This window comes from Mercurialis annua, linkage group LG6 (assembly GCF_937616625.2).
Source record: "Mercurialis annua linkage group LG6, ddMerAnnu1.2, whole genome shotgun sequence".
Classification (NCBI taxonomy): Eukaryota; Viridiplantae; Streptophyta; class Magnoliopsida; order Malpighiales; family Euphorbiaceae; genus Mercurialis; species Mercurialis annua.
This window is the reverse complement of record NC_065575.1, coordinates 3305418-3449596: the sequence shown is the minus strand read 5'-3', so window position 1 is coordinate 3449596 and position 144179 is coordinate 3305418. Positions and strand designations below refer to the sequence as shown.

General features: G+C 31.1%; 9 protein-coding genes, 2 long non-coding RNA genes and 1 pseudogene across 11 annotated transcripts in view; 8 read left to right on the top strand and 4 right to left on the bottom strand.

The window, feature by feature from the left end:
* Positions 1-242, top strand: part of LOC126653562 (pentatricopeptide repeat-containing protein At5g01110) — a 5198-nt gene extending 4956 nt beyond the window's left edge. The window contains exon 6 of the mRNA XM_056106263.1: positions 85-242. The gene's annotated coding sequence lies outside the window, so the exon portion shown is untranslated. The remainder of the gene's footprint in view (positions 1-84) is intronic.
* Positions 243-13505: 13263 nt separating this feature from the next.
* Positions 13506-14452, top strand: LOC126688170 (uncharacterized). The gene has a single exon (XM_050382776.2). It carries the CDS (start codon positions 13678-13680, stop codon positions 14272-14274), a length of 597 nt encoding a protein of 198 aa, XP_050238733.1. The 5' UTR covers positions 13506-13677; the 3' UTR covers positions 14275-14452.
* Positions 14453-41243: 26791 nt separating this feature from the next.
* Positions 41244-44763, top strand: LOC126653516 (uncharacterized). Its single transcript, XR_007632250.2, has 3 exons — positions 41244-42655; positions 42751-42801; positions 44464-44763. It is a non-coding gene; the product is annotated as an uncharacterized LOC126653516 (long non-coding RNA).
* Positions 44764-48148: 3385 nt separating this feature from the next.
* Positions 48149-49462, top strand: LOC126653493 (uncharacterized). Its single transcript, XR_007632244.2, has 2 exons — positions 48149-48239; positions 48462-49462. It is a non-coding gene; the product is annotated as an uncharacterized LOC126653493 (long non-coding RNA).
* Positions 49463-62508: 13046 nt separating this feature from the next.
* LOC126688384 (protein LATERAL ROOT PRIMORDIUM 1) lies at positions 62509-64232 on the top strand. Its single transcript, XM_050383056.2, has 2 exons — positions 62509-63523; positions 63652-64232. Exons 1-2 carry the CDS (start codon positions 62776-62778, stop codon positions 63984-63986), a joined length of 1083 nt encoding a protein of 360 aa, XP_050239013.1. The 5' UTR covers positions 62509-62775; the 3' UTR covers positions 63987-64232.
* An 8025-nt stretch (positions 64233-72257) lies between these two features.
* Positions 72258-77651, bottom strand: LOC126685950 (ankyrin repeat-containing protein P16F5.05c). Its single transcript, XM_050379957.2, has 7 exons — positions 77535-77651; positions 77349-77436; positions 74801-74865; positions 73542-73610; positions 73421-73470; positions 73156-73308; positions 72258-72626 (listed from the first exon to the last, which is right to left on the bottom strand). The coding sequence occupies exons 1-6, from the start codon at positions 77610-77612 to the stop codon at positions 73197-73199; spliced, it is 462 nt and encodes a 153-aa protein (XP_050235914.1). The 5' UTR covers positions 77613-77651; the 3' UTR covers positions 72258-72626; positions 73156-73196.
* Positions 77652-78181: 530 nt separating this feature from the next.
* LOC126687993 (uncharacterized) lies at positions 78182-81833 on the top strand. Its single transcript, XM_050382546.2, has 4 exons — positions 78182-78571; positions 78848-78978; positions 80737-80841; positions 81197-81833. Exons 1-4 carry the CDS (start codon positions 78503-78505, stop codon positions 81639-81641), a joined length of 750 nt encoding a protein of 249 aa, XP_050238503.1. The 5' UTR covers positions 78182-78502; the 3' UTR covers positions 81642-81833.
* A 691-nt stretch (positions 81834-82524) lies between these two features.
* LOC126685803 (uncharacterized) lies at positions 82525-86194 on the bottom strand. Its single transcript, XM_050379762.2, has 3 exons — positions 85873-86194; positions 83146-83289; positions 82525-83054 (listed from the first exon to the last, which is right to left on the bottom strand). The coding sequence occupies exons 1-3, from the start codon at positions 86143-86145 to the stop codon at positions 82953-82955; spliced, it is 519 nt and encodes a 172-aa protein (XP_050235719.1). The 5' UTR covers positions 86146-86194; the 3' UTR covers positions 82525-82952.
* An 11057-nt stretch (positions 86195-97251) lies between these two features.
* LOC126687456 (uncharacterized) lies at positions 97252-100029 on the bottom strand. Its single transcript, XM_056106303.1, has 4 exons — positions 99447-100029; positions 98710-99200; positions 98273-98487; positions 97252-97279 (listed from the first exon to the last, which is right to left on the bottom strand). Exons 1-4 carry the CDS (start codon positions 100027-100029, stop codon positions 97252-97254), a joined length of 1317 nt encoding a protein of 438 aa, XP_055962278.1.
* A 5599-nt stretch (positions 100030-105628) lies between these two features.
* LOC126685861 (uncharacterized) lies at positions 105629-109233 on the top strand. The gene is made up of 3 exons (XM_050379838.2): positions 105629-105913; positions 106507-106656; positions 108974-109233. Exons 1-3 carry the CDS (start codon positions 105650-105652, stop codon positions 109076-109078), a joined length of 519 nt encoding a protein of 172 aa, XP_050235795.1. The 5' UTR covers positions 105629-105649; the 3' UTR covers positions 109079-109233.
* Positions 109234-135514: 26281 nt separating this feature from the next.
* Positions 135515-137331, top strand: LOC126687455 (uncharacterized; annotated as a pseudogene).
* A 6351-nt stretch (positions 137332-143682) lies between these two features.
* LOC126688096 (uncharacterized) overlaps positions 143683-144179 on the bottom strand; it is a 2282-nt gene continuing 1785 nt past the window's right edge. The window contains exon 3 of the mRNA XM_050382677.2: positions 143683-144056. Coding sequence (XP_050238634.1) covers positions 143955-144056 — 102 coding nt within the window. The 3' untranslated portion in view covers positions 143683-143954. The remainder of the gene's footprint in view (positions 144057-144179) is intronic.

The following is a 144179-nucleotide window of genomic DNA, read 5'->3' as shown; positions in this document are numbered from 1 at the left end:
ATGGTTCTTCAGAAATTCATTCTGTTTGCAAATAAATATTTTAGGATAATGTTTGCTAATATGCCCGATTTGCTTTACTGAGAGGATTCTTGATGCTGTTGGATAAATATCTATTTTCCCTGGAGAAGAGTCTACGCATTGACCCTCGATAAATGTCAGCCTAGCTAATTGATCAGTCGATGTCTAGGGTGTGTATTCATTTCAAATTAAATCTAACCGAAATTTGATTTTTTTATTCAAAATTGAACAAACTTATTTTGCAAGAATTTATAGTATTTTAAACGAATTAAATTGGATTAGTCCGTTTGGTCATTTTTTTGATTTGATTTGTCCTGAACATGAACTATTTTTTTTTTCGTTAAAACTAAATTGCACTGGTGCTTTTTTATATAATTTTAAAGAATCGAATTGAATTTATACTTGTAAATTCTAATTCTTGAAGGAGGAGAGGAAGATTGGAGAAGTCATGGTGGTGGCAGGTAAAAACATAGGAAAAGAAAACTGGTAAAAAACAATTTAGTAAAAAGGTAAAGGCTAATCACCTGTAAAACAACCGACCTTTCAATTTTTTTTTCAATAACACCCTCATCTTGTAAAAACCTCAATAGCACCCTATTTCGTATTTTTACGTTTCAATAGCACCCTAAAGTATTAAATTGAACTCTTTTCATTTGGATAAAATTCAAAATAAATTCCTTTATATTTACCACATATTCTAAATAATATTTAATGTTATAGATACTACAAAAACACTCTCTTCTCTACATTTAAAGATTAATAATAATAAAAATTATTTGAGGATTCTTGAGGAAGAACTGCTGTTCTTCCTCAAGAACTCAACAGATCTCGTCCTCCCATAGAGGACGATGGAGGAGAAGCGGCGGGTTTTGGATGGTGGGGTGAGGAAGATGCTGGAAAAAATGTAGGGGAGAAAATTTTAATATTTTTTTAATTTTTTATTTAAATTGTTGGAGAATAGGGTTTATTTTGATGTATTTTAAGTTAAGGGATTTATTTGTATTTGTTCAATTAGAAAAAGGTATAAAATGATCCTTTCATTTAGTTATTTTATAAAATATAATCTTTATAATAATAAAATCATCTATTTTTTTAAATTTAGGGTGCTATTGAAATGTAAAAATACGAAATAGAGTGCTATTGAAATTTTTACAAGGTGAGGGTGTTATTGAAAAAAAATTGAAAAGTCGGTAGTTTTACATGTGATTAGCCAAAGATAAAAAGCCAAATTATTTTTCAAATCTAAATTTTTACAATTTTTATTAATTACAGTTAAACTTTTTAATTTTTATAATTGTGTTTCAAATTGAATGGATTTTTATAATTATGTTCATTTTTGAATTTGGACTTAATATTACTTACATGATGTCACTTATTGTTCAGTTGGCAAAAAACTTTAACACATAATTGTTCAATCGTCTCGGTCTTTGAAAATATTTCCGTATATTAGAATGACACGTCACGTAAGTAAAAGTAATTCTAAATTCAGAAATTGATATAATCATAATAAATCTTTTGATTTGGTGTATAATTTTTGACGTAATTATAAAATTAAAAGGTCAATAGTTAAATTTAAAAAGTGATATACAAATTAAAGTCAGTAATGTATTCTTTATAATTTTTTATAACGAGAATAGTTGGTATAAGTTTTTCTATTTTTAGTGGTTATAAGCCGAAATGGCGCACAATGCAAACTAATTGAATTTTTTTTTTTATATAGTGTTCAAATTTTAATTTCCTTCCTGTATACAATATAAGAACTAATCTCTGTTTACTTACGTAATTACCACTTTGTTTAGGTTATAGTGGCTTAATCTTTATCTTTAGGCACACGGCACAAAAACCTTGAATTATCAAGTTGCTGGCTGCCACCAATTCAATACATTGTATAAGGTTAGGGGTGTGCACGGTTCGGTTCGGTTCGGTGTGGAGTATAATTTACCATAACCGAACCAAACCGACCCTATTAAAATGAAAACCAAACCATCTATTTTGGTGTATGGTTTTTTCGGTTCGGTCCACCGAACCGTCGGTTTAAACCGTTATGGTTCGGGCGGTGCACCGAAAAAATAAATATTAATTTTTTACAAATTAAAATGACAATTATATAACTATATATATATAAACTTTTTTACATTCATCTATTGCAACATTGTTGCCCCAAAAAATTACATCTTACAATAAAAATGCAGGCCAAAGTGTTTATATGTTGGCTGTACAAAAATTACAAGTAATGTAATCTAACATATTTGTTAAGGCATACCAAAAAATAAGTCCTAAAGTTGCCACAAAAAATGCAACTGATGTAATCTAACAAAGTATATGTTAGTAACTAGTAAGGGTGAGCAAAACTGCCTTTACAAATTATGCATCCAAAAAACTTCTTGCAGCCTCCAAGTGATTAAACCTGCAAAACAGATTAAACAAAACAGAAAGCAATGAGTTTGGCACAATGTAAATATATTTACAAACTATGAAGTGTGAAAATTTACAAGAGGCTCAGTCTTCAAATATTATCAGTCATATAAGCTCAACCCTCTTAAAAGGCAACAATTATGTCGCACAGTTAATGGTCAAGCTAATAGCAGACTTTAACAAGTGGAAGCTTTCATCATAGCCAAAATATAATGATAAATTAGCACAAGACATAGAAGAGAATACACAAACAGATCTCATCAAAATGTCAATTGCTATAAGGCTCAGATTACAATTTGTCAAGTATAAATACTAAAGACCGTAAAATGGTGGCAACTTTTAGGTGCCTCATCAGTTTATAGTCTATAGTATCAAAACTTAGAAAGTGGAAGCATCATCATGGCCAGATAAGCATAAAGACAGAGAAATCCAACCCAACAGCAACATGCCAACAACTCTAACAATATAAACTTATAAACTATATCTCTATAATCTCTATAATGTCAGTGCTAACTTATCATTTAACAAGAGGCATCAAGGCAACTAAGTTAGATAGGATAATTATAGTAGAATATTGGCTTCCAAGTTCCAGCAGGCCAAAGCAGCATACAAGTGTCAAGTATAAAAAGCAAGGACATGAAGACAAACTATTAGGCCAGTATTAGCATTGATTGGTTCTTGAAAACCTGAAAATGAAAGAATATTAAAGAGTTAGTAATCAATAAATTTTCAAAAGTAAAACCTAAATGAAACAAAATTGAGAAAGCAGAGGAATTACCTTGTTCAAACTGTTCCAACTCCTCCAAAGACTCCTCAACAGAAACAGGTTTTGTTGGGTCTTTTAGCCAATCCTGGGTGCAGATAAGGGCTTCCACAATTGTAGGAGTCAGACTACTTCTAAAGTCATCTAGAACTCTTCCACCAGTACTAAATGCTGACTCAGAAGCAACTGTGGAGACTGGTACTGCAAGCACATCACGAGCCATCCTAGAGAGGATAGGCAATCTCTCTGAATTTAACTTCCACCATCTGAGAATGTCAAAATTCTCATCATTTGCAACTACTGCCTCACTTAGGTACGTATCCAATTCAGTTTTCTTGCTTCCACCCACACCACCAGTCTCCATCATTTGCTGTAGATACCTTTCTTTCAGCACAGAATTGGCTTGAGAGAGTTGGCCAATTGATTCAGATGACACAATATTCTGGCTACCAGCAGCCTTCTCTTTCGTATATTGCAATTCATAATCATTGAATAATTCATGCAAATCATCCATCACAAATCTGTACAGGAATTTACCTTGATGCACACCATACATTTGAATCAAGGTATACTCCATGTACACAACTCTATCCCTAGGATCCAGAATATTAGCAAAAAATATCAACTTGTTCATTACAGTTGGATCACCCCAATATTTATCAAATTTCTGTTTCATTTTAGTGCCCATAGACCTCAAAGACTCGTCACTAGACTTGATCCAATCTTGTAAAATTGTACATAAATCAGAAATCTCATTCAAATGGTTGTTAGAAGTCACATAAAGAGAACCAGAAATTCTCAGAGTCATTTTATAAAAACATTGTAACATACTACATAACTCCCTCACATTCTCCCAATCAGCAATAGCAGGAACCTCATCACCCAAATCTTTCTTAAAGCTAGACTCTCTTTCCTCATACTCTTCAAAAACTTTTTGATACATAAGAGCAGTATCTAACATAAGATATGTTGAATTCCATCTAGTTGGGACATCTAGACACAAAGAACGCTTACAAACAATTTCAGTTGACTCCTTACATTCCTTAAACTTACTTAACCTAAGAGGTGAGTTTTTTATGTATCTAACAGCCCCTCTAACTTTTTCAAAAGAAGACCCAGACTCTTTCAAACCATCAGACACAACCAGATTAAGAATATGAGCTATGCATCTCATGTGTGCATATTTGCATCTAGCAGGACTACTACCCCAACTCAACATTTTTTTCATAAAAAAACTCATGGCAGCAGTATTGTTTTCAGCATTATCAAGAGTCACAGAGAAAACATTTTTGAGCCCCCACTCTAGCAAACAGGTTTCTAAAGCTTTGGACAAATATTCACCTTTGTGTCTAGAACAAGGAACAAAAGATATTATCTTTTTGTGAAGCTTCCAATCATTGTCAATAAAATGAGCAGTGACACACATGTAGTTAATTCTTTGATTAGAAGTCCATGCATCACTTGTTAGACTCACTCTTTGAGTATTAGTTTTTAAAAAGCTTTTCAGTTTTTGCTTCTCTAATACAAACATGCTATAGCAATCTCTATTAACAGTCCATCTAGATGGCATCCTAAACTTAGAACATGCAATACTCATTAATTTTTTAAATCCCTGTTTCTCAACAAATTTCAGAGGCAACTCATCAACAATAACCATGTATGCAATAGCTTGCCTAATTGCTTCCTGATCAAATTTCCAATTAGAAACAGTACACATATCAACACCAGTATTGGGCACCTGCCCCACATTCACAACAGGCTGAAATGATAACAGAGCTTGCCTAGTTTCTAAACTGTGTGGCTGCTTAGTGCATCGAAGCATGTGACCTCTTAAAGTAGATGTGCCATTTTTTTAGCATGACAATTATATACACGAGCACAGTAGGAACACTTAGCTTGTATGATTACACCATCAGGATCTTTAATAGGGTTGAAATGGTCCCATACCACTGATCTTTGGTGAGGTTCCTTTCTTTTTTTGGAAGTTGCTTCCACGTCAATATTTTCCCCACCAGCAGCAACAGGATTAGTGTTTGCTTCCACATCCACATTTTGTCCAACAGTGGCAGTTTCTTGTCCATTTAAAGGACCAGATTGTTCATTTATAGGGTCAGGGACAGGTTCCATCTACAATAAAAGAAAGAAGAAAATATTAATTCAAAAAATAATGAAAAATCAACTACAACAGAAACAAAATCAACTATAATAGGAAACCATCAACAAAAAAAATTACCTGGTTATCAATGTTTCAGAGCTTCCACTAAAGCCTTCACCCCGATATATTTTCAGAATTTTTCATGAAATAATAAGAAGCAAACAGACGGAGAGAACACTCAATCAGCAAACTAAAGAGAAATCCTTTTAAAATAATACATAAATTTCATTAATAAATGAAGAGTCAACAGAGGTTGGAAGGTACAAAGGTTCTATTACCTTAAAATCAAGTCTTTTTGTTATAAGGAACCAGAATCTGCAACAATAACACAAAATCAAAAGCAAAAGTGTAAGATTTCAGATAAAAATCAAACAATATTAAAAAAAATGGAAACAGATCTATTCTATTACCTTAAACAGATGTATTTCTCCAGAAATCAGCATAAATATCATTGATTTATCCTTTACGAATCAACAACATAACGAGTACAAGAAAAATAAGCCATTAATTTGCTGGAATAGAGTAACAGAGGATGTTACACTGAGAATCGATTGCAGTGCAAGAAAAACGAGTAAAGATCCATGACAAAAGGGCTGCTGATTAATGGTTTTGTGGTAGAGAGAGGAGAGAAGGTGGAGGGGTTAGGGTTTTTTTTGAGAGAAGAAGGGAGCGCAGCGAGTGACTGAGGTGAGTGAAAGTGAGGCAGAAAATTTTTAGGGTTAGGAGGTAATAAAGGGGTATTTATAGTATAGGTTATAATTAGGAAAAACGGCGTCGTTTTTTGTCTCGGTTTTTCTCGGTGCGGTTCGGTCACCGAAAGGAAAAACCAAACCAACTCCAGAAACCGATTTTTTCACAGCCTTCAAACCAAACCACTCCATTTAAACCATTCTAACCGCTCCAATGTCAATTTCGGTGTGGATCGGTTCGGTTTTTCGGTTTGACTCGGTTTTTGCTCACCCCTATATAAGGTGATTGATTAGAGCATGTGACACGCTTTATGAATAGAATTAATCATCTAAAAAATACCTCATTTTTTCGACTTTTTTAACCTATGGCCTCATTTTTTAAAATTTTCAATTTTAATTTATTTTTCAATTTTCAATTTTAATTATAATCATTCATTCAAATTAAAATAGAAAAAAATTCAAATATATTTTTTATATTGTTTTATGTTTACAATTTTTATGATAAAAATACAAATATGAATAAAATGAAACTATACAAAAGGCATGTTTGAATTTTTTTTTCACTTCAATTTAAATAAATGGTTATAATTAAAATTAAAAATTAAAAAATAGACTAAAATTAAAAAATTTAAAAGATGGGATCTTAAACATAATAAATTTAAAAGATTATGTATTTTTGGATGATTAAATCTTGAGAATATAATCAAGTATATCTCAAATTGTATAAGTGTTGGGCAACAAACTGTTAAGTCGTGGGATCTATTTTTCCCACAAGCGCTCCCCCTCCTTAATTATTAAAAAAAAGTATATACACATATCATATGAATTTATAATAAATTTTATAGGTAAATTATTTAATTATTTTTAAATTTGCAGATTGGTTTTAAACATAAAAAAAATATGGTCACGTTTTAGTTCAAATCAAACTGAAAAATGTGAATTGAATTAAAAACAATTGAGCTAACTTGTTCAATTTGAATTTTTTTATATGTTTGATTTTTGAAATAAATAAAATTATAGTTCAATTTAATTTGGTTTTATATAACATAGTTATTAAACCTGAACCGGACCGATCGGTTCATTCGATAAATCCGTGAACCGGTCAGATCAACAATTAGAGTTGCACCATAAATTTTTATATTTACAAATCCGTTATTTTCTCATCAAACCGGTCGAATGACCGTTGATTTTTAATAATTAAACTGATAAACTCAGGTCATATCCAACTGGTTTGACCTGATACTACACATGTCTTTAATAAATAAAATGTTAAGATTAGGATTCAATCTATTCTCCATGAGAATAGCATACAACATGCAATACCATCAAACTAATAATATTTATATGTTTAAACTTTATTTATATTATATATATTTAAGGCTTAATCATCAAAAAATACCATACCTATACGTTTTGTGTCAATTATAGCCAAACCTTTAAAAATCACCAGATTTAGCCAAACATTATATGTTCTGTTTCTTTCTTAGCCATTTTTGAACCGAACCGGTTTTTCTGACACCGTGTCGTCCACGTCACCGCCAACTAAGCAATTGGTTGGCATGACAGCTGAAATATTTAAATAAGGTTTGGCTATAACTGACACACAAAAATAGGTTTGGTATTTTTTGGGTGAATAAACCTAATTTTAAATTTAAGCCACTTATTAAATTTAATAATTAGTAAATTAATTATATCATTTATGAAATTTATATATATTTAAAAATAATTAATATTTCCTATTTAATACTAATTAAAATTAATTTTAATATCTATTAAACCTAATTAAATCTAATAAATTTATATTATAATATATTTTAATGAATATGTAATTAAAAAAATGAATTAATGTATTATTTAGGAATTAATGTTGAATTGAAGGTGAAAAGGTTTAATGTTCATGATGATTTTGCACTTGATTTATTATTTTTAATGTTGTTAAGATCTTGTTATTACTTGATTTAGATAATAAAAAAAATAGTTATGTGTAAATTAAGGTAAGTTTTTGGATATGCCGAGTAAAATGACATGCGTTTATGCTTATGAACATCATGATATATATTGATTACACCACAATGAGCTTCAATTTTTAAAGAAAAAAAATGAGAAAATAATCACACTCGTCCTTTAAATAAGCGTCTATTCAGTGATTATTTTTATGTTTATGTGTGTATAGTTAAATTATGAACATTGTCGTATGTTTGTTGTGTATATTACTCTCAGATTGTTCGTCGGAAGACGAACAATTGGGTCTCCAACGGCGGCGGTGTCAAAGAACCTACGACTGGAATTTTAAAAAATAAATATTAAAATGAATGTGTTTTGTTTTTAATAGAATTTAAATTAATTATATATCCATCAAATATGTAAAAAAAATTATTAGAATTATTTAAATTTAATAAAAAATAAATTAATTTTTATTAGCGTTAAATAAAAATATTACTTTTTAAATATATATGAATTTTATTATAATATAATTAATCATTTTATTATTTAATATTAAAATTAGTTTTATTTACTAAAAAATATCAAACCTATGCATTTTGTGTCAGTTATAGCCAAACCTTATTTAAATATTTCAGCTGACATGGCAGCCAATTGCTTAGTTGGCGGTGACGTGGACGACATGGTGTAAGAATAACCGGTTCGATTAAAAAACGGCTAAAAAAGAAACAGAACATATAAAGTTTGGCTAAATCTGGTGATTTTTAAAGATTTGGCTATAATTGACACAAGACGTATAGGTTTGGCTTTTTTGGTGATTAAGCCTATATTTAAAAGAAGTTGGTTTTCCATTTAATATATTTTATCATATAAAATATTTATTGTTCATAAAACTATATTAATAATTATTAAATATATTATTATTTTTAATCCCGGTTCAACTTCAATTGGAACTTTAATCTTCTAACTTCTTTTTATCGGTTCAATGGCCGGATCGGTTTTCACAACATCAATATATATAGTATAATATATATATACACACAATGCATTGTTAGCGGACAAACACTGTGTCGATCAATCATTATGCCATGGGAAAGTAATTATGCCTTATGTTATTGATTAAAATTGATTTAATCCCCGTTGATGGCTCATCTATGAATTTTAATTTAAAAAAGATTTTGACAATAGCAAATGATGATCTCATTGTTTCTCATTTGCAGCTGATAATGCAAATTCCTTTTATTGTTTTCCCTTTTCTAAATGATTCAAAATAAAATTGATTAACCATTATGTTGCTTCTTCTTTTTTTATAAATAACCATTATGTTGCTTATTTTCCATTTTGTTCTAATAAAACAAAAAACATAAGTTAACAAAAATGGAAAATCAAATAATTTAAAGTAAAATTTATTTTGATTTTTGATTTCTAAATGTATTTTTTTTGTATTTTTTTTGAAAAAAAATTCAAAATTCAAAATAAATTTTACTTTAAATTATTTGATTTTCTGAGTAAGTCAACTACTGTATTTAACTAATCAAGGGAATTTTTTTAAAATTTGATGAAATATTAAAAAATAAAATATGAGAGAAAATTTAATTACTTTGATCTAATCTTGGATGATTTTTAATAATGATTCATTTCAATGACATAAATGAGTTTCACATTATTTATATTTAATGTGAAATTATAAATAGCGTGAAACTCATGCATGTTATATGGATGACTTTGATAAGATTATTGATAAAATAAGATGATTAGTTAGTAATGATGATTATCCAAGTATTTATGAAAATCTCCTTCTACTATTTAAAAGGCCAAATAATTAAAAAAATATCAAATTTTTTTATAAAAATTTTATAAAAATTTTAATTTTTTAATTTAATCCAATTTATTCCGTAGGAGGTATATGAGTAAAATTGTGTAGTTGAACATAATTAAAATAAAATTATGTGTTTTAAAACAAATTAGATAAAAATTAAAAAAAAAAATTTGCATGAAAGTTTTATGAAAGATTTAATTATAATCATTTGGCTTGTTTAAAAATATTCCTCCATTCAATTTGTCTAAAATTAATACTCAAAGATTGACTTTGCCACTGCCTTAAAGTAGACGAATAGCCCAAATCACAAGTTCATTAAAAAAAAGGTCAACACTATTAATTGGTCATGTGTTAAAATTAAAATTAAAAAGGTCAAATTTGTTTTTATTTTAATGGCAAGTTGCAATCCGAGTTATTTGGACTAAGATTTTGGCATTTATACAATTTGGTACTTGTCACTTTAATAGTGGTCGCATATAATTACCTTGTAATATGGCTAAATGTACAAGAAAGAAAGAGTTCATTTTTTAGTTTTGGAAAAATTCATCTTGAAGCCTATGTATTTTTTACTATTTTTGTTTGGACAGCTTTTGTCATAAAATTGTTTTCTTTTTATCAAATATTCATACTTTTTACTGCTACCGAAAGAAAATAAATAAAAACATGAAAATTATTTGAAATTAATTAGATAAATGGAAAGATCATAAAAAATCTTTGGATAAAAACTCTTTAAATGAAAATGATAAAATATAAAAAAATTCAGAATGAATTCAATTTTTTATTTTTATCCATTTATTTCTTATTAATTTAATTGCATTGATTTTCAATTAAATTTTTATACTCCCTCTGTCCCGTTTAAGAAGGGACATATTTCAATTTCTTTTTGTCCCACATAAAAAAGGCAAATCATGGTTTTTGTGTCATTTTATAGGGAATTCTCTCTTATACCCCATTTTTTCTTTCTATAATTAAAGCTAATATTATACACACAAACTACAAACAATATTTAATAGGGGTAAAATTAAGAGTAACTTTTTAAAAAAAAAATTATGTGCAAAAAGGATATGTCTCTTCTTAAGTGAGACGGAAGGAGTATTAATTTTTAATCAATAAACTTTATTTTTAAAAATTGCATAATTAAACTAAGTTCAAAAGAGAAATAAAAAACAACAAAATTCAATTTTAAGTTACATATCTTTCAGAAAAAATTTGAAGTTTAAAATGAATAAAAGAAAGAAAATAAATATTATACCAAACTGAAAGATAGCACAATTAAATTGATTGAAAACCATTCAATAAAATTATCAAATTAGGATAAATTTATAGATTTTACAAGTTTTGGATAAATTTTAGAAAAGTCAAAAAATATTTGGATACATTTTAAATGCAGAATTGTATCTTATTGTCATCAATAAGATATAAAATTAGTTCATATTTGAAAAGCAACATATATAATTTTTTTAATAAAATTGTATAAATAATTTTTTTAAATTTTGTGGAATGGTTAATTATGATCACATGAAATAGACAAAGAAAAAGAAGTCGTTCTAAATATTGAATTTGTCTTGCTCTTTCGTGCTATTTCATGCACTTGCACTTCCATGCATGTAACGTTGAAGGCCAAACGAATTGCTTAAGAAATTTAATTACTACTATCATATAAGTTATCATATAGTATATAGATATTTTGAAAAATGTGTAATTTTTTTTTTATGAATATTATGTATATTAAAGTCATAAGAAGTGGCAAAGTTTTAATTCAAAGTTTTCGCACAAAAAGTGGCACAAAGACAAAAAAACATCAAGGTCTCGAAAATAAAATACAAGCGGGATTTTTAAAGAAATCCAATCCCGAATACGCAAACTCCCTATTACAAGATTTAAAGAGAAACACTGAGTGAGAAAAACAATGAAAGATAACGGTGTCGATGTTCTTCTCCACATTCTGAAAATATTTATGTGCAATAAATTAATTGCATTAGTCATGTAAAAGTTTAATAGTTAAAAATTAAATAATAATTAAAAAAAATCTATCGCAAATATTTATTAGTTTGTTGTAAATATAATATGGGACAATCACTCTTTTTATTTTTATTTTTTCGCAATTAAGTGGCATACCAAATAGCCAAATTTGTCGACCTCTAAATAAATGTAACCATTATCATGTAAATAAGAGGTAGTTATGTTATTTATGAGTTTGGTTGACTAAATTATAATTGCCTTTTCGGTTCATTAATTTAAAATACTATAGATACTAGACACAGGTCCACCAAATTAACTATATTTCACATGATTATGACCTTATTTTTCAGTTTTGTTGAATATAATCTTTTTTATGTCCATGACGTGTACTGAACTTTCCAACTATAAAACGGCGTTTTTAAATTTTTTATGTTCAGATTAAATTCTATTCAAGCCGAGTAGGTCTCTTACAGAAAATAAAATTCTGATCTCAAATTTTAAATGGCTATATATAAGTACGGTTCGAACCCACAATCTCATTTAAAACAAGTGCTCAGCGCCTTCGACTTTGAATGAATGCAATTTATGACAAGGGTGTTTATGTTTCTAATGGTGTTCTATTTAGATAGACCAACCTTAAGCAAAAATTAATTTTGAATTATTGATAATATTTCTCTGTTTCTATTGTCTTAATTTTGGGATCATTTGGTTTATCAAATTTTAGAGGAAATAAGAATGAAAATAAAAATAGTTTATAATTGAAAAAAATCATAACATATTATTATTATTATAAAAATATATGAAATCATTCTATCAAAATTCCAATGCTTATTAAAAGATTTAGGCATAGTAAAAAGAATCTAAACCTTTCCAATTTATTGCAATTTAAATCAAACCTTTTGATTTTTATAATAATAGTCAAATTGTATTTTTTATTACAATAATTGCCAAATTGATGGCTAAACTTGCATCAAAAAAATGCAAGTTTAGCTATTATTACAACAAAAAAAATACAATTTGGCTATTATTATAAATATTAAAAGGTTTGATTTAAATTGTAACAAATTGTAAAGGTTTGAATTTTTTTTACTATTAAACCAAGATTTATTATTATAGAAATTATGAATTTGTTCTCTAAATATGAACTAATTTGTCATAAAAATAATTTAAAATACTAAATTATATTTTATTTATATCAAATAGACTCTTTAATATTTTATTTGCTATTTGGATATAATTGACTCAAAAATTAAAATTATTGGATCACACTATCAATTTTTTTAATTTAGGATATATTCATCAATTTCACCATAGTTAATAGTAATTCATTTTTATCATTGAATAACTTTATTATTCATCAATAATTTTATAATTTATATAAAATGGAGGGATTATTACCTTTCTATCTCTCTCTCTCTCTCTCTCTTTATATATATATATATATATATATATATATATATATATATATATATATATATATATATATATATATATATATATAGAAAATGTTATGAATATATAAGTAATGATAACGTATACACTGAATTTATTTTTTGTCTAATATTTATGTACATGAACTTAGCAACTAAGCGGAAAATTGTGACTTGTTCCATAGAGTTTAATCATATGCAATAATCACGGACTTTATAGAATTAGTTTAAGGAGAAAAATATAATAAATACACATGAAACTTGAGGGAGATGTTCAAAGCCGGCATAACTGACCACCGACCAAACCCTAAGAAAACCCTAATAAACAAAAACTTAAACCCAAGACTTTCTCTAAGTCAATTTCTTCTTCTTCCATTTCCTATATTTAATCCCCTCTCAACTAATTATTTTCCAAAATAAAGCTAACAAAATCCAACAGAAATTCAAAACTAATTCTCTGTCCGAATATTCACTTTTCCTCAGAAATGGGAAATTCATGTTTCAAACAAACTCCAAGAGTAAAGCTAATTTTCTTCGACGGAACGACAGAATTTTTATCGGGAAGCAAACACATCGCCGGAGAGATTATGTTCGAAAATCCGGATAAAATAGTTTGCCATGCAGATTCGTTCTTCATCGGTCATCCTCTTCCAGCTTTATCGATCGATGATCATCTTATTTTAGGGCAAACGTATTTTATCTTACCTATCGATCGATTTTCTTGTAATAATATTGTATCTGCTGCTTCTATTTCGGCTTTCACTTCGTCTTCTTCAAGCCCTAGACCGGCTCCGATTAATTTCGGTGAGTGTCCTTTTCAGTACATAAAAGATGACAATGGCAGGGTTTTGATAAAAGTGATTCCTGAATTTATTACAAGGCTTATATTTAGAGGTAAAGATGAGATTTCTAGTAGTAATAATTTTCTTTGTAGTACTCCGGAGTTGAAGAAACATTATGATCAGCTTGTTGGGTCTAAAGATCAAATTTGGTCACCAAAACTTGAGACTATTTCTGAGCATAAAATTAGGTATTCTCCTTGTAGAATATTAGGGTTGGAGTGGAAACAAAAAGAGATTTGATGGGTAATTTGTACTTTTGTACCTATCCATTTTCTTTAATTTTTCAACTGATTTAGGGTAGTATTAATTGCTATCCATAGTACTGTTGAAGTAGATATGTAATTGTATTTTCCTTTTGTTCCCTTTGAATTGGTTATCAAATTGTACAAAGTTTACTTATATTGAGAAAATTTCTCCATTTTAATTTGCACACAGCATGATCTAGAGATATTATGGATTTCAAATTCTTGTTATTGATGGTGTAAGTCATGCATTCTATCTTCAGATAGGCCGAGTCTACCACGTCATCCGATACTAAACAAATCATATTATAACACCTCATCAAAATTATAATAAAATTATAATAAATGTATTTAAATTTTAATGATAATATTACTACTTATGATTTGTCTACTGGTGATATGATAGACCGGTCTGCCTAAGTATTTTTTTTCTATATGAAGTAATAATTTTCTTGTCCGATATGCTTTTCAACTTTCTATGAATTCATTTTCACTTTTACCATAAAATGTTGAAAAATAAAATTCTCATTAAATAATTAAATTTAAGGGTATTGTTGTATTTCACTGGCCGTGTATGCCACTTCAAAATTAATAATTCATGTAGTTACAACTACTTTTAATCTTAAATAACGTATATACATTGTGACTTGATTTATTTTCTTAAAATATCTTTTTATAGTTACACATCATGAAAAATTCTTCATTATAGAATTTTTTAAGTGCAGAATTTTTATAATATATAATTTGCTACTGATTTTTTTTCTTTGTTTTCAATGTTATTGTTCATATATTTTACTTGCATGAGTTGAGTTTTTCAAAAAAAAAACAACTAGGGGCACATAAAAATAATATCAATAAGTCTCTTCAACTCAATTTATATATTAGATCACAACAAATTTATACAGAAATTAGAATTAACTCATATAATGATTAGAATATATATTACTGCAAAAATTACAATATTTTTCTTTATTAGATTTAAATTGTAATCAATCTCATCGTGCATCACTAAATTAAAATTCTCATACTCTTAATTATTTTTGAAAATGTATATTATTTATTTGTGAATTAACTCAAATTTCTTGTTAAGATTCGAAGTAAATTCTAGGTCATAGTTCTCAATAATTTCATGATTTTTTATCAATTAATTATGAATTCTTTCATACAATATTATAATTATAATATTTATTTTTTTATAAAATAAATTATTTATTATTAATAATCTAAATTACTATTATCAGATTAATGATAACTATGTATATCCGAGATATGTTAGTCTTACATGCATCAAGAAATATACTACTAGACTTGAATTTCTGTTTGATTAAATGATAAAAAAACATTATATTAAACTTTCATATTTTGAAGAAATAATTTTTACTATTTTAATTTTAGTTTTTATTTATTTTATAAATTTTTGATAGATTTCCAGTAGTAGGAATAACAATTATATTTTTCCTAACTAGTTTAGTTCTAGAAAATTACTATATTTTCTTATCTATATTGAATTTTAATTAGTTTTATTTTTTTATTGAAATTAAACTTGTTGCACTCTTAATTTTATATTTATAATTGTTAATTATTTTGTAAATTATTAAATTTAATTCAAATAAATACTAATGTTTAAATAAAATGCTTATATGTATACTTAGCATTTATCTCCTATTATTTTAAATAATTATATATAGTATTATATCTTATCACGTGTGTGGTTAATGTTATGTGCTAATTCTATTTATATATAACTTTTTCTAAACTACTAGCATAAACTAGTCCAAATTTCTATTAGGTTGTAACAGTAAAACTTATTACAGCAATATCTTTTATGTTTCAAACAAACATACTTTTGAACTTTAGTGGAAAAAATTATTCTTAATCCATTAAGCATTAATGAATTGTTATATACCAATATGCCATAACAAATAAAAACAAAATATATAGACTAAACCAATAACCAAATGGAGAATTTATTACCATTCATTGACTGAAAGTTTAATTTTTTTTACCAATGTATCATATTATACATAAACAACCTTTCACATAAATAAACCCTAAATGGTAAATCTAGAATTAATTATCTAATTATCATGAATTACTCTATTGGTAAAAATGCTCTACTACTACTGCTACTACTAGGGTTAGGGTTTCTAATCTCAGCATGTAATGCCATTTTTCACATACCACTTTTAGACATACGTCAAGTCAGCGTTTACGTAACTAATGATTTAGACGAGGGATTAAATCTGCGACTTCATTGCAAGTCGAAAGATGATGATTTGGGTGCGAAATTACTTCATCCGCAACAATCTTTCAGTTTTCGATTCTTTCCCAACTATTTTTCGACTTTGTTCTTTTGTAGCGTACGATGGAACGAAAAGGTTCGCTGGTTTGATTTTTATGTAGCTACAAGAGATGATTATAGATGCCTCGAATGTTATTGGTTGATTAAAGAATCTGGACCTTGTTTGATCAATACCTATGTGAATAATAAATGTTACCTATGGAATAAGTAAGAATTATTCAAACAATCTTCCTTTTGTTCTTCACCTCACTCGAACATTATTTAGCTTGACTGCTTGGTCTTCTTCGTCCGGCCACTTGTTTGTTGATTGCCATGCAGCTCGTTGAGCTCATCTAGCTCGACGAGCTATCTCATATGCGCAAAAAAAGGATTAGGATTTTGGTCTTTGTTCATATTTTAGGTTTCAATTTTTATTTTCTATAGCAGTGTTTAGATTTTTCATTTTAAATTGTAATTGAACGGGGTATTGATTTATTTATTGTTTTAATGTTATATTTGGCAGCGAGGAAAGTGTTTAATACGTTAAGGACTATTTAAGATATTCGGATGCATTTTCTGATTTTTCAGCTCCCAAATTTTATTTAAACCCTATGGAAAATGACTCTTACATGAATTATATATATGTCTACATTGCAAATTGTTCTTCTAGATTTTTTGATACTCTTTTTTTGTTTTTTTGTTTTTGCTATTCTTTTCTATTATTACTTACCCCAAAGTTTAGGTCGAATTAATCTTGAATTTAGGCTGGTTTTGGCCCAATTCATGAGGCAATTCAGGAGTGCAGTTAGCCCCATTAGCTCAAGCCTCAAGCCCAATTTATTATCTTGAACCATTATCTGCCACATGAGCCCTTTTACTTGGTTCAGATTACATGTAACCCAACTTTATCCATGTCATACTAATTACTAACGTAAAATTCTTACCTATACCTGATCTATGAATTTACACACTTTTTGATTCTTATTTTATTTTATTTTGAAAATATTTGTGAAAGTAAGGGTTGACTTTTTTCTTTATAAAAATATAAAATCGACTAAATAATTTGCTTAAATATCAAAAAATAATCACAAAAACACATTTTTCAATTTTTTTTGATAATTAAGGGATAGAAGAGCGTTTGTGAGAAAAATTAATCCCACGATTTAGCATATTACTGCCTAGACCACGGCCACGATGAACATGGTTGTTGTGGCACATGAGCCACAAGGTTCGCAAATGTGGTTCAAAATAAAATGAAAAAATTTAATTTATACCTTTAAAAGAAAATTTATGTCAATTTGTTTTTAATTTTCCATCCGTTTATATGTAAATTTTCAATACTACATTGATAGTTTAGTTTTAATAAATTTTGATAAATTATTCGTATAATATTAGTATAATACTCCCTCCGTCCCAATAGAGTTGTCCACTTTAAGAAAATTTTTTGTCTCAAAATTCTTGTCCACTTTCAAAAAGTTACTAACTTTTATAATTAATTTCTCTATATTACCCCTACATAAAATCCACTAATGAATAAAATAAAAGTAAATTGCAAGTGGACCCTATATTAAATAGGGGTATGACAAGAAAAGTAAGGAAAATTTTATAAAACCCATAAACAATAATTGTTTTTCTTAAACTGTGTGATAAAGGCAAAGTGGACAACTCTATTGGAACGGAGGGAGTAGTAGTTTGTATGTTTTCAGTTTATTTATGGAATATAAATATGTTAAGTGTCAATATAACAAATATAAATAACTGTTCGAAGAAAAGGATGGAGAGAAAGAGGAGCGTGAGTGAAAGGAATAAAGATGGCGCGTGAAGGGAAAGATGTGCTTGTGGGAGGGTTATAATTAAGTGCGGCAGTGCTCAGGGCTCGATGCAAATTCACATTCAGCAGCCTATAATCTCAGCCTCGAGTTTTGGGTCAGCTACGTTTATAAAGCTGCCTACTTCTGCCCCACTAGATCTGCGCACCTCTATTACAATCTCATTTACCTTTTAAAATACCGGTGTCACAATGCTAGGTTCGGCTACGGTTTAAAAATCGGCGGTTCGAATATAAACATATCGCTTTACGGTCTTATAAATAACGACGGTTCTTAGTGCCGGTTTTGTTTGCGGTTTTGCTTTGATCGGTTTGAAAAGAAATAAAAATTAAATGTTGTTTTATGTTAGCTTTAAATTTTAATATTTTATTTACTAGTTATAAAATATCATCAAAACATTAATTATTTTAAAGTAAGATTACAAGAAATATATTTTTTTATCAAGTTAATTTCATGTAGATTGCATTCCTTGTTAATTGATTGTTGAAAGATTGTGCAAAATTAAATTAATATATGTAAAAGTAAAAAGTTAATAGCTAGTGTGATTTCACTAGAGTATTTGTTATATTGAATTAAATATTATTTAATTAAATTTATATATAATGATATTTTAATAATTTAGAGATCATCAAATGATACTAAAAATATGACTAACATAAAAAAAAAGAATATATTTTAGTGTATATAGTAGAATTTTTAATGATTATTTATTATAAAAATTGATTTGAAACCGAAACTAATAATTATGGTTTTAATAAATACTGAACCGGTCCGAAAGCGTGCTTTCTCAAAACCGGATGAGTTTTGGTCCGGTTTTAAATTTGACCGGTTTCATATCAGGTTGGTACGGGCCGGTTGTGGTTCGATTCACAGGCAATAGCAAGTAGCACAAGAATGGGAAAAGTGATGGGAGAATAAAGAGTGAAAAAGAAAAGGACAGATAAATAATTAAGTAAAAAAAGGATTAATTAGGGTTTAATTTAAAAAATAAGCAAGTTGATGGAGATTGACAGTAAGAGATGATTAGGGAAAAAGTTGCACTTTCTTCTTTTGGAAACGGGTAAAGGTTCAATTTTGCCCCAAACATTTATAACGGACTACGTATAAATTTCTTATGACTAATATATCTAAAATATACCCACAATTTTTTTTAAACTATTCAATTATGTATGTATCTTTCTTTCAAATTCGTCTCATAAATAGAACATATTTGAATTGTTTTTAAATTTTTAAGGATATATTTTAGACAAATATATCACAAGGAGCTTATTGATTTCAGAACCTAAATTATAAACCACAAACTTTAAATTCTAATCTCTAAATTTTAATTTTTAAATTTTGGTTCTGATCAAGTTCGAAATTTTAAATCCTAAACTCTCAAAACCTAGACACTAAATATTAAATTATATACTTTAGATTATAAATAAATTCTAATTTAAATGGTAAATTCTAAACTATGAGTGTTTATGACGTGTTATGTCATTTTTACAACAAACCAATAAATATATAGAATAGATAGTCTTTATTTATTGTTTATTTCTTTTATCATTAAATATTCATATATAGAAAACGCCTTTCACACCATTTGAATTGATGGATTCTAAACGAACAAAGGGTCAACGCGCCCCGCGCCCCCTGAACTTTTGACACGGGGTCATCTAACCCAATTTATACTTTTTTGAGCAATTAATCCCAAAACTCTTCATTTTTGGGTCAAATAACCCAATAATTTTTATTTTATTTTAAAAAATGAATTTAATACAATTATATCGCTATAATTAGAAAAGTATTTAATTACATTTTGGCATCTCTCACATCCGATTTTGTATTTTACGCATTTAAAAAATACAATAATGGGGTTATTTGATCCAAAAATGAAGAGTTTTGGGGTTATTTGCTCAAAAAAGTATAAATTGGGTTAGATGACCCTGTGTCACAAGTTCAGCGGGTGCGTTGACCCTTTGTTCGATTCTAAACGATGCATTCTAGACAATCCATGGATTTGGACATAATCTATCGTTTGCCTAGAAAAAAATTAATAAAATCCATGGAATTATAAATTCTCTCATTTTCTATAACCCATCATTTTTGAGGGTTTTGATTTTTCACCTACTAGGTGGACAAGTCCAAATTCATCATTTTTTATAAAATGATCGATTGTTATAATATTTTTTTTTTAAATTATATGTTAAAAATTCATTAATTTTGTTTTCAATTCAAATGATAAAATTTTAAAATTTATGAATTTAAATTCTATTAATTTAAAATCCATCGATTTTGTTGAAATCCATAAATTTTAAAACCCTCAATTTAGTGATATAGTATGATTTATGGTATATAATTTAGGAATAATTATACAAATAAAGATTACCTATACAACGCCTTAAAAAATCATTGAGGGCTGAAATTAAAAACCAAGTTCGTCCAAATTATCATCTGTGTGTGTCACCTTGTGTGTGAATTTTTTTATGCGGATTTTTTTGGTTCTTAACCATTTCTCGTTGTTTTTAATATATTTGTATTTATAAAAATAATTGGAATAAAATAGAATGTTGAGCTGTGAGTGAATTAACTTAGGGTCTATTCAGCATCTATTTTTATTAACCACAAGATCAAGGCGCCTCCTAAATCTGTGTACGGGATCATCTAAATCGATTTATATTTTTTTGAACAATTAATCCCAAAATTCTTCATTTTTGGGTCAAATAATCCGATAATTTATATTTTTATTTGAAAAATTGATTTAGGATAATTATATCGCAACAATTAGAAAAGTATTTAATTACTACATTTTTGCATCTCTCACCTCCGATTTGTATTTTACGCGTTTAAAAAAAACAATTATGGGGTTATTTGATCCAAAAATGAAGAGTTTTGGGATTAGTTGGTCAAAATATATAAATTAAATTGGATAATCTCGCGTCACAAGTTTAGAGAGCACATTGACCATTTCTTCTATTTTCATTTAATAGTAAAAGTATTAATATTTAATTTAAAAACTAAACAATAAATCAAAATTAAACACATAAATTTAAGTTTAATTTTATTTTAATTTAATTATAAATGAAATATATCAAATATCAAATTTTGAAAATTGCTCTAAATTAAATTATATATAGTAAATTAACACAAAAAGTTTATTTTACATTTCCTTTATTTTTTTAGTTGTTTAATATAGATTGTAAATATTTAAAATATACTATTTTTTATCTTAAATTTAAATATTAAATACTAATATTATTTTATTTATTTATTTTTTAAATGGAACATTTAATAAATATGTTTTCTAAAAGCGACAGCTATAAAAAAAAGCACATTCCTAATTTTTTTTAAAAAGAAATTTAACTGAAAACCATTGTTTACAATAAATAAATTATAGGGATATTGCAAAACAAATTTCAACATTTCACTTTTAAAGCAATTTAATTTTAACGTTTAAAATGTTACGAAATAAATTTCAACCTTTTCTATTTTTGTAGTTTGTAGCCCCAACAATCTTTCGGCAACTTTGTGCATTCGTGTCAACCATATGTAGTGCATATTAAATTCCAACGTCCAAAACAATTTCAAATAAAATCATACTATTTCGTGTTTTTATATTTTGTAGACTAAAAAGAGAGATAAAATTGCCGGTAAACTAATTGACGTTATGAATTATAAAATAAAAAAGATTAGTATTTGTTTTATAATATTTTAAACATTAGATTAAATCGCTATAAAAATAAAATTTTGAAATTTATTTCCAATATTTCTAAATTATACTGACCATTTTTAATTTGATTTAGTTTAATTTTCTGGTTGGTTATTTCGTTTCTCTGTCTTTGCGTTTTAATACTAATGACTCGTAAATTGTTATGTTAGACTTTTAGACTCTGTCTGGTTTTCTCAGCTTTTTTGCCTTCTTGTTTTTGCTTGCTTTTTTTCTTTTCTTTTGATTAAAAAAACTAAAAACAGAAGCGCATTAATCTTTAATTTACCTTTTTGATAGAACCTATATGTCTTTTCTTCCATCTTGTGTGTTTGTGTATACATATTATTTTCTAATGGCTTAATTATTCAAAATATCTCATTTTTTCAATTTTTTCGTTTATGTCTATAATTTTTAAATTTTAAATTTTAGTCCATTTTTCATTTTTATTTTTAATTGTAGTCAATTGTACAAATTAAAATGAAAAGGAATTTCAATTTTTTTGTTTGTTTATATCACTTTATATTATTTCAATTTGTATTTCTATAATAATAAATTTTAAAAGAAATATGAAAGGTTTATTTGAACTGTTTTCGGCTCCAATTTGGATAATTGGCTACAATTGAAAGTGGAAAATGAAAATGAGTTAAAATTGAAGATTTTGAAAGATATGGCCATAAACAAAAAAAATTGAAAAAATAGGATATTTTTAAATGATTAAGTCTTTTCTAATTGATTGCTATTTTTAATCCACTCACATACGTAATTTTTATTGGTTTGTTTATTTAAAAATAATCAACCTTTAATTTTTTTTATTCATGTTACAGCTTTTCAAAAATGTTAATTTTATTATTTGATTTACTAAAATAAAATTTTAGAGATTAAAGATCACAAAACACATATGAACATCTCAACTATACTACATTCTCTTAATATGTACATTGTTTTCTGGCCACTAATAATAACACAAAACTCATAAAATAAAATAAAAACTCTATTACATCGCAAAAAAAAAACTCTTAAAATTGAATACTCAAATATCTAAAATAAATAAATTTAGTGTGAAAAAGAAAAACTTGCATCGGCAAGCTACATACTAACAAGAAGAGAATTGACTCGAAGAAGAACACCAAATCGACGAGCTGTAAATGATATCATGATCTGGAGCGAAAGTACACTGGAAATTGTTCGGGGTAGGCTTATGACCGGCAAACTGACTATACTTATCACATGCTTGGATTTTCTAACCAAAGATCTATCCGGTACTAATAAACTTTTCTCGAACAAAGTACTAGTCAGCCTCTGTCAATATGCTTTATGCAAGTTAAGCGAAAATAAAGTTCGTAGGATGACTAAAAAGTGTGAGAGTTTGTATACTTGATGAAAGTAAAATTACATAATTTGTAGGATTCATAAGTTTTTCAAGATACATTACAAATGAGAGTGTCTCCTCAATGAATGACTAAGATTTATTTAATCTAATGGTTCTTATTCTACCTCTATAATATTATGTACTATTTTATACAAAGATATAACTAAGTATATCTATCCACACAACTTTAGAGAGTTCTAGTAAACTCTTAGACTCGACGAGGAAATTCTAAGAAATTTGATGGTGGCTTGGGGAGGCCTTTCTAGATTCTTCCGGAGAAGTCTTATGGAGAAAATTCAAGAGAATTCTAGAGAACTCTAAAATATAACCTCCTCGCGGTGTGGATTTTCATGGTATGTAACATTCTTCCTTACTCAATCTACAGACATCCTCGATGCATCCTCCTTGCATCATTCACTTAGTCCACTTCCTTCCTACAATTTGAGTTCGCGCTTCGAACTTGTCTCGCTCTCAGGTGTTCTCTTCCATTCGAAAAAATTCTCCGTATTAATTGGATGGGTGGACATCTTTATACGGCGAGAGGTTGTGATGGCCTTCGGAATTCTCTTTGGTCCCTTCTTCGAATCTTTCTTGTCCACATCGTAAGGCATTAATAAGCTCATATAAAACACCGAGCGCATCTATACGTGTAAAGGTAGCGTTAAGCGATGTGCTACTTTTCCAATCCGCTTCTCGATCACGAATGGACCCTCATAGCTCTGCGTTAGCCCTTTATCTACCTTTGCAACTCTTCGTTTTTTGCGAGTAAGGAGCTTCACCATCACAGGGTCTCCTTATTCAAAGTCCAAATGCCTGTATTTAGCATTGACCCACTTTTTCGCGGCCTTTGCTTCATATGTCCACCATTAGTCAGAACTTTCATGCCATCTCTTCGAAATCTTGAGTGCGGTAGGATTTGAGCCTCTATGCTCCATCAGAAGAGTGTGTGAAATCCTCTATTGTAGCCCCGTTGCGATCTTGAATGAACTCGCTCTCGTTGACTCGCAACATTCCTTGATGAATTTCATTCTTCAATTCTTTCTACTTTAGCACCTATACTCTATCTCCTTTGGTGATTAGCATTTTGTCCCTTTGCCTAAGGTGACCCATCTTCCTTTTGACTTGCCAACTTCCTCGAGCCCTTGGCCTTTTGGATCATACTTGAGTCTCTTCTTGACTCGTTCCACCATCAGAAAACTCAGACTTGTGATGCTAGTTTGCTCCTCTTCTCTACCAAGAACGTCGGCCATGAGAGTTTCCTTGTTCGACTTGTAATCCATCACAAAGTCTAACTTCGTATGTTGCCTTCTCATTTCTCCACGTTCAGAAGGTATCACATCTCTCACCACTTCTACCCCATGGTCCGCCTCTCTCTTTGGTGGAAGCTCATTCGATAGCTCGAGTGGCCTCACGTCCTTTAACTTATCGGAGACATGAGGAACTTTCATATGTTCCTCTTTCGGTAAAGAATCTTCCTTCTCTTTCTTGAGTGTTGTCAAGAATGCGGGTTGACTTTCTCTACCTCTTTGACGAGTTGCATGATCGAGAGAATCTTCGCTTTGAAGTTTCTTTCCCTCGAAGATGAACTATACATGTATTTCCTTCATCCAAAATCTACATGGTGTTGGAAAAAGGAACAAGCATGGCCTTGACGCGATCCAAGAACTCTATTCCAAATACGTTTGGATAATCATCCATAAACACAATTGAAAAGTTTATAAGACCAGACCACTCACCTAGGCATACTTTCACGCCATGAGAAACTCTGTAGATTGGTTGGCTCCGAGTTAACTGCTTTAATCCATCCTCGTATACTATATGAGCATTTCATAAGAGTCATAACATATTTTAAATAACTAGATATTTTGTTATCTCTTCATCATTTAGGGATAATTTTGATTTACGTCTTTTTATACTCGATCATTCATGATTGGACAAATCATTGATAGAAATAATATCCAAATTCAAATACGTCATGCTATATAACCTTCGCGAAATAGAAGAAATCCTTGGGAAGATCAAAGAAATAATTTCTTCTTCCTCCGTATTTTTTTTCTAAGGGTTAAATGCAAATTCATACACCAACTTTGACCTAATTTGCAATTACAACATAAACTTTTAAACTTGGCAATGTCGGTAACCAACTTTTATTTCTTGGCAAATTGGTACACCAACCAATCATAAAACGACAAATGGCGGTTTATTACAATGTCCACGTTAGTGTTTTTTGAATTTGGTGTATCGATTTGCCAAAAATGTAAAGTTGGTTACTGACATTGCCAAGTTTCAAAGTTTATGTTGTAATTGCAAATTAGGTCAAAGTTGGTGTATGAATTTGCATTTAACCCTTTTTCTAATGATTCTGAACCTAATCTTTTTAAAAAAGCGCATACAGTTTTTGGTGTTTACGAGATAAAGTTTTAACATAAGAAAGCCGAAGTATGTATTTTATTTAATACAAATTCTTTATCTTAGAATCTGCTATTATAATTAAAAAACATTATTTATATACGCACAAATTGACTGATAATGTCTGAATCCGCCGATAAACATCCGTGATGATCTCTTAATTATTAATTTTTTTATCTTTAAAAATTACACATGGCTAACGCACAATTGGTTTGTTACACGAATGACATGGCACAACTATTGTATTAAAATTTTCCGTGTACATCAATAGAAGGAGTGTTGAATGTAGTTTTTTGATTAAATTTGGAAAAATACCCAAAAAAGCTGTTGATTTTTTAAAAAATTATATAATATTAAACTTTTAAAAATATAAAAAAATTGTTGAAATTTAATTTTTTTTAAAAGTGGAATTTTAAAAATGAAACAAATGTAAAAAATCATTTTTAATTTTTATCATTTCGAATTGAAGAGTATATTTCACTTTCAGAGGTTAGAGTGTTTTTTCGACTGGTTTTTATAGAATTGACTGATTTAATATTGTGTACTTGAGAGGGTGAATTGATTTTTTGTTCATTATTTATTTAAAAAAAATACTCGTAACTGTTGTAATATATCATCCATACAATAAATTTATAATGCGTTTAAAACTACGTGAAATATTTAGTAATAATAAACAGTAAATAATAATTGAAAAAATTATACTATATTTTTAAGGGTTAAATGCAAATTCATACACCAACTTTGACCTAATTTGCAATTACAACATAAACTTTTAAACTTGGCAATGTCAGTAACCAACTTTCATTTCTTGGCAAATTGGTACACTGACCAATCATAAAACGACAAATGGCAGTTTATTACAATTTTCACGTTAGTGTTTTTTGAGTTTGGTGTATCGATTTGCCAAAAGTGTAAAGTTGGTTACTGACATTGCCAAGTTTCAAAGTTTATGTTGTAATTGCAAATTAGGTAAAAGTTGGTGTATGAATTTGCATTTAACCTCATTTTTAATTGGTTTACCTATAATATGGTAAAATCACTATGTGTGATAAATATTTGTTTATTGCTATTAGACAACACTTTATGTTATGGGTTATGGTCACATCCAAACTTTAGGGATAAGGATAAAATAAAATAAAAACTAACAGTAAGTGTTTTTAACGAATTTAACCAGTTTTTTTAAATATTTTAAATGAAATAATTTTTTAAGTAAATTTATATATAAAATAAAAGACAGAAAGTAGAAAATAAAGACGACGGAGGCAGGCACGGGGCTCAAGAAGAAGAATAATAACAAAGCCTACCTCAATTACCGGAAGTGGGCGTGCTGTCTCCATTCATCCGTACATTTTGTGGGTCCCACTTTAATTCTCTTATTCTCATTTTTAATTCCACCAATTATTTCAATTAATAATTTAATATTAAAAGATAGAGATAACTACTTAAATTTAGGTGTAAATCCCACATGGGCCCTTTAATTTATTGTTATCTCATCGAAGCTTTTAAAGTGAACATGAACACATTAAACTCTAAAAAGTTTATAAAGAAATCAAATCAACCCATAAGTTTCAAAGGCAACTAAAAGGAATTACTCGAACTAATGTTTTTTTTAACCCTAATTGGGTTTGAACTAAAAAGAACAAGAAAGAAGATGAAGGAGGAAAAAGATTAGAGCTTTACATATACTAAAAAATTATATTATATTAGTTTTATTTTTAATTTGTTTTTATTCATGATTTTTAAAATTACAAATCAAATTAATATTTTTTATTTATCTTTTTAGATAAAAACTAAATCAATAGTGATTCAAACTATAATTTTTGGTTTAATTTAGTTGATCTGATTTTAACTGAATGGTTTATTTTTTATAAGAATATCGTCAAAACAAATTCTAACATTTCAACTTTGTAGCGATATAACAACAATATTCAATAAGTTAAAAAACAAATTCTGACCTTTTTATTTTTTGCATTTTAGCCCAAACTGTTATCCGACAATTATTTGCAAACGTGGAAGGCATATTATAAACATATGTTGACATTATTAAATCTCAGCGTTTTAAAAATGTTATAAATAAAATACAAACCATTCGCATTTTTACATTTTGTAAAAAAAGTGACAAAATTGCCGTAAAATGAATTGAGACTATAAAATGCAAAAATGGTAAAGATTAGGATTTGTTTTGTAACGTTTTGAATATTATAATTAAATCTCTATCAACTTAAAACGTTGGAATTTATTTTTCCAATACCCTTTTTTTTCTATACAGCTCTGATATTTAAATGACAAACTAATTAGTATAATTTCATGTCTAAATAAAATTTAGGGTTAATATCATAAAAATTCACCAATTTTACATATTTTTTCATTTTAATAACACAGTTTAAATTTTCTCATTTTCATGCACGAGCTACCATTTTTCTCAAATTCATGCACGGTGCTGAGGTGTCACGACTCCATTGGTGTAATTAGTTGAGGTGGAGGTCATTTTACACCAATGAATGAGTGACACCTCAGCACCGTGCATGAATTTGAAAAAAAGTGGTAGTTCGTGCATGATAATGAGAAAATTTAAATGATTTCTTTTACATTAACCCTAAAATTTAAGACAAATCAAAGAGGAATTTACATAATTCTGTAGTTATCATAACAACCTATTGAATTAATTTAAGATATTATGGCCACTAATTAATGTAAATTTAAAAATAAGAGCAAGATAAATATTTATTTAATGATTTTTATATATTCATTAATTAAATATGAGAAGATGAATATATACATATTAATTTTATGTTTTTCTTTTTAAATTTCAATTATCTAATTATCTATATTAATATTATATGACTATTTATTTATTAATAAAAATGGTTTATAATTTTTATCATAAATTATAATTTTACTCTTTCTATACTTTTATTATAAATAAATTATATATATGACAAGTGGTATTACTTGTCAAAATTCATATACATGTTAAAGAATTATTTAAGTCTCATTAATCCAATTTGGACAACAATGTGCTTTCTCTAATTTAGAAACTTTAACATTAATAAAAAATGAAACATATGCTTTCTAAATTCAAGAATAGTAATATGTAATTGAGTTAAAGCTAAAGTTTCTAAATTAGAAAAAGCACATTTTTTTTATAAATAATGATTTTTATTAGCACATCCATAAAATAGCGAATGGGCAAAACAATCTTAAAAAAAATTACAGAATAGAAAAATTACTGAAGAAATCTAAACTTCTATACACATTATTATCCGAATAATTAAAATCTGTGTTGTGAGATTTATAGAACTTCATCGCTTTGTAAATATAACTATGAGAAAGACGTTTAAAATTCATAAAATTATTTTTGAAAAACTCTTCTATTCTTTATTTTCCCAGTAGTGAGAACGGTGGGAGGAATTGGGTTGAAAAGGCGTTGTTATTATCATGGGTGAAGAAACGGGGTGAGAAGAACGGGAATATTGATATGAATGTGTTAGAAGAACTAGGGTAAAATGATTGAATTACGATTGCATATCTATCAATTAAGTTGGATAGAAATAAGTTGAGTACACATGATGTGTTGAAAAAATTAAGCAAGCTGTACAATATATGGCATTTGTATGCAAAATTAAATTTTAATATATAATTGCATATAATTAATTACAATTAAATCAATAACAACTTTAAAAGTTTAAGGTTTTATATTTATCTAAAAAAAATTGAGGTTTGATTGTATATTATAAAAGGCGTAAAAATTAAAATGGCCAGGCTTTTTAAATAAAAATTTCATTAAGATGAAAACGCATAAGTGATAACGCTTAAATTTTTTCAATATTCAGGATGTTTATGTTTCTATGTTGCACAGAAATAAAAATAAAAAGAAAAAAAGGAACTTTTTTTTCAAAATATAAAAAATAAAATCGTGAAAAAATGTATAAATAATAAAATATATTTATGAATTTTAAAATTATAATTTTTTTAGTATAATAAATTAATTTAGAGAAAAATTATTTTTTGAAACAAATTAATTACTACATATTTATGACAATTAGCACAATAAAATCTTATGAAATAGAATTAAAATTTAAGTTTATAAAAAATAATTAAAAAAGTAATAAAATACTATCTAAATATATAGATGTTGTTTAGGGGGACAAGGAGAGGAGTTTTTATTTGTCAACTACAGATAATATGAATATTTGTATGTAACGACATATTGATGGTTTTGATAATCGTCTTTGTGGCTAAACTCTAATCTGTTAAGATCAAACAGATTAGAAGGATTCGAGTCAGTGTTTGGCTCGAACATCATCAGATATCTAAGTCAGTTTCTGGATCGAGTCTTGATAAGAATAGTAGGAGAAATGGATATGAAGTCTTACCTGACTTATATTCCTCTATATATATTTTATAATTACTGTGTTATAATATGACTGTTATTATTGATTTGAGCTCCTTTCCTTGCTGAGATAAGTTAAGATTCGTTTTTATCTTTGATTTCATGGGAGCTGACGCTATCTGATCTTCTAAATATTTATGCGGTTATTACTGCGTACTAGGTCAGGGATTTAGTGGGTTGGTCTCTGAGTCCGACACCAACGTCCATCATGTGAGTCTTGCGTATTATTTTGGTGTTGTATCCATCACACATGAAATTACATGTTATCATTTAGTAATAAAATGGTAAATAAAGGTCGAATTCACATATAATAAATTAAGTATCAGAATAATTAATTAAATTATTATTTGAGCAAACTATTAATTGGACTTCTGATTTTTAATTAATTATTAAAATAATTAATCGATAACAAAACAATAACAACAAATAATTTAAATATCACTTTCATATGAGTTTTGACCCGTTATTCTGGAATGTTGTTAGCCTATTGATTATAACCTGACACCCCAAATTATCCATACTATCACGCTTTACAAAATAATAGATGATAATCAATAATTTATAATCATATATTAACGAAACTGTTATCCACATAAAACACATAACACAAACATAATTGTCTGACTTATATTTGCAATTGTGTTTCTATTGTCATGGGCCCGTTTTGGATGTAAAACGGCGCTGCATTGGATGTAAAACGACGCCGTGTTGATTTCAAACAGGTACAATTTTTAAAGAAAACGTAACTGTGTACAAATATGTCAAATAATGAAAGACAATATTAAACATGTTAAAAAAAATATTTAATATTAAAAATACGTAAAAATTAGTGATATTTAGTGTCATCAAGCCTATTATCAACCATGGTATTTGTTTTTAGGCTTAATACATATGCGTGTCCCTGCACTTTTCATTTTTTGCACATAAGGTCCCTACAATCCAGCATATCTATTATAAAGCCCTACACTTCTGAAATCAGTCGCCCGTGGTCCCTCAGTTAACAGAAGATGGCGAGTGTCTTTCACGGACTGTTATCTGCGAATCTTAAACAAACCCATTCGTCCACCTCATCATACAGTTGCCACATCACTTAGGCACATCAGCTATCTCATTTAACCCAAAGTGAAAAACGCTTCAAGTGAAAAACAAAATTAATTGTTTAGATTTTTCCCTAATTCATCTTAGATAGAAACTGATTTCCCCTAAATCTAACCCTAACCCTGAAGAAAAACAAAATTGAAGATTCATTTGCTGGTGAAGGTTGCAAGGAAATTGATAAACAGTTAGCAATAGAAGAACCCTAATCGACGTGAAGATGAAAAAAAAGAGTGCAAGGAAAAAAGTTACTGCGATTTCTGAAAAAGAAAAGGACAAAGGAAACGTTATTGAGGTCGCACCAGGTTGGTTTTCGCAATTGAAAGCGTTTGGGTTGTTGGGTTTTTGTATTATGATTATTTGCTGGTTGTTAGGTTAAATGTGAATGGGTTAAATTTTTCTGATTCTTAGGTTAATTTGTAACCTGCGAAATGCTTGTTATGCAAATGGTCCCCATTGCTGTGTGTTAGGTTAATTGTTTAGATTTTCTTTGATTCTTATTGGTGGTCCCCATTGTTGTCTGATAGGTTAATTTTTTAGATTTTTATTGCTATTATTGCTGGTCCCAATTGACATCATCTAGGTTAATATTTTTATATTTTCTTTGCTCTTATTGCTGGTCCCCATTTCTGTTGCTAAAGTACGCATTAGTGGTTGTATGAGACCAATTTTTATCTGCCTTTTTTGTCTGCTTTTTGTAAGTTAAAGTATGCAATGTTTGTGTTTGTTTTCATTTTTGTCTGCCATTTTAGTCTATTATGGTTACATTTTTGCTCCTGTGTTTGAGCTTGTATTTATATTATTTGTTTGTCTATCTAGGTAATGACAGGTTGGAGGCAAAGATTGTCCAAATGATTTTATTTTATGGGGGTAGAATACAGATGAATGAGGGTACTTTAGCTTATGTGGGAGGGATTCAGGAGATAGGTGATCCCATGTTTAGCTTAGACAAACTTTCATATTTTAACATACTGTCATATCTGCATTACCTTGAGATAGAAAAGGGGGATTTATATTTGAAATCTGATAGGATAGAGTTTACAAAATTTGAGAATGACAGATGTGTCCTTCCCTTTTGGAAACTGCTTCTAGACAACAAAGAGAACAAATTTTTTGTCTATGTTGATTATTCAAAAATATTAGATTCTCAGGGCATACAATCTAGCAGAGAGGGGGGTTGTGAAGCTAGTGGCAGTGTGCAAGCTGCACAGGTAATAGATCTTGGGGAAGACTTGACTTTTGATGATATTTGCATAGATATAGAAGATCATAGTGATGATGATGAGGTAGAATTACAGGAGGCTAGGAAAAATGTCTTAGAATCTAGGCAGGATTTAGCGGGTTTGGCAAATGCTAGGGCAGGGGATGACATTGATGTACTAGGGGCTGGAGATAACATTGATGAGGTGGCTGGGGATAACATTAATGAGGATTCTGGGGTTATGGATGAGGGTGAGGGTGAAAGGGAGGTACCTGAACCTAGGACAAAGGTGGCTGGGGATGAAGAGGGAGATAGTGACTCGGCAGACTTAACTTATGAGAATGAGAGTGTGTATTACAATAGTTCTGATGTAGGTAGCCAGTTTAGTGAGAATGAAGATGAGTATGGTGATGACTCACAGAGGGAGGTGAGTATACGGGTGCAGTTTGATACCACTACTGAAATTCCTCAGTTTGCAGTAGGCATGTTTTTCAGTAACTTAGCTGAGGTTAGAGATGCAATAGCCAGGTATGCAGTGATGAAAGGGATGTGCATTAGTTATGTGAAGAATGATCAACAAAGAGTGAGGGCTAAATGCATTGTTGGCTGTCCATGGTTGATACAAGTAAGCCCTCATAATGCAGACCACAACTGGACCATTAAGACCTACAAACCTGACCATAGATGTACTAGAAGCAATAGAGTGTCATTTTGTGACAGTAATTTCTTAGCTAAGAGGTACAAGACCATGGTGACCAACCAACACTATATCAAACTTAGTGACTTTAGGTCCATTGTCAGGAGTGAACTAAAGCAGAGTGTTAGTTTGAATGTGTGTAAGCATGCAAAGACCAAAATTATAACTGAATTGATGGGTTTTTATAGGGAGGAATATGCCATGCTAAATGACTATGCTGAGATTATCTGCCATACCAACCCAGGCACACATTGTTTTGTCAAATCCACTTCTGAAAACCTTGAGAGAAAACAAGAATTCCATAGGTTTTATGTGTGCTTTGCTGCCTGCAAAAAGGGGTGGCTTCAGGGTTGTAGGAAAGTGATAGGCATAGATGGGTGTTTTTTAAAGGGGATTTGTAAAGGGCAGTTACTGATAGCTGTGGGTAGAGATGGAAACAACCAAATGTTTTCACTTACATCGAGGTAGGCAATGTTTCTTTATAATACTCATTAACATACTAAAATCCTATGGTTGATTTCTTAAAAACAAGGCTTAATACATGTGCGTGTCCCTGCACTTTTTATTTTTTTCACATAAGGTCCCTACTCATCTTCATTCTCAATAAATAAATGAATATGTTAGTTTTAACAATATAAAAGTAAATAACGCTCCCTCTGTTTTATAATAACAAATTTACTTTTATTGTACTTTTATCCCTTTTAATATATACCATTATTTTTTCTAAAAAAATATTATTAATTTATTATTCTATTCTATTTGATTATAATGTTATTGAATAAATATTTTATTTTTTTTATTTAATTTTAATTAGTAGTTTTAACTATTAAAATTATTAATTTAATAAAATTAAAATATAATAATCTCTTATATATCTACAACTTTGTTCATTTTATCAAATATTTTTTTAATATAAATTTAACAATTTAAAAATTGACATAAATATATCAAATCTTCAATCTAAACCTATTTTTAGAGGCATAATTATCATTTTGAAACCCTCACAATTCTTCATGAACTGAAATAAAAGATCAGTTGCATAAAACAATTATTAAAAAAATAAAAAATTTATAAATAAAAATAAAAAATAGATATAAATTTGGAGCTTAATATAATTATTCTAACTCGCAAAATTGGCGGAAAAGAATATTTAAATTATTTTTTAACAATATATTTAATAAAATGATTAAATTTATGAATATTAAGGATCATTTTTCCTAAAATTTATTATAAATATATTATAATAGAACCAAAATTTAATGATATAACAAATGAAAGAAATTTTATTGACCAAACAAATAACCAAATAGACAAACGGTAACCATTCATTAATCAAAGTAGGTATTATGTCCAATTAAAATTCTCTCTCTAAAATTTTGGTGCTCTCACTTCTCTCTTAAAAAACTTCATTTCTCTTCATTTTTTTGAGGGTGGGAGAGGATGATTTTCCGGTTAGCCGGAAAGATCATCTTCTCCCCGCCCAAATTACTAGTTTTTCTAGATCAACTTGTTTAGTTCAATAAATCTAAAAATAAAAGTCTAGTTTTTGCTTGATTTGGGTTTTGTTTCTTGCTTGTTAGCAATAAAGTTTAAGCCTTTTTCTCTCATTTATTTATATTTCTTAGATCCACAAGAAATTTTAGTGTTTGTTTTGAGTTTAACTCCAAAGTATTGTAGATCTAAGAAATAAAAAGGATATGGATCTATCTCTATAGAGTTATAATGAAGATGAAGATCGACGATCGGAAATAGTAGGCTTCAACTGTTCAAGCTGTTTGATTGACAAATCGGTGCAAGAAAATTTCGAAACACCCTTCTAACGATTTCGTTGTGTTAAGTTTTGGGGATTTATGTCTAGAATTTTCTTTGTTTTTCGATTTCTTTTGCTTGTATTTTATTGTTGTCTATTATTTTGTAGTTTAATTTTTTCGAAAGATCATATATAAGTCTTTGTTATATGACTTTCATCCCTTTTAAGTTGAATCTTCATAATTAATTCTACCTCGGGAAAAAAAAAAGTAGGTATTATGTCATGTGTACACAAACAACATTTATCCTATAAAAGCTCAACATGGAGAATCACTGAAATCATTCTATATAAAATTAATTATTACTAAAATGAGTTCATTTATGGGTAAATATGTTCTGCTAATGTTTATATTGCTAATTTCAACAAGCAACGCATTCAATCTAATAGCCAAAACTCATGTTAGTATGATTAACGGACTGGACGGAAATTTGAATCTTTATATTTCTTGCCGGTCAAAAGATATCAATCTCGGAGAAAAATTGCTCCGCCCCAAACAAGCTTTTGAATTTGAATTTCGCCCGAATTATTTTACGACATTATACTTCTGTAACATGTGGTGGGATGAACAAGATCACTGGTTCGATATTTATGTGGCTACTAGAGACGATTTAAGATGCATCCATTGTTCTTGGTTGATTAAGCAAGCCGGACCGTGTCGGTTTAATAATAAATCTAAAAAATATGATATATGCTATCCATGGAACAAGAAAAAAGTATGATTAAAATTGTCTATATTATATATTACTTATTTTTTTTTTTTTGGTCAATCACCAAAAGAAGCAATTTTATTGCTTATAAAAGAATACAAGCCCAAAAACAGGCCTAGCAAGAGCTATTTACACAAACTCAAGCACAACAAAGCTGCTCAAGACAGCTAAACAGCAGAAAAACACTAAACCAGCGCCCTCAGGCTTGAAACTCAAAACTAACTGGCAACAAAAACTCAAACTGCATTCTGCACAGCAGCTCTGATGTTAATGTAGACTTGATACTCTGAAATCTGAGTCTGGTTGAAAATCAGATCATTTCTTGACTTCCAAATATGGTAAATGGAAGCACAGAAAATGGCTTTTCTGAAAGTAGCTAAGGCAGACTTCCCTTTAGTCCTTCTAACAAAGAAACTAACCTCCCTTCTCCATTGAATCCCTTCTCTGTTAATTTGCATATCAACAAGTAATCTTCTCCAGATGGCCTTTGAGAATTCACACTCAAAAAACAGATGGCTTATAGACTCAGAAGCAGCTGAGTTACACAGACAGCAACAGTCATTCTGCACAACTTTCCATTTAAACAATTTATCTTTAGTGAGTAATCTATCATGTAAGGCTAGCCAAGCTATAAAGGAATATCTGGGAATATTTCCTTTGAACCAGACTATTGAAGTCCAAGGAATGACTGGCTCCACAGGATTAATAAACTTCCAGCAGTTCTTAATGGAAAACAGACCATTAGAAGATTTGCATCTAATTTCATCATCAACATTTTCCCTAATCTGAAAATTATTCTCAACAAAATCCCAAATGGAGAGAGTGTACTCATCCATAGGGTCAGGGAACTCCCACTTGTTATTTTTCCACATGCTATTAACAGTAGCTTTCTTATCTACTTCAGAATCTTTAATACTCACTTCAGGATATCTATCCACAATAGATTTCCCAAGAGCCCAGGGATCATGCCAAAAGGACATTTTAGAACCATTGCCTAGCTTGTACTCAAAGAACCCTGCAATTTTGGGTCTAATCTTCAAAATTTGTCTCCAACTCCATGAGGCTTCATGAGGTTTTGCAATACCCCAGAAACTCAAATTTTTAAGCTTGTTAGAGCTAACCCAGCTAGCCCAAAGAGAAGGTTTTAACGAGATAATGCCCCAGACATGCTTAGAGAGAGCAGCTATATTCCAATTATTCACAGCTTTGATGCCTAGTCCACCCCAGCATTTAGGTTTGCAGACCTTAGCCCAATTAACCAGACCACTACACTTGACAGAATTCACCCCATGCCACAAGAACTTCCTGCAAATTCCTTCAACCCCTTTAACAACAGCTGCTGGTAAAAGAAAAACAGAACACCAATAAATGTGCATACTTAACAACACTGAGTTAACTAATTGCAGTCTGCCTGCATATGAAAGACATTTTGCAGTCCATTGAGTAATTCTGGAAGCAATCCTGCTGATTAACCCATTGCAGCTTTCTTTAGTAAGTTTTGTAGTGATCAAAGGGAGACCAAGGTATTTGATGGGAAGAGAACCTTCCTGAAAGCCTAAAATATTCAGCAGATTAAGCTTATCAACTTCTGGAGATCCATTAAAGAAAATATGACTTTTTTGCTGATTTGGCTTTAGACCTGAGCACTTGGTAAAATCATCCAAAACATTTTTAATAATGTTGATAGACTTTGAGTCACCATTGCTGAAGAAAAAAAGGTCATCAGCAAAACAGAGGTGACTAAGCTTTAAGGATCTGCAGCCTTTGTGATACTGGAAACCAGTCCCTCTTTTGGTGTTTTTATACATCAACCTAGACAGATATTCCATACAAAGCACAAATATCATTGGCGAGATGGGATCACCTTGCCTTAGGCCTCTTCCACCACTAAAATACCCTTCTTGCCCACCATTTATAATTATGGAAAACTTTGCAGATCTAATGCAACTCATGGTAATCTTAATGAAGTTAACAGGAAATCTGAACCCAAGTAGCACTTCCTCTATAAAATCCCAGCTAACAGAATCATAAGCCTTCTGGAGGTCAACCTTAATAGCACAGGAAGTATCGTCTTTCCTATGATAATTTCTAACAATTTCATGAGCTAGCATAATGTTGTCTGCAATGTTTCTGTTAGGAACAAAGGCTGACTGAACTGGGCTGATCAGTTTATCAATCACTTTCCTAAGTCTGTTAGTTAACACCTTAGAAATGCCCTTATAGATCACATTACAGCAGGAAATAGGCCTGTAATCACCTATGCTTTCAGGAGCCTTGATCTTCGGAATAAGAGCAATAGCTGTAGCATTGACTTGGCTAAGCATTTTCCCAGACTTAAGGAAATCAGAAATTGCAGTTGTGATATCCTGGCCAATAATAGACCAGCTTCTCTTAAAAAAACTACTGCTAAAGCCATCAGGGCCTGGGGCTTTATCACTATTAATAGAAAAGATAGCTTCCTTTATTTCACCAGGATCAAAGGGATAGTCCAGAATTTCCTTATCAGCTTGAGATAAGATGTATCCTTCCTCAAAGACTCTATGGTCTACAAATTGTCTATTAGGTTGAGTGGACCCAATGAAGTTTTGATATGACTAAGGATATGAGATTTAATCTCATCAGGGTCATTGCACCAGCTACCATTACTGAGCTTTAGAGTCAGAATTTTTTGCCTATCCTGCCTTTGCCTCATACAGTTATGAAAAAACTTAGTGTTTTTGTCACCTGCCTTAATCCATAAAATTCTGGATTTCTGTCTAATAATTTCCTCTTCCCATGTCAGCAAGTTCAAGAGGTGATTACTGCAAGCTTTTTCCTCTTGATGAAGCAGAAGATTAAAAGGGTCAAGAACCAGATTACTCTGAAGGGAATTAAGCATTTCCTTAGCTCTGGAAACTCTAGCTTCAATACCATCATACTCTTTCTTATTAAGCTCTTTTAGCCTTCTTCTTAACAACTTAAGTTTCTCATAAACCTGAAACATAGTAACTCCTTTAACCTCAGTTCTCCACACATCTTGGACAATCTTCATGAAATCTGGGTGATCAGCCCAGACTTTAAAAAACTTGAAGGAGGATCTTCTTTGGTTTTTCTTGCTTTCAGTATTCACCACTAAAGGAGTGTGGTCAGATACACCAGAATTGAGAATGCTGCAGTAAGATCCATCAAAATTACTGTTCCACAACCCATTAACAAAACACCAGTCTATTCTTCTCCAAATTCTGTCTTCCCCCATTTGATTATTACACCAAGTAAAGAATTCTCCAACATGGTTAAGCTCTGAAATATTGGACTGAATAACCCAGTTTTGAAATTCATCAGCAGCATGACTGTCAATATCATTTCCCCCAAGTCTATCACCATTATTCATCACAGCATTAAAGTCTCCTATAACCAGCCAGCTTTCATTCATATTTTGACCAATAAGGCCTAAATTTAACCAAAGATCTCTCCTATTTACAGCATTATAAGAGCCATAAACAAAAGAGCAACAAAACTTTTTATTCTCCCATTCAATACTACAGTGCACAAACTGACTATGAACTTTAATAGCAGTCACATTGACCACATTCTTATTAAAGATAACCCAAATTCTGCCCATATCACTAGAACAGTAATTATGAACCAATTCCCAACCAGGAATCTTTTTTTTAAACCTCAACCAAACCTTATTAAACTGATTTTTAGAAACCCTAGTCTCCATGATCCCAACAACATTAAGTTTTCTAGATTTTATCAAAGATATAATCTCAGATTGCTTAATAGCTTTGTTAAGACCTCTTATATTCCAAGAGCCAATCATTTAATCACATTAACAAGCTTAGTAGGATTCCTTCCTCTCCTACCCTCACCTATCACCCCAACACTATTCTGACTCCTATTAACATCATCATGATTCAAAACATCTAAACTGGCTAAAACAGAAAAGATATTAGGTCTAGTTCTAGTTACCTCATTTGTTGCAGTTTTTGAACACCAGGGGTTGCAGGTTTAAAGACTTGATTATCTTTAATAGCCTTCCTTCCTTTATCTATCTCCATATTCACCTCAGCAGGCTCAGCTATTTTTGTTACAACCACATCATCCTCAATCTTTTCCTCAACTTTTTTACTCACATCTTGGGCCTTTGGATCAACAATTCTGCAGTTATTCTTTGAATGGCCTAGTCTGTTACATTTTTCACACATAAGAGGCCTCCATTCATAGTCAATTTTCTGGCTGAAACCATTGCCCTTTTCATCTTGAAGGATAACTCTCTCAGGATAAGGACCCGCAACATTCATTTCCACAAGAATTCTTGCAAATCCAAGTTTAGCTCTACTAACAGTACATTGGTCACTATACAAAGGGGTTCCACAGTAACTACCAATCTTACTTAGCATTTCATTAGACCAAAATTCCCATGGCAATCCAGGAAGTTGAATCCAAATAGGAATCGACTTGATCTCAGAGGGATCCATAGACATCCTTGGTTGCCATTTCTTTAGCAAAAGGGGTCTCTGATCAAAAGTGTAGGGACCAGATCCAAGAACCTTCTCACAATCACCTTCTGTTCCAAATTCAAAAAGAAACATAGCAGAATTAACTCTACTTACTTTGATTAGACCAGCATTCCCCCATCTATTCCTGGCAAAAGCAGCAATTCTTGCAAGAATAGGTTTCAATCCATAAACACAACCCACAATAGCCTTATTCCATCTATCTTCTTCTCCAGCAACAGATTTAGAATCAAAACTAACTACACGTTCACCATTACAAACCACAGGTGGTATAAACTTCAATACACTATTTTCACTTCTAGAACGATTATCAGTGAATAGCGCACTCCAGTTCTTAGGCTTTTCCCCATTTACCACTTCCTTATTATCCTTTCCAATTGAATCCTCATCCAATTTGATTGTAGGAATCAACTCAGATTTGCTCAAAACTTCACAATCATCCTTAATTCCACCGTCTGTAACTATCACTTGAACTTCTCCCACTGAATCAGTAGACTGATCACCATCTTCTTGAATCGATTGTTGAGAAACAGCTTTTTTCTGATTCCTTTTTCTCGCCATTGAAGCAGAAGCGTACGTTAGCAAAGAAACCGTTTACTAACTTGCGCTGAGAGAAAAAAGGAGGAGAGAGAAAAAATCTATTACTAGCATAAAACTTATTATATAAGCTTCTAATGCTAGCAACTTTTACTATAGCATTTTATAATATTGGTAGTAGATCTAATAAAGGATTTCATGTCATTTATTTTTAGTATCTTCTTCTTACAATTATATGTTTCATTCAATATTTTATATAATTATTAAAAAAGGCTATTGCGTAGGTAACTAATATAAAAAATGTTATTTAGAGGTTGAAAAATCTACATCAATTAACCCTAATCCTAACCTCAACAAGCCTCGTCTTCTTCCTAAACGAGTGAATAAAATGGTAAGAGTCTCTTGTGAAATGAGACTCTACACATCCATATAATTATATTAACTAAATATGTGTAATTACAATAATAGCCAAGATACATTTTGTTGCATTTATTCTATCATCTGTTACATATATTTTGTCACCCCTCCTCAATTTGTGCATGGTAAAAACACTTCTCTCTCTCTTTAAAAATTATCCTCTCCCTTTAAAAAAAAATAATTCATTTTTTCATTTTTTTGAGGGTGGAAGAAGATGACTTTTCTAATTAACCGGAATATCATCTTCTCTCCATTCATAGTATTAATTATTATAGATCTAGTTTTTTGTTTGAATAAGTCTTTTTTAAGTTGGTCTTTTCAATTTGGATTTTTATATTTTTGAATAAATTTTTGTGGTTTTTTCCCACCTCTTTGATCCAATGTTTTAGATCGTTTAAACATCTTTAGTGTTCGTTCAAATTTTAAATCCAAGTTCTTGTAGATTTAAGAATTGGGAAGGTGTGTAGATCTATCTTTCTAGAATATCATGGAAGATAAACCGAAAATACTAGGTTTCGTCGGATAGAGCGGATTTTTTGTCAAGATCGAAAGAAGAATTATCTAATTAGCCTGCTCAACGGAACATAGTTCTACGTTATGTTAAATTTACGGGATCCATGTCATGGATTTTTCTTTATTTTTCGATTATTTTTTGCTTATCTTGGATTGTTGTTTAGTATTTGGTTGATCAAATTTGGAAGATCATATTGAGCTGTTTGTAATATGACTTTCATTATTTATACTTATATATGTCTTCATCAATACATTCTAGTTTGAAAAAAAAAACATGTGCTTGGTAAAACAACATCTAGATTGGCTTTAAGCAATACAAATCTAGTACTAGGAAGACCCTTAGTAAAGATATTAGCCAATTGTTTTTTTTCTGAAACATGAAAAATGCAAATATCACCCGGAACAACACGTTTCTGAATGTAAGGAATCTATGGCATTCATTGAAAATTCTTCTTTTAATTTTTTAATAAAAGAAGATAACAAGGAGGAAGAGGAAGCTGTTAGCAAAATATCATCCACATATAGTAAAAGAATTGCCATACCGTTAGAACCTTTATAGACAAACATGGAACAATCAGATTTGCGATGTGTTTTATTTGATCATTAGTGGTTTGGTTCTTTTAAACTTTGATTTGATATGCATAATCTTTGTTTTGATGTTTGATCGCATTTTGGGTGTGGTTCAGACTGTTTGGAGTGACTTTGGGCTTAAGGCCAAGCAAATCCTCTATCACAGGCGTGACAGAGACATGTCACGGGTGTGATATGTCTGTCACGGGCGTGATAGAGCACTGCGGTGCTTGCCATTTTTTTTATAAATAACCCCTTATTTCGACCTAAAATCATTTCCAATCATCTCTAAAACCCTAAAACGTCTGAGACCTCTATCGAACTCATTTTCCCACTCATCCCTCTCATATTTTGATCCTTTGTAAGTATTTTGATCATTTATATATGTTTTAATCGTTGGTTTATTGATTTGTACGATTCTTGATTCGTCAGCCTTTTTATATATCATTATTGTAGGCTTGCGATTCATTCAATTTCTGGATATACCATTTCTTTTGCTTTCAAGAGGTATGTGTTTCCCTTTTTCCTTGTGATTTGCGTTGAGATTTGTATGATGTTGTGATAGAATTATACCTTAGGTGTTGTGGTATTTATTTTCTGTTTTTGCCATGATTAAAATCTGAATATTCATGTTGTGGGGATATGTGTAATTCTAACTCTCCTTCCATAGAAAATGATGGCTTGCAAATAGTCTAAAATATAATATTTCAAATGCAAGTCAATTATGTGACAAGTAATATAAGGTGAATTTTGATTTTAGAGCTTGCTATGTTAAAAAAAATGGATAACGTAGTGATCTTTAAGGAAAATCAAAAACAAAATGTGTATATATTGACTTGAATAAACTTTAGAAAAATGTCAAGTGTTAACTATCACTTAATGATGTGTTTTGATTGTGGCACCGTAAGTTTGGTCATTACTATTTTAGACCTCTTAAGTGAGTTAAATAAGGATGAACTAGTTAATAGTTTCCGCAATTTAAAATTACAAAAAGAAAAGTGTGTCGAACTTGGCAATTGAAAAAACAACAAATCTTCTTTTAAAGATAAAAATGTTGTTTCAACTCTTAGACCATCACAATTGTTTCATATGAATTAAATTATATTCCCTCCGTCCTAAATTGATTGACAATTTAGGGCAAATACGAATATTAAGAAATTTAAATTCTCAAGATAAAATGAATTAATATATGAAAAAAATATCATGTTTTCCCTCATTTAATATAGTTATAATTTTTGTCTTCTTGTGAATTATGTTCTCTTTTTAAGATATTTTCTATAATTAATAAGGTTTACGAGACAATTACTTAACAAAATAATTATTAAATGACTTTAAAACAAAATAAAATAAAATAGTGTCTATTAATTTGGGGTGGAGGGAGTAATACGTAACATCCACCATAAAATCTAATAACATTATAATAAAATACAATAGCAACAATTAAGGAAAGCAACAAGAGCTACTCATCATTAGTAATTTATTTTTATTTTTATAAGTAAGATCTGCGAATAAGGCAGCATGTTGTCTGTTTCATGTCAAGTCATCGTATTTAATTTTCAAATTATCCTAAATTTTTAAAAATGTAACTGTTTCATATTCAATTTAATAAAATTTGATGAATTCAAAAAAAAAAAAATTGAAGCTGAAAATGCAATCTTCATTTTTTACTTATTCTAAATTTGAATTTTTTAATTATTTATATTAGCGGTATATCTTATGTCTGGAAAAGGGTCATAGTGTTAATTATGTGTGTGTGGCAAATATGTTTTGTTTTCTAAAACACAATATAATAAGAAATTGTCTTGTAATTATAAAAGGAAAATCATTCATCAAAAAAAATTATAAGAGGAAAATCGATCGAACAGAGTCAACTCCCTCACCTTTTAACAATAAAATAAACTATTTTATAAAAATATGCTATAATAAATGGAAAGTGAAGAAAAAAATTATCGATGCTAGGAGCCGTGAAGCGGTGAAGCCTTCTCCTAGAGAGAGAAAACATATTTTTTAAAAAAAGTCCGATTTTTTTTCGATTTTGAACATAGAAAACGGTGATCTTCGGTTTTAACCGGATATCATTATCTCTTAATTCGTTTCTTTCGTTATTTGTCTGAATAAATTGCTCCGTTTTTTTAAAGTTTTCGTGTGTTTTGTTTGTGGATTTTGTAGATCCTTGATCCGTTCAAGACTTTTCAGTATTTGTTCAAACTTCAGCTTCACGTTTTGGAAAATTCAAGGCTTTTTTTTCATCGTTCGAAGTATCTTAACTGCGGAACAAGTGGTTAGCAGAAGTTACGGGGTATGATTGGTCTCAGGGTATTCTTCACTCTCAAATTCATCCTATTTTTAGTCAACTATTAAATTTCTATTTTTAAATTTCTATTTTCATTTCGTTTCTTTTTATAGATCGATTATAGGGTTTCAGTTGTTTTTTATTTTTTTATAATTTTGACCTACGATATGCTTTAACGGTAGGATGTAATTTGTTAATCTATCAATATTATTATCTTTTGGGAAAAAATTAGTAATATGGAAAATACATTTCAGACGATTATGTGTCACATATAAATGAGTTGATAGATAGATTGAAACAACTTAAATTCATGAGATGGACAGAAACCTAATTTCGTGAGATGGTGGAACAATAAGAAGATTGTCATAAATTCCACTTTTTAATATTTTCATACTAGATAATTATATTTTTTATACCAAAATAGTAAGATTTAACTCAAGAAAATTTAATAATTATTCAATATAACCTTTCCGTCATATTATATGTACAACAAATAAATTATACGTTAATCATGTGAAATTTTTAAAGTTTATAACAATAAATGATATTTAAAAAGATTTTATATGTAAATGTTTATTAGCTCGTTGTAAATATGACTAGACACAATCATTCTATGAAATAAGTCAAATTTAAACCAGAGTGGTCGATTCAACCAAAAAATCGAGAACCGGTCAGATTATCGATTCAGACCGCATTAATAACCTTTTAATCAAAGATACATTGATTTTTAATATAACCAGCTGGATAACCGATCATTTAGAAAAATAAAAGTGATATATCAGGTTCCAGTTTGATAGGGTTATAAGATTCTCCTTATAAAAAAGGAATTGTTGTTGGCGAGAATTGAACCTGAGTGTGCAAAAAATGACTACGGCATATATGACCATTACACAAAAATGATTAAATTTTTTTTTAAATTAATTAATATTAACTAATTGTTATTTTATTTAAAATTCATTTTATGTAGTAGTAAATATATTTAAAAATTCAGTTAAATAAAGATATATATTGTTTTATATAAATTTTGGACGAAACTCTCTTAATAAAATAAACATATTTTTTTGTTATTTGAATTTATGTCATACAAAACTATTTTCTAATAATTTTATTATATAAAATATCAATATGTAACATTATTTTCAATTTTAGTTGAACGCCGGTCGAACCCTAATTGAACTTCTAAACCTTAACTTTCTGTTCTCACCGGTTCAATGATCGGGTCGGTTTTGGCGATATTAATTTCGAATCTCAGCATAGTTAGTTGTTTAAGCCTTCTTAAAATCTGAAATATCTAACTACTAACCGCTAACTCTTAACATAATTAGATTATATCTCTCATAATTTTTTTATCTGATATCACTACTAAAATATTTTATTTAGTTAAACTATAAAAGTTACTATAAACAAGTATAAATAACTCAATGTTTACATTAACTTGAAATTAATACTCCCTCCGTCCTATAAAGATAGACAAAGTTGTTATTTTGGACGTTTGAATATATAGACAAAATTATTATATTAATTTTAAGGATTAATTCCAATAAAATATCAGATATTTGCGGGTTTTCTTAGTTATAACCAAATCTTTTAAAAATAGCTAATTTAGCCCATTTTAAAATATTTGAAACCTTCTCTAGTCATTCGTGAATCAAACTAAAAAAATTGTCATCCCTAAATAGGCTAAACTAGCCGATTTTAAATTAAATGGAATATTTAAAACTTTTTCTATCAAAATCAATTAAAATCGGCTAGTTTAACCCCTACACGAATGACTAATTTCTTGATTTTTTTCGCGGAATGGATAGAAAAGGTTTCAAATATCCTAAAATGGGTTAAACTAGCCAATTTTAAAAGGTTTATTTATAACTGACAAGACCCGCAAATATTTATTATTTTATTGGGATTAACCTAAATATAATAGTCATTATGAAATATCAATACTAACTTTCATTAACTTCAACCATTTTTATTATATTCTATAAATCGTCATTAGTTATCACTTCATCCAATACAAAAATTAATAATAAACTTACTTTTTTGAAGTTTAATTATAATTCCAAAATAATAATTAGCTTCTCCATAATATAACTTAAATAAATTTAAAATATTTAAATAATTAATTAAAATAATTTTTGAAAGTTAATAAAAATTAACTATTTTAATTTTAATTTTTTAGTTTTAATGCAAACTCAATTTTATTTATTTTTATGGCACAGTAGAGGTATCTTTTATTTTTAGAAAAATATTTAAAAAAGCTGGAAGTGAAATTATTTATTTGTTTATTTCATAATTATTTATTTTCGTTTGGTCTTTAAGGGAGAATTGTAACTGTATAATGGTCAACTTGGAAGAGAGATTGGACGGTGATAGAATTTTGATTACATTTTATGTGATTTAACAATTTGATGTGACTCGATGGTTGAATTTAATGCACAATTTTGGCCCCATTGTTTATCTTTTGCTTATGGAGAAAACTGAAAGATAATTTTTGAATAATTACTGTGAATTTATTTTTAGAATAAAAATTGATATAAGATAGATATATAGCAGATTTAAAATCTATTATGCCAAAAAAAATTAATTAACCAACTTCATAAATAATTAGCAGATTAACAATATATTATGCACAAAAAGTTAATTTAAAACTTAATTAACAAATTATCATACTTTGTTTTTGAAATCGGATACTTTTTTTAGTTTGAAATCTTTTTGATGTTTATTTTTTTTTATTTTTTCATTATGTGAAAAATAAAAATTATCTATCAATAAAAAAATATTTGTTTAACATTTTATTGTGTTGGAAAGAATAAATTATTATGTTATTCTAAAATTGATGTTATAAATTATTTCATAAATTTTAATTTATTTAATTTTTATTAAAAAATAGACTAAACTGTCAAAATAAGTTATAGTTTTAATTATATGATCTCTTATTATATTTCATATTAGATAAAAATATTTTAGCGAAACTCATCTCACCATGTAAGATTGTAAAAGTTTCGTTGTTAGTATAACACATGATGTAATTAAATTAAACTCTCTAATAAATAGAGCACATAATATTTGACGATTAAGTTAATGTTTTAATTAAAATTGAATAGTCTCAATAGATGTAGTCTAATAATGTTTTATATATGTTTTGTAGCATTTATCTGTTGTATTAAATTTATTAATTTATATGTCAGATACAATTGAGAAAAAAGAATAAAAAAGATATAAATTAGTACATTTATATTATTATTTTATTATTGTATTCAGTTACTTTTGCTTTAAAATGTTCAAACCGAATCGAAAATCAAACAATAAACTTTTATACAAATAAAAAATCAAAGCAAATTGTATTTATTAAATAACTCAACGAACTATACACAGTTATAGTTTTGGTTTAGTTTGGTATGATTTTACCGTTAAGTTAATGAGTTTTGCATACCCTTAAACATAATAAATCTTTAATTAATTAAAGAGAGGTAATGATTATGAAGTGGGTTAATTCGTAGTAAATATAATGACACAATGTAGATGAGATTCGTGGCTTCAAAAAGCTTGCCAAAAGACCAAAGAAGAAGGGGCCTAAGAGCTTCTTGATCACTTTATCTCTTTCATGTGCCCTAGCTTTACATATATCTTCAGCATGAACATTCAAATACAAAAGGTATTATATTTAAAGCAACTCTCATTGTTCCCCTCTGTTTAAAATCCAAGTACTATATATAAAGGCTTATCATTTGAAAAAAAAAAACACACCTTTTAACTCCCATTCGTTTACATTCTCACTTTTTAAAATCTCTAATTTTGTCCAAATTTTTACATATTATCTTTCAATTGCACTTTTGAAATATTAAACTAATGATTAGTTCTCCTTCTATTTTTATAGGATCAATGTCTTCACCTTTGTTACTTCATGATGTGCATGTGACTCTCTTTTTGGCATCGCAGACTGTTTTTCCTGGCTCAGATTCAGTATGGTTACCAGGCTGGGGTCCATCACCATTGGGCACCACTCAAAAGGAACTTTCCTTCTCCACTGTCTTCTCCGGTTTCTTTCCTTTTCCATTTCTACTACAACTCGTCCACTTCCTCGTCATCTATTGCCATCTTCTGTGTTGTCTTTGTTTCACCCTCGAGCGAAGGATAAGAGCATTGTTTTTTCACAACTGGATGGTTTACTTCTACCAGAAGTGGATGTAGCCATGTATTATTTTAATACTACATCTAATTCTTCTGATAATCTTTTAGCTTGTATGTTTGATTTGGATATGTTTGAAAAGTTGGGTCTTTTATAAGAAACTTATGTTGTTGAGTTTCCATTGCCTGGTCTCTTTTTTAATTTCTCACCATCTATACTTTATGTTTGTAACAATGCTCCTTGCGATTCTCTTCCGAAGAGAACTGCAAGTTTTACTAGTTTTTTTCCAATGTCTACTCAAACATGGAAACGTAAAAGAGCTATGTTTGAAGTATCTTCTGATATGAGTGATCTTCCATTTTCTATGGATGTTGTTTTGCCTGTTCAGATCTCTACTTCTTTAGTGAAACCTTCTTTGGAGATTCAGCCACCACAAACCAACACTACAACTACTAGGATGGAGGAAGCCAACCTTGATTGGCCTCAGTCGGGTCCATGAAAGTATTATTTTAGAGCTGCCAGGGTCCTAAGATAACCCTAACACGGACCCAGTTGGTTTGAATCATTAAGTCCCATAGTCTGCATGTTTTTGGCTTTTTAAAATGAAGACACACTCAAAAGCTACTATTATGTTTGTTGCTAAGTTAGGTTTTAATAATCTGTTTAGAGTAGACTTTTCAGGTACTACATGAGGTTTTTTGGTCTTTTGGCATGATCATGTACAAATATCTAATACTACTCCTTTTTTTTACATGTACAGTGACTCAATTAGTGCTCGGTTTGATGTCATTTTCTTTCACTTGCATAGTTCTCCTAGCAGCTTGAAGTTTTTCTATCTATTCACAAGTTGTTACTACCTTTTTATGCCTTCATATGTAATTATAAGGGAATTTAAGGTAATTCTCCATCCTTTTGAAAAGAAGACCGGTGAGCCATATTTGTTTGGTTCTTTTACATTATTTTTACGATTTGTTTCTTCACTTTCTTTACATGATTTGGGTTTTATTGGTTTTCCATTTACTTGGAGTAACAAACATCAATATCAATTATTAGTTAGGGGAAGATTGGGTCGAGTTTTAGTTTCACCTACCTGGTTTACAAGTAATAGCATTGCTTATGTTTTGCATCTTTCTCCTATTGGATCTGACCATGAACCTATTTTACTATCTACTTGTCATGTTTCATCAAGAAGGGATATATTTTATTTTGATAAGCGATGAAGCTCTTTGGATATTGGCAAACATATTATTTTTATAGTTAGGGATATTCTAGTGAATGATACGTTACTATTTCAAACTGTCATGAAGCTTAAACATATTTGGAGGTAATTATTTCTTTTACGCTCTACACCTACTTTTAATAGTCACAAACATATTATTTTTATTCGAGAACAACTGGATTTGGCTCATTGCTACATATATTCAATGGCTGTTTATTAAGAGTTTGGAGCAACAACTTCTCTAGACTCAACTGCACAAGGAGACTTACTGGGCTAAAGAAATATAACATCAACATGGCTCACTTATGGTAATAGAAACACCAGTTTCTTTCATGCGCACACCAAACATTGTCAACAACGGAATAATCTTATTGTCTGACAAGATGCTACTAGTACTTGTATTACTCATATAAAAGCTTTGATTAATTCTCATTTTGAGTATTTTTATATGACAACTCAGCCATCCAATATTTCTCAAGTACTTGCTCATTTTCCTTTGAAGGTGACTCATTCTATGAATGCCACTTTCATTTCTCTTGTTATTATAAAATCAGGTCAGCTATATTTTCCATTCACTTTTCTGAATCCCCGGGCTTTAATAGTTTCACTGTTTATTTTTTCATACTTATTGCGATTTATTAGGCCCTTCTATTACTTTGGTCATTCAAGAATTCTTTAGGCCTGACAAACTTTTGAAGTGTTTCAATCATACTCAAATCCTTTATTTCCAAGATTTCCTCTTCCATTAAAGTCTGCGATCTTAGGTCTACTAGTCCTTGTACCATTTTTTTATAAATATATTTTTAAGGTTTTGACTTTTAGGTTGTAGCATCTTCTACTTATTCTTCTTCCAGATACTTGGAATGATTTTATCAAAGGTAGGTCTATTGCAGATAACATTCTGCTTCTTCATTAATTGTTTCATTTTATATGTCATCAGAAAACAAAGAGAAATTTATACATGGCTTTGAAATTGGATACCAGCAAGGCTTATGATTGTTTGGAGAGGGCTTTCTTATTACATATTCTTCATAATTGTGGTTTTGCTGATACTTTCGTTACTTAGAGTATGGCTTGTGTTACTACAATGGCTATTCCTTTTAGTTGAATGATTGCACTTATGTTCATATTACTCCAACTCCCGATCTTTGCCAAGGTGACCTATTATTTCCTAATTAACAAATATGTTCAACATCATCAATTACAGAGGTTAGTGATTAATAACAATTGTCCTTTCATTTCTCATTTGTTTTTTTTTTCATATAATGCTGTCATTTTTATAAGTGCTTCTACTGCTAACACTATTTTAACTATCCTCAATAACTATGCTCTTGCTAGTGGCTAACAAATAAACTATGATAAATCTTCAGTTTATTTTGGAGCTAATGTACCTGATATGCTCTCCTCTTCCATTCTTTCTGCTTGCACATGTCTATTTTAGATCTTACCAGAACATATTTAGGCTTACCTCGTGTTATATTCAATTCTAAAACAGCTTCCTTTGCTTACGTCCTTCCTAAAATTAAAAGCAAGCTTCTTAGGTGGAAAGAACAGTTTTTCTTTGAGTGGAAAGGAAATCTTATTAAAGGATATAGTTTTTGTTATTACCGTTTACCTAACGTGTTTCAGATTACCTACTTCCTTTTGTAAGTAGATTAATATATTGGTTTTAAATGTTTAGTGGGGTTTTTAACCTAAATTTCATTGGTTGGATAGGGATACTCTTTGCCTTAGCAAATAGAGTGGGGTTGAGTTTTAAGGATTTTAAATTGTTTAATCAATCTCTTCTAGCTAAGAAAATGTGGAGAGTTAGTAAATCACAAGATTTCATTTTGTTTCAATTATTAAAAGGTCATTATTTTACTCATAAACATGTTTTGCATCGTACTATATGTCTCAATCATTCTTGGAGTTGGCATAGTTTTTTATTTGGGTTTTCATTGTTAAAGCAAGGGTTAATATGGCATATTAATTCAAGTACTCTCAAAAACTAACTCTTCAATCTCCTTGGGTCCTAGTACTTCATCGCTTATTCCACGATTAAATTCTGGTATAACTCATGAATAAGTTCCATTACATATCTTTGGACTTTTATCTAATCACTACAAGAAACACTAGAATTAGCAGCAAATATTTTTGCTGCTAATAGTGCTAAAATTATTACTATTAACATATAGCAACAAAAAAAATTGTGGCATGTTGCTGCTAATAAAACGTTGCCTTAAGTAACTGGTAACAAAATAATTAGCTGTAAAATGCTGCTATAACTTAACTAATGGCAGCAACTTTCAAAATTAATGCTGAAAAGGTTTTTTAGCAGTAAAATCAAATTAGCTGCAAAAGAATTTGTTGTCAAATACAGAATTCCTTGTAGTGAATACAGATTCAAATTGGAATGTATCTCTTATTCGTCATCTTTTTACCCCTCCTCATGCCTTACTATTTTATCATTGCCTCTTTCTCCATTTAGTAGGACTGATAGATTGGTTTGGATGCATACTATTCTATTCTGTTAACTGCTAAGTCTGGTTATTTTCAGGCATCAATGGAGAATTATGCTTTTACGAACACTAATCGACTTATATATATTCCAAGGATGATTGGCAAAGTTTATGGCTTCTTCATATTTTCCTTCGGGTAATTTGTTTATGGCGTGCTATTTATGGAGCTCTTCCTACAAGGATTACTTTATCTCGACGTCAGTGTCTTGTGTCATTAAAGTGTGTTCACTGTGGAGTTGTTAAATCAATGGAACACCTCCTCTCTTTTTTACCGTCGGTGCAACGTGTTTGCTTCTCTTATCTTCTAACCTTATTGACCATGGATTTTTCTTATTTTTCTTTTCATTTATTTTAAAAACAGATTTTGCATGAGCTTTTAATCATGGATGCTCCAAAGTCTACTATGGGATTGTGTTGCTATTTTTACTGGTATATTTGGAAATGTTGTAACATGATTCTCTTTTAACAGGTCTACCAGATTGAAGTGGAGGTAGTAAATGCAACAGTTGCTGTTTATAATAATGAATTTATTTTTTTACCGTCTCATTTCTCTTCTTCTTATTCTCCTGTCCAGATTCTATTTATGCAGGTTTCTTGTGTTTTTCCTTTGTTAGGTACTTATCAAATGAACTTAAATTAAACTTTATGCTGCTACTTCTTATATGGATCATTGTGATTTTATTGTTGCAGTGGCCAACGTAACTAATGGTAATATTGTTAATCATTTTTATGTTTAGTATCGTCATATTTGGGATCCGGGTATTTTAAAGTTTCTAGTTCTACGTGAATTTCTCACTTGAGCAAGATCTTGTGGTTGTGAATCGAGTAATTATGGAGGCTGACGCTCTTCAGGTTTCACAGTCTGTTCATTTAGGATTTGCTGCAAATTACAGAACTCGGAGAATTTATCAAGATATTCGACGTCTCTGAGATTTGTTTCATTTACTTGGTTCAGTTTGTTCATAGAACTTTTAATACTACGATTCATGATTTAGCATGCTCTGTTAAATGTTAACTTTTTAGAATCTTTGTAATTGTTGTATGTTACTCTTTTATATATTCAACTACTATTTCTGAAAAGAAAATATAAAAATTATTCGTAAAAAAATTGTTTTATTAAATTTTATATGAAGACACAACATAATATAGATAATGTGACACCATGTATCACATTCAACCACAATAATTATAATTTATTCGAGTAAAATTACATTTCGGAAATTAAGATTTGGAATAATATAAAAGACTAAATTATAATTGAACATTTTAACATATTTATTTTAATTAACTGGCGCTAAAATTTATTTTTACTCTTATGGTCTCCCAATTAAAATAAAACATTACTTTAAGTTTTATGTTGGATGCCCGTCTACCTCGTGCTCTCACGCTCTGTTAATTATTGAAAAAAAATTAATATGAATTTTCACATAGAATAAATTATTGGAGTTATAATTTTTATTATTTGCTAACTTTGAAGTATGTGATCAGGCTCGACTACCTCCAAAGAGGAATATAATGTAATGTTTTTCTTAATTGAAGAATTAGAAGGAGTAAAAATAAAATTTAGAAACCAGTTAATTAAAATACATATAGTTAAGGGACCTAGCTATTAGTTTAGCCTATATAAAACAACCACTTTAGTGTATGATATGCATGCTGTACAAAACGACAATACTGAAAATCCATCCCACCGTTTTATCTGACAAAATCTTCGGAACCAAACGACATACCAAATCAGATGCATGCATTTTCCTTTTTTTGTTTGGACAAACGCTCTCACACTTTACTCTTCACTCCCATTCTATGTAGTGTTTTAGAAACCAAACCGAAATCGATTAGATTAGCCGGTCCGATTGGTATGTCGTTTTTTTTGGGATCACATGTGTTTTTTTTACAACAAAATCCTTTCTAAAAATTTGATCCATTCCTTCAAACCTAGACCTATCCTAAATCCGACAACAAATTCCGTTACAATTATATTGGGGTGAGTTTTTGTTCTTAAATAATATAAAATTGACCATTTATAGGAAATTAAAATCTAAGTATAATAAAAACAATTATTCCTAATGAGAAAATCTCTATAAAAAGAAATAAAAAAAATAAAAACTAAGTATAAAGATTTTTGGGTCACTACTATGTCACTTCATTTAGACTCATTTTGGACGGTTATATCGACCGATCCATAAAATAAGAAAATCAACATCCGGAGAAATAAGAAAGTCGATCATACAGACCTTTTTACTCGTCACTAAGGATCGACTTCCATAATTATTATACATATCGTGTAATCCAAATTATAAAAGACCGTGTTTAAGTTTTATAGATCAAATACGATTATTAATCGTGACGTGCTCATTTTTGTCTAATAGTAATATTTAGACAAGGATGACCTATATACTAGCCCTAAATACAATAGGTATAAACATATGATAAATCACTTTATTCATTGTAATGTTGAGAACGGGATCTTACGGTTTACCAGCCCGCGAACCAAATTTAAAATGTGGTTCAATAAATTTAGATAAAAAATCGCTTGAACCACCAAATTATTAAACCAATGAAAATAAAAAAAACAGCTCGTTTTTTTTATTAATTTAGTTATTATATGTCTTTTTTAATGTACAAAGTTTATTTATAGGATTTAATAGTGTTTTCGAATTATTTTATAAAAAATAATAATTTCAAGAAAGGGAATTATATTATATCTAGTATGAAAAATTATACTATATTTTATTCTTATTCAAGTAATTTAGCTGGTGGTTACAAAAACCAATTAAATTATAAACCGCCGGTTATTACCAATTTAACTATCGGTTGGATTTTTAAAAACAATGATTTGTCAGAAAATCGTCACAAGCGCTTGAAGAGAGAGTGGGATATGCACATACAAAGATGCAAAGGCAAGAAGAAGAAGAAATGAATGATGGAAAGTAGTCATGTGACTTTAGAAAGATACCACAAAACTACAAAAACTAAAGGCAAAAAGGCTCAAAAACTACTCACCTTTCATTTTTTTTTCAATAGCACCCTGACCTTGCAAAATGTTCAATAGCACCCTATTTCGTATTTTTACGTTTCAATAGCACCCTAAATTAAAAAAATTAAACAATTTCATTATTATAAGGATGAAAGTATTTAAAAAAAGTAAAATTAGGGGCTATATTATACTTTTTGTTGTATGGTCAAATTTAAAAAGGTCCTTTAACTTAAAAAATATTCAAATATACCCTCTCCTTCACTAATTAAAAAAAAATAAACATATCCGACCCACCCGCTCGACCCGTCCTCTTTCCCGACCATGCCACCACCCACCGTCAACCCACCGCCGCTTGGAGGACGAGCTGCTTGTCTTCCCCATGGAAGACGAGCTGCTGCTCGTCCTCCATGAGGAAGACGAGCAGACTCGTCTTCCTGAGGAAGACATGCTCGCCTTCCATGGAAGGCGAGCAGATCTGCTCGTCTCGTCTTCCTGGAAGACGAGCAGATCTGCTCGCCTTCCATGGAAGGCGAGCCGAGCAGATCTGCTCGCCTTCCATGGAAGGCGAGCACATCAGCTCGTCTTCCATGGAAGACGAAGAAGTCGTCTTCCATGGAAGACGATTCCCGACAACGTGTCCGATGTGATTCCGGAAAAACGGGGTCGGAAGTATTTTATTTATTTAATTTATATGAAATAATTTATTTTTATTTTTTTTAGTTTAGGAAAAAGATGGTCTTTTTGTATAATTTATAACATTAAGTAATATTTAAAACATTTGATAAATTTGAAGGATATTTTCTGAATATTATCCAAGTGAAAAGAGTTTAATTTGATAATTTAGGGTGCTATTGAAATGTAAAAACACAAAATAGGGTGCCATTGAACATTTTACAAGGTCAGGGTGCTATTGAAAAAAAATTGAAAGGTGGGTAGTTTTTGAGCCTTTTTGCCAAAACTAAACAACAAAACTCTTTATTTACAAATACCCACCCCAATAATTACAAATAATTATTAGTGTACCATTTTTCACCTACATTTCTATTACGAAAGTATATACTCCCTCCGTCCCGTTTAATAAGTCCCATATTCTATTTTGGGATGTCCCATTTAAAAAGTCCCATTACTATTTTTAGGATGTTTTTCTATTGAATACCCTATTTTACCCTTATTTTAGTTATCTTAGAGGAGCTCTATGGAAAATTCCACTATCATTAATAGGGGCAAAACATGAAAAAACATGAAAAGACATGAATAATTAATATTTTCTTAATCTGTGTGTAAAGTCAAATGGGACTTCTAAAGTGGGACGGAGGGAGTATATATATATATATATATATATATATATATATATATATATATATATATATATATATATATATATATATATATATATATATATATATATATATATATATATATATATATATATATATATATATAAAGAGACACATATCTTTATAAATTAAATAAGATTAGTTATTCTAAATGTGCACATTATTTATTTGTTGTAGTGTTAAATTAAATTAGTCTTTTACTATACTAAATTTTTTTGTTATGTTTTAATTTTATTTATCATTATTTACGTATACATTTAATTGAAATAATTACATGAAAAATCTTACTATTTTTAAATTCATTTGATGAACTTAATTTTGATAAAAATAGAATACAAAGACTTAATTTCAATAAAAAAATATAAAAGAAAAATATTACTTACATTAGTGATGTGCAATACTTGTACTTTATATAGGGATAATGTCATATAAGTTCATTTACCATATACGTTTTTATATTTTAATCATAATTTTGCTAAAAGTTGTTATATCTGTACACCAATTATTATTTTTGACTAATTCATATATTGTTTGAAAATCTGGTGAAGATTGCCGATGTAGAAGCCGAAAGTTGTTACATTAGCTACGTCAATGACATGTCAAATGAATTATTTATATATATATATTGACAAACTTTATAAATTTTTGTAATCTGATCACAAATTATATACATTTTTATTAATCTAATCATGTTCGTAATTTGATAATTTATAATAATTATAAAATCAAATTATTAACTTTGTAATTGAAATTTATATAACTTTATATTAATAAATTTAAATAAGTTTTTACTTTCCTTATAATCATGAATTTTATAATTAATTATTAAATTTTGATATTAATAAAAATTTAGATTTATTATATAAATGTACAAATGATTTTACTATATTTAAGAAAGAAATTGTGAGAGGTCTCGCACAAGTTTCCCTAATACCGTGTTTTAATTTCTATTTTTTTTTCAAAACAATTAAATTATACTAAATAAATATATAATTTTTTTTCATACTCTAGGATCTATTTCACGTTAATTAATTTGTCTCAATTTGCACATCATACTCATGTGGGTTTTATATTTATTAACTAATTAAGCACATTAATAATTAATTTTTATAATAACTAATTAAGTAAAGGTCATTATAATTAAATTAGCTCAACATATATAATACCGAATTTATACTTAAAAATAAACTAGTCAGAAATAGGATGTACTGGATTTATGAGCTTGGTACATTTTTATAATTTAATCACAAGCTTTATACTTTTTTATAAGTAAAGTTTATAATTTAACTGTAAAAAAAATTAAAATATGTGAATCTGTGTGTAAATAATTCGAAATAGCGTGTCTTAATGTGTTACTAATGCGATTAATAGTAACAACTTTTGATTTTCATATCAGTAATTTTCACTGAATTTTCAATTAATGTTCCAATTTGCTAAAAATTGTTGGTAAATGAATATGATAATTTTAGTAAATTACGATTAATTTGTAACGTGTATAATTGGTAAATTTATATAATAATATTCCCTCCGTCCCAATAGAGTTGTACACTTTGAGAAATTTTTTTGTCCCAAAACTCTTGTCCACTTTCAAAAGATAACTAACTAACTTTTAAACTCAATTTTCTTATATTACCCCTATTTGAAATTCACTAATAAATAAAGTGAAAGTAATTGCTAATAGACCCTATATTAAATAGGGGTATGACAAGAAAAAGAAGGAAAATTTTACAAAATCCATAAACAATAATTACTTTTCTTAAACTGTGTGATAAAGGCAAAGTGGACAACTCTATTGGGACGGAGGGAGTACTTTTTTTTATATAAATACATACATTTAACTTAATAGAAGTATAAGTATCTTATTTGTAACAATGTATAAGGTCAATATTCTATTAAGTATAGGGGTAAGATATGTATTTTTCCAATTAAACTAATAAACTATTGGTAAAAAAGAGAGAAAGCAAATATAGAGAGGGAGAGGTAGGGAGGAACCCACCTCATGGTCTTTTTCTCTTTTAGATTTCTTTTCAGGAAACAGTATAGAAAAAGTGTGTGCATTTGTTTCTCTAGAGATAATAAATAAAAGTGAAGAAGAAGTGGAATAAATAAGTGATGATAATGATTAGGGAAAATTACACTATTAATATTTGAACTTTTCTAAATTTATTATTTTAGTATTCAGATTTTTATTTTTTATATTAATATTTTCATTTATCAAAAATATATTAAATAAATACTTAAATGTATTTTTCAATTGCCGATATGATAGATTATAATTGCTCCATTATATTAGTAAAAAGGTATGAATTATTTACAAATAAAATTCAATCTTTCATTTTTTTAATAATGGCTTAATGTCACAAAAAACTTCGATCCTTTATCTATTTTTCAATTTTACTCCGATGTTATAAGATCGCCAATTGTACCTAAATGCACATTTTTACGTTTTAATTGTACCCAATTTTATAATTTAGACTCTTTTTTATTCGAAAAAAATTCAAACTTTTTTTACAAATGACTTGTTTGAACTCTTTTAAAAACAATTCAAATAAATAATTTATTTGAACTTTTTTTCTAAAAAAGATAGGTCAATTTACTATTTGTGGATACAATTGCAAGTGAAAGATATGGATTTGGGTAAAATTTACGATTTTGCAACATGAGAGTGAAATTAAAAAGAGGCTAAAAGGTTAAGGTTCTTTTTAGGACATCAGACCTTTAATAATTTAAACACAAATTATAAAACTCGGCAACACAATTTTTTTTAAATTTGACATTTTACAGTTTGATATCATTATTCAATATTGTTTCATTTGTTAAAACCTATCAAAAGATGCATTGCTTTGGTCCACAATTTAACAAAAAAATAAAAATTAATTACATATTGTAATAAATTACAATTCTATCGCCACATTTAAAAATTGTCAATTTCGTTTTTTCATTTTATAATTATATCATCGTTTGGAAATTAAGTGATCTTTTGTTGACTTAACAACCGCAAAACGACATAGCGCGACATGTCAAATGTCATAAGTAATATGATCCTGTTGCAAAGTTGATTCAACTCAAAAATCAATTTAGGATCACTTTCTTTGTGATTTTTTTATGAAAAACATCAATTATTCAAAAAATCTCTTGAGTAAATTATGATCAAATTACTCGTACATCTAACTTGTCACGCCATGTCGTTTTACAGCTGCTAAGTCAGCCATAAATTATTGGATTTTTGAACAATTATATATTGCAAAAAAAAATAAAAACACGGTAAATGACACTGACAATCTTTAAGGGCTGTGTAAAATGAAAACAATAATTTATATATCATCAAATTTTAAATTTATTTTTCATTGTATTGATTGTCCAACTGAAAAATGACTAAACACAATAGTTTTTTTTGGCTAATCACCTTAAAAACTACTGACCATTCATTTTTTTCAATAACACCCCGAACTTGTAATTTCGTCAATTGCACCCTATTTTGTATTTTTGCGTTTCAATAGCACCCTAAAGTATTAAATTGAACTCTTTTTATTTGAAAAATATTCAAAACAAATCCTTCAAATTTTTGAAAAACTCAAAATATTATATAATGCTTTTAATTATACATATAAACCTTCTTCTCTATAATAAAAAATATATAAACAAATAAATTAAATAAAAATTCACCGCCTCCTTTCGGACCCGCCGCCGCTTTCCGTCACCATCTCCCTTCGAACACCGCTCTCCATCACCGGTCTTCCATGGAAGACGAGCTGTACGTCTTCCATGGAAGACCAGCAGATCTGGTGATCTTCCATGGGGGAGACCAGATCGTCTTCCCCAAGGAAGACGAGCTGGTCTTCCCCAAGGAAGGCGAGTCGTCTCCGGTGGGTGGCGGGGATGGCGGATTCCGTTTTAAGTATTTTATTTAATTTTGAATTAAATAATTAATTGTATATGTATCTAATTAATTTTTTTTATTTAGGATTTATTTGAAATTTTTTAAGTTAAGGAACTTATTAAAATTTGTCCAAGTATAAAAAGGTATAAAATGACCTTTAAATTTGATTGTTTTATAAAATTTAGGGTTAATGTCATAAAAATTCACCAACTTTACACGTTTTCTCATTTTAATCACGCAGTTTAAATTTTCTCATTTTCATGCACGAACTAACATTTTTTCTCAAATTCTTGCACGGTGCTGAGGTGTCATGGATCCATTGGTGTAATTCGCTGAGGTGGAGGTCATTTTGCATCAATGAATGAGTGACACCTCAACACCATGCATGAGTTTGAGAAAAAGTGGTAGTTCATGTATGATAATGAGAAAATTTAAACTGCGTGATTAAAATGAGAAAACATGTAAAGTTTGTGATTTTTTTTGACATTACCCTAAAATTTAATCCTTATAATAGTAAAATCGTCTATTTTTTTTTTCTAAATTAGGGTGCTATTGAAACGTAAAAATACGAAATAGGGTGCAATTGACGAAATTGTAAGGTCGGGGTGTTATTGAAAACAAAATGAAAGGTCGGTAGTTTTTAAGGTGATTAGCCTTTTTTTTTATATATTTTTTTTTATCAAAGATGACTAAACACGCTAGTTTGATATATGTTGGCAAAAAGTACAAAAAAAACCCTCGATTTTTCTCAAAAATGCAGATGAGACTTTTTACTTTTTTTATGCACAATTAAGCTCTCATGTTTTGAAAATTGAGCAATTAAACTTTAGTTGTTTTAAAATCGAACAAATAAACCCTTTTAGTTTATTTTTGGGACACTAACCCCCACAAATTTTCGGTAAATATTTTAAACATTAAAATTATTTTTGAACTTTTTTCTTACATGATTATGAGAGACATGTCAGTCATTAACAAGCGTTTCAAATGGTGTTGGACGAAAGGAGTTATTTGTTATATTTGAAAATAAAGAAGGCTTAATTATACTCCAAAAGTAAAAGGGCTGATTTGTATTTTTATAAAAATTACGAGAATTTTTTTATACCTTTTGCCATATATGTTTAAAATGTTACAATACGAAATTTAATATTATTTAATCACACTATTATATCACAAAAAAATTAGGCACCGCTAGTAGAGTTTTTCCTAATGATTATGAGGAATTAGGAAAGAAAATAAATAAAGAAAAGAGAGGAAAATGCTAGAGAAGAAGAGAAAAAAAAAAGGTTAAGCAAAGCCAAACAAATAACAACAGCACCACATAAATTTCATAATTTCATTTGGGTTAAATTATTTTTGCAAATTGGTTAAATATTTTTAGTTATCATCTTCATCTCTCATCTCTCTTCTGCAACTTGTTTAATTACTACTGCTATCTGTCTCTTTCTCTTCCTCTGCAAAAACACTGCTGCTTCTGCTCCATCTTCCCAAATCCTTATCTTCCACTCACAAAAAAGAAACAAAAAATCTAAACTCCAAATCTCATCACAAAAGCCAAACTGACAGTTAATGGCGTAGACTGTAAACTGTAGTCTGTAGTAGTAGTAGTAGAAGCAGCAAGATTTTGTCTTTGTCATTTAAATATTTAGCCTCAACAATGGCAGATTTATCACAGTTTTTATTGAACTGATCAAGAAACAAAATCTCTGAAACCTTACTTTTTGACCCCACACTACACTCTTCTCTTACATAACACCTACATATCCATAGATTTTCTCATCATTCATAGTCTCTCTCTCTTCTATAATTGTAATAAACAAAAAAACTAAAAAAACAAGAACCACCCAGTTTAAAATTTGTGGGGTTTTTTTTGATTGGATTTGATTTAAAGAAGCTGAATTTAATCTCATTTTATTAGTTGTGGCTACTACAAGGAGTAGGCAGCTTTTATCCGACTCCTCTGGAGCTTTTGCAGACTGGGCGGCAACTCAATCTTCTTCCTCCGCCATCCGCGGCGTCGTCGCAGGTCCCGACGAGCTTTCACTCGGCTTTAATGCCGGACCTGCTGCTGCTGCCGTTGCAGCAGCTGGGCCGTCTTGGTCTAACTCAGCGGCAGCTGGGAGAACGGTTAACTATGGTATTCCACCTGAAATGGGGATGTTCGTGGTGGCTCCGGCGGGTTCTTTTAACCACCACCACCACCATCAGCAACAGCATCACCATCAGCATGATTCTTCTGGTTCGTTTAATCTTGTTAGTGGTGTGCACGACTCGATTAACAGTGGTAATGCGGCTACTGCTCTTGGAGTTGGCGTTGGTGTAGGTGTTATTCCGCTTCTTACGGCGGCTCCGTGTCTCCCGCCGCAAAACATGGACGATCAAGATTTGCTGAATAGTGGGCGGAGCAAGATTAGTGGAATCCAGTTCTGGCAGAATCAAAATCCATATAGTAATAATAATAATAATAATATCAAGAAAAGTTCACTTCTTGATCATAACAATTCCGTTAATTTCTTTCAAACTGGTATCAACAACAGCGGCGGAGGTGGTGGAGGTGGTGGCGGAGGTGGTGGGGGTAATTCAGCTTCATCTAGTACAACAACGTGCCAAGACTGTGGTAACCAAGCTAAAAAAGATTGTACTCACAGAAGGTGTAGAACTTGCTGTAAAAACCGTGGATATGATTGTAATACTCACGTGAGGAGCACGTGGGTACCGGCGGCGAGGAGGAGAGAGCGGCAGTTGATAACAACCGCCGCGGGTGGTGGTTCATCTGGCTCAACTTCTGGTGTCAAGAAACCTAGACTCATAAACTCACAACAAAATACAGCCACTTCTCATACTTCTACTTCAAATACTACTCCACCAAGAAGCTTCGACACCGGCTCTAGCCAACAAGGTTTGTTTTAATATTCAAGAAAATCATTAGGGTTTGTTTAAAAAAAGTTAAAATCTTGAATAGGGTTTCTTGAATTTCTTGTGAGATTTTTAAATTTTTTGAATAGGGTTTCTTGAATTTTCTTGCAGATGTGAGTTATAAGGATTCATTACCGGGTCAAGTACGTGCACCGGCGGTTTTCAAGTGTGTTAGAGTGACAGCAATGGACGATGGTGAAGATGAGTATGCATATCAAGCTGTGGTCAAAATTGGTGGTCATGTTTTCAAAGGGTTTCTTTATGATCAAGGAGTTGAAACAACAAGAGATGGGTTTCCTAACCTATCAGAATTGCATTTGGGTGGTGGTGCCACGGGCGGTGGCGGAGGATCGTCGTCATCGCCGATTGTCGACCCATCGGACGTTTATGGTGCATCTGGTGGAGGGTTTCTTGGAGGTTCCGCTTATGGTAATCAAATAAATTGAGGTTCAAGTTCATGCATTTTTTTTCAAGTCTCCTTACTTTGGCTAATTATTATCAATAGAATATTTGGTAAGTTAATTTCTCTTCTAGATCTGTATGTTAAAAACTTTTATGTGTTCCAAATTTTCAGCTTCTTGATTCCTCATCGCTATGATTGCACTGAGAAGATAATCAAATATCAAAGAAGCTACATTTTTAGAACAACAAATAGATAATAAAAGCTGAAAAGAAATTTTAATTTCTTGTTAGATCTTCTAGATATATGAATTCTTGATCTTTGTGATGATTAAATCAGTATGCTTTTCTTGAAGTTATAGCCTTTTTTTTAATTTTTTTTTCATGTTCATTATTGTTTGAGTACACAAGTGATCAGATCTACAGTGTAAAGTATTCATTTTTTCATCATAAAAATACATTTTGTCATGATTCATGAACCTCAACTAGCTTTTATGTGTTGCAAATTTGTCTTGCCCTTGTCAAAATTTCCCCATTTATGCTAATATTTTCTCATATTTGTTCCATCAATTGTTTTATTTCAACCATACAAAATGCAGCCTAACATTTTGTTGCACCATTTCATATTTCCTGTTAGGTTAGTTTGGTTACAGTAGTTCTTCATCAACTAGAAGTAAATATGGAATCCATAATTATTGTTCTCCTTTAGACTTTAGCATGAGAAGTAGTTGCCATGTCACTATCATTATTGCCAAACAAGAAAGAAAAATTACTTAAATGTCCTTTTCAGACCTTTTTTACTTCTAACATTTTTATAATATGGACAATCTTGAAATTTCATGCACTCATCAATACATAATGTACTTGTTTCATTAGATTTGTATCCTCATTTTTTGCCCTACATTCTGATTCTTGTTCATGCATTGCTTCTCTACTTGCCCCCATTGTTTTTCTTTTTGATGAGTTAAATTTGTATTAAGAAACCGCAAGTGGCGAAACTCTAATTTTCAAGAGTTTTACGCAGACTTAAGGCTGTGATTCTTCAGAAATATATAGTCACGGAAAAATAATATGTTCCGGATTTCTAAAATTTGACTTTTATAGAAGAAACCCGCCTTGATGAAGCAATCTCAAAGATTCTGCGATTCCGAATTTCTCAAATAATTTTGCCCCATTGTTTGTTTTTGATGAATTGAACCTGCCATTACAATCTTTTGTTTGGATTTTGAACAATGTTTTCAAACCAAAAGTTGTTTTTTCTTGTTGTTCTTCATCTGGTATTTGGCTTGTAATGAGAATATAATACTTGAAAGATGCTCAATTTATGTGTGACTTATCTTTTTACTTATAATTCTATGTACAAATGTTGACTAATGTGGATTAACTTTAAGTTGATGCATGTATTTAATGCTTTTCTTGGCTTTTTTCTTTCTGTCCACTGTTGTGTTGTCTCCCATTGGATCTTTACATTTATTTTATTATAGATTTTGTCATGTGATCATAATAATTTTATATTCTTTCTCTATTTTGTTTAATTTATTTAATTTTTTCTTTTTTTTTTATAATATGTTGCATTCCACATTTGAACACTATGCATGAACAATGAGTAATAAATTATGATTGATGTGTTCTTTGATATAGATTATTTTTTAACATTAGTGTCCATATATGTTGCTTGTTCTATAATCCATAATGCTATAACTTTTCTACCCTATCTCTGGTTTTTTTTGAGAAGTTCCATGCTGAGAGATGATAAAGTTTGTTCTGCCATTTTTGGGTTATAGCTTCTTTTTCACACTAAAGTTGTATATTTTAATGGAGTCATGTCAAATTGTCAATCAGCTCCTTAATTGCTGTGTTTTTGGTTAGATTTTGTTGTACATGATGTATATTGTAATGTGTACACATGTATATATACTTCATACAATAGAAAGACTATTTTATAAGTGATATTTTAAGTTTTGGTAAAAAAATGGCGGGTTAAATGTTTTTGCGGTTACTGAACTATGCATTTTTTTTTATAAAATGGCTACCATTGTTTTATTTGTTACATTTGGATAACCAAACTTTTATTTTTCTAACATGAGGTTACACAATCACTTCCGATCAATAATTACTTATATGGCCGATGAATTGTTGGGTATCCAACTTTTGCATGTAAACAATCTTTCGGCCATATAGGCGATTATTGGCTAGAATTGAGCGAGTAACCTCCTATTGTTGAAAAAAATAAAAATTAGGCTATCAAAATGTAACAAATGAAAAGTCAGTAACCGTTTTATAAAAAGTGTATAATTCAATAACCGCAAAAATGGCTGTATGTTTGTCCTTCTAGTTTTAATGAAAACCTACCGTCTTGCTTGTTCTTCATGCTTGACAAGAATGCTCACCAATATTGTTGATTATTTCATTTTATTGAACCAACATTGCTAATAGTTATTGAACACAAGATATATCAACACTTAATTGTGGCTATTGCTTGCTGACAATGAGGTTTTGAACTAGGAATTTGCTTACTTTAAAGTTTGAAGTTTTTGGTGGATTGATTATTTGATATGGTATCAATGTCTCTATGAACGAACGGAAGGTATAGAGTTCGTTCCTTGACAACTCTCATTTTATAAATAAAATATTTAAGCACTGCTAAAATGTGTATTTGCATGCGGTAACTGTTAGAAATAACAAAACTATCGGTTGAATTTTTAGGTGAATTGATTATTTATCGTGTTGCATTCTTTGGTGTTAAACTATAGAACCGGAAAACTAACGATTTTGCAGACAACTCAATAAGTCATAACTTGCAGTATTATTTACTGCTACTGATATTCTTGAAATGTACTGATTGAGCATTTATAGTAGGCTGATAATTCTTTCAATTATGGTGTTTGTTTTCATTGTTAAGTTTATTTGTCATGTTCATATGGTGTTTGGGTTTTTCCTTGTACATAGCATATGCAATTTTGGATGTTTCAATTTCAGAAATGACTTGATATGATGTGATTAGATTATTTATCATGCTTGGTCCATTTGCTGTCATTTCATGAAAATAATATTAGTTCTATTATACAGTACATAATCTTTTTCAGAATCCGAAATGCATGTTAGAAATTTCAATATTTGATGATATAGTTGGAATAAGAAACAACGAAACAATAGAGTTTTGGAATTTTAAAAGTATTTTGCGGAAATAAAAATAAAATGATGAAATGCGGGACTCGATAAGTTTAAGTGCAACATGTCGAAAAATGTATATGCGTTAGGGTTTTAAGAGTTTATGAGTATGTGTATCTTGTTTGTATTTGTGATGCAGTTGTAACACTAATGACCTGTATATTCATGTGCTGTATTTGAGGTTGATAGTTGAATTTGTTTTAGCATATGATGGTAACTACTTTTGTCAACTTAACTTCGAAATTTATGTATTTTTCATTTTGGGAGACGGATGCTAGAACTTGAACTCAAGAAGTCGATTGGATATAACAATCTCGATACTAGAAGTAAAACTAAATTGATTTTTATCTTCGCTATTAATAAGAAGCTAGTCGAATTGAAAGATTGTTATATAATATTGAGTTTGACACCTCGAATTTTAAAGATTGAACTCGAACTCACTTGAACATGTCAAGAACCGAGCTTGTTTGTATTATATATATTAAACTTAATTTTTTATATAAAAGTAAGTCCAATTTTATAAATATGTAAATTGATATAAGAGAAAAAAGAAAGTAGATTAACTGAACTTCGAGTTGACTCGTAAGTCTTTCGAGTCCGAATGCTTGAATTCAGTTTGGTAGTTGCTCGAATAGTCCAAGTTAAATTCGAGTAACATCAACTTGCTATAATGTATTCTTCAAATAATCCATGTGTGAACTTGTTTTACCTAAGAATTTTTCGCCAACGATCAAAACAACATGTTTAGAATTGGAAATCTGTTCACCAAGATTGGACTGATAGGAAAATCGGTGAGTTTTTAAAAACTGATTAAACTCGTCAGTTTCTTGATAATGGAAAATCTTACACTATATATTTTTTGATATTAGACCATAAAAACTGTTTGGGACAGACCATAGATTTGTACTCGACCTGGTGAACCGGTTTAATTGATCAAGCCGATGTCTATATCAGTTCGGATTTTAAAACACTGATCTATACATCAAGTTGTTGCTTCTTTCACCAGCAAGTAGGTGCAACTTTTTTATCCTTTGTTACCTTAACATAGAGCTACAATTAAAAGTTGAAGTGTGCATGAACCTACTAACTGCTTTAAACACATCAACTTATATTCTAATGTTTTAATTTGGTTTCAAAGCCAAGAAAAGAAAGGAAACAAATTAAAGGGCAAGAGAATCTCTACTTTTTTGTTATTTGTTTGAAACCTTAGTTCAGTTTATACAAGGAATACCAACTTAAGCAAAAAAGCACATTGTTGGAGAAATCTGTGGGTGAATTCACCCATTAAACTGGATCATTATGAACTTTTTAGAATGTTATGATATTTTCATTTTTTTAGTAAAACATCTAATTACACTTTACTAAAAGAATTCATTTTTTAAAAAAATTCTTGATGTTTTTTAGGATATATAGGACTATTATTATTATTATTATTATTATTATTATTATTATTATTATTATTAGGGTATTTGCAAATGAAGCCTTTTATTTTTGTAGCAATTTAAGCGCGTTTTCAAAATGTTACATAAAAAAGTCCAACATTTAATTTTTGGACATTGTTTTGCCTAAAAATATTATCTGGCGTTGTTGCATTCACTAAATACTGTCAAAAACGACATAGTTTGGAAAGAAAATTGTTTTTGGGTTAGAAATGTCGAAAAGTGAAAGGTTGAAATTTGTATGACACATTTTAAAAAATATATTTAAATCGCTACAAAAATAAAAGGTTTTTTTTTGTTGCAATTAACCCTAGCTCATTATTATTGTTATTTTATAATGGAACTGCTGTAAGGCAGGAGTTTCAGAAACAACTTGGGGGTTTGAGACAAAGTTCTGTCTTCCAATTATCAATTTCCAATGTCACAGTTTCCTGAAATGTATATTGCTCAATATTTCATTTTGATACTTAAGGCCAAAATGTTGTACAATATTCTGCTTTTGTCCCACACTTTCAAAAGTGAATGTGATTCTCTCTTTGTTCTTTTATTTTATTTTCTTGGCTATCATCAATGTTCAGAAAATGCCTTTGCCACTTTTGTGGAGTAAGAGCATCGGTAGGAGAGGTGGAGCCAAAAAAAAAAAAAAAGTTGCACTTGGAGGAGATATAAAGAATAGTAGTATAAAGAATTTAATTGCATCCTTACATCTTTTTGAAGAGTTAGGTCTTATAGAGTCGGTTTGGTTCAGCTGTTGTAAACTGTTTGATTTGTTAGATGAAATCCAACAAACGATAATAACTCTTTCAACAATACCATTCGAAGCTTTTCTATTTCAAGCGTTTGATCGACTCTAAACCAAATATGACCTTAAAATGAGTAAAGATAATATGTCAAATCGATTCTAATAAGATTCGGAGTGAACCAAAAGATTCTACTATTGTATTGGTATTCTAAGTTCCTTATAACTTGATACCAATCATTAAGATTTGATTGTTACTGCTTTAGGGAGAAATTTTTTATAAGGTGGGTAAGGTTGTGTCAAAAGTTTATAAGAATAAAATTTAAGGTTGTGTCATGAGTTAAGACAAAAAAATTATAATATTGACCTATATTCATATTTTTTTGAAGATTTTAAATAATAAAGTGGTCAATTGTCCATCATAAACTCTTCCTAGGTCCGCCCTGATTAAGGATATGTATGTTGACATGTCATATTTCTATCAACATTTTGTTTTATGGGTTTTTTAGGGTTTGGACACCAGAAAGAAAAAGGGAGGTTTTAGATAGTTGATTGATGTTCTCACGTCAGTTTGCAGATTTACTTTTTCTTTTTTATTTACACAAAAATGGTATTTCAAAATCATAACTTTGTTGTTTCCACCATTATGAAACTGATATTACCGAAGAATTTTCACTTGTTAAACATAAGATTGAAACAATAAGGCATTACACATTTGATTAGGTCAATGTAATATTGAATCCTTAAACTTTTCATTTCATAATAAATTAACCCTTCCGTCACAAAAAATGTAAGACCGAAAAAATACTAAATAAGGACTTAGTATCAACAATATCAATACGAACGGACTGGATTTTAATAAAAGTGTAGGAATTCAATGCTAGATAAGTGCCGGTATCTAAAATTTCATTTTGCCAAACAAAAATAATAGACACTGTAAGATATAAAATTTTCATCTAGAAGAAGAGGTAATTATTAATTCCAACCGATGCTTTCTTAATCTGCTAAATTAAGTTCTTAACCTACTTGGAGTGCATAAACGACATTTACCTTATTAAGGCATGAAATTTTAACACAAGTTAAGGTAACAAAAGCATGAAATTTACCATAAACTGAGGCACCAATGTGTCTTGGTGCTTGATGACTATATCACCACATCATCGATCGACATAGCTAATAAATTTACGCATCATTATATGCTTAAAGTTTTGAATTAATTATATCACATTATTAATATTATTTGATTACATGTTATAATTTTATTGATTTTATCCATAAAAAACGCGACGAGCATAGTCTACATAAGTATTTCTCAGATTTAAGAATCTTGAACAAAGAAAATATGTTGCCTATATAGAGTCAATGGCATGATATATTATTACTACGATGTCAATAATTTAATTTAATTAATTAAAATATTTTTATATTTAATGATGTATTACTAGTTATGTCTACCAATGACATGATGAACATATTCTATTTAAGAATTTCGTAATGGTATGATAGAATATTATTGACTCTGTCCGCAAATGACGTGGACTACATAGCGTATCTAAGAACGTTTGCTAGATGCATTGCATATGAAAGCATGTGGATGGGGTTAGAGATAGAAGTAATGAAGCAATTATGGAAGCAATGGTCAATTTATAATAAGATTTGCTTAACAAATTTTAGCAAACAGACAGAAGTTGAAGAATAGTGAAGATTCCCCAACCTAGCAGCTGTTTTATATCTTCTTTCTTTTTCAAAAGGGTGCAATTGATGTGCCACCGGGCCCTGCCAATCAATTCATATAAGATTGAGACACTGTTGTTTTATTTCAATCAGCCTATAAAAGATTGTTCTCACTTAATTAGAAATTTCAGATTCCATAACAACAGGATTCCGATTCTTTCTATGTTGAACTCGCCCGTAGGATTATGTAATTCTAAAAGAAGAATGAGCGGGAGCTCAACACGTAGGTCTTGCCGTATTTAGGCTTTCTATGAAACTGGAAGTAATAATTGAATAAGCGAGAAGCCATGTTAAACAAGAATTCATGGCTATCATCTGGATCCGGTTTGAGCCTTTTTAACCATCGAAATAATTCATATAGGGTGTATCGATGACTCAATTTCCATGTTTGTCGATCTATGAAATAACCACGCAAGATGTAATCTTATATAAGATGTAATCTTATATAAGATTACATCTAATTGTTTTCCATTTATTTTTTAGCTTTGAAAATATTATTTCTAAGATATTTAGTTTCGTTTAACTGAAAATCTGAAATTCTCATTATAAAAATTAAAATATCAAGAGAAATGTACTTCTAGATAGAATTACTACGGCTTTGAGAGATGAGCGAGTGAATTAAAAAAATCAGTTATGCGTTCCAATGAGGAATACAATTATAATTTTATACAATCGATAGAATACCATTTTATCAAAACACAGAATCGGGTCAAAACTCGGGGTCGGGACTCGAGGTCAAGACTCGGGCCGGGTTTGGGGCCCCAGGTTGGACTCAGAATCAAGATTGAGATTTGAGGTCGGGCTAGACTCGAACCGGGATTAGGGTTGAGATCCAGAGACTCAAGTAGGAATTGACAAGTCTTTTAGTAATTAAATTTTATTTTCATATATGACGAAACATATACAAAACTTTAAAAGCAAATTCTCATTGTAACTATGAGTTTACCAAATCAAAACTTAAGAATCCTAAAACTTTGATTTTAGGGATGGAAATCAATGATTATACTAAACCGTGCTTTTAGTTGGTACAAATATGTTGTATTAAATAATTACCTTTCTTTAAAATTATTCTCCTAAACTGAATAAATACTTTGGGAACAACTTACTTCTTAATGAGCAATATTTAATTGTTGTTAAACACTTCATTGAATAACTAATAAAAACATGAAAATTCCATCAAGTGTGCAATGTCACACATACTCAAAATTCACATAATTGAAGGCAATCTATAAAGATTAAAAAACAGAATATTTACTATTTAGTCAAAACCAATCAAAGAGAATAAGATACTTTAATCAGTACAAGTTTATGATTCTTCTAATGGATATATAACTTTATAGTAAAAATCATTTCTCATCAATATTGAATTTTTTTTTTAAAGAGCGGTTCTGCACTTTTATAACACAAAGCCGAAATATATGCAAAAAGGAGCTAAGTGGGTGAACCTTAGAATGTTGAAGAGCTAATAGTTTTTCCTTTATTCCCCCATTAGTATCACTGATTTAATGACAAGCATTGTTAAAGATGCTTCACTTACAAAAGATTCTTTGCAGCACCTCTTTCGACTTCGAGAAGAAACTACCTTTTCCCGCCTTCTTTGATGTCTGATAAAAATGACGCATAATTGATTTAATGAACAAATCAAGTTTAAGAATCATATGATGTTAGAATAAACGACTTGACTAGTAAACCAACAAAATCAAAAGTATTTAAACTGGCGGATAATTTACACAATCTGTCCCCTGGACTATCGTCTCATTCTCCGAACCATCCTTGAACTTTTATTCGTATCCAGTTGTTCCTAAACTTTGATTTAATAACTTGATTCTTCCTGCTGTTACTTCTGCATCATTTTCATCAATTTTAATGATGCGGCTGCCAAGTGGAGTCCTATATAGACGCCTAAACTTTTATTTTTTGTCACACGACTCCATGTGGCAATCAATTTAGGCGTCCATATAGGACTTCAGTTGGCACGCCACGTCATTAAAATTGACGAAAACAACACGGACAACCAAATTATTAGTTAACAGTTTAGGGAACAGTTGGAGTACGATTAGGAACAGTTCAGAGAGAGAGGCGAAGGCGATAATCCAGGGACCTTTAGTTTAAATTACCCTAAACTGGCTTTACCTGTAAGAATATCAATCTACGCCTTATATTGGAATTCCTGCTTACGAAACCTGAACACCAGCAAGTTCCAGCTGGGTTACAGTTGAATTAATTGCATCAATAACATCCATTTTTCCTTGAGTAACAGCTTCATCGACTGGAGTCCGCTCATGGCTGAAATCATTTAGTTATAACAATTGAGTGCATAGACAATGCATTTTCCTCAGGTAGAAAAGTGTGTGTTTGTTCGAGATAGAATCCAGATTTTGGGTTAAGAATAGCATACCAGTTTAGGAGGCTTAAACTAGCTCCAGCAAGAATCAATTTCTTAACGACCTGCAAATATCAGAATTAATTGAAGAGCCTAAGGAAATGTAAGTGTCTTGCAAAAGGAACGCAATAATCACCTCAACGCGACCATTAAGGCATGCCCAATGAAGAGGTGTATTATTCTCCTCATTAGAAGCATTGAGATCCTGCACATCCATCAGAAACTCCCAAAATTTAATTTTTTTAAAAGAATTTACATACTGGTAAAATACAGTACACTGCACCAAGAATTGACACCCTATGTTACGGAAACATGTCAAGTCTTACATTTTAGTATTCTTACATCTTTGTTGATGCATGTGCCGACCCATGTATAAACATGAAGGTGTAATGCAATTATAGTTATTTATATACCGAAAGTTAATTATAATCATTGGTTTGACTAGCACCTACGCTGGTTTTGACTTTGACATTGGATGCTGGATGCACATCCATTTTCAACGTAGATGCTCAATTTCTTTTTCTCACAAACTTTCCTTGTATTCGGAGAAGTACGGTCAAGTGAGAAGACATAAATTGGTGCAACATTGTCCCAGTTTCTATTTTACTTCAGAATAAGATACTAACAGCTGATACACGCACATGCAGACAAACAAACAATTTTACCGCAGCCAAATTAGATGCGGATAAATTTCTCAAAACTTTCGAAGGCACTGGAAATCACTTTGTGCACATCATAGATACAAACTGTTGCTGCAATTTCTATTCCTAGGAGTTGCATAGTCAAAGCTTCATCTTCAAGGGGAATTGGGAAAACATGAAATAATGTTGACTTCTAAACAGATCATGCAATTAATGTACCTGTTGCGGGAGTATATGTTTTATATTCCCAACCAAAAAATTAAAATTAGAGAGGATAATTCTCAGGAGGTAAAACATATGTTTTGTCAATCATAAAGAATAGAGTAGGCAAGTAAACATGCATTTTGGCTAGTAGTGACAAGATCTTATCTTCCAAAGATGACTTCTGTCATTTCGTGATCTATTTCAGATTGACATGCTACCGTATCTTGTAGCCTGGTATTACTTAGAGCCGTCTCCTAACCAAATTGTTTATATTATGTTTAATATCCATGTGCTTATGTTTGATTTAGTAACGTTCTGAAATCGGGTTCTATGGCATTAAATTTCTTATTCCAAATGGACTAGCATATATATAACATAGCAGTCTAGCACATTAAAATCTCAAATAACTAACGAACATTGTATTCATAATTTGTGAAGCTTATGATGAAAAAGTACACACAGGATTAGTAATTGGGCCATAAATATTGTACTAGAGTTGACCTATTACGAGAAAATGATTGCAAGAAAAATTGCAAGATATATATCTTACCACTTCCTGGCTGATAAGATACTCAACAATCGTAAGATGCCCGTTAGCTGCAGCCATATGAAGTGCTGCAACCATCAGTAGGACAAAGTCAAAAAATTTACAAACAACATAAACTCGACTGAATATCAAAATTCACGTTTTAATAAGTACCAAGCAATAAATCATCTTTTAAAAACTATTCCACTTCTTTTCCTAAATCCCATCAGCAACTAGCACATAATTCTCATGGCGTTAAATGACATTCAAAATTTGATGTACTAATGGCTGTTATTTGACGACCTTCAGTTGTGCTGCCACACTACCATGCTTACGGTAAGTAAAAACTATTGCAAACTTAGGTAACTACAGTTATCAAGTAAATGTTATAATAAATTCTTAAAGTCTTAACTCTTAAGCCTTCTTTCTGCTTTCACAAAAATGCTAAAAAACCAGTCCTAAACAGCATGTTCTGCTGGAGATGCTCAACTTTTTAACAAATTAACATCAGGAAGATTAATTTAATTTTAAACGCTTGAAAAGGTAAGGCTCTATGTGGATAACTAGGTGAGGTATGGATGGGGATCTAGTTAGATTAAAAAATGACGGTTTGAAGGCAGTTTGTACTGCAGAATCTGTAGGAACTGCAGTATGGTATTTATTACTTTGCTGCTTTTTATCTTGGTCAAAGTCATAATCCCATAATGTGGTTCGCACCAAAAATAAACCTCAATTCTAAGAACAAAAGGTATAGAACGGAAAACAAAAGAATACTAATTCTATCTTAGTTTTCTAAAGACTCTAATATATGAAGTACAGAATTACAATAAGGCAAATCCAAAATAAATCCAAAAAAATCTGCCGGCAAGCATTTTCTAAGAAATTGAAAAATAGCCATATAAAACAATCATATCTCTGTAAATGTTAAATGTGGAAAGATAGGTATAGTTGAATAGGCATAATAGAAAACTAAACTATGACTAGAAATCCCAAATAAGCCTTTTACGTCGTATAAACCAATCCCCTGCAGTAGAAATTTGTAACATGTCTACAGCAGTAATATAAAATCCATATGATAAAAGCTATGAAGCACCGATACTTCTCCGCGGTGCCGTATCTAGGGGAACACGCCGGCGACACTGCGAGGATATGTACCCGACACGGCAAATCCCATCTTTAGACACTTTTTACTGTTCAAAAGAGAGGGGACACGGCAGGGACACGCCGGAACACTTCGGGGTGGTATTTTAGTTAATCTGAAGTCTTTTTTTTCCAGTATGAATTTTTTTTTAAGAACAATGGGCTCAAGAACCAAATCTAATTAGACAAGCTACACTAAATAAACCCTAATTCTAATTAGAAAAAAAAAACACATCCTTCAACACAACTACACCTATGCTTTTTGTTTTCTTATTACTCGCCTTTCAAATTGTTTGCAACGGACACACAAGAAAAAGAAAACCCAACAGTCTACAATTAAACATAATTAAGCTTCTCAAATCATCTTCTTGACTTCTATTAGTTCTTTCTTATATTTTACTACTAGAGTACAACATACATATTGATAAATTATGCTTGCTATATATTTATAGTTTTTGCAGCTCTAAAGCTTCTATATGAGTAAATATGTATATTTGTTTTTAAAAATAATTTTCCGTGTCCCAGCCGCAGAAAAGGAAAAGATGAATTGATGTATTTTTTTATTAGATTATTGGAATTTTATCCGTCAGGACTGATGTCCTATTTTTTTTTAAACTGCCGTTTCCCGCTGTATCCGAGTCCTATTTTTTTAAAAATGTCATTCCCCGTATCATACGTGTATCGGTGCTTCATAGGATAGAAGTTACTAAAAGTAACATTGGTGCTGAGACTTAGACTTGAAGCGTGGATTTTCGCATCAGTCAAAGGCGATTTTCCCTAATATACATGAATAGACATCCCTAGCAAACACACTTCCTCTAACATACATGTCGATTACTGGTGCCAACTAGGACACCGTATCAAGAAAGATCTATTCCAAAGAAACAAGATATTTGCAGCTAAGTCTAGTCCAAAAACGCCAAATAATGAAAAAGCAAATAGAATTGTTAAAAAGCTAAGAAAAACATTATAAATACATTAAAGTGATAAATTGACATTACATGTCTTCCATACACAAGTAAGCTGAGTAGCATACTGATAATATGCATCATGTTACGCCAAGCACATAACAAGAAACACGATACGTTGAAAATCACACAATCTTTTAATTTAATTTTTGACATTGCTACACAAATTCAATTTGTCTAATCATTTTTTGCTTTTCCTTGAGCTGAATGCATTAGAATCAACGCCATGGCTATCAAGAACACTTGACAATACGATATCAAAGCATAAAACTTTACTTAAAACTTAGCTATAAAATAGAGCAAATACCAACAATGACTATGAATAATTACTACTACCCCTGAAATTAATCAAAAGTACTGTTTTCTTCCTATATTTTAAAAATGTTACTGTTTATTACGACGTAACCTCGGTGCTAACCACTAACCCTAATTATTAAGCAAAAGGTGTGGTAATATCGAATAACCTGTTCTGCCAAAAGAATCCTTGGAATCAAGAGAAACCCCAAAAGATGCCAAGCTTTTAATATCATCAATGTCATCATATCGAGCAGCCTGCCCATTCCAAAAAAATTAAACAAAATCAAGATTGAAAATTTATCATTTAACAAAAAAAAAAATTGCAGACAAAGGTTTTTGCAATTAGAGGGTACCTCAAGCAAGGAATCAACACTCTCTGAGTTGGGTTCTTGTTGGGTATGCTGCTCTGATTGATTTTGCTGCGCACCCATTTTTAATTTCTTGAACTCACTGGTATCACTGATTCAAGGAAGAAGAAGAAGTGCGATGGGCTTTCACTTCCTTTAATATTGGGCTTTCTATAGTCCGTGGGCCTTAATTGTCGGGATTTTTCGGATCTTTTTGCACAAATGTCATAATTAATTTTTATAATTTTTAAAATACCACCTTAAAAAAGTAGAGTTAATAATTGACATTCTATTTGATTTTTAGATTCAATAAAGAATATCAAATAGATTAAGTTTTATTTCAAATATTTAATATATAAAAGCTGATTTAATTTCATTTATTTTGCAGGTTGACTTTTTTTTTTGAAATTATTTGAAAAAAAAACAACAACCGTAGACAATTATTTTTTTAAAAAAAAGTGGGCAATTTTTTTAAAAATAAAATCTATATATAAATTCCACTTCATAATATTTATTCAGGGTTTATATTATTTTTAAAACCTTTTTTTTATTTTTCTGAAAAAAGAATTAAATTATACATTTATGTATTTATTTACAATTATTTTCGCATAAATGTCAAAGTAAAATAAGGTTAGCTGGCCGTGCAACAGCCTTCGGTGTAGCGGCTGAGCATAAGAATATTCGCACTTGGGCATCTAACTAATTATTTTGAATTACAAATTATTCCAATTAATATTATCCACAACCGCAATTTCAATCCCCTCTCGTTAGGGCATTTTCCCCCAATTTCCCCCCTTTCCAAATTTCTTGAATCAACTTCAATTCATTCTTATTTATGTAATTTCATTTTACAGTCCCCAATTTAATTCATTTTTGTACAGTTTTAGGTTAGTTTTTAGCAGAAATTTTCTTTTTTTTTTCCTATTAACAAACCCATAAGAACAATTTAATATTAGGCAATTAATTTATCAATAATGACTTCAATTGATGCTCACCCACAGCTTCTCCCCAGCTCTCTTGCCCTTTTATCCATTCAAGATCAGGTATTTGTGTTAATTTTTTTTGTTATTTTTTAAGTTTTAGAGTAGATCTATTTGTTTTATTTTTGATTAGTTTGTAAGTAATGGATTAGAATTGGAAATATTAGCTATTGATTGACTTAATTGTGTAGTTAGCTTTGAGGTTTTTGATATTTTGAAGTGTTTGAGTTGAAACTTGATTGATCAAATGTATGTACTTTATGATGAATTGAGTATGTGAAATGGGGGCTGATTTCGATATTTTGTTTTCCGGGTTTTTTCGATTTTTTTTTATTTCAGGTAGAAGTGCAGAGTGAGGTGAAGCTTGATGAGAAGCCATTTGGGAATCATGGTGGTGTTTGTGCCATTTGTTTGGATAAGATTGTACTTGTGGAAACTGCTCTTGTCAAGGGCTGCGAGCACGCGTACTGGTTAGTATTATCGGTTACTTTTTCTTGTATTGTATTAATCTGCTGTTTTTATGAATTTGATTCCATTATGAACTTGACTGTGAAATTTTGATATGTAATTTTAGAAATAGATATGTTGGTGGTTGGGGTCTGTTGAGTGAGAATAGTGTCTAACTCTAAGTAGATTTTTAGTACAGTTTTAAAGGAATGTTAAGCATTTATCTCAGTCACTAATCTCCATAACAAATAAATTTTCCGTAATGCGCCTTGAAGGTGGATCCCGAGTGTTATCTTCTGACTTCTGGTCATCATTGTTTCATGAAAAGTTTTTTCTCTTTCTTTTTAGCTGGTTTTCACCTTACAAGCTACATGTGCTATGATTATTGATGTGATTTGATCTCAGACCTCATTCTGATAGGCATTAATCTATTTTGAATTTTTACTCAATTTGTATTATTAGATAGCTGTTTTCATGACCACTACCTGATTGGGAAAACTCTTACCAGCATTTCCCGATAGCAAAATGACTACTCATTAACTGCAAATTATCTGGCTTATTTTTTCTTCTGTTCTGTATTTGAAAATATCCTTTTATGTGCATGGTAATCAGCTTGCTTGTTAGCTTATTTTGATTCATGCAATCAACCCTAATGGTTATTAAATAAAAATACAGTAAATGAATACATGTTTGACAAGGAAACAAGCAGCGGTACTGTGAGACTAATTTTTTAAGTTTGGAGACCTTGACTACAGTTGCTGATTGCATCTTAAGTTTTTTGATGGAGGGATCTATTCCTGTATTGTTAATTTCACTTTCTTATATTCCAAAGTGCTATCTTTAGAGCATTTTCCCCCAATTTTTCCGTAGTGCGCCTTGAAGGTGGATCCTGAGTGTTATATTCTGACTTCTGGTCATCATTGTTCCGTGAGAAGTTTTTTCTTTCTTTTTAGCTGCTTTTCACCTTACGAGCTACATGCGCCCTGATTATTGATGTTATTTGATCTCAGACCTCATTCTGATAGGCATTCTTCTATTTTTGGAATTTTTACCGAATTTGTATTATTAGATAGCTGTTCTATTATGATTCATGCTCTCTTTCATGACCACTACCTGATTGGGAAAACTCTTACTGGCATTTGCCGATAGCAAAATGACTACAAATTCAGATTGAGTGCAAAAATGACTACACATTCAGATTGGGAAAACTCTTACTGGCATTTGCCGATACCAAATCATGTTTTAGTTTCTTCTTAAAGTAGGTTTTGTAAAATGGCCTGTCAAATCTGAAACTTGGGCTGGCATGCGACTTATGTCTATCCTTTTGAATTGTTTGCTACTAATTTCTGTTGGGATATTTGTCCACTGTAAATAGGTTTTTTCCTCAATTATTTGTATCTCATTGCCTTCGTGAATGTCAAGTCCTGGATGGGTAATGATTGTTAAAAAGGTTATTTTGTATGTCTGACTTTTGTTATATATCAGTCTGTGGAAGCAGTGTATTTTAATGGCTCAGGGGCGTGGAGTAAATTTGTTGTGAAAGTCTGATGCTTTCTTTTTCTTTAATAACTCCCAAGTTGTGTCATGTGAGGTTTATAATCATGTTGGAAATAGCCCGTATGTTTATCATTAAGAAGTTATGGTAATCAACAATATATTACCATGTGATATACGAATTTCTCCGTTCTTTAAATTGGTTGTGGGAAATTATCTTGTAATACTTTGTTATTTCAGTACAAGTGGTGTGTTGATGGGCTTCCTCTATTGTCTGTTTTATGCAGTGTGATGTGCATCCTTCGTTGGGCTACATACAGTCCGAAACCAAACTGCCCTCAGTGCAAGCATCCTTTTGAGTTTCTAAATGTTCATCGCACACTTGATGGCAGGTAGCAATGTTCTTTATTTCAAGTGAAATGATGTTAGTTCATGACGTGTTACACAGTTGGTGCATAATTTGATTTATTGGTAACTTTGTTATAAACGAAGCTACACATGTTGTGACATGTATTATTCGAGTAATTTGCACCGACAATTCCTCAACTCCCTTCTCTCCCGTCATAGTCTTTTTTCTTCAATTTGTCACAATAAATCCCTAAACTTTGGCTCTAGTTTGTCTTTATTTTCACAAGCTAAAACATTTCGGTGCAGTAAAATCTCGTATTATTTACATCAGTTTTCTGGACTTTTGGGTCATTTCTTTCTTTTTTCATTGTTTTAATGGGGTCTTGATTATCATAACAGCATTAAGGATTACATGTTTGAGGAGAGTGTGTGCCTTCTTCTTAGAGCAGCGTGGTTTAATCCCTTAATTGTGGAGAGTCATGAAGATGCATATGATGATTTGGAAGAATATTATCGATATGAATTTGAGTATGGTGATGATGATGATGAGGACGAGGATGATCTAGCTGACGTTTACTTAAGTACTTCATCGAATCTCCGCATTGGCAATCGGAGGTGGGGAGACAATGGTTATGTCAGGTCAGGGCGTCAAGAAGCAAGGCCAGTTCTTCGACCAAATCCGCACGATTCTGATGCTGGTTCGTCATCGCGTGAACCTAAGAAGAAAGAGGCTGCGAAAGATATAACAGGGCGGCGTGCCAAGAGGACACTTAAGCGTGAAGCTGCTGACAAGGCGGCGGCAGCAAAACATGAACAGCATTTGGTGAGGTTTGGCAGGAAGTGATTTGTCTCTATGTATTTCATAATCCAGAAACTATGAATCTGGTATTTGTACAGTACTTTACTTTGTGAAACAATAACATGGTAGTTGGGTTGGTCATGGCAAGTTTAAGTTGGTGGAATTTACAGGTTTATGTACCATTTAAAGTTCTGTCTAATACATGCAATTTCAGAATTTAATTCTGAATTTCTGGCTCTTGCTTTTAGCCTATTACTGAAGCCTGTTCTTTTTTTTTTTAAATACTGAAGCCTGATTCGTTTGTCTCCGTCCCATTTTATTTGTCCACTTCCTATTTTCACACATATTAATAAAACATTAAATACTAACAATTCTTCCTTTGGTACCCTCTTTTGGTTTTTGAGTTAATTTAGAATTACTATATTGAAAAAAGAAAAATAGTCAATATAATAATAATAACATTAAATGCCAACACAAATGCAAGAATAATATCCATTAATATTAAGGGTAAAAGAGGAAAATATGTGTATATTACAATTTTGACAGTTATTTTGGGACATCTAAATATAGTATAATGGACAAATAAAATAGGACGGAGGGAGTATATAAATAGGAATTTTTACAGAAATATGGGATCTTTTTTATTTATCTTCTAAACTATATATAAAAGCATGGGAAGGGGCAATGCATATTTACTTTAACATTATTTTAAAACATAATGGAAAGTTGGTATCGTGTGAAAAAAACTCCCGCATTTACGTTATTCGTGTTATTTTCTCTGTATTTTAATAATTTTTCAAAATTTAAATATTTATTATGAAATATTTTTTAAATTTAATATTAAAACAATAATATATTAACAAGTCATTTTACGAGTCACATACGAAATATGTAAAAGACACTAGAAAAGAAGAAAAACAAATCACAGTAGCAAATAGAATTCCCATGTCTATAATATAAACACATACGAATTTTATTTCATTTGTATTACACTCACAAATACTTTAAACAACAATTAATAAATATTCTTTTCGACTCTCCAACTTGTGACAAATCAAAAGAGTTTAATTTTATAAAAACTTTAAAAAATTCTCAACTTAACAATTTTGAGCAAGTTACACCCTAAAATAACATCAAACTTAATGATCAAAGATGGTAACTTACCCAATATTGACAAGTTAAGCCTTTTTTTTCTTCAATGCCACAAATTTAAACTCTTTTAATATTTTGTTCCAAATTGGAAAATCGAAATGAAGCTTAATTTATTGAAACAACAATATATAACTTAAGCTATACAAGCCTTTTATTTATAAACACACTGCATAGTTGAATTTATAGCAAACACGACGAGCATTTTCATATCGTCTCCACCACCTGGTGCAGAAGGTCGTGTTCATTTTTGTCGTCTTTGGTTACAGACGACCTCCTTAAGTAAACGCCAATTCCGTTTGCACGTATCTAATGTAATTAAAATTAGTATATTAAATTAAACTTCAGAATTAGTGTGAGTAAGTGTCTAAATTAATTATGATTAAAAGTAAAAACTTACTTCGCGTTTTTGTTCTTCCGTTGGAAAAAACATTGTTTCATGTGGATTTGTTACACGGGTGTAAAATGTGTCCGTTGCTATGACTTGATTTCCTGCTCTAAATTCATAAGAATCTGAGCATGTGTAGCTTTTCGCGTTTGTAGTCTGCCAAAAATAACACAACAATTTATAGTCATAAATTCATGAAAGAACATTTCAAAAAATTGAACTTACGACATAAGTATATACAATACTAAATGCTATTCATAATATCAAATAAAAGCAAACTCGTTGATTCAATTAGTTTGATTTCTGCACACTATTTTTTTTTTTGGTTAAATCGAATTAATCGATCAGTTAAATTTGGTTATTTTTTTTGGTTGATTCATTTAGTTCTGTCGGTTTTTTTTTACATTTAAGAGTTTTAAGAATTTGGCTAACTAAATTAACCAAATATTTATTTATTTATTTATATTTATCGATTTAAATAAGTAAATTTGTTTTATTTATTTTCAGTTAATGAATCATACCGTCTTTCAATTGTAAAACACTTACCAACGAAATACAAAATTACGAATTCTATCACTAAATCAAAATAAGAACCAAACAAAATAACTGATATATTATTTGGCATAATTGTGTAAAAAAATTAATTCCTTTTTTAATTTTTTAAAAATCTATTCAAGTTTTTTAAAATTACAAATCTATTTTAATTTGGCCTAGTTGCTAGAGATATATTCAATTTTACAAAATTAATTTAATTGTACCTATGTGAAAATTGAATATGTGATTTTTTAAAAAAGCAAAAGGTACAAATTGGCCCTTGTGGCCAAAGCCCAGAAATATTTAAACCCATGAGGTGGTTGCGCCTCACTTAAGCCTGTATGGTCATTAAAAATGGTACAAAAAGAACCATACCGTTAACTCCGTCAATATTTTTTTAAATAAAAAATATAAATAAACCCTAGCCGCATATCTTTAAGGGAGGTGATTTTGGCCATTTTTTGGTCTAAAATCACCTCCCTCCCTCTCAAATCTCTTCTATTGTAGTGTTTGCTTTCAATAATTTTAGATTTTAATTTTATTTTGTGCTTCTTCTCTTTCTTTATAGAGTTTTTGTCTCTCTTTGTGGAGTTATTTTTACCCTTTGTGGATTTTCTTATTTCCTTCATGGAAATTATCTTGGGGCGTAGCTCTAGAGTATTATCAAGAGAATTTTTATTTCTATTATTCTATCAATCGGACTCATACAAAGACCAAAGAGTCGATTTGTGGTTTAAAATAATCACCGAGTGGAGCGGGCGGATCGCCGAGTTGCACATCCAAAGAACTCCGTCAACGCGTTTGAAGAATTTAGATATAAATTTCTGTTATTTTACTGATGTCCTACTCTCTATGTACTTCTTGAATGTATTGTTTAGCTTGCATTTAGATCAAGTTGTACGTTTATTTACCTATTAATGAAATATTATTATTATTATCAACAAAAAAAAACATTTAACTCTTTGTAGTATAAAACAACTACAACTTTCTTTTTAAAAATAAGATAATCACTTTAGTTACTATAAAATTATTCTAAATTAATTATTATTATTTTATTATATTTTTCATTATAAAAAGTTAAATAATTTATTTTAATTACTTTGCATAATTTTTTTAATTACGGTAAATATAAAATTTATTATAATTATTTAATATATAATTATACTACATTAAAAATTTAATATTATATCTTAATATAATTTTTATTTAATTACACTAAAATATTGAATAAATTTTATACCTAGTATAATTGAATTAAATATCATATTGAGTAATTATAATATTTTTTACTTATTAGAATTAAATAAAAAATCAAATAATAATTAAGAATACTTATTATAATAACTTAGTATAATTGTTATTTAATTAGTCTAATAAATTATTCATATTTGTTTATCTAAATAATAATATATATTAAATAAATTACAATTACTATTTTACGTAGTATAGTTAAATAATAAATCTTATGAAGTGATTAAAATTAATTTTTTTATCTAGCTTAATTAAATAAAAAATGATGCTAAATAATTATAATTAATATTTCTTTATGTAAATAAAAAATTATACTAAGTAACAATATATAACTTTTTTATCAATATAATAATTAAAAATTACTCAAGCAAATAAATTATAAAAATTACCACAAAATTTATGAAAATAATCAACTTTTTTTACTATTAAATAAGACACTAAAATAATTATCTTATTTAAAAAAAGTTGTAATCATTTTATATTACAAGAGGATAAATGTTCTAATCTTTAACCATAAGAGCTTATATGTACTTTTTATTTTAAGGAAACAAAACTTTTAACAGAATTAATTGTATGGTCCTAACGGAGTTAATAATATGATCCTTTTTGTACCATTTTTTATGACCATAAGGGGTTAAGTGAGGCAATCCGCCTCAGATGTATAAATATTCTTGAACTCCTCCCACAAGGTCCAATCTGTATATTTTACTTTTTTAAAATAGAAAAAAAATGAGTTGCTAATTGGAAATGCCACTTGAATCGAATATATTATAATTTCATATTTTATGCTATACCTTAGCATGCCATATAGACATAATTAAATTGATGTAGAACAATTGAATTGATTTCAAGTAAATTGTCCAAATTATAACCGATTTATAAATTTTAAAAAAATTAAATTAATTTACAAAAAGTTAATTTTTTTTGGCACCATTATTATGCCTATGTTTTTACCTCAGTCATAAGCCAGCCAACGGACAAATCCCAATTTTTTGACCACCAACCAGTGGTATCTCTAAAACATTCACCAGACCAATGAAATTTAACCAAAATCCGCTTATAATTTGCCACTTTAACCAGAGTTCCAAGTCTGGTACCGTGTGTTACATTGCTGAGTTCCATGTTCGTCATCGACACTTCTTCAGGCATGTCTCGCATGGCATCTCCGGCGAGCACAAAAACAGACAAAGAAATAATAAGTATTGTGGAAGACAAAGATAGAGCCATGATAATTGGGACTTGTGAGGATATTTTATGGAAGGATGGTAGCTAATTAAGGTACTATTTATAGACAAATAAAGGTTCATTTCGCACCTTCAACTTAGCATAAAATATTAAAAATATCTAAATTGGTAGTTTTGAACAAATATAAAACATGGAAATACCTTGAAATTCGGATGTAGAGATAAAAAAAGGGTTAATTCCATATAAAATCACCGCCTTTACACGTTTTTTCATTTTACTCACGTCCTTTAAAAAGTGTCAAATAAAATCACCACCTTTCATATTTTTGCAAATCTATCATCGATGAGTAAAATTCGATGTCTTTTTCCTCCCAAAAAAATGTTTTAATTTGATTAACGCCCTATTAACCCACAAAATACATTTCTCTTAACTCTTTTCTTGTTGATTCCGGTTGTTAAGGCAACAAAGATACACCGAATTTTCACATTCGTGATAGATTTGCAAAAAAATGAAAGGTGATGATTTTATTTGCCACTTTTTAAAGGATATGATTAAAATGAAAAAACACATAAAGATGGTGATTTTATATGAAATTAACCTTAAAAAAAAGTCTCATAACAATAATTTTGGAATTTAATTTCCAAGAGTAATACTTTTGAAAATTAATTTCGAGAATTAATACCGAAGTTCAAGCTATGATTACTTAATCAGTAGTAAAGGTGAAGGGCCTTTTAGACCTTCTTTGTTGGCAAAATACTATAAATGTGCAATGTCAACTCGTCATATAGACTGTGAAATTCGGATATCGTACCCACATGAAAAACTACTAAATACACTCAATTATAATACTCAATTTGAATAGTCAAAAAGATATTTGAATGTTGTTATTAAATTAAATAAATTGCAATATTATGATCAAAATTAACTAAAGTTATAATGAAAATTAGGTTTAAACAATAATGCGAAAGATCAAGGATTATCAAATTCATCACGTGTATATATAAATTTTCAAGCGGGAAGCTAATGGAGGTAATCAACGGAGCGATCAATCGAACTTGAAATTTGGGAGAAATCGTCTATTCTCAACAACTAAATCTTGAAGCTTTTTGGATTGTAAAATAACTTGGATTAATGTTGATTTGAGTTTGGTTTATATGTTTGAAGTTTATGGTGATTTGGTGTTTGAGTAATCTGTTTGGTGTTATTGAATTCTTGATTCTAACCTTTAGAACTGATGTATATATAACGTATATATACTGAGATGAAGAATGAACTTGGTGATGAAAGTGAAGGATTGCCCAAGGAGCCACTGCTCGACGAGGTCGAACCTAGCGCAACAATTTGACTAAACCCAAGGTGGATTGACGGGATAATTTGAATTAGTTCTAAAGTCTAAAAATAGTTAAACGAATAGATATGGTTTAAGTACAATTTAAGCAATATTCGATTACTTAATAATAGTATACTGGAGTTAAGTGTTAATATCAAGTTAGTTCTAAAATTTAAATATTTAAGCGAGAAAAGTAAATAGTTTACGAGTTACTTATAAACTGAGTATAATGAAAGGAGATTATAAAAAGACAATTTTAATAATTAAACAGGTTAAGTATAAATTATTCGTAATAAGTTTTGATATACTATAAGTTATGATATATATAATCGGAAATTGTTTATTAAGAAAAGTTAATGGATTAAACATAAGTTAAGTACGAAGTAATAGATATACGATTACTAATTAAGATTAACATTGAAATGAAATTAAGTTGCATAGTCCGGCAGTTTACAAGTTTAAATTGATAAAAATAATGATAATATGGACTAATCGAATTGCGATTTCTAATAAATATTGGAACCACGTTATGGTTTAAGAATAAGTCTATAAGTTAAAAGGTTTAAACTGAACAAATGTAATAAGTATACGAGCTATTTATAATGCGGCTATAAGTAGTATCAGTATAAAATTGTGAAAAGAAAAGTATAAATGAATTAAATACAGATTAATTGTAATAATTTACGAGTTATAATTGAGAAATATTATCTGATATGAGTGTTCAATTAGAAAATTTTAGTTAATTAATATTATCAATGTCGAGCTCTGGAAATTTATTGATGGAATATAAATTGTGAAACAAGTTAGTAAGCGAAAAAATAAGATTTAAACATCAGACCTAGAATTTATGAATTCGGTTGACATATATATAAAAGTATTTTAAGATCAGGAGAATCAGTTTGATACTCCTAATATATGTTATATTATTCTGTTTAAATATCAAATAATAAGGTTTTTTTTATTTTCGTCAAAGTCTTTGTGTCTATTTTTAGTTTGAGTTAATTGAAAAAATAAATAAATAAATTTTAATTTTAATCTAATTCTTAAATTTATTTTTGAGCTAAATGTAAATAAAAATTATAAATTTAATAGTTAAATAAATTCAATTTATTCAATTTTTATTTCTTTTACTTTTTTTTTACTTCATTTAGTTATTAAAATTAAAAATTATAAAAATTAAATTAAAGCCGTTAACTCACTAACTCTAATAATAATTTGATTTTTATTTAGACATATTAAAAATATAAATTTAAATATTAAATTGATTGTCTTTTTAATTTATTCTAACATTTTTCTTATATAAAAAATGGTGGAAAACTAAACAGTTAACAAAAATAAAAATAAAAAAATTTATTATTTAATCTTCAAATATAAAAGAGGGAAATAAGAATTGAAAAACATTTTCTCTGTTCTACTTTAGAAGTTTCATTTTTTTTACACAGATATTAAAAAAATATTTATCGTTTTTGTTTTTATATCTTTTCTTATTTTATCCTTATAAATAATTGTGGAATTCTTCATATTAGTTTATTTAAAAAAAAGATAAAAAAAAAGTTTCATGTAGAAGTTTTTAAAAATAAAAATAATACGTTTACAATGGGACATATTGAAATAGATCAAAATAAAATATGAAACTTTTAAAATGTGACGGAAAGAATATTCGGAAATCTTAAAAATAATTTATTCTTAAATTAATGTAAATGATCCAACTTTTAACCATATTTTTGCCGTGATAGTGTTGTTTATGGTTGTCCGAAATTAAAGCCCACCTCATCTTAAATTTCTTAGATTCGGAAATCTATCATTTGAAGAATGTCATAATAGCGGACCCTCCAATTCTTGTAAGAACAATAAAACAAAAATCAATTATTGTATGGAAATAACTGGCTTTTGGATAGGATCATAAAAAGATAAAACAATTTATAAATTTTGCATATAATGTCTAAAAAAATTCCGATCTTTTAGTCTTTTTTCAATCCTATCCTAATGTTGAAAACTGATAAATTTTACTCTATTTTGCATTTTTATGTTTCAATTGTATCCTGATAAATTGATACACTTTTTTCGTTTGAGAAAGAATTAAAAAACGTTCTCCATATCTAGCATATAATAATTGTATATGTTTAAAGTTTATTTAGATTTAGTTAAATTAATTAAGAATTTAAATTATTTTAATTTGATTATGGTTTTTAGTTAGTTTTTAAAAATAAAAGATTTATTTGTATTTTTTAATACAAATAAATTTAATTTTATCTTTAAACTTAGTTAATTAAATGATTTTATCATTTAAATAAAAAATTATGAAAAATTAAAAAAAATAGGATACAATTATGCAAAATAGGATAAAATTGACCAATTTTCAACGTCGGGTCAAAATTGAATAGCTAAAAGGTCGGGTTTTTTTTTGATGTATTAGCCTTATATATATATATATATATATATATATATATATATATATATATAATTTTCATGTATTTATTAAACAAATTAAATGTTATTTTATAAAATAAAGATTATCCACATTAAGTTGTCCATTTGAAACTTTGAACATAAAAATTTGTTAACAGAAAAAAAAACAACCGTTTAAGTTTTTTTTTTTAAATTAGAATGAAAATTATTTATGCGAAATATTGAACTTACAACATGTCAAATTGCTATTTAGCACTTATAATGTTCAAATCATAGTTCATCATTAAAATTTACTGTATAATTGAATAAGACACAAAAAAAATTAATAATAATTATACAAATAAATTCAAAAATAAAATAAAATTATACAAATAAAAACATTCACATTTTGTGCCCCAAAACTAGAAACCTATAAAGCATATAAACCTATAAATTGAAATTTATGTTTTTATTTTAAAAAAAAATCACAACTTCTTTGTAGTTGTTTTTAGTTATTTATGAGCTTACTCTTTGTTAGATTTTTAGGGTCTTTATGATTAAAGAACTTATAAAATGATACTTTAAATACTACTAGAAAGTTTTGAATGAGAGTATACATATATTTTAAAATTTTAAAAAATGTGATATATTTGTAAATATATGTATATTTTTAATTGTTTTAAGTGATGTAGTTTTCTATTATTTAAAGAAAAAATAATAATATTTGAATTATAAATTTTGTTTCGAGTAAAGGTGGTTTGAGATTTTGAAATTGTAAGCCTAACTCATATCATAGTAAGTATTTCTAGAGAACATGTAAAACAATTTTAAAAATATTTTAATTTAATATTTTATACAGATTTTGGTATATTTTTGTATAATATTTTTATAAATAATTCTGCTCTAATAAAACAGTAATAAAAATAAATTATTTCACAAGGTGTATATTAAACTACTGTAATAAATTTAATTTTATTTATATTACCATGTCTTATAAATTCAAATATTCATTTTTTATTTTTTTTATTTAATACATAAATTATTGAAATTTACTTTTTTTTTTGATAAAATCAAACATCCATGAAAGAACATTCAGATAAAAAACATTTAAAAAACGTTGCAAAAAACAGAACCACAAAAGAAAAAGTTTGGACTTATAGAGTCAACATCTATCAACATACGTGAGCTGGCGTAAAGCTGTAGCAAAAATACGTTTTAAAATTTAAATATTTCATCTGTCCAAATTGGTTATTAATCACCCATGATCCTGACTTTTGAGGTTATATAAAAACCCCCTGATATTTAAAAACGGGCAAAACCTCCAAATTTTTGTGTCGAAGCTCACAAAACCTCTTGAGACCAAAATATCGGTAATTTTTTTAAAAAATAGTGACGTAACGGCGACTTATTGGCATCAGACCCAACAAAAATCGGATCCCATGTCAGCCCATGTCAGTTGTTAGGTGACACCTCATCACAAACCTAAAAAAACCCAATATACCCCCTAAAATTCAAATAAAAAAAAACTAACTCAACCTAATTAAACCGAATTCTATTAAATTGAATCAAACCACCCTAACCCACCTACCATTATACGGCCATCACCACCCGCCACTCTCCGGCCACCACCATTATCCGGCCACCACCCGCTGCCGCTTAAACGGCCGAAATATTTTCCGGCCGTTCTTCAGATCTCTTCAACGAAAAATAGACATGTATCTGTTCAATAGATCTGTTTGGATCTGTTTTTCGTTGAAAAACAGACATGGATTTGTTCAATAGATCTGTTCAAGACGTAATGTTAAATTACGTGATGTTGGCTAAGGCCATCTCCAATCCATACCTATTTTTGAGTTTGGGTCTTATTTTTCAACTCCAACCCATACCTACTTCTCACCCATTTCTTTATTTGTGAATAGTAGCAACCCATTTCTTGGTATGCACTATTCACACAAACCCATTTTTTGGTTAATTGGATATTTACTTTTTAATTACAATTTATATAGCTAACTTTGTAAATATTCATTACTTTTCATTAAATACCAATTAAATTTTTAATAATGTAATCCAAATTATTTTTATTGGTAAAAATAAAATAAATAAAATAAATTATTTAAATTAAATACATAAAATTTAAACAGCATAATTTTTATTTAAACATAAAAATTACGTTACATTAAACATAAACATTACATTACATTAAACATTAATGCGGGTAGATAAATATTATAATTAAACTAATCCTAAAACGTAAATTAAAATAATAGTTAATAAACAAATTCAATGGAAGGAGAAATACCGCAAGTTGAAATGGTATTAAATGATGATGCTCGATTTGAAGAATTCTTGCTCACCACAGACAAATCAAGAACGCACACCTTGCACTTCGTAATGACTTGATTGATCATTTATGGAAAAAGTATACTAATGCGGAAGCATAAAGAAAAATGTTTCAATTGTAGTTTTATTATTAATATTTGAATGTAATGTATTATTTTATTATTAATATTTAAATATAATGTGTTATTATAATTTTAATTTTATTGTTTCAATTTTAATTATTATTTGTTTTATTTTTTATAATTGGACATTAAATAATATTAAAAAAAATTAATATTTAATTTAATATTATTTAAGCATTATTAAATAAATGAATAGATGAGGATGTGTGTGTTTAAAATATAAATATAGATGTGAAATGGTAAATGTTTAAATGTAGTAGTATTAAATATAAAAGAGAATATATAAAGAATATTCTTTTGGTGTGAAAAATGGGATAATGGGTTGGAGTCTATGAAGCACGGAAACTTCGACAAAGTTGCGTTTCCCGTTTCGGAAACGTTTCGGAAACCGAAAACTTTTGGACACCCGCACGAAACGTTTCGGGCCGTTTCCGTAAATTGTAAAAATTAATAATTTGTAAAAAAATTAAAATTATTGCCCACAAATAAAAAAATCTAACTAGTTACCCATAAATTTTACATTCGCATTGCCCACAATACATCAAATATACTTATTTGTGTTGAATTATATTATATTTTTTTATATATTTATAAAATTTTAAATATTTAGTATATTAAAATGAATTATTTTGTTAATTATCATAAATATTTAGATAATATTTTTATAAATATATCCTTATATTTTTGTTATTTACACGTTTCCCCCACGTTTCGTGTCCTCCATTTTGAAAAACTTTCGTTTCCCCGTGTCCGTTTCGTATCGTTTCCGTTTCCCGTTTCCGTTTCCGTGCTACCTAGGTTGGAGTAAAAACACTGTAGAAAACTCAATAGTAGATAAATTGAAACTTAAAAATGAGTTTTGGGTTGGAGATGCCCTAATGGATCCTTTTCAGTCAGCCTCTGTAGTTATTTAGAGATGAAAAATGATTAAACACTTGAAAACTGAGTCCAATTAGGAATGTTGAAGATTAGCTAAAAGATTTAGCTAGCAAGGAAGTGGAATCTTGAGTAGAATTCATAAAATTAGTACACAGTCAATAAATGAAAAAGAGAAAATGGATGTGCAATTATGTGCTTTTAATCCCTGCACGAGAATAACAAATCTCATTCAATATTTTTTTTTCTCAGGAAGCATGAATTGATAAATTTTTTGAGAAATTGAAAGTTTGAAACATTAACTTCCTCGTTTTCCTCCACTTCTGGATGTTAACCTTGTTCATCTTATTACTCCTACTTTTAGGTTTGCTATTATCGCCAACATAGTAACCATTGTTTCGCCTATAGCCAGGACCATGAACAACGGATTACGTATGGATTACGGCTTGAACAGATCCATGTATGTTCTTCACCCAGATAATGGTGGGTGGTGGCGGAGAGTGGCGGAGAGTGGCGAGTTGTGGTGGCCGGATAATGGTGGGTGGGTTAGGGTGATTTGGTTCGATTTAATAGGGTTGGGTTTAATTAGATTGGGTTAGTTTAATTTTTTTATTTGAGTTTTAGGGGTATTTGGGTTTTTTAAGGTTTGGGATGAGGTGTCACCTGACACCTGACATGGGCTGATATAGGGTTAGATTTTTGTTGAGCCTGACATCAATAAATCGCCGCCACATCACTATTTTTTTCAAAAATCGCCGATTTTTTGGTTTCAGGGAGTTTTGTGAGCGCCGCCACAAAGAACAGGGGGTTTTGTGCCCGTTTTTAAACAACAGAAGGTTTCGTACACATAGCCTCAAAAGTCAGGGGGCCATGGGTGATTAATAGCCGTCTAAATTAATAGAATTAATAAGATATATATATATATATTTTTTAAAATTATTAACACAAAAACTTTCAAAAAAGCCCTAACCTGGAAATAAGATAACTAAAAATGTCAAAAGGAGATGGCAAGAAGTTTGGGGTTTTTACCCAAATAACCAAAATTTGGTATATATTTATTTTTATACGGGTCAGAGTTTTAAATTTCTAAACTATCACACACGAAAACTATTATCACTTTTATACTATAACTATATATATAATTCTAGTAACACAAACCCTCATAATTACAAATATTTTCTATATCATCATCATCAATTTCTCTCATCTCTCTCAACTTATTCAAACGCTATGCTAAAACAAAAAGGCTTGAAGTTTAAAAAGAAAATGACTGCGTTAATTGAAAAGCAACTATAAGAAGCTAAAACAAACTGCATCAAATGAAGAATGAATGCAAAAGTTAAGAAATTTGTGGTAATGAAAACTGAATATGGAAGTTTCAGATGAATTTTCAGTGCTTAAACTAAGAAACTATAGAGAGTAATTGCTAAGAGAAATTTGCTTCTTCGCTCCATTTAGTTTGTTTAAGCTAAAATCAATTAAGCTAAATCAAACCTCAAAACAAAATACAATAGAGCAATATTTTGACGGGTTCAATTGAAAATTATGGTGTTTTAAACAAAAGCTGAGAGAAAATGTAAATATTTATGTTTCTTTTAAATGGCATAATGATATTAAACAGCGAAACCTTTTTAACTTTTCGAAAATCTATTCAAATCTTTTAAAAATTATAAATTTATTCCAATTTGACCAATTCATTGAAAATCTATCTAATTTTTTAAAATCAATTTAATATATAGGCCTAATGGTAAAAAAACCCCAAACCTTTACGACTTGTTGCAATTATATCCAAACCTTTTAATTTTTGCAATAATATCCAAATTGCATTTTTTTATTGCAATAATATCCAAATTGCATTTTTTATAGCAATAATAGTAAAATTGATGGCTAAACTAGTTGTTTTCAATTAAGATATTAGGCTATTATTATGTTTTGATATATAATAATATAGTAAAAGTCTCAAAAAATGGCAAAAAACTCAAAAAAACAAAAATCACATAAAAAGTGCAATTTGGATATTATTGCAACAAAATAATGCAATTTGGATATTATTGCAAAAATTAAAAGGTTTGGATATAATTGCAATAAGTCGTAAAAATTTGGGTTTTTTTACCATTAAGCCTAATATATATATATATATATATCTTTGAAAATTGACTTATCCAAACTATGTGCCGTCCAATTGACAATTATTTTCTTATTAATTATTTTAAAAATTAAGAGTAAATGACAAAACTATTCAAAAAAAGAAGAAAATAACAACAATGCTAAGTTTGCTGAAATATTACATCAGCACCTAAAAAAATTAAAACTTTACATATTATACCTTCCCAATGAGGATGCAACATATGACACACTCAAAACAAATGAAAAAAGTCAAAATTAGTCAAAAATGCGTCAGAAACGCGTCAGATATCCGCCTGACGCGCGCTCAGACATGCGTCTGACGCGCGTGTCAAGAAAATGCATCAGTTTTACATTAAATATTCAAACATGTATCATTTATGTATTTGTTATGTATCCGCAATATATCAGAAACATATTTGATTATCATTTTTCCTTATTTTAAAAATATATAAATACACACACACACATATGTATTATTTTTATTCATTATTTATATATCTATAAGGTGTATGTATAATATATTTTGAATTAAAAGATACATGTATTATATATTTTAAAAATACATAAATTATGTCACAAAAAAGTATATATAAAAAAATGTGTTTTCCTATTACATGTTTAATGCTTGCATTGTTCTTTTGTTAATTACTATTTTAAGTTTTGAAATAAATAATTCTTTTATTTAAATTCATTTGAGTTGTATATTTAACGCATTGAAATATATAATTTACGGGTAGTTGAAATGTATCAATAATATATATTAAAATAAAAATATGTCATATGCTCTGTAAATTGTATAAAATATTTATCAATGATACGTATTAAGGATATATTTATCATATTTTAATTGTATATGAAAGATGTATCTAAAAATACATCTAAAGAATATATATATATATATATATATATATATATATATATATATATATATATATATATATTATGAGTTGTTTTTGATATGTATTATTGATATATCCGAGATGTATGGAAAATGTATCTCGAATGCATTGAGGTATCACCATTGACAAGATGACGCGTATACCATTAAGGATATATTTATCATGTATAAATCATATATCAAAAATTATCTAACAAATACAACTGAAAAACATGCCAAACACGTTTAATGAATTAATATATATTTAAAAATGAATGTATTTGAGATGTTTCTGACATGTAACTGAGATGTATAACATATGTATTCGATATGTATCAAACATGTATCTCGAAGACAGTCACATAGTATTAATGAAACACATTTGATACATAACCTTATAATTATTTGAAGTAACAATATAAAAAACGATATATTCACATAAAATATTCATTTTTACATTTTTTTTTTGTAAGTTACTTTTTTTTAAATATACCTTATTTGCTATTTTCAGTTTAATTATATTAAAATATGTACCACAAATGCATTAAAAATAATAGTGGAGAAAAGTATCACTTTGCCCTGTTTGGGTCAATCAAATACTTTTTCCATCTTCCTCACCCTTCACTCTCATTTCCTTTGCAATCACATATTTATCTGCAATTAGATCTAATTTCATTTTTTTTTATCATGAGAATAAGGAAAAATCATCAAAGGAAATTCATAAGAATCAACATCCTAATTGATAAATAAAAAATAGATATGAAACCAGAATATAAAAATATAAGATTTTACTATATTATAATTTCTAAATATTACCCAGTCACCCAAAGAAACAAATATCATTGCACGACGTATCGAGTGATGTATCTATAATGTATCTAATATATATATATATATGATATATAAATAAAAAAGATGAACAAATAACAATATAATGCCGTTATAAAATTTATCACAAACTGAAGTTAATTTTTGAACAACTTTGTATTTTACATGAGAAATCATATCTGATAAATAGTTCAATTAATACATCTCAAAAATAGGTCATGTATATTTTAAAACATTTATAGATACATCACCTATAACATTTAGCTTTCATCAACAATATTATAAAGACTGTAGTCACAAAAACGAATAAGCTGTATTAAGTTTTTCGAAATTTGATAAAAAAAAATAGTAAGGCATAAAGCAAGTATATATGTAAACATAAAATAGTTTTATCCAATATTTATTTTATTACATCTACATATAAATTAAACTATTTTTTTTGTGAATATTGTATCTTGATAATATTTTTTTGTTGGATGTCAAGTTGATATTTTTTAAACTGAATATTATTATTTTTGAAATGAAAATAGAAATGACATTTTTAGAGTAATTGTGAAATGTATTTAGTTGAAAAAAATTATTCAATGCAACCGTTGCGCCTTGTCATTCATGCAACAAACCAATTATGTGTTAGACATGTGAAATATTTAATGATTAAAAATTTAAATAATAATTAAAAGATTTTTTATTGCAAATGCTCATTGATTTGTTGTGAATATGACATGACACATTTATTATATGAGATAAACACTCATTTAGTTGATGTTTTTGCAATATAATATATATAGTAGGTCTGTAAATTAAATGACTTAAAATATATTTTATATTTTTTTATATATAAATTTAATAAATTAATAATTTTAATAATTAATAAAATTTTGGTCCACCATGTATATTAATTATTAGAGGGTCAACTGTACCTAATTTAAAATCTATTAAAATTAATGGAATTTTATTAATAAAAAAATAAATTAACGGAATAATAATGGAGATCTGAATATTTTTTGAATACAAAGTTTGTTTTTTTAGAGGTTAATTTATAAGGAGAGAAATAAAAATACTCAGATTTTATATATAGAATGAAGCCCTACACCGTACCTGCACTACCACAATATAGTTTAAATATTGATCAATGGGTAAGAGTTGCCAAGCTGTAAGTTGTTGGAGAAGGAAAAAAGAATGTAGAGATAGAGAAGGACAGTAAAAAAAAGAAAAAAATGTAAATAGTTTCAGTCCAAACTATCGAAAGCTTTATGAAAATCCAATTTTAGAATAAGCAACCTATCTTTCCGCTTAGAAGCTAGGTGAACAAGTTCGTTGGCAATCATGGCACAGTCCATAATACTTCTACCTTTAATAAAAGCATGCTGATAATCAGAGATAACCGAAGGGAGAAGGGGAGCCAACCTGATAGAAAGACACTTCGAGAGCAGCTTGTACATCCCGTTAACCAAGCTGATAGGGCGACAATCATTGATTTTTGAAGAACCTGAAACCTTTGGAATTAAAACCATAAAAAAGGTATTAATACCATTAGGCAACGAATTAGTGTTGTAGAAAGAGTGAAACATCCGAAGTATTTCCCCTTTGATAATTTTCCAAGCCCGGCGATAGAAATAAAAATTAAACCCATCCGGGCCCGAAGCCTTTGTCTGACCATATAAAGAAAGCGCAGCTAAAATTTCAGATTATTCAAAAGGCCGGATAAGGCTGTCTGCCTGAACAGCGAATAGATAATTAAAATCAAGACCTGAAATGTCTGAGTACACATGATGGTTCCTGTCATAAAGAGCAGAATAAAATGAGCGAATATGGTTTCTGATTTCATGAGGATCCGAGAACGAGATGCCATCCACCTCCACTGAATAAATATGATTGTTTCTATAATGCATAGAAGCAATACTGTGAAAGAATTTGGAGTTCTTATCACCCTTAATACTCCAATTAAGTCTTGATTTTTGAATCCACATATTTTCTACTGCCTTCTCTGCTGTCCACAGGTCTGATTTACAACAAGCTAATCGATTTCTCTCATCCTCCAAAAGCTGCCGAGAATCAGCTAGGATATCCAGCTGCAAAATTTCCTCCGAAAGATCTTTGATTATCTTGTTTTGGTTTCCAAAAACAGTGGCATTCCATTCTTTGATTAAGAGATGAAGCTTTTTGATTTTTTGCACAAAAGTAGTAACTTCATTCGAAGAGCAAATAGCTAACCAAGAACTAGAAACAAAATTATCAAATTCTTTATGATCCCATCAAGCGTCAAGAGAGCGAAATGTCTTTGGTCCCCAATCAAATGCAACCTCCGATCTAAACAAAATGGGCACATGATCAGATTGTCCCTTAGGTAGTGCAGTTAGAGAAAGAGAAGGCCACGCGACAGTAGTCGAAATAGACACACAACATCTATCTATTCAAGATCTAGAGAATGAGTTCTGCCAAGTAAAAGAGCGACCGTGAAGTGGGATATCCATCAGCTCCGTAGTATTGAGAAAATCATGAAGGGCTAACATAGAAGCTGTAAAATCTTGGCAGTTTATACGCTCCTCAGGTTTCAAAATTTCGTTAAAATCCCCACTGATTATAATTAACCCCGGATAACAGATTAATGGAGCCAACTCAGCCCAAAAAGATGATCTTTCGGATGCCGCATTACTTGCATAAACTAGTATATGACGGATAGAAAAACCAGAAAAGGAAAAATCCATGCAAATCCAACGAGATCCTTTAGTTACCGAAACATTATGAAGCAAAACCGAATTCCAAATAATCAATAAACCACCAGAGGAACCAATCGATGGAACAAAAGAAAAATCAAAATCTAAGTTAGGCCACAACTTCCTAACTAGAAAAGCATCTATATTCTCTTTTTTTGATTCCACCAAACCAATAAAAGAAGGATTATGTTTGCTAACCAAGTTTCGAATAAAACTTTGTTTGCGAAAACTCAAAAGACCCCCTCGACAGTTCCAAGTAATAAAATTGATAGGCAATGACATAAAAATAGCATATAAACCTGGAAAATCAATGTAAATCATGCTTTTTGATTCTCGATGTCCTTCTCAATGTTCTTAGCTAACTGCTCCACTGTTACAGATTTATTCCTGTTCTGAAATAAGCCTAGAGAGTTGTCAACATCCCATATTTTTAAGGCTTCTTCAAATGATCCAGAGGCTGCCATATCACGCGCAGTTGAAATAACCTTATTCATGTTAGCAATGTCACTATCTGAGATTTGACTGTCATCTGTAACCTGTTGGTTAGAAAGGGAAGTAACAATTCCTTTTTCTGAAATCTTCTTGATAACTTTCTTCTGTCTCAAATTAATCAATTCTATCGCTTCCAATGTAGGCTTATTACTGCCTTCCTTAACAGCCAAATTTGTTGTTTCTTCGACAAAAGAAGGTTCATAACTAGTTGGGTTGTTCTTATCCGGAGCGACTGGACTTGAAACAGCAATCCCATCATCGCTTTCATATGCACTCTCATCCGTTTCCCCCGTATCTTCCACCCAAGAGACCGGATAATCACTCTCAGTAGCATGGACAACGCATGATCTCCCTGATAGGGGTAGAAATACCCCTATATTTATGTATACTTTTGATACGGTATTTGCAGGTTGATATGTGTTTTTGAGCTTTATTTGGGTACTTATTGCTATGTCGAGTATTTCAGGGAAAATGTGCAAGTATGGCGTAATTTGGAGTGATTTTGATGATATTCGGAGATTGCAAGAGGTCGAAGTGGATCATAGGAGAATCGAGAAGCGGAAATAGGTGATTTTGGCCAAGTCACATAGTACACGGTCGTGTATTTCTCTCTAGTACAAACGTGCACGAACGTGTATTATCGCCGAAGGGTGGTATTTGAGGAGCTGAGAAAGAAATCAGAGAATTGGCTAAGTGATGTAGTACACGAACGTGTACTTCCCTGTAGTATTAAGGTACACAACGTGTACTTTCGCCGAAGGGTGAGTTTTGGAAGCCAGAATGAATGAAAATTTAGCCAAGTCCCAGAGTACACGAACGTGTACTACCTTGAAGAACAAAAGTACACGAACGTGTACTTTCGCCGAAGGACATGATTTTGTGAAGTTTGAAAGCATGAAGATTTGGCTAAGGCATAAAGAACACGAACGTGTACTACCTTACACGGTCGTGTAAGTGTCGAAAGCTGCGACTGGAAAAAGACAAAAATGTCCGTTTTAACTCCAAACTCCGAGAAACTCAAAGGGCACTTCTGGGTTTTTATCTAGCTTGACCTAATATCAGATTATGAAGTTAGGAGCCGTATAAATAGTGAGTTGAACATCGAACAAAGGTTCGCGTAGTTTTTGTAATCACATAAACCATAGACTAGAGTTTTCTTATTGTTGGATTATCAAATTATTCAGTTTTTCATTATTTTATTGTCGATTATCATTAGTTTACTTTCGAACAAGGTACGATTATTTTCAATTCCATATTCAGTATTCAAATTAATCTTAGAATGAGTTCTTTAATTATTGCTTTGAGTTATTTCATTATTATGTCTAGCTAAACCCTTTATTGGGGATTATTAATTGAAATTATGTCTGGTTAATTGAATTGGACTTATGGGATTTGTGTTCTTGATGGGTTTTAATTATTGTGCTTAATGCTTAGCCTAAACTGATCACTTAGTCTTTGCCATATGTTTTGATTTTAGCTCGAGAGAGTAAAATTGGAATAGAACAATATAATTAAGAACGCAGGAGTTGATTGTGCGAGGGTGAATTAACGAGTGCGGGTTCTTTGAATTTGCTTAATAATCATTAAATCGATTTATACTTAGGTTAATCATTGTGCGAGAGTGAATAATTAACCTAATATTAGTTAGTTTAATGCTTTTACCTGTAATTGCTCGAGAGAGAATTCTAGGTGCTCTAGATTAGTTCGAACGTCATCAGAACCATATAATTCATAACCCGAATCAAGTAAACAGCATAACTAAGATTAATAATCCCTGCTTTTCCCATTATTGTTAAAACACCGTTTGAATTACAGTTTTACTTTACTTTAATCTACATTTATCAATATTTGTCTTTTAATTTACAAAACCAACAAAAATTATCTTTTCAACTATTCAAATTGAGTTTCTTAACTGGTTGTCTTTAGAGTTTTCTCTGTGGGTACGATATCCGGACTTCATAGTCTGTATTACAAGTTGGCTACGTACGCTTGCGTATTTTTACCAACACTCCCCCCAAAATTGATCTTCATCGGATGATTAATGTAATTGCAAGTTGTTGAAATAAGAATCAAACCAGAGTCCAGTCGATCCTTGAGGTAAATCAACGGATGCAGTTTCACCGTTTCCCCTAGTAAATTACCAATATCAGTGAATAGTTCGGGTGACCAAATATAGAAACCCATGTCAAGCGTGAAGCAGTATGGTTGAAACTATCAGCCATAGTAACCGACTGTAATAATTCTGCAAAATTATTTTTCCAGCTCTTTAAGAATTCAGCAGATTCCAGTGCACAGGAGAATGAGATCATAACTAGATTTCCTCCTAAAATAGAAACATTATCAAAGACAATGCCATTATTAATGAGAGACTGTTTGACATGCAGTATTGTATCAATAGAGGATACAGTCACAATAACAGATCGTTTAATCCAATCCAGATTATCCGCCAGATTGTTATCGTTTTTAAAATCCAGTGACATTGAATGATCAATAGTTGCTGATTTCTGAGGTTCAATTGAAACATGCCCGGAGTTGGAAGCAACTGCTGCATAAGAACGCGTATCACGAAACGATGGAGTAAATCTGGTTGTCTGTTTCAATGGAGCTCGAGGGTTTGCTGAAGGCTGTGGCGGAGGATGAACCCTAGTAGGGTATTTTGATAAGAAAGCACGTAGTTTAAAACGTCCAATGACAATTAAATTCAGTTGCGAGATTGCCCAATTCGCCTTAATATTGTCATTAACACGTAAAAAACCAAAGCAACAATTCCTTTTGTTTAGTTTCCTTGCTAGAGAAACACGTCCATGAACCCCATATTTGATGAAAGCATTCTCTAAATCCTTGTAACGCCAAGCCCTGGGAAAATTCTCAAAGTAGATCACCTCAGGGAGATAATGAAAGGCATGGCTAGTACGAACAGGTTTGGTATGGTACTGTTGAATCTGGTGAGTGTTTGAGATTTGGCTAGGGTTTAGGTTTTGGGAGGGTTTTGGGAGAGACATAGTTGCCGACACTACTTACTATAAATTAATGGATCCTCCTGTCCTTGAATATGATACTACCATAATTCCGGGAAGTTCTCAAAATAAAGAAAGACGAACTGTTGCCTGAGTCAAATCTGGTCCGAGGAGCTGGTGGTTTGGATGGTGGAGCTGCTTGCGGCGTCTGGGAAAGGGTTTTAAAATTCACGGGAGGCATAATTAATTGTTATGTTGTTTTAGGTTACTTGTACAAATTAACTTTTTAATAATTCAGTTTGCATAACTATTTTCATTACGTTTTCATAACTTTTTAGTAATTCATTTCCATAACTATTTTCATAACAATTTCCATATGCTTTTTTATAACAATAACTTTTTAAAAATTATTGCACACAACATGGTGAGAGCCAAACTTCACTCTTTAATTCATATTTTTTTAATATCTTTTAAATATTAAAATAATTTGATTAGTTAATTTGATAATATGACTTTTCATTTATCCAACATTAAAAAATAAAATTAAAATAGAAAATAAATAAATAAATTAATATTTATAGATAAAATAAAAATAAAGATGATTCAAACCGATAAATATTTAGTATTTTTATAAGTTTATCTCTTGTTTAAGTTGCATGTAATCTTATTGACTATATCGTCTGTTGAGAGAGATTTTTCATCTATGAATATCATGAAAATAAAATTTATGCAATAAACTGGAAGATAAATTGGTGAATTATATGAAAAAATATTTATTGTGAATTTGTGATTGACAAACAAGACATATTTCAACATTTTTATATAAAACATTCAACAGATTTAATTTCTACCTAATTAGTATATTTGTTTGTTTTTATGCATTGTTCATTGTTATAAGATTTTATTTATTTATTTTTATTTATATAATTTATTTATTTTATTGAGTAATATCATCGTCTAATGTAAATTTCTAATTCCGCCAGATTCTTTCTGCATGATTTGTCTAAGGAGAATGACATTATGTGAGGTGGCGGAAAGTGACGTAAATAAATTGTGAATTTTATTTTTTCTGAAAATAAATAATTTTTTTTAGTATCACTAGTTTAGATTTTTGTAAATGGTCCAACTTTAACATTATTTGTCCCGATAAATGGTCCAGTTCTGTTTATGATTATCCACATTTTAAGAACCACCTTATTTTTCTTTTTTCTTTTTTTTTTAAAAAGGACCACCTTATTGGAAAATTTTCATTTAGCCGACAAAATTGCTTTTGTGTCGTAAAGAGATAAATAAAAAAAATTACACTCTACGATTATCACAAATTCTCGTGAGCGATTCAGAAATGAGATTTTTTTATATAAAATTTCTTTTTAAAAAAATATTTACATGTATTCATTATTATCATTTTATCCTATCGATGGAAACTGAACCACTAATTCCATACAAAATTCTGGTATTCGAGTCACAAGATAACAAATTAGCAAATAAACGAGTCCCAAGGGATCCGTCCCCTGAAGGAGACTCTCTAAGACTCGCCCAACAAGAACCGAGTCACGTAGGGCTCTAAGAGTTTTGATGCCCCCTGGAGTCTGAGATAAAGGCTTTGATGACGCCTTGTGTTGTCTGAGTTTCTCTCTCAGGATAGCAATGCCAAATATATTAAGGTTTTACAGGAGGCCTATTGAGAGGATTCTAACGTACGCTGGATTTCCTTCTCCAGGTAGTAGAGGCATGTTGCATGATGTGGATAGTGATTTTTTAAAATATCTTGTTTTTTATTTTTATGAAAGAATAATATACTTTTAAAATGTTAATGATTGGTTATTATAGGTCTAAAAGTATCAAAAAGCCAATTTTTTATTTTTTTAAAAATTTATCCAAATTTTTCAAAAATTATAAATGTATCTTAATTTAATCAATTCACTAAAAATATATCTAATTTTTCAAAATTAATTTAATTATGCTCATACATATGTGATTTATTTTGAATTTGGAAAGAAGACGAGTTGCCGAACACAATGACACATGATACCGATAATATGATTTTTAAAAAAATTAAATTAATTTTAAAAAATTTGATAGATTTTCAGCAATTTGATCAAAATTGGTTACATATAATTTTTTTAAAAGATTTAAATATTTTTTTAATAAGTAAAAGAAGTTTGACTGTTTGATAACAATAGAATATTATTATAACATGACAAACACAGAGTTTATAGAAAATTTCTCAAATTCAACCATAAATTAGAGGTTAGTTTGATTTAATATTTTAAAAATGAAAGTCATGTGAACCAATAAACCGTAAAAACTGACTAATTTTTATAAAATTTCTTTTTTGTTTATTTATAAACCGGCCAATTTTCATATGTAAAGCTAAATAATTTTATTTTTTGATTTTAAAAAGGTCTTACATGTAAATTTATATATTTACCTTGGAATTATTCTTTATAAATACTGGCCTCAGCTTCCTCTCTTTCACATCCACAATCATCATGGCTCTATCTCTGTCTTGTACAATGCTAATCATTTACTTTTCTGTTTTCGTGCTTGCCGGAGATGCAATGCGAGAAATGCCCGAAGGAGATGCAATGCGAGAAATGCCCGAAAAAGTGTCGATGCTGGAGAATGAAAATTTTGTTCGAAAAGCAACTTTAATGAGCGATTCGGGTAAAATAACTTGGGCTGGTACCTGTTCCCAGAAAACCGCTAGCTGGTTAAAAGGAATAAATTCTCCCTTTCCAACAATTGGAATTCAGGTAAATACGAATTCAATTAATTTCTTTATGATAGATTGATAGTAGTAGTTCACATTTCCTATATATTTCTTGGAATGGAGTACTTTAATTGTATGCGTTGTATATAAATACGAATTCAATTAGTTTCTTTAGATGTTCTTTCTTGAATTAATCATCACTATATAAAGGTGTGAGCATAGTTTGGTGCTGTTTAGTTTAGTAGAATTTAATACCAAACCATATTTTAAGGATAAAAATAAAAACCAAACACTAAATATTTATATAAATTTAGGTTCAGTTAACCAAATTTTACATCGGCTTTGGTTCGGTTTGATTAATATAGATAAAAACTATATATAATAATTTATTATAGATAACAAATTTACCACCGTTTTCGGTTCGGTTAATATAAATTTATATTCTGCTGTAGTGATGAAAGATTGGCGCAATTAAATTAATTGAAAAACATTACATAAAATTATAATAAAATTATCCAATTAGCTAGAATAAACTTAAATTTTTTAAAATTTCGAGTAAATTGTAAAGAGTAAAAATGTTTGGATTTTTAGTATTATTAGAACAAAAACTAAATTAATTGTTATATTCTTTTGCAGGTTATAGGAGATTCACCCATTGGCTGTTTTGATGTGTATCAATTTAAAGCAGGAAGAGAAACCATGTTTACGATCGAGTTATCAGCCGGACCCGGACCGGGACATACTTCTGAATTTTCGTTCCATGTCACAGATGAACAAAGACGGGAAGTAAGTTTCTACTTTCAGTTATAATTTAAAGGTTTAATCATTAAAAAATAATTTATTTTTATATTTATGATTCAAATTTTTAAGATTATTAATTAATTAGGTCGATATCCGCGCATTGCGCGAATGAAATTGAATATTATAAATTTCTTCAAATTTTTTATTTGTATTAAACAAAATAATTTAACTAATATCAATTAAATTTTTATACTGTTTAATATAATATAGTTAAATTTAGTGACTAAACTTTAAAAAATCACTACAGGAAAAGTGAGTTTTAGCAACGGTCTATTACAACGACCATTAAAATCGTTACAATACATATACTTTTTATAACGATTATTTTAATGTCGTTTCTAAATATAATTATTTTACAATGCCTAATAAAATCGTTATTAAAAGTTATACTTTTAGCAATGACTTAATTTATATCGTTTTTAAAGATAATTATTTTACAACGACTAATCATGTCATTGTAAATTATTTGCTTTACCAACAATTTAATATGTGTCGTTTTTAAATATTATCATTTCACAACGACAAATAATTTCGTTGCTAAAAGAAAGAAGGAATAGTTAAAATCCCACATTGAAAATAAGTGAAACGAGAATGATGCATTCTCACTATAAAAGAAACCCACCCTTCACTATAAAAATAATTTTTACTTTTGTCGTAATATATCAATCAAAACATAAAAAATATTAAATTTTAATAATAATTGTATTTTAAATTATAAAAATTATAAAATTATGTAATATATTAAAATAATAATTAATATTATTATGTTTTGACAACGAATTTTTATAGTTACTAATAACTTTTAACAACCAATCTTATAGATTTTGTAAAACTTATAGCAACAACCATTATTAAAAAAAGTCGTTATAAAAAACGTTACATTACGCCAACACGCACAACCACGTTTGTCATTGTTAAAAACTTTTAACAACCAAATTTTAGGTTTTCACAACGACAACTCACGTTACTAAAAATCAAGTTTCTTGTAGTGAATCATATTTGATAATTTTTAAATATTATTTATAATATAACTCTTCAAATTTCAACCATAAAAAATGAAAACTATTCACCCCACGCGAGGTTTGTGAATAAGTAGAGTTGCCCTTGGGGCACTTTACTCGAGCTAATCAGTCTAACTACAAATTAATTGGTTTAATTTTAAATATATTTTAAAAATATATTTTGTTTCGTAACCTATAAATATCAATAATCAAAATTCTTGAAATTTTATAACTTATAATTTAAAACAAAACTCTTCAAATTACATAATATAAAATTTATAATTATTTAATTTTAATTAAATTAAATTCTAAAAACTTTTAATATTTTTAACATATAATAATATACTTTTTTTTATATCTCATAATTAAACTTTTAAACCTTTATAATATTATTTTTAATAAACTTAATATTTAATAAGATGTATTCATAAATAATTTATTCATTTAATATAATTATAAAAGAAAATAAAATTTATTGATTAATTTAAAAAAATCATTTTTATAACTTACAATAACTTACAACAAATTAAAAATTATTAAATTTATTAATATTAATTAAATCTATAATTTATTAATATAATATAATAATATAATTTATTGACTAAATTTTACAAACTTATTCATATAAAATAACCTATTATTATTATTATTATTATTATTATTATTGCATTAAAATTTCAAAATATTTAATCATTAATTTTTAAAATGTTATTAATTAAATTTTTAAAAGCTAGTTTTTGGATAAATGATAGGTGGATTAAGTATTCATTAAAATTTTCAATTTATAACCATTAGACTTTTAAAATTATATAAGTTTTAACCTTACATATTCATAATTCATATTTTATAAGTATTATTAATAATAATAATTAAGAAAAACATTCATGAACTAATAAATCAATAATAAATTCAAAATCACCACTATACAATTTATTGTAGATCCACTTGTCAAAATATGCTTAATCTTAATTTGAAATTTAAGATTATAGTATATATAGATATAGGTATTACTTTATTATTTATTTTCAATTTCAATTGTTTTCATATATTTAAATTACCAGAATAGAAAAATATTTAGACATGTCATTAGAAAAATTTAGCTCCAATTTAAACAAATAACTATAATTCAAATTGAAAATTAAAAAATAGACTAAAATTAAAAAAATTGGAAGTTTCGGCTATAAATAAAAAGAAATTTTTTTTAAAAAAATAAACTTTTAATGATTAAATCTAATTTAAACACTTAATTAATCACATTATTTCTGAAGATGAATATTTAATCCCATTTTTAATGGCATCAGATATCAGAAAACGGAGTTGGCGTTTATTACTTGAAAAAGAATGCAGTGACCAAAGACGACAAGAATGAGCATAACCTTCTAAAACAGGTGGTGGAGACGATATGAAAATAGTAAGAGGATGGTCGTCTAAACCCAAAGACGATAAAATTGGGATGTATTGCTTTTAGTTATGTTAAATTGTTTAAAGTTATGGTGAGTGTTGTCTACTTGTCTGAATAAAACAAAATTCTTACATGTTTATAACATGAGAATTCTGTTCCTGTTTGTGAGTTATTCTCCCACTTTTGTAATGTTTTGATTTAAAAGAAAATGTTTTGATTTAAAAGAAGGCGAAAAAGTCGCAAATCTGAAAATAAGATATAATCAGAATTTTTAAAAAGGTCCAATTCAGAGTAAAAAAAACTTCTATTACTATTTTTAATGGATGTTGCTAAATACCGCAGATATCCCGCTCTTTTTTTTTACCATTTTATCCTTTTAAATAAAACATTTGCGTTGGACGTCCTAGAGAGACGTCGCACATGGTGCAAGATGTCCTTGCGAGACGTCCACGGTAGACATCTCGCATGGTGCGAGACATATACCAAGGACGTCTCGCATGGTGAGAGACGTCTTCCGAGGACGTCTCGCATTCTCCCGAGGACGTCCATGCAAATTTTTCAAAAAAATAAATTTTTTGATTTTTTTAAAAATATTTATAAGAAACAGCCTATAATATAATCTGTAATTCAAAATAATATAAGTGTATTTTTTGATAAAACTTAATACAAAAAATAATATATATATACTTAAAAATAATATAAACATATTTTTTGATAAAAAGTTAATATAAAAAATAATATATATGTACTTAAAAATATTGTAAATATATTTATTTATAACAAAATAATATAAAAAATAATATATATACTTAAAAAATAATATAAGTGTATTTTTTAATAAAAATTTACTATAAATAATAATATATATGTACTCAAAAATAATATAAGTACATTTTTTTATAAAAAAAATAATTTAAAAAATAATATATATGTACTTAAAACTTATATAAGTATATTTGTTTGATAAAAAATTAATATAAAAATAATATAAGTGTATTTTTTTTATAAAGAAATTAATATAAAAATTAATATAAGTGTATTGTTTTTATAAAAAATTAATATAAAAAATAATATAAGTGTATTCGTGTTTGAATATGAGTTGAGAGCATTAGAATGAAAGCTTTAGAATTAGAAAAAAGATAGAAGGGTATTTCGGTAAAAAAGTTTAGTAGTCCACTTTTTAAAAAGAAACACCATCTTAATGAAGCAGTTAAAAATCACCTCCTTCTTATTAGAATTTTTATTCTAAAAAATTCTACTTTTTCTATACTTTTAAATTTTCCACACAATCAAGAACCAAAAAATTTACCAGAGCTTCAAGTAGGGACTATTCTAAATAATCTCCTTCCATTAAATGAAGAAATCCACAAAAGATGCAGGCAAAATCCAAACATCTAATTTTTACAAAACACAACAACAAATACTTTTAGCGAACCAACAATAAATGAATAAGTGAACTTAGTTCTCCACCACATTGCAAATAGAGCAAAAGAAATTATCTATGGCTATATATATATATATATACACACACACACACATAAAACTTATAGCTGTTAAGACATTATAAAAATTTGGTTTTTCAAAATTGTATACATCCTTAAATATGGAGATAAAAATACAGGATTAAAAGAAGTCATTATTTTACCATATTTTATGATTTTAATATAAATTTTTTATTTTAATAATCAATTTTTTAATTTTTTTTTTGCAATTCAAATTACCGATTAAATTCAATTAATTTGTGTTGACGTGGACACTAAATTCATCTCACCATATGTCTTTTATTTTTGGATTATGATATTTCACATCAACAGGGATTAAAACAATTTGAATAAATATTAAATGATTTTGAAATGAGTGTATTATTTTAGGGAAAATGTTTATAACCCAACACTTTAATCCAACTTTTTTAACCTAACTTATGTGGTAAAGTTTCACTCGTCCAATTTTCACCCAAAAATATATATCTCAAAAAACAGAATTTAATTAATCCACTTGTTGATTGCCACGTCAGGTTAGAGGTGGCCATGGGCCGGGTCAGCCCGTGAACCGGCCCGGAACCGCTCCGGTCAAACCCGGTCCGGAACCGATCAAACCCGGAACTGGATCAAAACTGGCCCGAAACCGTAGAAAGATCGGTTCTAGGTTGGTTCCAAAATTTTTGAACCGTGAACCGGCGGTTCCGGATCGGACCGGCGGTTTAAAAGTCGAACCCGCTGATAAAAGATTAATTAATTATAATATTATATATATCATATAAGATATATACTATATTTTTTTTAGTTGATTTTTTTAATTAACATAATATTTATAATTTGTTTTTTTTATTATTTTCTTATAATATTATCTTCGCGTGTTATTTTATTTTTAAATTATACTTTTTAAAACTTAAATTTCAATTTTACTTTCAATTTTTTTTGAACCGTCTAAAACCCGAAACCGGAACCGAACCCGTCCGATTATGAACCGTCATGGAACCGTCACTTAGACGGTTCCGGGCCGGTTCAAGTTTTTCGTGAACCGTGACGCGGCGGTTCTGAACCGGAACCGTCGGATTATGAACCGTGACTACCTCTACGTCAGGTGGTATAAAAAGATGAGTTAAAAGTGCTGGGTTATCTAGCATTATTCTTATTTTAGACGGATTAGGAAATTTAAAATGTATTACTCCCTCCGTCCCGTAAAGATAGAAAAAGTATCCATTTTACAAGAATTAAGAAAGTAGTTATTTATAGGTAATTTGTGATAATTTGTCTAAATTACCCTTTGTACTTTATTAGTTATGTACATTTCCCAAAACCACTCTACTAATTATAGCACTTACAATTCATTTGTTTATCTTTTCAAAATATGCATTTAATGTTTTATAATAAGCATGTAGGGGTATTTTGATAATTTTGACTTAACTAACTCTACTTTTTCTATTTTTATGGGACAAAAAAAGGTGGTACTTTTTTTATCTTTATGAGACGGAGGGAGTATTAAAGACTAATTAATAAATGCAAAGTACCAAATACAGTCTTGCACTCTCTGTGGCAAGTAAAGTTGAGTCTTGTGCCTTTGGCGACAAGTTGGTAGAATCCATTTCTATTGGCTGAGTAAAGTGAGAGAAGATCTGTTCCCATTTTTAACGTTGGCCTTTATTGGTTGTTGTTTAACCATTACATGCTTACTATCATAAAATAGAGATTACTTTTCTCTTTTAGGGTTTGCCCAGTTTTCTGGTTTTTTTCTGCATTTTTTCTATGGCGACTTTTAATGGTGCTGTGAATTTTGACGCGAGGTTAGCTGTGGAGGAAGAGGAGGAAGGGGGCCTGGACATATCGGGGAGTGAGGTGCTGGATGAGGCGGAGGACTATAGGTGGTGCTTGGTTGGAAGGTTCCTTACTGAGAAAACAGTAAACTGTGCAGCCATTAAAACTGTTCTTCCTCCTATTTGGAAGCCGGTGAGAGGAGTGCGTATTACTGAAGCTGCTACAAATGTGTTCTTGTTCCAGTTTTACCATGAGCGTGATATGAAGAGGGTTTTGGAGGACGGTCCGTGGACGTTCGAATATCATCTGTTTATCTGTCGACAACTGGTGATAGGTGAAACTCTAAGTAGTGTGGAGCTGTGGGATGTAGAACTATGGGTGCATGCATTTGATGTCCCGTTGGGTCTGGCTTCGAAGAAACTTGGTGAAGATGTAGGGAACTTTTTAGGAAAGTTTGTCAGACATGATAATCGAATTACTAAGAAGGCAGAAGGCAGTGCGATGAGAATTAGAGTGAGTATGGATGTTCGAAAGCCATTGAAGAGGAGGATGAAGGTTAACAGAAGTGCGAGCGCGTGGAGTTGGATTACTTTCCAATACGAGAGAATTCCAATGTTTTGTTTTTACTGCGGAATTATGGGCCACTCGGAAAAATACTGTTCGAAGTATTTCGATAATCCGATACCAAAGGAGTTGTTACCTTATGATGCTTGTATGAGGTATTCAGCTAAGAAAGGTCCTGCAACTGTGGCGAATAGGTGGGTGAAGGAGGCTAGTCCGGCGACGGTGGTTGGTGGTGAGGAAGGTGGGAAGGATGACGTGGATTCTTTGAATGGAAGGTTGGCGAAGAATCTGAAATTAGATAAATCAGTTCAGATCTTTGACGTTCAAAATTTAAAAAGGAATGATAAGGAGTTGATTGGGGAAAATTCAAAAACATTGGTTGTTAAGGATTTGAGAAGATTGAGCCAAATCAATGTGAATATTGGAACGGGGAATGTTGTAGGGGAAAAGGAGGATGAGGTGGCTTTAGACCCAAAAAGGAAAAGAACTAATCCAGGCCCAGTAGTGGGGCTTAAAAATGACGGGCCAAATTTTCATGTAACAGACATGATTGTTGATCCAACGAGTTACAGACCGGCTGGCCTTGGTTCACAGGCCGGCCAAAAGCCATGAATTGTCTTGGGTGGAACTGTCGCGGTATGGCCAACCCGCGTTCTATTCGGTTCCTACGTGATATGGCTAGAAGGCTGAGGCCTTCTTTTCTTTTCTTGAGTGAAACTATGATTAAAGGTTTACGTGTTGCTGCTTTGAAAGAGGTTATGTGCTTTGATAATTGTTATACGGTGGATAGTGTGGGTAAGAAGGGAGGTTTGGCTTTCTTTTGGAAGTCAGAGTTTGATGTGGTTGTTATCGGTTCTAGTGAAAATTATATAGACCTTGAGGTAAAATCTGTCGATGGCAGCAGGTGGAGGCTCACAGGCTATTATGGTTGCCCGGAGAGAAGTCGTCGAAGCGAGTCTTGGAGAATTATCGAGTATCTTAGCTCGGTGCAACCGGTTACAGATTTACGTGGCATAGGGGAAGAACTGTTTCAGACCGCGTAGAAGAGAGGTTGGATCGCGTGGTGTGTACAAATGAATGGCTGGAGCTTTTTCCTACTGCTACTGTTCATAATCAGGAAATTTCTACATCGGATCATCTGCCGGTGTTCCTGTCGCAGGTTGATCAGGTGGCGGGGCCTTCGAAAAAGCAGTTTAGGTTCAATAATGTGTGGATTGCCAAAAAACACTGTGCGGACGTGGTGGCTTTGAAATGGGCAGAAGACAACAACATTGGTTATAATCTTATTAACAAGTTGAAAGGGCTGACACAAGTGCTTAAAGATTGGAGTGGTGAGAAAGGTCCAAATTTTAAGAAGCATGGAGAAGCTCTGCGGAAGAGACTTGATTCCTTACAAACGAGAGAGGACGCCAGTGGGATGAATGAGTATAATAAGCTTCAGGTGGAGTATGCTGAGCTGCTCCGAGATGAGGAGGTTTATTGGAAGCAAAGGTTGAAAAGCCATTGGCTGTCGGAGGGTGACTCAAACACTCGATTTTTCCAGAATTTTGCGTCGTCTAGAAAACGCAAAAACAGGTTGCTGAGACTGAAGGATGAAGCAGGTTCGTGGGCTTCGTCTAGAGAAGAGGTGGATGGAGTGATTTTGAGGTATTTTAAAGACTTGTTTTCTGACTCTAGTTCTGAACATACTGAGTTTATTGATATAGAACCTCGTGTTTTTGAGCATGATAATGAGTCGTTGCTTAGTATGTTTTCTGAAGTTGAGGTTAGAAATGCTGTGTTTAGTATGCATAATGATAAATCACCAGGGCCTGATGGGTTCAATCCAGCTTTTTATAAGTCATATTGGGGTGTGGTCGGAAAGGATGTTGTGAACCTTTGTAGAGATTTTATGCGTACAGGGACTTTTCCGGAGGGGTTAAACGATACGATTTTGGTCCTTATTCCTAAGGTGGATAGGCCAGAATTTATTACAGACCTGAGACCTATTTCATTGTGTAATGTAGTGTATAAAATTGTCTCAAAAGTCTTGGCGAACAGGATGAAAAAATTGATGCCTAAAATTATCTCAGAAAATCAAAGCGCTTTTGTTGAAAATAGGTTGATTACTGATAATTTTTTGATTGCTTATGAAATTGGGCATTATTTGAAGTGTAAGAGGAGAGGTAATTATGGGATGGCGGCTTTAAAAATTGACATGAGTAAAGCATATGACAGGGTGCGATGGAGTTTTGTTGAGTTTATGCTTAAAAAGCTGGGTTTTTGTGATGGTTGGGTTAATCTTATTATGACCTGTGTGACATCTGTTAGGTACACAAGTATTGGTGATTGTGTTTGTTCTGACCCGTTGATTCCGAGTAGAGGTTTGAGGCAGGGAGATCCACTATCTCCTTACTTATTTATTATCTGCGCGGAGGGCCTTAGTTTGTTGTTGGCAAAGGAAGAGAGGGAAGGAAAATTTCATGGTATTTCGGTTTGCAGAGGTGCCCCGTCTGTTTGTCACTTATTCTTTGCAGACGACTGCTTTTTGTTCTTTCGGGCTTCTTTGGATGAGGGGGGCGTCATTTCTAGAGTGCTATTGGATTATGAAATGCTCTCTGGACAAAAGGTAAATTACTTTAAGTCCAGCATTATTTTTAGTTCAAATGTCTCTTTGGATGATAGAAATAATATCAAGCATTTGTTGAGAGTTGAGGAGGCAAAGGATGGCGGAAAATATCTGGGTTTACCTTCATTGGTGGGGAAAAATAAGTATGATATTTTCGGGTATATTAAAGAGAGAGTTTGGAGCAAAGTTAGAGGGTGGAACACGAAATTCCTTTCGAGAGGAGGGAAGGAAATTTTAATCAAAACAGTAGCTCAATCCATGCCAAATTATGTGATGAATGTATTCTTGATCCCGCATAGGCTTTGCGAGGAGTTAGAGAGGATGCTAAATTCTTTTTGGTGGGGTAGAGACCAAGAGAAGAAGAAAGGAATTAATTGGGCAAGATGGGAGAGATTGTGTGTCCCGAAGAAATTTGGAGGCATGGGTTTTAAACGTATTAGGGAATTTAATCTAGCAATGCTCTCACGGCAAGCTTGGCGATTGATTAATATGGAGAGTAATTTGATGTCGAAAATTTTTAAAGCTAAATATTTCCCTAAAACGACATTCCTAGAGGCTAAGTTGGGTGCGAATCCGAGTTATGTTTGGAGGAGTATCATGGCAACACAGGAGATTATGGCAAAAGGAGTGAGAATAGGAAGCGGCAAAGACACGCTGATTTGGGGTAGTACTTGGCTGGGCAAAGAAGATGGGGGTCTGATTACAACTCCAAAACCAAACTACTTATCAAATGCTAAGGTTAGTAGTCTTATGGAGTTTGATGGAAGAGCCTGGGATGAGGGCTTAGTGAGAGATGTTTTCTTGGGTAATGACGTGAATAAAATCCTTAGTATTCCGATTAGTACTAGGGATGTGAAGGATGGTTGGAAATGGATTTTGGACTCGAAAGAGAAGTTCTCGGTTCGCAGCTTTTATAGGGCTGCTATTGGAGAAATAAATTCTCATCCGAATGCTCTATGGAGCAGGATTTGGAATCTCAATATCCCTTTGCATGTTCGGAATTTTCTATGGCGTGCGAGTTCGGGGTTTCTTCCAACTACGGATATTCTTGCCTCTAAAAAGATATTTGTAAATGAGCAGTGTTCTGTTTGCAGCTCCTGTAAGGAGTCAACAGTGCACTTATTCCTTGAGTGCCGAGTTGCTAGAAAATGTTGGGAGCTTGTCAAGGTTCCAGTGATGAGTTTGGGGAGTAGTTTTGCAGATTGGGTGTGTTGCTGGACAGAAGTGTTGCCAAGGGAGGAGAAGACGCTGGCCGCACTGGTTTGTTGGAACATTTGGGTGAACAGAAACACTGCTGTTTGGAACAAGAAGCTGGGAACGCCGGAGTCCATAGTTGCAGCTGCCTGTGCGCAGATTGCTGCATGGAACGTCGCGAAGTGCAAAGTAGGGGAGCTCAGGTTTGCAGGTGTCTCAAAAGATGATGGTTGCTCTAGATGGCGCCCTCCAGACCGAGGTTGGCTGAAAGCCAGCGTTGATGCGGCTACGTTCATAGGCGGTGGTGGAGTGGGAATTGGAGTAGTGGTCCGAAATGAGGTAGGAAGAGTTATCCAAGCAAGGCAAGTGAAGCTTGCAGGTAATTTTTCTCCAAGGGAAGCTGAAGCGATGGGGATCCGGGAAGCTTTGAATTGGCTTAAAGGGCTTGATAAAGTGGTTGTTGAATCCGATGCATTGGAGATTGTGGCGGAAATTAGAAACCCGGATCTTGTTGATCAAAATATCATTGTTGAGGATTGTGCGAATTTAGCAAAACAGTTCAGTAATGTTTTATTTTTGTTTGTGAGGCGATCTGCGAATCAGGCTGCGCATGGTATGGCGCAAAATGCCCGTTCCATTTCAGGTCATCAGGAGTGGTTTAGCAACTTCCCTGAATATCTCACGTCTGTAACTGTTTTGGATTATTAATGATATCTCCGAATTGATTTTCAAAAAAAAAAAATGCAAAGTACCAGATCGTTATCAATTTTGCCGACTCTTAATTTACATTTGTGACCAGCTTTTTTTATTCCACACTCTCAAATAACGTCAATTGATTTTGACTTCTCACTCTTCATTGATTAAATGACTTCTGGTCCATAATATTTATCGCATTTGACTTTAACACAATAACTAAAAAAATAATTAATACATCTTAATTTGTAAATATTTTTACTAAGTTAACCTTACATTAAAACTTGTTTAGATTTATGACTATTATTTTTATTTATTTCTTGTATTCTTTCAATAAATTAATAAGGTGCAAATATGGAAAAATAGCAATTAATGTCTCTTAATATTCTAACATGACAAATATTATGGATCAAAAGAATTTTTCAAATGCTACAAATATTATGGACCGGAGGGAATGAATAATAAGAAATATAAATATATAGGGACTAATAAAAATAATATTATCTGTTGGATTCTAATTAAATAAAAAAATATGAAGTACATGGATGTTAGAATGCGTTTTATTATTATTATTTCTGGTAACTGATTCTCTAGCTATCCAAACTAAGTAACATTATATTGCAATTTAATGATCAAACTTTGACTCGTTTTATTTTGAATACCAAATTTTAATTTTATTTTAATGGGAGATCTTTCGGCCAAAAATGCATGTGGTAACCAGATTTTATCTTATCTTATATAAAAATTTATCATATGTGTATAATCTGACTTAAAAATCCTCTTTTTAAAACAAATTATACATATGCGACACAATTATAAATAAATATAAGCAAAACATGATTGGCATGTGGTAGAAATAAATAAAATGTGATTATCACTTATGCACTTTGTCCAAAATATCTCATGTTGAAATGAAATCATAATTTAGTAATCAAAATAATACGAACTAAAATTTAATCACCGAAATAAAATAAACAATATTTTAGATAACCTAAAAATTAATTAGCCTTTTATGTTATGGTGGCTTAATGGAAATGTGTAAACATGAGATTTTTGTTTGTACTTGTGACTTATTCTCAGAAAAAGTACACAACACAAGCGTTGCGCCATGTCATTCGTGCAACAAACTAATAGTGCGATAGTCATGTGGAATATTTAATGATAAAAAAATAAATAATAATTAAAAAATTTCCTATTGCAAATGTCAATTAGCTTGTTGAAATAACGTGGCGCAACGGCTGTACGGAATAAACACTTTTATTCTCATGATCCTTTGATGATGTTGTGATATAAATCCAAGGGTCCGAAACTTTCATATCGTTATTTAGCAAAATAGCTAGTCGAATAATGTAAGAGGGCAAACAACGTTTTGACCTTAAAATCTACTTAGATTTAGATTTTAAAATTGAAAATAATAGACAAATTACAAAAAGCAATGGATTATCGGTAATGGATTATCAAAAATATATTTATACTTATTAATAGTTTATTCACTTTAATTCGAACTTTTATTAAAATGGGTTGAGGATATAATTGATCACAAATTAAATATTAGGATTTAAATATATATAAATTAAATTATGGACTAAATTAGATATTTTAAGTTTAAATTGACACCATCAGTAACCGGAAGGACCTACTTCTTACCAAAATAAGAGTTTAGGGATGCAATATGGACAAAAATAATTTGAGGTCTAAAATAAAAATTGAATAAAAGTACATGAGCTAGAAATGTAATTTGTTTTTAACAATGGTGAGCGAGGACTAATAAATGCCGAGTTTCTAATTTAAGCATGTCAGTACTAGGTCTAGGACCACAATTAAGACACGTGATTATGTACCCAGGCACTGCAAATTTAGAAGATAAATCTCAATCATATTTTTTTGGGCTCACTCTATATCCAGCACTATAAAAAAAATTAAGTTTAATTATTTAAATATCACTTCACGTTCAATTTTTTATTTATATTCTGATGTAAGTAGTGGCGGGAGCAGAATTTGTTTCCAAGCCGAACTAGATGATAGGCATTAATTAATATATAAATATTATTTAAATAAAATTAATTATAATTCAAAATAAAAAAAACACTACAATTGCTTTATATAATTTAGGCCTAATGTTTTAAAAAGGCGAACTCTTAATCCCTTCTCAATCCTATTTTAACGTTGAAAACTAGTCAATTTTATTCTATTTTGCATTTTTGTATTTCAATTGTACCTGCAAATATTAAATTGACGTCTTTTTCATTTGAAAAAAATTCAAAAACGTTCTCCATGTTTAACATATATTAATTGATTGACATGTGGCAGAAATAATAAAATGTGATTATCACTTATGCACTTTGTCTAAAATATCTCATGTTGAAATGAAATCATAATTTAGTAATCAAAATAATACGAACTAAAATTTAATTACCGAAATAAAATAAACGATATTTGGATAACCTAAAAATTAATTAGCCTTCTATTTTATGTTGGCTTAATAGAAATGTGTAAACATGAGATTTTTGTTTGTACTTGTGACTTATTCTCGGAAAAAATACACAACACAAGCGTTGCGCCATGTCATTCGTGCAACAAACTAATAATGCGATAGTCATGTGGAATATTTAATGATAAAAAAATAAATAATAATTAAAAAATTTCCTATCGCAAATGCCAATTACCTTGTTGTAAATAACGTGGCACAACAGCTGTATGGAATAAACACCTTTTATTCTCATGATCCTTTGATGATGTTGTGATATGAATCCAATGGTCCGAAACTTTCATATCGTTATTTAGCAAAATAGCTAGTCGAACAATGTAAGAGGGTAAGCAACGTTTTGGACTTCAAAATCTACTTAGATTTAGATTTTACAGCTGGAAATATTACATAAATTATAAAAAGCAATGGATTACCGGTAATGGATTTTTCAAAAATACATATATACTTATTAATAGTTTAATCATTTTAATTCGAATTTTTATTAAAATGGGTTGAGGATTTAATTGATCACAAATTAAATATTAGGATTTAAATGCATATAAAATTAAATTATGGACTAAATTTGATATTTTAAGTTTAAATTGACACCTATAATATTTCAGAACTCTCTCTCAAATAGAAAATCCTACCCGTCAAGCGTTTTTCTTTTTACTTTTCGCTTCGGCTGCCGTCAATGGTTTATTTTTGCCGTTGGCGGTGGCCATTTCTTTTTTATTGCTTTAGAATAAAATAAATGACCGACTACTTTTCATCTTTTTCATTTTGGGTGGTAATCTATCGACGAGGCGCATGAATTTCAATATATATACAAATAAAAAAATCAGAGATGGATCAAGATCTTTCAAGATTGAAGATGAAATCGTTATAGGTTATATTAGTTTTTTTTTTTATAACTATTTTACAGCGATTGTCTTTCTTTTTTGAAAGTTTTGCTGTTCTTTCTATATGAAAGATTTGTTGTTTTTTTATGAATAGTTTGTGAGTTTTTTGTTAGACAGAAAATGATTGGATCTTATTGTGTTAGAGCAGTTATGCAATTTTGATTTTATTTTGTAAGACGATTTGCGAATCAAGGTTTATATCTTGTTCCATGTCAGATCAATAGAAACGGTTATACCCTTTCTGAATTCGTACACCTGTAACTGCTCTTTATTATTAATGAAAGGTTATTCAATTGTCAAAAAAAAAGAGTTTAAATTGACACCTTCAGTAACCGGAAGGACCTACTTCTTACCAAACTAAGAGTCTAGGGATGCAATATGGACAAAAATAATTTGAGGTCTAAAATAAAAATTGATTAAAAGTACATGAACTAGAAATGTAATTTGCCTTTTAACAATGGTGAGTGAGGACTAATAAATGCCGAGTTTCTAATTTAAGCATGTCAGTACTAGGACCACAATTAAGACACGTGATTATGTACCCAGGCACTGCAAATTTAGAAGATAAATCTCAACCATATTTTTTTGGGCTCACTCTATATCCAGCGCTATTACAAAAGAAAAACGTTGAAAAATACCTAAATTAGAAATAATAATTACAAAATTACAGATGTCACAAAATTATTGGGTTAACATTTTTTTATGAATAAATATATATTAAAAAGCCACAAGAATAGGCAAAGCCAAAATCCCAACCTTCTGCACAAGAAATGGCACACACACGAATGCACACTAGAGGCTACAGGTTAAAGAAAGGCAAAGTCAGAAATCTGAAAATAAAAATACACTGAAAAAATATTCAAACCCGAATAACAAAAACTCCTATTACAAATTTTGTAATGAAAAACCGCTTTCGAGAAGCAGTTAAAGATAATCGCCTCATGACTTTCTTAGATATCTGAAAAAATACGCTCGTTTATACTCTTCCAAATTCCTCGCACCATGAAGAACCATAAAATCTTCCATAAAGTCACGTACATGTCTCGGTCGATGATACTATGCCACTGAATTAAAAAGTCTGTAAAACTCCTTGGAAAAGTCCAAACTATACCCACCTTATCAAGTATACCACATCAAACTCTTCTAGCAAAAATACAGTGGATATGAATATGATCTTAAGTCTCCACAACCCCACAAATAGAGCAAAGCGAACTCTCCATCGTTATAAGTGATCGTATTAGATGAATATTCATATTGCCAGCTCAGCTCCTCTTCATGACCAGCTCAACTCTTTTTAATTAAGCATTTTATATTCTGTTATAAAGTCAGTTAGTTTGATAGGTTGGTTAAAGGCATAAACGGTATCGTTTTATAAACCGTTTATGTTTTATTATAGACGTTAGACTATTAGTAATCAACAACAATAAGGAAGTGACAAGTGTCAAGCTCATTCCTTATATATACTGCTGAATTGTATCTCTTTCAGTTCTAATGAGAATTTCTCAGTTTCTTCTTCTTTAATCTTCTTCTAGATTCTAATATGGTATCAGAGCACAAATTGTGAAAATAATGCTTTTCTTGGATCAGTTCAAAGTCATACAGATTAATTCATTTATTCTCAGTTTTTGTTTCAATTCTTATAAATTAATTCTTTTATTCTAGAGCTTTCTTGATTTAACTAGTTACATTTCAATTCTTGATTAGGATTTTTTATTATTTCAATAAAGTCTTGATTTCTTAAACCCTAACAATGTCATTTCCAGTTTTAGATTCAGATAACACTTCTGGTCCTTATTATCTTCATCCTAGTGAGAATGCATCTTTGATTCTTGTTTCTCCACCATTAAATGGGCAAAACTATCATTCTTGGTATCATTCTATGAGAATATGTCTTTTATTAAAGAATAAACTCAAATTTGTTGATGGTAGTATTACAGTTCCTACTAAAGATATTCAGTTTATCCAGTTTGGGAAAGATGCTACTCCATGGTACTTTCTTGGTTATTAAGGTCATTATCACCCTCTATTGCATAAAGTATTCTATGGTTAGATAATGCTATGGATGTATGGAAAAAACTTTTTAACAGATTTTCTCAAGGCAATGTTGTTAGAGTTGCTGAGTTACAAGAAGAGATATATGGATATAAGCAGAACAATTTGTCGATAACTGGTTTCTTTACTGAACTAAAAATTTTATGGGATATTTTCAAGGATGCGCTTCAACTCTCTTTTGGACACCTCGACCTGTCCACTTGTCTGGGGGTGATATGGGGTTGCCACTCTATGATAAACGTTGTATTTCTTCATCAGTGCGGTAAAGTGCCGATTGCAGAAATGTGAACCCCCATCACTGATGATCGCCCGTGGTACACCAAATCGATTTATCAACTTCTTCAAGAATGCTATGACCACCTTTCCATCATTAGTAGGTAAAGCAGCTGCTTCCACCCATTTCGACACATAGTCGACACAAACCAGGATGTAAAGGTTGCCACAAGACATAGGGAATGGTCCCATGAAGTCGATACCCCAGACGTCAAAAATCTCCACCTCCTGAATGGAAGAGAGAGGCATCTCATCGCGCCTAGAAATATTGTCTGTCCGCTGACATCTGTCACAGTGCTGCACAAAGTCTCTCACATCTCTATACAATGTAGGCCAGTAAAAGCCACTTTCTAGTACCCGTGCTGCTGTCCTTCCCGAAGCATAGTGACCCCCATAATCTGAAGAATGGCACTGAGTCATAATAGCCAACATTTCCTCCTCTGCGACACATCTCCGGATCATCTCATCTGCACAAACTCGGAATAGATACGGCTCATCCCACAGATAGCGCTTAACATCAGAGAGGAACGTCTTGCGCTGGTGACTGCTCATGTCAGGAGGCATAATGTCAGCTGAGAGATAGTTTGCGAAGTCTGCATACCATGGATTCATCGTTTCCTTAATGAGCATAAGTGCCTCATCAGAAAACCGTTCATTGATGACTTCACCTTCTATCACTGGTTCGGGCACCTCTAACCGTGACAAGTGATCTGCCACCACATTCTCTGTCCCTTTCTTGTCTCTGATCTCCAAGTCAAACTCTAGTAAGAGCAACACCCACCGAATCAATCTAGGCTTGGCATCTTGTTTGGCAAAAAGGTATCGCAGCGCAGCATGATCAGTATAAATGATAACCTTTGAGCCAAGTAGATACTGCCTAAATTTGTCCAGTGAAAACACTACAGCTAGCATTTCCTTCTCCGTGGTAGTGTAGTTCAGTTGAGCGCTTGTTAGAGTACGACTCGCATAATAGATGACATGAAGCTTTTTGTCCTTCCTCTGCCCCAGTATGCTTCCCAACGCCTGATCGCTTGCATCGCACATGATATCAAAAGGCAGATCCCAATTCGGACTAGAGATGACTGGGGCAGTGACCAATGCTTCCTTTAACCTGAGAAAAGAAGCTAAACATGCATCAGTAAACAAAAAAGGCGCGTCCTTGACAAGTAAGGTAGTCAAAGGACGCGCTATGGAAGAAAAGTCCTTGATGAACCTGCGGTAAAAACCTGCGTGCCCGAGAAAGGCACGGACTCCCTTCACTGTGACTGGAGGTGGAAGCTTTTCAATTACCTCTGTCTTTGCCCTGTCAACCTCGATAACCTCTCTGGATATCTTGTGCCCCAGAACAATGCCTTCTTCTACCATAAAGTGGCATTTCTCCCAGTTCAGCACCAGATTCGTCTCTTCGCATCTCCGTAGGACTCGGTCTAAATTTCAAAGACAACACTCGAAGGAGTCCCCGAAGACTGAAAAGTCGTCCATGAACACTTCCATGATGTCTTCGATCATATCATTGAAGATCGAAGTCATGCACCTCTGAAACGTAGCAGGTGCATTGCAAAGACCGAACGGCATGCGGCGGTAGGCGAAAGTTCCATATGGACAAGTAAAGGTAGTCTTCTCTTGGTCCTCTGGGAAGATAATGATCAGATTGTACCCAGAATAACCATCCAGAAAACAGTAAAATGTGTGTCCTGCCACCCGCTATAGCATCTGATCAATAAAAGGAAGCGGGAAGTGATCCTTCCTAGTTTCAGCGTTCAGCTTCCTGTAGTCAATGCACACTCGCCACCCAGTAACCATGCGAGTAGAAATCTGCTCCCCTTTTTCATTTTCTGCAACAGTCATCCCGCCTTTCTTCGGCACACACTGAATTGGGCTCACCCATGAACTATCTGAAATGGGATAGATGATGCCCGCATCAAGTAGCTTCACAATCTCCTTGTGAACCACCTCCTTCATGTTAGGGTTCAGCCGTCTCTGTCTCTACGCAGATGCCTTAGACCCATCCTCTAAATGAATCTGATGCATCACTACTGAAGGGCTGATCCCTCTGATATCTGAAATCTGCCACCCAATAGCCAAGATACGTCCCTTGACTACATCAATGACCCTCTGCTCTTGATTCTTGGTGAGCTTGTTGCTGATGATAATAGGCAAAGTGCCATCAGCTCCCAAGAAAGCATATCGCAAGTGTGCAGGCAAAGTCTTGAGCTCCACTTTTGGTGGCTTCTCTGAAGAGGGAGGAGTGATGTGCTTGCTCTTCAACAGTGGTTCGAGGACTGGTTCCTCTAAGTACTCCTCCCTTTCAGCATCTTCCCCTTTATTCGGCATAGACTGCATGATGGCATTGTTTTCTGCTAGTTGTTCTTCAACTAACTCATCCACCATGTCTACCCGCATACATTCACCTCCAGAATTAGGATGGCGTGTGATCTTTCTCATGTCAAACTCAACGCTCTCATCCCCAATTCTCAGAGTCAGCTTGCCATCATGAACATCGATAAGAGCTCTGCCAGTGTTCATGAATGGTCGCCCCAATATCATCGGGCACTCCTTGTCCGCTGCGTAGTCAAGGACAAAAAAATCCACAGGGAATATGAATTTGTTGACCTTCACTAGGACATCCTCCACAATCCCATGTGGCTTTTTCAGAGAGTGATCCGCTAGCTGCAACATCATCGGCGTGGCCTGTACCAGTTGATCACCAAACATACTACGAAAAAGGGATAAGGGCATCAAATTAATACTAGCACCTAAATCGCAAAGGTAATTGACAGATTGCATGTTACCGATAGTACAAGGGATAGTGAAACTCCCTGGATCCTTAAGCTTGGTCGGTAGACTGCTTAGTATGATTGAGCTGCAGTTTTCTGTCATCGGTACTGGTCCCTCTGCATCCCAACTCCGCTTGTTGGTGATGATCTCCTTGAGAAACTTTGCATAGTGCGGCATCTCTCTCAATCCGTCTGCCAGACTGATGTTAATCTGTAGCTTCTTGAAAGTTTCAAGAAATTTGTGAAACTTCCAAGTGTCCTGCGGCTTCTTCACTCTATGTGGGAATGGCACCTTTGGCACAAAAGGAGGTGGTGGAGGTGGTTTAGCAACTACCTTTTCAGGCTCGCCACCTTCACACTGTTCCTTTTCCGCCTCAACTGTAGCATGTCTTGCATATGGATCATCCAGTGCTTTCCCACTTCTCAACTCAATAGCCTTGAGATGTTCTCTGGGGTTTTCCTCAGTAGTGGATGGTAAACCCCCTCTGACTTCTGCTTTGCAGTGCTTTAGCCATCTGCTGATTCTGCACCTCAAGGTTATGAATTGTGGCAGCATGATTTTTAAATGTTTGCTGCGTTTCGGCATCCTTCTTCATCATCATCTCCATCAATTTATCAAACTTGCTGTGGAGAGACTCGCCTTGCTCTCTTTGTTGGAAGCCAGGAGGATGCTGTGGTCGGTTGTTCTGATGCTGGTAATTCCCCTGATTCTGAAAGTTCCATTGATTCTGGTAGTTGCCCTGATTGTGTTGTGGCCTCTGTCCGCCCTGAAAGCTCGGACCTTCCTGATTGTTGGAATTACCCCCATTGTCCTTCCATGAGAAATTCGGGTGATTCCACCATCCTGGGTTGTAAGTGGAGGCGTATGGATCATTGCCCTGTCTTTGCCCTCCCACAAAATTGACTTGTTCATTGTTAGGCTGACCCCATACAGAACATTCATTCGACATATGACCATGCTCCCCACATACCTCGCAGTTACTCTGAATGGCAGCTACACTGTTAATATTAACTCCTGCAGCCTGCCGTGTAAGAAAATCCACTTGATTTTGCAGTGCTGCAGTCTTCGATTTTAAAGCCTCCATTGCAGACTCAGCAGTAACTGCCATAACTCCTCTCTGCGCAGGTGCCTTCGCCCTTTCAGATGGCCAAAAACAGCCATTTACTGCCATCTCATCTAACAGATCGAATGCTTCATCCGCCGTTTTTCTCATCAGAGACCCTCCTGCGCCTGCGTCAATCGTGCTTCTCCCCAGTTCAGTTGCTCCATTATAAAAAGTTTGGATCAGATTCTCCCGAGTGATGTTATGATGCGGAACTTGCCTCTGCATCTCCTTATAGCGCTCCCACGCTTCATGAACTGATTCCCCATCAAGTTGCTGATATAGCATAATATCCCTTGTCAGCTTTGCAGTCTTTGCCATGGAGAAATACTTGTGCAAGAAAGCTTTCGCCAAATCAGACCAAGTGTTAATGCCTGCGCTAGGTAGAGCGTGAAGCCATTGTTTCGCCTTATCCCTCAGAGAAAATGGGAACAGGCGAAGCCACGCTTCGTCGTCAGTCATGTTGTCCATCTTGAATGTGCTACATACTTCCAAGAAGTTTGCAAGATGTGCGTTAGGATCTTCCCTAGGTAGCCCATAGAACTGGAAGTTATCCTTCAACAGCTGAATGACACTCGTTTTGATCTCATAATGGGTAGTCGGCACAGGATGTGCAAAATAGCCATGGGTGTTGTTTCCCACATTCGGCTGAAATATCTCCATCAGTGTTTTCACTCGAGGCCCTTCATTGTTCTGTCCTTGTGCATTCTGCGGATTCTGCTGATTTTGATTCTGCCGGATCACTCGGTTATCACCCGCATTGTTAAATCCAGGAGGAGCATCGTTTTTGTTCTCCATGTTGAGATTCCATTGAGTTGAGTGTGTTGCTTTTCTGACACTGCGCTCAAAGGTAGTGAGGTCTTGTTGAAACGGTTCTAACGGTAGTCCTTTCCGTCGTGTATTATGCATAAACTAAGAGAAGGGTACCTGAAACAACAAAATCAACAAACCACACACGTAAAACAAGAAAAATAAAGACTAAAACAAGCCAAGCAATCTCAACTTAGTTGTTAAAGAAAAACTCTCCCCGGCAACGGCGCCAAAAACTTGTTGGTAAAAATACGCAAGCGTACGTATGCCAACTTGTAATACAGACTGCGAAGTCCGGATATCGTACCCACAGAGAGAGCTCTAAAGACAACTAGTCAAAGTACTCGATTCGAATAGCCGAGAAGATAATTTTTGTTGGTTTTGTAAATTAAAAGACAAATATTGATAAATGTAGATTAAAGTAAAGTAAAGCTGTAATTCAAATGGTGTTTTAACAATAATGGGAAAAGCAAGAATTATTAATCTTAGTTATGCTGTTTACTTGATTCAGATTATGGATTATATGGTTCTGATGACGTTCGAACTAATCTAGAGCACCTAAAATTCTCTCTCGAGCAATTACAGGCAAAAGCATTAAACTAACTAATACTAGATTAATTATTCACTCTCGCACAATGATTAACCTAAGTATAAATCGATTTAATGATTATTAAGAAAATTCAAAGAACCCGCACTCGTTAATTCACTCTCGCACAATCAAATCTTGCGTTCTTAATTATATTGTTCTATTCCAATTTTACTCTCTCGAGCTAAAATCAAAACATACGGCAAAGACTAAGTGATCAGTTTAGGCTAAGCATTAAGCACAATAATTAAAACCTATCAAGAACACAAAACCCATAAGTCCAATTCAATTAAACAGACATAATTTCGATTAATAATCCCCAATGAAGGGTTTAGCTAGACATAATAATGAAATAACTCAAAGCAATAATTAAAGAACTCATTCTAAGATTAAATTGAATACTGAATATAGAATTGAAAATAATCGTACCTTGTTCGAAAGTAAACTAATGATAATCGACAAGAAAAATAATGAAGAACTGAATAAATCGATAATCCAACAATAAGAAAACTCTAGTCTATGGTTTATGTGATTACAAAAACTACGCGAACCCTTGTTCGATGTTAAAACTCCCTATTTATACGGCTCCCAACTTCATAGCTGATATTAGGTCAAGATAGATGAAAACCCAGAAGTGCCCTTTGAGTTTCTCGGAGTTTGGAGTTAAAGCGGACAATTTTGTCTTTTTCCAGTCGCAGCTTTCGACACTTACACGACCGTGTAAGGTAGTACACGTTCGTGTTCCTTATGCCTTAGCCAACTCTTCAAATTTCACAAAATCATGTGCTTCGGCGAAAGTACACATTCGTGTACTTTTGTTCTTCGAGATAGTACACGTTCGTGTACTCTGGGACTTGGCTGAATTTTCATTCAATTTGGCTTCACAAAACTCACCCTTCGGCGAAAGTACACGTTCGTGTACTTTAACACTGCAGAGAAGTACACGTTCGTGTACTACATCACTTGGCCAATTCTTCTGATTTCTTTCTCAGCTCCTCAAATACCACCCTTCGGCGAAAATACACGTTTGTGTATTTTTGTTCTTCAGCTCAGTACACGTTCGTGTACTAGGTAACTTAGTCATTTCCACTTGATTTCTTCATGTATCTCAAACATCACCCTTTGGCGATAATACACGTTCGTGTATTCTAGTACTATGGAGGAGTGCACGTTCGTGCACTTGGTCACTTGGCGCAAATCACCTATTTCCACTTCTCGATTCTCCTATGATCCGCTTCGACCTCTTGCAATCTCTGAATATCATCAAAATCACTCCAAATTACGCCATACTTGCACATTTTCCCTGAAATACTCGACATAGCAATAAGTACCCAAATAAAGCTCAAAAACACATATCAACATGCAAATACCGTATCAAAAGTATACCTAAATATAGGGGTATTTCTACCCCTATAAAACATCACCGTCTTCTTCCTCATCGGAACAATCCTGTACCATATAGCTGCATTCGCATCACCATTTGATTCCCTGTTTTCACCATTCTTTTTCCACTTTGTACAATCTCTTCTAAAGCACCCTTCTCCTTGCAATAATAGCGTTGTCGTCTATTAGCCTTCGATTTGAAACATGATCTGCTTCCTTTCCCACCATCTTATTACTCCTGCCCCTACTCATCTTTAGACCGGAAAATGATTCATCTGCTTTGTTTTTTATGAATAAAAATTATATTGAAAAAGCCACGAAAGTGGCAAAACCTCTGAATTTTAAACTTTCGCACAAAAAGTGACCTTTAAAAGAGGCACCTAAAGGCTACGACTCAAGAAGGAAGTTAGAACGGAGCTACATCAATTGGAAAGAATATAATTTGGGTTCCCATAAAATTCCAAATCCGAACAAGGAAAACTAGTGTAACACCCCGTGTTTTTCCAATGTCGTTTTACATGCTTTTTGATCTATCGGAATCGTGTTTTGTCCCGTGAGACCTTCGGTGTGTTGTTTGAGCTTTGTTTTGTGTTTTTAAGGCCTTATGATCAAGTCGGATCGGGCCGGAGAAGTTTTTTCAGCGACGTGCCAGAGAAGACTCTGGTGCTGGTGTCACGTCGTGAGAGGGTGTCTCACCACGTGAGAGGATGTCTCACCACGTGAGACCCTGTTAGCTTTTTTTTGGGGTGGGGTCTATAAATAGACCCCCAGATCGAACCTCTCCGCCCGCCAATTGTTTTAAAACCTTAAAAACAATACTCCACTCTTATTTTACTCTTTTCACTTGTCCTTAATCATTCAAGTTCGATCCCTAATGTTCTAAGTGTGATTTTATCATCCTAATCGCAAAATCTACGCGATTCCTATGAGTGTGTTCTTCGCGGGTGTTTTGGTGATTCATATAGCTTTTCTCCAGACCTTATTCCTTGGTCTAAATTCAGTTTATCTCAGTCCTTATAATATTCTTAGGCAACATTTTCCTACTCTTTTCATTCATTGATTCGTTATTGTGCATAGGTACGCTAAATCACTATTTTAGAGTTGTCTGTTGATTTAATTGTTGCTATTTATTGTGGAGTGTGTGGATAATGATCTAAAGTTAATTAAAATGAAAACTAAATTGGATAATTAAGCAACAAATTGGCGAATTATAGACTTATACGAAATTAATTTGATTAATGTTTTGTTAAATTAATGAATCTGAGTTATTTGAAATATTATGTGTCTTTAAATCTATACCTACTGATCTAAAGAGTTTGGATTCGAAAATGAATTGGAGTTAAGTGGTTTTGTAAAATCTCTACAAATTACTAAATTGACGAATTTAAGGAAATTGAACGCTACAATTGCAAAATAGTTTTCAAATGCCATACCTACTTATATCATATGTTCTAAGTGATGTCTTAAAGGTTTTATATCGGTAGTATAATATTTTGGTAGCAAGTCCTTGTTTTGATTCGTTTGACTAGTTTAGGCAATTTTCGGCAAAATTGCCAATTTGATCAATTGAGTGCTTTGGCTTGAGTTTGGATCTGAAACTGAATTGCATTATGTAATGGTTGAGTTATACCTACTGATCTTATGATTGGTACACTTAGGGTGGTGTTTTACGATGTCCTTTTCGGTTAAATACCGAATTAGTTAGTTTTACGCTTAAGTGAGTTTCTAAGTTAAAGTTGAGTTCCCTTATTTCTAAAATGGTAAATTTTGTTTATTAAAGTATTTCCGGATATAAAATGAATTGTTTTACCTTGGTTGGATATTTTGGATCAGGTTAGACTTGTGTCGCCTGACATGTGAAATCGAGCTTGATAATTATGGTATCGGGCTGACTCACTATCTTGGATTGTAAAACATTAGTTTACATTTTATTTAAGCTATTGAAATGATTTCCGGAGAACGTTTTAAATATGGGAACTCAATTTGATTAGGTATTTTTATGACTTCGGTTATGCTATGATTAGTTGTTAGTCCACCTTGGTTATGGTTGAGTTATTGGTTTGTGTTAATCCTACGTGGTGTCTAGTATTCTTAGAGTTAAGGGATGAATTAATTTTGACGTATATTTTATTTCTTAGACTCGTCGACTGCTCGTGCTTTGGATTCCCCACATGATTAGTTTGCTTGCCAGGATTATCACTTGGTTTCGCAAGCAGTGAGTTTGTAGTACTATTTACCGCTTTATTAAGTAACGTATATTATTTTAGTATCATAAATATTTTTGAACTGTTTTTAATGATTATGGATCTAGATTGGAACGAGCTACTCGATAGGCATTATCGAGACTGTGTGCGCCGGTAAGTACTTTGGGTTTAGCTAACAAAATGTCTAGCTTACTTTGGGATTGATGAGGATTTGTTCCCCTCTACTTTGGGTTAATACTTTGTGTTTAATTTCAATACTGTTATTCTTTAAACATATATATTAGTATGAAAGGATTTCAGGTTTTTAAGATTTCTAAGATTTTTAACTTAATAAATGTAAATAGTATTACGAACTCATCTCATTATACCTGACCCCATTCCAATTTTACAGGATTATGATTTTGAGAGCTTTGGTTGAACTCCGATTTCTTTGATTCTTCGGAGGTTTTTTTGTTTTAATAAAACTAGTCAGCTGTTTTATACTCTTAGACCGCAGTAGAGCTAGTTAGTCTTTTATGATTATTCATACTTTGCTTTGTTGGATTGATCCGACTATTTATTTATGTGGTTGACATGTTATACCTTGAATGTTATTATTTTCATATACGGCATGTTGTTGGAGTCTCGGGTTTGAGCCGAGCGTTTGTTTATATAATTGTTTATATAAACTGCTAGACTTAGGTTGGAGTTTCAGTTGCCCCCAAGTAGTGGTTTTTCTTGCAGGTTTATATGATTGTGTGGTTATCCACGAGACTAGCGACGGGTTTCAGTACAACCATACCCATACCCTACCGCCGGTCACTATCTCTGAAATTGGGTCGTGACAACTAGAATCATAACCCTTGACCTAGAAACCTGCCGTAATAAAGCATCTAAACAAAACATATTCGACCTCCAAGAACTTTTGATCGTATTTCTATTTTTTCATAACTCCCAAATAGTGATGTCCCAAAGATAATACCAAAACTTCAACTTACTTCTAAGCGGAACCAGAGAACGCCACTGGATAAGAAATTCATTTAAAGAATTCGGCATGATCCATAATAACCCTACCTTTGAGAGGATATTGTTCCAAATAGTGGTAGCCAATTCGCACTGCATTAAAATATGCTCCTGATATTCAGGTTGTTGGCACAGTGAACAGAAGATGGCATTGGCTAGGGGTGAATAAAAACCGAACCAAATCGAAAAACCGAACCAAATCGGATCGAAAAACCGAACCGAAAAAATAAGTGGTCAATACAATTTAGTTTGGTTTTGAATTTATAAAAATTACAGTTTTCGATTTTGGTTTGATTTTAGGGTTCGGTCACCGAACCGAACCAAAAACCAATATTTTACTCATTTACATATATCACTATATGTACACCCTTTTAACCTAATAATCCTAACACTTCACAACTCTCTACCGCCTCCATACATCTTCTCACTCTCACTGTCTTATTTTTTTCCCTCTTCTTATTTTCTCTCCTTTTTTCATCTTTCTTTATTAACTTCAAATCAAACCAAAAATCTTAATCTTCACTATTGGCGTTGTTATGGGTTTGTTATACGCGAAATATCAGAGAAGAATGAATGTCAGGCGAGTAATCAAGTTTCGGATGACGGTTGCTGCTTCATCATTTGGCCGGTGCCGGCAGTGATGATGATGAGTGGAGATCGGCTAATGCATGTGTCGCCGGGAGTTATAACGGCTGCTGTTTCATCTCCGGCCGGCTCTAAATTAGAATATTTCTTCTTTTTTATTTTTAAATCGGTGAATCGACAGAACCAAACTGAGAAAAACCAAAAATTCGGTTTACCGAACCAAAATAACACGAATCAAAATAGGGTGTTTTGGTTTCTAATTTAGTAGGGGTGGTTTGGTTCGACTTTGGGTATTTGCACACCGAACCGAACCAAGCTCACCCCTACCATTGGTTGTTACAATGTTTCTGTTATTGATTCATCATCATTAGAGCTAGAGACCTTTTGTTTTAGTTCTTTAGATTGCAAAGCATCTTTTACATCACTAATAGAAATCGTAGCTCTACCATATAATAGTATCAAAAAAAATTCATATGAACTGGACAAAGAATATAGAATAATGAGGGCTTGATCCTCTTCTTCAATCGAAACACCAACACCTTGTAAATTTATAGCAATTCGATTAAAGTTTTCAACATGATTTCTTACCTGAGTATTTTTTTTCCATCCTCAATGTATACAAACGTTGTTTCTCATACAACCGGTTTGTAAGATTTTTCTTCAAAAACTTGTTTTTTAACGCTCCTCATAAAGCATCAGCATAATTCATTCATTGATAACCTCTCTAAACACCTCATTAGAAAGACTTAATAGAATCATACTACACTGCTAAAAAATAGCTTTTTAGCGACAGAAAAGGGCTGAAATCTGTCGTTGGATCTGTTTAGGACGTAGTCTTTCGGTAAATTTCTCGTTGCTAAACGATTAGAAACAGAGAAAAAAAATTCATCGCTAATTTAGCGACGAATTTGTAACCCGTCGCTAATTTAGCGACAGACTAGCGACGATTTTTTTTTATTTTTTAAATTTTAAAAAATTAATTAAATTGTAAAAGGTATCCATTTTAACAACTATTTAATATTATCTTCAATATTTCCGTTATCATTTTCAAGAGTTTTGCAAACGTCTCAATTGACCACTCATCCTACCATTACTCACATCGAAGAGATATTAAACTCCCCGGGTTATTAGAGTTATCTTAAATTATAAAATGATCACTAAATTTCATTTTATTACAAAATGGTCTTGTTACAAAGGGGTGTCACCCATATAAAACGCATCGTTTTTACGCTAAAGTTGTTACAAAAAAAAACACTAAACTTTTCATGAATTACAAAAAAAAATCACTGAGTTAAACTTTTTATTACAAAAAGATCATTGAACTAGCTATGTATCTTTTTGTAATTTTGACTTGCCATGTAAGAAAAAATATTGCGTTTTATATGAGTGACACCCCTTTGTAACATAAGGTATAGTTCAATGATCATTTTATAACAAAGGAAAGTTTAGTGATCATTCGACAATTCAATGCAACCTTAGTGATTCAGGGAGTTTAATATCCCACATCTAAGACTCTTTAATCTTGAAAATCTTCCACTTAGTTTCATCTTAACCAACTCAGATTATTATTATGTATCTATGTATTTTATGTTAAACTTATAACTAAAGAGAACAAATAAATACTCCTGCACTTTACTCTTGCATTTTTTTTAAACATAATTTTTAAAAATAATTTCTTTAAAATAAGAATATTTTTAAATCATTATTTTTTGGGTATAATTTTCACAGATTGTGACCTGGATTATTTAGACAGTGACGGAGGGGAAGGGGGGGGGGGGGGAGGCGTGGGAGTATCATTGCCCCCTCTAAATGTTTAAAATTGTTGAAATTAACACCAAAATTTTAATATTTTACAATTAGTAAAACTCATCCTAAGACTCTTGTACTGTACGAGTTTTGTTCGAGAAGTCCCTATCTATTCCAAAGTTGTTCACGTTCAGATCCCTGTACTTGATAAATTACAATTATTACACCCTTATGTGCATGGAAAATGGCAAGTGTACCGCACTCTTTGTTAAATGAGAGTGGGGGAAAAATAGTCATATTAATAAAAAAAAAAAATAACATGTAATTGCTTTTAGCATAAGTAGTAAAAGGACTTACGTAGCAATTTGCCCCTTCAATTATGCAATAGCAGGGCATGATGAGTTTAACTATGTGGATGGGATTTGAAATCTGTTCAATCCTTATTTCAAGAGTTGATTGACCAGTTTTACATGTTAATATTTTTTACATTGATTGTTGGCTCAGGTTTAACTGAGAGAGGTAACTTTTGATGGAAGAAAATTACAGGTTGGGGTTGAGATTTGCGTGTGCTTGTTTTTATTCTCTGCTCGACTTTGATACATGCTTCTCGACGTGTTCGCATGATTCTGCCTGTTAGAGTGAATATTGTTGGTTAATGGAACCTCACCAAATTTACAAGTTGTTTATGTTAGGTTTGGAGAAGATGGTAAAATTGCATGTTTGTTAGTTAACGGAGAGTGTGGCACACTTACCCTTTTCCATACACGTTAGGGTGTAATAATCGTGATTTGCTAAGTACAAGGACCTGAACGTGAACAGCTTTAGAGTAGGGGGTTTTCGAACAAAACTCGTATAGTACAAGGGTCTTAATATAGGTTTTGCCTTTACAATTTAACCCCCCTAATTTTAAGATTGTTTATTTCATATATTGCATATTGCAATTTGCCCCTTCCTATGTTGAAATCTTAGTTCCGCCACTATATTTGGATATAATTTTCACTGGCAGTTCCCCGGTTTCCTTCCTTCTCCCGTCGTCTTTGATTTGTAACAATAAAATTTCTCAACTTTCATTGTATTACATCAAAATTTAAGTCATACTAATTGTAGGGATTTTTGGTGCAATAAAATCAAAGCTGAAGAATAATATTGCTATGAATCAAAGAAAGACTGTGATGAGAAGGAAGTCGAGGAATGTCAATGCAGACCCTGTCATTAACAATGGTGGAATCAGGATTTCTTTTCAGCCCAGGCTAAATGACAATGTGGCCATCTCGACTCAGGCCTCCCTTTTGTCCTGGTTTAATTAACCTCCCTTTAACCCTTGCTTCTCTACAAACTCTACCTCCTTTTCTCGAAAATTTCCGAGGGCAGCACGGGCTAGAGCCTACCCAAGCCTACCCTTGGTTCCGCCCCTAGTTATTAACAACGGTTTTCTTGACTTTTTGTTCATCTCGTTCCGTTTTATAGTTTTGATGAGGTCTTGATTTTCTTAACAGCATCAAGGATTACATGTTTGAGGAAAGCGTGTGCTTTTATCTAAGAGCAGCGTGGTTTAATCCCTTAATTGTGGAGAGTCACGAAGATGCATATATATGATGATTTAGAAGAATACTATCGATATGATTTTGAGTATGATGATGACGACAACGACGAGGATGATCTAGATGATGTTTATTTAAGTAGCGATAAATCTTCGTATTGGCAATCGGAGGTGGGGAGAAAATGGTTATGTCAGGTTAGGCCGTCAAGAAGCAAGTCCAGTTCTTCGACCAAATACGAACGATTCTGATGCTTGTTCATCATCTTGCGAACCTAAGAAGAAAGAGACTACAAAAGATGTAACATGCCGTCGTGCAAAAAGGTCACTTAAGCGTGAAGCTGCTGATAAGGCGGCGGCAGCAAAACAACAACAACATTTGGTTAGGTTCGGCAGGAAGTGATTTGTATTCATGTGCCTTGGTGTATTTCATAAACCACAAACCACAAATCTGGCATTTGCACAGTAATTGACTTTGTGAAATAATAACATGGTGGTTAAATTGGTCATGGCAACATTAAGTTTTCTAGCATTTGCTTTTACTGAAGTCTGATTTGACTGTATGTATATACAGTATTTTTGGTCAGATATCATTCTCATTTCTTTAAAAGTAGATTAGAGTATATAAATGAGAAATCTAACAAAAACATTATTAATTACCAGTGACGTCTGAAATTTTTAGTGCTAAAATTTTTATCTTTAAATTAGTATTCTCACTTTGTAAAAACATATTTAATGAGTGTGTTTAATTGTTTTGTTAATTGGACTAAACTAAGGCCAAAAGTGATTCACAAAATGTTCTACTATGATTTACTATTTTAATTCTATCTATCTATAACATCATATAATTGGAAAGGGAAATGGACAAGCAAAATTTATTAAATTAAATCACTACTGGAGTAATGATTGTTGGCCGTGAGTTGATTGGGTAGCGGCTGGTGGTCTGGTGGCGAGTGGTTGCAGTCGGTGGCAGGACTGGAATTTTTTTGTTGGTTCATGCCGGCTCCTCTGTATTTTTTTTATTGCATTAGTAAGATTTATCATGGTATCCTGATCAATTAATTCTCTTTTATTAATTTCGCTGATTTCATGGGTTGACTTCTAGCCTATGTAATTAAGGCAAAATCTATATAGAGACTCCTATATTATACAATTTTTGTGCGAAAAGCCCTTAATTCAAACTTATTTATGCTCAAGTCCCTTTACTTGGTAAAATCTATTTTTTACCCCCTTACGTGGACGCAAATCTACGAGTGTGTTACACTCTCCATTAGTGAGAGTCGAAAACAAAAGAAGATGACATGATATATAGTACTCCCTCCGTCCTAATAGAGTTGTCCACTTTACCTTTATCACACAGTTTACGAAAAGCAATTATTGTTTATGGGTCTTATAAAATTTTTCTTATTTTTCTTATCATATCCCTATTTAATATATAGGATTCACTTACAATTTACTTTCAATTTACACATTAGTGTACTTTAAATAGGGATAATATAGAGAAGTTAAATGTAAAAGTTAGTTACTTTTTGAAAGTGGACAAGAGTTTTGGGACAAAAAAATTATGAACAAAGGGTCAACGCGCCTCCTGAACTTGTGACACGGGGTCATCTAGCCCAATTTATACTTTTTTGAGCAACTAACCCAAAACTCTTCATTTTTGGGTCAAATAACCCCATAATTTATATTTTTATTTTAAAAAGCAGATTTAGGATAATTATATCGCAACAATTAGGGAAGTATCTAATTACTTTTTTGCATCCCTCACCTCCGATTTGTATTTTACGCGTTTTGAAAATATAATTATGGGGTTACTTGACCCGAAAATGAAGAGTTTTGGGGTTAGTTGCTCAAAAAAGTATAAATTGGGTTAGATGATCCCGTGAGACAAGTTTAGGGGGCGCGTTGACCCTTTGTTCAAAAAATTATCAAAGTGGACAACTCTATTGCGACGGAGGGAGTATTTTTTTTTTTTGATAAATGATAACATGGCATATTTGTTTTTTGTTGACGTGGTAGTTTTAAAGCAAAATATGTGCTAACTGGACATCTTCTCCTTTCATTCTTCTTTATAATTGAAAATCTGTAATCTTAAATAAAATAATATATAAAATTTGAACCAACTTTGTCTTGAAAAAGCTCGTTTTTCATACTCGTCAAGATCTTTAAACTAGTAGTAGTCTCTTTATTCTGAACAAATCCGGCAAATTCTTCGAAGTCTTGAACGAGCAGCATATACAGGCTAAACTTTTTTGTCTTCCCCTTAGCTGGAATGATGGTGGAAGGTGAGCTTTTCGTACGACTGGGCCGTCGGCTGTGTTGGTGTCTCTGAACCCGGCAAGTTTTCGAGAAGCGGCTTTAACGGTTGCTTGTTTGATGTATGTTAGCAAAAAACCAACTCATAGTACTCGACAAGTCGAGGTCGAAACCACAAGGACTAGAGGTTTAAAGTGAAGGAAATTGATTGTGAAATTCAATTCGGAAAGCAATAGAAAGATTGGTTTTGGTTTCGATTAAAACGAACAACAAATAACTATTAATCAAAATGCTACTTAACTAAACAATCAACTAAACAATCAACTAATTAATCAACTAATTAACACAAGATTTAAGTCAGTAAGAGTAAAAGCTTAGAGGTTGCTAGTCATGCCAAAGTAATAACTAGGTGGTTCCGGTCAAGGTAATTGGATTCTAGGTCGGGTCAAACTATTCTACGAAACCAATTCCGCTCTCTCGAGCCGGAAGTGAACGAGTCGAATCTTGATTAACAATACCGAAATCTAATCCACTCTCGTTCTCATAGATTTCGATAGAACTAATCAAGTCAACTAATCAAGCAAACTTCACAACCGAGATAATCCTAAATCACGCTAGTGCATCTAGGATTAAACCTTGTACTCCCTTAGGTATAATCTAATTAGTTAGCTCTCGCCCTTCTAATTAAATCACAAATCATAGATTAAGAGATCACTTTAATCTAAGCACTAGGTCCAAGGAGCACAACTACCAACTCAATCCAAAACCCTAACCCTAATCACCTATCAAAGCAACATGGCAATCATAACAACCCCTAAACAAAGGATTTAGCCACTAACCATCATCATAACACAATTAATTAAACAATAACAAGGATTAAACATAGAGTAAAGATTTAGTACCTTGGAATAATAAATGAACCTTAAAAGCATGAACTAGATAATGGAGCTTCAATAATTAACTTATACTTGTATTGAATAACTTTCCCAAAATAGCAAAATCTGGAAATAACTTGTAATACCCCAAAATTTTTAAGTATCTAAGTGGACCACGTGTCTAGTTTGGATTCGTCAGAATGGCATTATCGGAAAGATGTCCGATAAATAAGTCTTAGCAGGTCGGTTTTAGAAAAGATTATTGCGGAGAAAATTTATATTATATTTCAATTCTAAAGTTAGAATTGGAATAAAAAGGAAAAATGTCAAGAAAAGTCCAAAATGAAGTACAGGGACCAAAGTGGTAATTTAGCCACTTTGTGTCGAAAATAGAAATATTGGATTTTGACGGGAAAGTGCTAATATCGAGCTTTGTATTATTTATCGGATATAAATAATACGTATAAGTCATAATAAAAGAGTTTCACGATTTAGCTATGGACTAAATCGTACGAAAGAAAAGTTTAAAAGATAGATTGTATTCATTAAAGAAACAAGGATGAAAAAGAGAATTTAGCCATGATATATATGACCTTAAGTATGAATGAAATGAAATCAGAGAGAGAGTGAGGAAGGATCCAGAGGAGTGAAAGAAACATCGATCGATTTCGTTTCACCGCCGTTTCTCCGTTCGACGTCCCGATTCAAGCGATTTTCGCGGGGATTTCTTCGGAATCGAAGGCTCTATCTATCCTAAGCTTCAAGTTAAGGTAAAAGTCTTGAAATTTGGTGTGGTATTCGAATTTATGGGCTGTTTTGATAAAGGATGTGAATTTGACGTTTTTGGCTCGGTTTGAGCGTTTTGGTAAAAATGAAATGACGGATTTTGAAGGATTTGAGGTTGTGAGAGTGTGGAGCATGACGGGGTGCGGCGAAACGGCCCGGAAACGGCGTTTCCGGGCCGAGCATAGCGAGCTGCTATGCGCCCGCATAGCAGAGTTATGCGAGCGCATAGCCAAGCTATGCGCCCGCATAGCCAGGCAAGGCTATGCGAGCGCATAGCCAAGCTATGCGCCCGCATAGCTAGACTATGCGAGCGCATAGTCACGCTATGCGCCCGCACAGTAGGTTCGGGGGACCGAAACAGACTTTTGACCTAGTTTGACCCGAATTTCGATAATTTTGAATATTAAACCCTAATATTCAATTAAAGACCCCGATCACTTGAAAAGTGAGGTTTACCTCGATGTTTTACACGAGCTATGTTTATGAAAAACGTTAAGGGATTTATATAATTTTCGAATACAAAGAATAGTATTCGGTAAGTCGTGGATACGACTAAGAATTTCTGGATACGAGAATAATACTAAGAACGAAACCAATACTTAAATTATGAAAGTATTATACTTATAAACATTTGAATTGCGTCTGACTATTAAACGTTAATTAATATGTATCAAACGTTCGACCAGGCAGTGAGGGCACTAGAGGTGTACTAGTACGAGCATATTACCACATCGATCTTATTGTAGAGTGGATAGCGGTCACTGTGAGTTGCATTTTACTTTCGTGTATTATATATTAAAGTTATTTTACATAAATATATATATACGGTTTCACGCATCGCATTATATATAGTTGATTGAATGTTATATGTTTATGTAATTTCCATATACGAGAACTAGTATGCGATCCGAAGAAACTAGCTACCTATTGGGTGTCAATAGGCTGTGTGATCACCAGTATCGAGTCAGTCTAGTATATTTGCATTTAAGAAATGATTTGACACAGCTGGGAGCTGATGATGATTATGAAATTTATGTGGCTGGGCCACCAGCGAGTTAGACTCGCGATTGATATTTACGATTGGGTTTTTGATACGAGTGAGTACTCGGCTACGGTGTAGTCTGGAGTCCCCGTATCTAGTGGCTGGGCCACTAGCGAGTTAGACTCGCGATTGATATTTACGATTGGGTTAAATGATAATGATTATTCGAGAAATGTGTCGCATGCTAGGATATTAGTTTCGTACGGATCAAATACATGTTTATATGTTTTATATTATTGTTTCTTGAAATGCGATGCTATGTTTTTATGATAATACCGTTAGTAAATGCACACTCACTCAGTATTTTTCCAAATACTGACCCCTCACCTTTGATGCCTTACAGGTGCTTAGCTTGTGGACTTAGCTAGAGACCAATTTTGAAGTCAAGAAGTCAGCTGTATATGTTAGTTTCTGACTTCTGCGAATGCTACAGTAGTGGTCCTTCGTCGATAGTATAGTAGCCTAGACAGCAGTTCATTTTGATTATATATATTAACTGTTGTTATTGTTTTATATGCATTTTGATAGACTATGTGTATGTATATGATCCACGGCCCCAGATGCCGGTGAGATGTTTGAAACACTAACTGATGTATATAGTACCGCGAGGCCAGTTCGTACAGGGTACGGTAACTAGAGCCCGCGAGGTTTTGAAACAGTTAGTGTAAACGTATGATTATATGTTACATATGTATATTTGCTTCCGTTGTTTGATATTGTTTATTTGATACTATATTTGCGAAAAAAATTTATTGTGATTTTAGGCTTGCTACGGGTTCCGGAGCTACCACTCCCGTTCCCTAGCGCCGGTTGCGGCTCAATATTTTGGGTCGTGACATAACTTTAAAAACACAAAGAACTATGATGATCTATTACTAAAATTAGTAAGAACAATAAGAACAATACTAATAATTTGAGAGAAAAGTTGTTGCTACAATAATGAAGGTGACAATGATTCTCTATCAAATCACACTTAACCTAAAAAAGAGATAAAATGGTTTATATAGTGTTTACAAATGAGGAAATAGGAGACAACTCATAAAAGAGTGCTTGGCCAAATGAGGAAACCATGTGTGAGTGTTGACAAAATTGCTGAGATTCCTCATTCCTTCATGTCTCAAATCGAGACAATAGCTTTAAGAGGTTGTCTCAAAACGAGACAATCCTTGAATTAGCTACTGCCTAGGCTTTTCAAGTGTCTCGATTTGAGACAGCCTTTTAAGTGGGGTGTCTCGATTTGAGACACCCTTTGAGCTGAGGGAGAATTCTTCGTTTGCTTCCGACTTTCGCACTCGACTTCCACTTTCGACGATTCTTCACTCTTTTGGCTTCAAAACACTCTGCAATGCTCTTGATTCCCTGAAACGCACACACACGCTATAAGGTCATACATTATCATAGAAAAGCGATGTGAAAACATAGAAAAGCATGCGGAAAAGCATTCTAAATATAGAAGTATTTTACTCCTATCAATGTCCTTAATGTTGATCACAAATCTTGGATTTTGGAAAATTAGAATTCGAAATGATGGTGTAAGAATTGTACAGATTATGGAAGTGAAGGTGGTGGTGGCGGCGGCGGCGGCGGTAGAATCAAGGAGAAGGTGGTAATTATTTGATTACGGAATTGAAGGCGGTGATCTGAAATAAAATCTAAGTGGTGGGCCATCTTCTTTCAATTATTTTGTTTAAACGTGTCAAAAATAAAAAAGACTTTTGGATGATGTGAACTATCAAAATCAAAGTTAGCTCCGTTAATTAACGGAATGGGAGAGTGTGGCACACTCGCGCAATTTTCGTCCACATAAGGGTATAAATATTAGATTTTGCTAAGTAGAGGGATTCGAGAATGAACAAGTTTGGAGTAGGAGTTTTCCGAACAAAAATGTTATAGTACAGGGGCCTCCGTATATCATATAAATAGACGGTGACATGTATATCATATATCAAATACAAATATATTTCAAATCACAACATTATCAAACGGGGAAAATAGCTTACAAGTAGGAACAAAATTCCCATGTTTTTATAAACATGTTCGAATTTTGTTTTATTTAGATAATAGCTTTAAACAACAATGAAGAACCAACATAACTTCAACAATACAAAGCCTTTTATTTAGATTACATATATAGCAAAGTGACGAATAAGCTCGACGGCCATTTACTTCACAATTTATATTTTATATTGTGTCCACCACCTGTTTTAGAAAGTCATGCCCATTTTCTTTGTCTTTGGTTACAGATGCCCTTTTCAAGTAAACGCCAATTCCGTTGTTATCTATCTGATGGATGTCATAGAATCAGAATTATATATTAAACTTCAGAAATGGTGATATTAATTATGTATTTCGATTAGGTAAAATTATGTTTATATTCATAACTTTGACTATTATTTCAAATATATA

Coding starts and splice junctions, on each gene's coding strand:
- LOC126688170 (XM_050382776.2), top strand. CDS start 13,678: ATGGGAAATTCATGTTTCAAACAAACTCCAAGAGTAAAGCTAATTTTC.
- LOC126688384 (XM_050383056.2), top strand. CDS start 62,776: ATGGGGATGTTCGTGGTGGCTCCGGCGGGTTCTTTTAACCACCACCAC. Junction 63,524..63,651: donor CACCGGCTCTAGCCAACAAG/GTTTGTTTTAAT, acceptor ATTTTCTTGCAG/ATGTGAGTTATAAGGATTCA.
- LOC126685950 (XM_050379957.2), bottom strand. CDS start 77,612: ATGGGTGCGCAGCAAAATCAATCAGAGCAGCATACCCAACAAGAACCC. Junction 73,611..74,800: donor ATCTTATCAGCCAGGAAGTG/GTAAGATATATA, acceptor ATGGATGTGCAG/GATCTCAATGCTTCTAATGA. Junction 73,309..73,420: donor AGTTTAAGCCTCCTAAACTG/GTATGCTATTCT, acceptor AAATGATTTCAG/CCATGAGCGGACTCCAGTCG.
- LOC126687993 (XM_050382546.2), top strand. CDS start 78,503: ATGACTTCAATTGATGCTCACCCACAGCTTCTCCCCAGCTCTCTTGCC. Junction 78,572..78,847: donor TTTTATCCATTCAAGATCAG/GTATTTGTGTTA, acceptor TTTTTATTTCAG/GTAGAAGTGCAGAGTGAGGT. Junction 78,979..80,736: donor GGCTGCGAGCACGCGTACTG/GTTAGTATTATC, acceptor TGTTTTATGCAG/TGTGATGTGCATCCTTCGTT.
- LOC126685803 (XM_050379762.2), bottom strand. CDS start 86,145: ATGGCTCTATCTTTGTCTTCCACAATACTTATTATTTCTTTGTCTGTT. Junction 83,290..85,872: donor TTGGCTGGCTTATGACTGAG/GTAAAAACATAG, acceptor TATTTTTGGCAG/ACTACAAACGCGAAAAGCTA. Junction 83,055..83,145: donor CGGAAGAACAAAAACGCGAA/GTAAGTTTTTAC, acceptor TAATTACATTAG/ATACGTGCAAACGGAATTGG.
- LOC126687456 (XM_056106303.1), bottom strand. CDS start 100,029: ATGATTTACATTGATTTTCCAGGTTTATATGCTATTTTTATGTCATTG. Junction 99,201..99,446: donor GATGGATATCCCACTTCACG/GTCGCTCTTTTA, acceptor GTTCTTGGTTAG/CTATTTGCTCTTCGAATGAA. Junction 98,488..98,709: donor ATTATCTATTCGCTGTTCAG/GCAGACAGCCTT, acceptor TTAATTCCAAAG/GTTTCAGGTTCTTCAAAAAT.
- LOC126685861 (XM_050379838.2), top strand. CDS start 105,650: ATGGCTCTATCTCTGTCTTGTACAATGCTAATCATTTACTTTTCTGTT. Junction 105,914..106,506: donor TTCCAACAATTGGAATTCAG/GTAAATACGAAT, acceptor ATTCTTTTGCAG/GTTATAGGAGATTCACCCAT. Junction 106,657..108,973: donor CAGATGAACAAAGACGGGAA/GTAAGTTTCTAC, acceptor TAATGGCATCAG/ATATCAGAAAACGGAGTTGG.